Source organism: Rana temporaria, chromosome 11 (assembly GCF_905171775.1).
Source record: "Rana temporaria chromosome 11, aRanTem1.1, whole genome shotgun sequence".
NCBI lineage: Eukaryota > Metazoa > Chordata > Amphibia > Anura > Ranidae > Rana > Rana temporaria.
The window spans coordinates 8,207,302-8,329,197 of record NC_053499.1 but is presented as its reverse complement, the minus strand read 5'-3'; the positions used below and the strand labels follow the sequence as shown (position 1 = coordinate 8,329,197).

At 46.9% G+C, this 121,896-nt stretch overlaps 3 protein-coding genes and 1 non-coding gene across 5 annotated transcripts; 2 read left to right on the top strand and 2 right to left on the bottom strand.

Annotated features, from left to right (window-relative positions):
- Positions 1 to 4,403: 4,403 nt before the first annotated feature.
- CTR9 (CTR9 homolog, Paf1/RNA polymerase II complex component) lies at positions 4,404 to 32,215 on the top strand. Its single transcript, XM_040327963.1, has 25 exons — positions 4,404 to 4,544; positions 6,163 to 6,261; positions 8,122 to 8,361; positions 8,902 to 9,019; positions 9,106 to 9,195; positions 9,714 to 9,862; positions 10,043 to 10,150; positions 13,030 to 13,137; positions 13,303 to 13,539; positions 13,630 to 13,719; positions 13,802 to 13,930; positions 15,550 to 15,733; positions 18,529 to 18,617; positions 18,703 to 18,888; positions 20,037 to 20,124; positions 20,305 to 20,453; positions 21,651 to 21,767; positions 22,051 to 22,196; positions 23,586 to 23,657; positions 23,788 to 23,923; positions 25,750 to 25,896; positions 27,394 to 27,557; positions 27,726 to 27,798; positions 27,899 to 28,017; positions 29,264 to 32,215. Exons 1-25 carry the CDS (start codon positions 4,500 to 4,502, stop codon positions 29,682 to 29,684), a joined length of 3,504 nt encoding a protein of 1,167 aa, XP_040183897.1. The 5' UTR covers positions 4,404 to 4,499; the 3' UTR covers positions 29,685 to 32,215.
- LOC120916995 (WAS/WASL-interacting protein family member 1-like) lies at positions 30,835 to 32,774 on the top strand. The gene is made up of 2 exons (XM_040327964.1): positions 30,835 to 30,902; positions 30,935 to 32,774. Exons 1-2 carry the CDS (start codon positions 30,872 to 30,874, stop codon positions 31,807 to 31,809), a joined length of 906 nt encoding a protein of 301 aa, XP_040183898.1. The 5' UTR covers positions 30,835 to 30,871; the 3' UTR covers positions 31,810 to 32,774.
- Positions 32,775 to 51,192: 18,418 nt separating this feature from the next.
- EIF4G2 (eukaryotic translation initiation factor 4 gamma 2) lies at positions 51,193 to 93,206 on the bottom strand. Of its 2 annotated transcripts, XM_040327961.1 has the most exons (23): positions 92,966 to 93,205; positions 79,705 to 79,830; positions 75,814 to 75,876; positions 74,554 to 74,793; positions 67,030 to 67,191; positions 64,843 to 64,945; positions 63,793 to 63,921; positions 63,636 to 63,702; positions 63,399 to 63,550; positions 63,200 to 63,310; positions 62,963 to 63,046; positions 61,933 to 62,031; positions 61,693 to 61,834; positions 61,438 to 61,601; positions 58,549 to 58,653; positions 58,126 to 58,236; positions 57,939 to 58,043; positions 56,655 to 56,870; positions 55,277 to 55,535; positions 54,984 to 55,188; positions 53,689 to 53,897; positions 53,480 to 53,601; positions 51,193 to 52,162 (listed from the first exon to the last, which is right to left on the bottom strand). In XM_040327961.1, exons 4-23 carry the CDS (start codon positions 74,631 to 74,633, stop codon positions 52,097 to 52,099), a joined length of 2,691 nt encoding a protein of 896 aa, XP_040183895.1. In that variant the 5' UTR covers positions 74,634 to 74,793; positions 75,814 to 75,876; positions 79,705 to 79,830; positions 92,966 to 93,205; the 3' UTR covers positions 51,193 to 52,096. The 2 variants fall into 2 exon arrangements, with proteins under 2 accessions (XP_040183895.1, XP_040183896.1); XM_040327962.1 differs by lacking the exon at positions 58,549 to 58,653 and having other exon boundaries at positions 92,966 to 93,206.
- On the bottom strand, positions 58,321 to 58,514 carry LOC120918142. The gene has a single exon (XR_005744350.1). It is a non-coding gene; the product is annotated as a small nucleolar RNA SNORD97 (small nucleolar RNA).
- Positions 93,207 to 121,896: the final 28,690 nt, after the last annotated feature.

Here is a 121,896-nt window from a genome sequence, read left to right as displayed (position 1 = left end):
CTTCGAACGGACTGAACGTTCGCGCGAACATTTAGAACCCCATTGACCATAGAGGGCGCTGGAGCGCCGCCCCCTCTGGCTCTCACCGCCACTGAGTCTAATAACATAGATTCTTGCATTGCACAAATCTATGTTATTATCGCCGCTGTTCTATTCAGATGGTCGGCGCTCATGTCCGGCCACCTGAATAACGGCAGCTGGTTGGCTGTACGGAAGTGCCTATCAGAGCCAACGGCTTTCCGAGTACAGCCCTCGGGTCCGGGAAGCTTATACAAGGAACGCACTAAGGATGCACTCCTTGGATAAGACTGACAGGTGGCTCAGCCAATCAGGTTGGCCGATTCTGGCTACCGGTAACCTGATTGGCTGAGACGCCTGTCAGTCATTGAGGGCGGTAGAAGACATAGAGGGACGTGGATGGCTGACTCCAGTAAAGGTAAGTGCTGGGGCGGGGGGGGGGGGGGGGAGGAAAGGGGCACTTTACAGGGCGACATCAATGGGCACAGTGGCGACAATAGGCACAGTGGGGACAATGGGCACAGTGGGGACAATAGGCACAGTGGGGACAATGGGCACAGTGGGGACAATTAAAGGGCACAGCAGCGACAATTAAAGGGCACAGTGGTGACAATTAAAGGGCACAGTGGTGACAATTGATGGCACAGTGGCTGTGTTTGATGGCATGGCACAGTGGCTGCGTTTGGTGGCATGGCACAGTGGTAACAATTGATGGCACAGTGGCTGCATTTGATGGGCACAGTGAGGCTGCAGTTTTTTTTTCCGTTTGCGCCCCCCCCAAAAATTTGGAGCACCAGCTGCCACTGCCATTGACGTCTATGTGACTCGAACGTTCGAATTCAAAAGTGCTCATTTTAAAGCCCAATATGCAAGTTATTGTCGTAAAACGTCTTTGAGAACCCGGGTCTGAAAAATTCCTTTAAATATTGTACCTGCTGGGTGTCTATGGTATGCCTGTGAAAACGTCTTTGAGAACCCGGGTCTTGCCCGAGGGAACATGTATCAATGGAAAAAAAGTTTTAAAAACGGTCGTTTTTTTTTTCAGGACTCCTGTTACTGCAATACCTTTCTGTGAGAAATACTTGATTTTTTGGAAATTTTCTGGGGTGCCAACAATTTCGGCCATGACTGTATAACCTCCATACACGTATACAGAGATACAGGGCCGGATTCAGAAAGATGAGCGCATCTTTCTTCCAGCGTAACGTATCTCCAATACGTTACGCCGCTGTAAGGCTGCATTTACACTGTAACGCCGCGTACGCGGCGTATTTTGCTGCGATTTGTTTAACTTTTTTATTTTCACAAATTATTTCCTTTGCTGTCTATGCCGAACGCCGAAAGCCGCCTGAAAAAAAGGGTCCAGGACTTGTTTTCAGGCGGCAGGCGTACGGCGTTCGGCGTGAGATGTGAACCATCTCATAGACAGCAATGGAAATTCGCCCCTCCAGCGGCACGAGCGTCGCGCTTCAGGCGTATATATGCCGAGGTGTGAATGCAGCCTAACTTTGGGCACAAGTTCTGTATTCAGAAAGAACTTGCGCCCTTAGTTACGGCGGCGTAACGTATGTGTTGCGGCGTAAGGCCGCCTAATTTAAATGGGGATGTTGGGGGGCGTGTTTTATTTAAATTTCACTTGACCCCGCGTATTTTACATTTTTTGTGAACGGCGCATGCGCCGTTCGTGAAAAAATCCCAGTGCGCATGCTCGAAACTCCGCCGCAAAACGTCATTGCTTTCGACGTGAACGTAAATTTCGTCCAGCCCTATTCGCGAACGACTTACGCAAACGACGTAAAATTTCAAAACTCGGCGCGGGGAACGACGGCCATACTTAACATTGGCTACGCCTCAGAGAAGCAGGAGCAACGTTACGCCGGAAAAGCCTTACGCGAACGGCGTAAAAAAAATTAGCCGGGCGCACGTACGTTTGTGAATCGGCGTATCTAGGTCATTTGCATATTCTACGCCGAAAACGACGGAAGCGCCACCTAGCGGCCAGCGTAAATATGCAACTAAGATACGACGGCGTAAGAGACTTACGCCAGTCGGATCTTAGGCAAATTTCGGTGTATCTTGCTTTCTGAATACAGAAAGAAGATACGCCGGCGCAGATTTGAATTTACGCGGCGTATCAATAGATACGCCGGCGTATCAATAGATACGCCGGCGTAAATTCTCTCTGAATCTAGCCCTATATATTTTTACAGAGACAACTACTACACAAAATAAGGAAATGGCAATTATGGGTCACATACGGTTACGTTAGACTGCCCTCTAGAGTTAAAATAAGGAATTGCTTTTATTTGCCTTATTTCATTTTCATTTATTACAGGTATTTATATAGTGGAGTGAGTGGAATTTTCCGTAGCCCTATACCATTCATTCACATTTCCCTTCCCTCAAGGTGTTTATAATCTATGGTCCTTTGCCTACATATCCTATTTAAACAGGAGCCAATGACTTACCAGCATGTCTTTGGAATGTGAGAGGAAAGCCACACAGGCACAGGGAGGACAAACTCCATGCAGATAGTGTTGTCCTGGTTGGGATTTCATCTGAAGACCCTGGTGCTGCAAGACAGAAGTGCAAGTTACTAAAGCCACTATGCTGCCCGTGAATTCGAAAGCAGAGGCCCTCTATATCCTGTGACAGATTATTCAAAAATACAACTTTCTAAGCCTGTTCTTTCTCTGCTAAAAAAAAATATGAAAGTATGTCCTGGCTGTGGGGACTACATGTCCCAAGATGCTCTGCTTGTTGAAAGAAGTGATTCCACTCTGCTGGCAGCAAACTATGCAACTGTCCCAAGCACTAGGGGGAAAACGACTACATCTCAGTCTCATCTGTGAGTGTCCCTGAGTTGCAGCATGACGTAGCTGGCATACGGCTACAGGTAACATATTGAGTGCAGGAGTCAGGGGTATGTAACACACAGAGTGCAAGAGTCAGGGGTATGTAACACACAGAGTGCAAGAGTCAGGGGTATGTAACACATATAGCCAGATTCAGGTACCCGTGCCTATCTTTAGCGTAGCGCATCTCATATACACAGTGGTGACAATGGGCACAGTGGCAACAATTAAAGGGCACAGTGGCATGCACAGTGGCAACAATGGGCACAGTGGCGACAATTAAAGGGCACAGTGGTGACAATTGGCACAGTGGCGACAATTGGTACAGTGGCGACAATTGGTACAGTGGCGACAATTATGGGGCACAGTGGCTGCATTTGATGGCATGGCACAGTGGTGACAATTGATGGCACAGTGGCTGTGTTTGATGGCATGGCACAGTGGCTGCGTTTGATGACATGGCACAGTAATTGCGTTTGATGGCATGGCACAGTGGCTGCATTTGATGGGCACAGTGAGGCTGTAATTTTTTTCTTTTTTTTTCGTTTTGGCGCCCACTCAAAAATTTTGAGCACCAGCCGCCACTGCATTGAAGCCATTTATTACACCGTTTGGCAAGGCGAGCGATCCCCAAGTGTGGGCAGTGCCAGGCACCAAGGCCTCATAGATTGCGCCTTTCTTTTCCCTGACTGGATTTTAGCTTTCCTGTGAGGACAGGCTGTGTTATTTGTCCATTTCACATACAAGTACCTACCTAGTGTAAATGTATTTTAGTTAAATATTAATAAAGTTATTAACATATCTCCCAACTTTTTGAGATGGGAATGAGGGACACCTATTATCAAACATATGTAGTCATAAGACACGCCTCCCCCTGCCACGCCCCCTTAAGGGAGAATTATACCCAAAAAACTAACCCACAAGTGCCTTTTTTTTTTTTTTTACCACTACTAATACTTTTATACTAGATTTTGACATTTAGTGCAGAAATTGAGAAATTGCATGTAAGGTTTAGCACCAGAAAAAGCACTTTTTTCATACCTTTTCCAACATTTTGAGATGGGAATGAGGGACACCTACCAGCAAATGTATGTAGGCATAGGACACGCCTCCTGCCACACCCCCTTAAAGGAGAATTAAGCAAAAAAAAAAAGGTTAATGAGTGCATTTTTTACCACTACTATTCCTTTTAAAAATTTCAAATGCAGCAATTTACAAATTGGATGAAAGGCTCAGCACTGGGAAACACTTTTTGGTGCATTTTATATACAACTCTATAGATCAGACCACAATGAGGGACAAATGAGGGGGACAGCGGGGCTTTGTATTAAATCAGGGACAGTCCCTCGAAATCCGGGACAGTTTGGAGCTATGTATTAACAAAAAACCCAGTGGTCTCCTCAACCAACAAGATGGCCGCTCTCCCCTCCCCACGAGCGGCGACACTTTCCGCCCGCGCCGCTCTGGCCGGACGTGACGTCACGCGCTTATCCAGGAAGAGGATTGTCTTTTCCAGTGTGCTTTCCCCATCGCTTTCCTGACATCACTTCCGGTTTTCACAGCAGTCGACTTCCAGGTCCTGCGGAGAGTGTCTTCGGGGTGCTCGGAGCTCCGTCTGGCTGCAGGATGTCGCGCGGTTCCATAGAGATCCCTCTGCGGGATACGGACGAGGTGAGCGCCATCCACTGCCTGACCCCCTCCCACCCCCATCTACTGCCGGTTCCCCCCCCTCCCCCATATGTATCCACTGTGTGACCTCTGACCCCTTCCCCTATGTACATCCTCTGACCCCCCCGCCCCCATATCTCCCACTGTCACCTCTGCCTCCCCCAGTATCTCCTTGTTGTGTAACCTCTGACCCCCCCATCCTGTGGACCCTCCACATTCATCTACTACCAGATCTCACCCCCCCCCTCACATATCTATCCACTGTGTGACCTCTGACCCCTTTCCCATATGTGCATCTACTGTCAGACATCTGACCCCCACTGTGACTACTGCCCCCCAGTATCCCCCCGGTGTGTGACCGCTGACCCCCCCCCCCCACTGTGACTACTGCCCCCCAGTATCTCCCCGGTGTGTGACCGCTGACCCCCCCCCCCCCCCCACTGTGACTACTGCCCCCCAGTATCTCCCCGGTGTGTGACCACTGACCCCCCCCCCCACTGTGACTACTGCCCCCCAGTATCTCCCCGGTGTGACCGCTGACCCCCCACCCCCGTGACTACTGCCCCCCAGTATCTCCCCGGTGTGTGACCGCTGACCCCCCCCCCACTGTGACTACTGCCCCCCAGTATCTCCCCGGTGTGTGACCGCTGACCCCCCCCCCCCCCCACTGTGACTACTGCCCCCCAGTATCTCCCCGGTGTGACCGCTGACCCCCCCCCCCCCGTGACTACTGCCCCCCAGTATCTCCCCGGTCTGTGACCGCTGACCCCCCCCACTGTGACTACTGCCCCCCAGTATCTCCCCAGGGTGTGACCGCTGACCCCCCCCTCACTGTGACTACTGCCCCCCCAGTATCTCCCTGGTGTGTGACCGCTGACCCCCCCCCCCTCACTGTGACTTCTGATTCCCTCTCCCAAGTGTCTACCAGTCGTGTGACCTCCGACCCCCCTCCCCTTCTCCTGGATCTCCCCGTCGTGTGACCTCCGACCCCCCTTCTTCTGGATCTCCCAGTCGTGTGACCTCCGACACCCCCCTCCCCTCTTGGATCTCCCCGTCGTGTGACCTCCGACCCCCTGTCTGAACTTTGATCTCCAGTATCCACCCTCTGTGTGACATATGACCCACCAATTCCCTTTCACTCCCTTAACTGATGCCTTCTACACACTATCTTAGTGACCCCCCTCCCCAGTATTAATCCACTCTGATATCCACTTGACTTCTGACCTCCCATTTTCCATTCAGTGCGATATCTCTGACCCCATATAGCCACCGCCTGACCTGTGACCCCTAATACCCGTCCACTAGGTGATCTGTACATACATTATCTACCCGGCGTCAAATTACTGATGTCTGACCCCCCAATACCCATGTACTGGCCAACCTCCCTGATCAATACCTAAACCCTTGCCTAATCCCTCCGGACTTCTTAACCTCTGACCCCAGAACCTCCTCACTGCCTGCCTTTGAGTCTCACTGTGTGACCTCAGATCCTTATAAACCCAACACCCCAAGACTAAAATGTGTTCACTAACGTCGCACAACGACGCCGACCTGACCTTTCCTGACCATCAGTGGTGGCAGCAGAAACCTGGACCTTCATTTGTCTCTCTCTCTCTCCCAGGTCATCGAGCTCGACTTTGATCAGCTTCCCGAAGGAGATGAAGTTATCAGTATCCTGAAACAGGAGCACACCCAGCTGCACATATGGATTGCCTTGGCGGTCAGTATTGTCATCCAATCTTCTGTTCTGCACCAGAGGAGCTTACACTTTAATGTCTCCACCACCACATCTCTATTATTAGACATTTATATAGCTCTGATATATAACATAGTGCTGTACAGAGACCACTGAGCCATTCACATCAGTCTCTGTACCAGAGGAGCTTACACTTTAATGTCTCCACCACCACCACCGCATCTCTATTATTAGACATTTATATAGCTCTGATTTATACTGTAGTGCTGTACAGAGACCACTGAGCCATTCACATCAGTCTCTGTACCAGAGAAGCTTACACTTTAATGTCTCCACTAAGGATGAGCTCCGGCGTGTTCGCATAGAACACGTGCAGAACCCGCCAGGAAGTCGGCACCCGCGCTGCGCTAATCACAGCCAGGCAGACATTTCCCGATCTCTGCAGCCGAGCATCGGACAATGTCTGCCTGGCTGTGATTAGCGCAGCGCGGGTGCCGACCTCCTGGCAGGCTCTGCACGTGTTCTATGCGAACACGCCGGAGCTCATCCTTAGTCTCCACCACCGCACTCTATATTATTAGACATTTATATAGCTCTGATTTATAACATAGTGCTGTACAGAGACCACTGAGCCATTCACATTAGTCTACACTAGAGGTCGACCGATATATCGGCCAATATTTTGCCTTTTTAACAATATCGGCACCGGCCGATTATTATGTAAAATAGGCCGATTGTCTGGGATCGTAGGGGTGTGCTGGGTGGAATTCTTCCGCTTGCCCGCCCGCTCATTCGCCCGCTCGCTGCTATCTGCTGACTTTTTATTTTTTTTGTTTAGGAAGTCGCTGCCGACATCCTCCACTCTAAAAAAAAAAAAAACGTCCCCTGACGAGCTGCGCGCCCTGCCTCTGCCAGGCAGAGGCAGGGCGCGCAGCACGTCAGGGGACGTTTTTTTTTTTTTTTTTTTTTTTAGAGTGGAGGATGTCGGCAGCGGCGGCCGCCGATTGACTGTTACATGCCCGTTCTGGGGATTGTAGGCAGAGGCGGGGCAGCACGTCAGGGCCAGGGACGAATGGAGCTTTCTTGTGCTAGGCTAGGAGATGGAACGGAGCCTGGAGCGCTCCGCTGGTGGGCATTGATGAGGTGGCAGTGAATGACATTGGGCTGTACTGGTGGGCACTGATGTGAGGCGGCAGTGAATGACATTGGGCTGTACTGGTGGGCACTGATGTGAGGCACTGATGAGGTGATGCACTGGTTGGCACTGATGAGGTGATGCACTGGTGCATTGGTGGACACCGAAGAGGTGGCACTGATGGACACGGATAGGCTGCACTGAGGTGGCACTGACAGGTTGAACTGGTGGCAACTCAGGTGGAACTGATAGACACTGATAGGCTCCACTGGTGGATACTGATGGGCTGCACCAGTGGGCACTGATGTGGCACTGACAGGCTGCACCCCACCTCTCCACCTAAACAATTATCTCCTCCCCACCTCTCCACCCTATGTTTTTTGAGATGAACGGAAAAAAAATTGGCCTAAAATATCGGGCGCAAAAATCGGCAACACATATCGGGCGCAAAAATCGGCAACACATATCGGCCATCGGCCGCCCCGATTTCCAAATATCGGCATCGGTCAGAGAAAAACCCATATCGGTCGACCTCTAGTCTACACCAGAGGAGCTTGCACTTTAATGTCCCCACCACCACACACTAATGTTAAACATTTATATAGCTCTGACATATACTGCAGTGCTGTACAGAGAGCACTGAGCCAGTCCTATCAGTGTCTGTACCGGAGGAGCTTACACTCTAATGTCCCCACCACTGATGGACCAGTTGAGGTGTATTCTGTAATAATGGTTCTCTTTCCCTCCAGTTGGAATATTACAAGCAAGGAAAGACGGAGGACTTTGTGAAGCTGCTGGAAGCGGCTCGCATAGATGGCAACTTGGACTACAGGGACCACGAGAAGGACCAGATGACTTGTCTGGACACTTTGGCGGCCTACTATGTCCAACAGGCCCGCAAGGAGAAGAACAAAGACGGCAAGAAGGAGCTGATCACACAGGCCACCTTGCTGTATACCATGGCCGACAAGATCATCATGTACGACCAGGTGAGTGGCTCTGATGTCTTCGCAGATTTGTATGATGATTTATCCTTATGGGGGTGGGGGGGGGGATCGGAGAGGGTAGTTGGGGGAGGGGGTTAGCAGGTTCTATGGTCACAGTGGAAGAAAGAGAGGTTATTATCCCTGTGTAAGCTCTGACATGCGTTTTCACAGGGTTGGGGCTTGGCGTTTCCGCAGCCAATTAGACTGGCAAGGGATCATAGGGAAGGCAAGTATATATGAGTGATGGTTGCCATGTCAAGAGGACCTGTCTCTCTCTCTCTATATCCTAAGTTGTCAAAGTGACATATTTGATTTAACTCCCACAATTCTGATCTAAGAGAAGGTAGAATAAAACCCTATTGGGGTATCTATAATCGGGGTTTAGCTGTATCTAATCCATGTATTGGGTGGGCAGTATAAAAGCATGCTCTTTTCTCTACATGGAGAAGTGGCTTGTGTTCCATTGGGCACTTAGGAAGGTAACACTGGGAATGTTCTCTTCTTCACATTGTTATGAATCTATTTCCCCCCCCCCCCCCCCAGAACCACTTGCTGGGAAGAGCGTGCTTCTGTCTCCTGGAGGGGGATAAGATGGACCAGGCCGATGCCCAGTTTCACTTTGTGCTTAACCAGTCTCCGAACAACATCCCGGCCTTGCTCGGTAAGTGATCAGGGGGACGGTTGTATTTGTACATGCCGGTGTGTTCCGTGATTCTGTTTTTTCATTAAAATAAATATTTCTTGCAGGAAAAGCTTGTATCTCGTTCAACAAGAAAGACTACAGAGGGGCCCTTGCCTACTATAAGAAAGCCTTGCGCACCAACCCTGGGTGTCCAGGTGAGCTGAGTATTATGTGTTACCAGCTGCTGACAGCTTGTAGCATCTTTTTCCCCCTCTATTCTCCACCAATTTTGTTCCAATTGTGCCATTTTTGGCCTCTGACCCCCCCCAATATCTACATACTGTCACCTCTGACCTTCCAGTATCTACTTACTGCCTGACCCCTCAGTTCTCTCCCTGCCCTGTGACCACTGACCTCCCCCCTCAGTTCTCTCCCCGCCCTGTGACCCCCTCAGTTCTCTCCCCGCCCTGTGACTACTGACCCCCCCCCCCAGTTCTCTCCCCGCCCTGTGACCTCTGACCCCCTCAGTTCTCTCCGTGACCTCTGACCCCCTCAGTTCTCTCCGTGACCCCCTCAGTTCTCTCCGTGACCTCTGACCCCCTCAGTTCTCTCCCCGCCACGTGCGTGTTATTGGTTTGTGGTTTCTCAGGTTTTAGACTGAAAATTTAAGATTTTTCCCCATCTTGTGTAAAGTGTATTGTCTGATATGAATATCACGTTTTGTGTCCTGCAGCCGGAGTCCGCTTAGGAATGGGCCACTGTTTTGTAAAACTGAACAAGCTTGACAAGGCTCGTCTCGCCTTTGGTAGAGCTCTGGATCTCAACCCGAAATGCGTGGGCGCCCTCGTGGGCTTAGCTGTCCTTGAGCTGAACAACAAGGAGGTAAGTGGGAATGTTAGGTGTTTGTTTTTGTTTTTTAAGTATAAGAATCCTTATGTGGCATATTTAACCCTTTCGCCGCCAGGTGCGTACAGCCACGGGGTATCTCTCGCCATCCTATGTTTTTGTTGTTGCTCTGTGCGCTAAAATTTGTAGTTGATTTACATTTTTATATTCCCGCAGGCCGATTCTATCAAAAATGGTGTACAACTACTGTCCAAAGCGTACACCATCGACCCAAGTAACCCCATGGTGCTCAACCACCTTGCCAACCATTTCTTCTTCAAAAAGGTGAGACGCTTAGAGCTTATTAATCTTTACAGGTAAATCATGTTGGTCAAATATCTTATTAACAGCCTTAGAGCCGGTTCACACTGGGGCGACCTGTCAGGCGACTCGGCCGCCTGACAAGTCACGGTCCACAGTAGTCAATGGAACCGTTCTAATAGGAGCGACGCTAGTAACTTTGGGGGCGACTCGGGGTGACTTGCATTGACTTCAATACTGAAGTCATTTTGCAAGTTGCCTCTCAAGTGGCCTTGAGATCGCCTTGCCGAGTCGCCCCTAAAGTCGTGCCGCCTGTGTGTGAACCGGCTCTTAAAGTGATTGTAAAGGCCGAAGTTTTTTTTTTTTTTTTTTTTCTTGATGCATTCTATGCACTATGCATGATGTAGTGTGTAGCAGCCCCCCTCCCCAATACTTACCTGAGCCCATTTCTATCTAGCGATGTTGCAGGAGAGACTCGGCTGCCTCATTGGCTGAGACAGCCATTGGCTCCCGCTGCAGTCGATCAAAGTCAGTGAGCAAATGAGGAGAGAGAGGGGTGGGGCCTAGCCACTGCTTTGTGTCTGAATGGACACACAGAGCTGCGGTTCAGCTTAGCAAACTGCTTGCTGTGGGGGTCACTCGTCGGGAGGGAGGGGCCAGGAGAGCAGAAGAGGGACCCGAGAAAAGGAGGATCGAGGCTGCTCTGTGTAAAACCAACTGCACAGAGCAGGTAATTTATAACATGTTTGTTATTTTTAGGCAAAAAAAAGAGACTTTACAATTGCTTTAAAAAGTTGTATTTATACATTTTATCTGTGAGCCGCCACCAATCGGTAGGCTTTGGAGAACGTTATTAGTCGTTTGAATCCCAACAGGTGACAGTCAGCTCCTTCCTGAATGGATGGGCTGATTATTTGTTGATGTGGTTGGCTACGTTGTGCAAAGGTGTGATGGATTAAAAGAGAGGTAATGGATTTATTTTTTTTCCCCAATCATACTTGCCTAGGTAGATGCAGCATCTGTCTCCCGTCACCTCTACATTGATAACCAAGCGATCGAACACCGCCGATCACTCGGTTCTGACTTCTCACTGAGCTCTAGACTGTCGGTCACTGTCCCTCTGCTCTTCTGACTCCTCGCTCATTGGAGTGCTAAGCTGTGAAGGGGACGGAGCGGCCATCTCAGGCTCTCGGCGGCTCGCTGAGAGGCTGAGACGGGTGTCAGTCCAGGCACCTGGTGGATTCCAGACTCCGTGGTCGGTAAAGACGCAGTGCCTGGACTGACATTGGTGACGTCAGCAGAGAGCGGACTTAAGTCAAATGGGTCACAGAAGTGAATGGATTGCACTCCTGTGGTCCATAGAAGTATAGCCAAACAAGCTTTGACTGGACTTCCTCCTTTAAACTTTACAGTACACTCCAGATATGAGCTGTCTGCAATTTCTCTGCCAGACAGGGGCACATCCCTTCACTGTGACCTAGGAAATATGTGCGTCACTCAGGCTCGGTGGTAGCCACGGCAGCTGCTAGAGTGCTGACGGGATGGAACCCATCCTGGCTCCTGTAAGGCTTCAGAGAACAATGGGGGTGGCCCCTAAAAGTCGCACATCTAGGTGTCCTGGAGCGGTGAGTAGTGGTAAACTCAGCCTGGATTCCAACCAGGCCCACACCCCAACGCGTTTTACACCCCCGGAGCTTAGTCATGGGGAACTGCCCAGACTCTCTCCTACTACTACTGCTGTGACGTGTTTCTCCCCAGTAGGGGCTTAGTCGTGGACCTTTATGACTAAGCCCTTATTGGTGGGAAACCCATCAAAGGTGTAGGAGAGGGTCTGGCAATGAGTGAGTGTGTCACATTCAAGCTTGGGGGGTTTGCTCCACTTGCAATAAAGGATATTAATTCTAAATCGGTGGAAGCATTTTTATTTGTTTGTATCTGAATACTGCGGAGTCTCAGTAGGTATGCACCTGCGTCTGGTGGATTTCTTTTACCTTTTTCTTTTTCTTCTTTCTTTCTTCCTTTCCCCTTTTTCCTTTTTCCTTTTCTTTTCCCTTTTCTCTTTTCTTTTCCTTTTCCTTTCCTTTTTCTTTTCCTTTCCTTTTTCTTTTCCTTTCCTTTTTCTTTTCCTTTCCTTTTTCTTTTCCTTTCCTTTTTCTTTTCCTTTTTCTTTTCCTTTTTCTTTTTCTTTTCCTTTTTCTTTCTTTCTTTCTTTCTTTCTTTCTTTCTTTCTTTCTTTCTTTCTTTCTTTCTTTCTTTCTTTCTTTCTTTCTTTCTTCTGTAATTTCAGTGGAACTTTAAATTTTAAAATAAATAAGTACACATACACAGGCAGGCTTTTTAGTACAGAAGAGACGAATGTCTTACCTGTCTGTTGGCATCTGCTAAGATGATTGGAACCACTGCGCATGCAGCACTGGAGTGGAGGTTGGTACTTAGAAGTCTTTTTTTTATCTTCATGTGTGCAGCAGCCCCCGTCATACTTACCTGAACCCCATCTCTATCCAGCGATGTCCACAAGTGCCTCGGCCATCCGGGACTCTCCCTCCTGATTGACTGAGACACAGCAGCAGTGCCATTGGCTCCCGCTGCTCTCAAAGTCAGTTGGCCAATCGAGGGAGAGAGAGGGGGCATGAATAGGCACACAGAGCTGTGGCTCAGGGGCCCCCATAGCAAGCTGTTTGCTGTGGGGCACTTGACAGCAGGGAGGGGCCAAGAGAGCCTGGCTTGGGACCTGAGAAGATGATCAGGACTGCTCTCTGCAGAACCATTACACAGAGAAGGAAAGTACGACGTTTTTGGTATTTGTAAAGAGAAAAAATAAAAATAAGACTTTAATTTCACTTTAAGCTTGAATTATGAGAACTGGTTGAGTTGGCACATTACTGATTGGTTTCTACCTGCAGGATTACAGCAAAGTGCAGCATTTGGCCCTCCATGCGTTTCACAACACAGAAGTTGAAGCTATGCAAGCTGAGAGCTGCTACCAGCTGGCCAGGTCATTCCATGTACAGGTAAGATGGGTTTATGGAATGGTTTAAATGGTGTGCACTAGGATATTATTGGAAATTCATTGGACCCCAGAGTTCTGCTGCCCGTTGGAAGCGCCCGTTTTTCCCCCTGTGCTCCAGGCCTTATCTCTATAATATCTCATAGCACTTGTGTTGTCTCTCATCTAGGAGGACTACGACCAGGCGTTTCAGTACTACTATCAGGCCACGCAGTTTGCAGCGGCCTCTTTTGTGCTGCCGTTCTTCGGCTTGGGCCAGATGTACATTTACAGAGGGGATAAGGAGAACGCGGCGCAATGCTTTGAGAAAGTCCTGAAGGCCTATCCCAATAACTACGAGACCATGAAGATTCTGGGCTCCCTGTACGCCGGCTCCGATGACCAGGAGAAGCGGGACACTGCAAAGGTTTGTCTGAGCGACGCATGCTCCTGTAATCTCTACATTGAGGGCAAATGCAGATCTGTGTGAATAATGACTTCTCTCGTGTGGTCACAGAGCCACCTGAAGAAGGTCACCGAGCAGTACCCAGACGACGTGGAGGCGTGGATCGAGCTTGCGCAGATTTTGGAGCAGACGGATATACAGGTGAAGATGGTTTTCTTTGTTCCTATTGATCCTCCGGTGTGGAGATTTTGGATGTGAAACAAACCATTTTTTGTTTTTATAGAATGCCTTGTCTGCGTACGGGACGGCTACCAGGATTCTGCAGGAGAAGGTGCAAGCCGACGTCCCTCCGGAAATTCTGAATAATGTGGGCGCTCTTCATTTCCGCCTGGGAAACCTGGGTGAAGCTAAGGTAATGTCATGTGTGTTTTTTTCTTTCTTATAACGATAAATGCAGTTAAGACCCCTTTCATACTGGGGCCCGCCGAGCATTAGTGGTAAAGCACTGCTCACTTTAGCGGTGCTTTTCTGCTGTTCAAGCGGCACTTTTTGGCCGCTAGAGGGGCACTTTTAACCCCCCCAGCCAGCGGCTGAAGAAGGGGTTAAAAGCACGCGTGTTGCCGTGCTTCGGAAGCGCTGCCCATTCATTTCAACGGGCAGGGGCGTTTTGGGAGCGCTGTATACAGATGGATGCTGCTTGCAGGACTTTTCCTAACGTTCCGCAAGCGCACCGTCCCGAGTGTGAAAAGTCACACTGAAATTAAAGCAGGGGTTCACCCTAAAAAAAAGTTCTAACGTTGCATGGAGCCGACCTATGAGACCAACAGTATGCTGTTGTTTTTTTTTTTTGTGTACATACCATTTTAGGGCTATTTTCACCCCCGGCTTTCTCGCGGGAGTGGGCGTTCCCAATCACAGGCTGTGATTGACGTGCTTCTGACCGGCGTATACTGCGCGTCACGAGTTGCCGAAAGAAGCCGAATGTCGGTGCGGCTCTATACGGTGCCTGCGCACCGACGTTTGGCTTCTTTCGGCAACTCGTGACGCGTAGTATGCGCCGGTCGGAAGCGCGTCAATCACAGCCTGTGATTAGGAACGCCCACTCCCGCGGGAAAGCCGGGGGTGAAAAAAGCCCTAAAATGGTATGTACGCAAGAAAAGAAAGAAAAACGGCATACTGTCGGTCTCATAGGTCGGCTCCATGCAATGTTAGAATTTTTTTTTTAGGGTGAACCCCCCCCCCCTTTAATGGGAGGCGGCTTTACAAGCACTATTTCTAAAACCACTTCAGTGTGAAAGGGGTCTAAAGCAGAACTTCACTCTCTTAATCAACATTGACTATAAGACCCCTTTCACACTGGGGCGCTTTGCAGGCGCTGTAACGCTAAAAATAGCGTCTGCAAAGCGCCCTGAAACAGCCGCTGCTGTCTCTCCAATGTGAAAGCCCCGAGGATGGTAAAACATGTCCTGCTAGCAGACTGGGGGCAAAAGGGCCTCGCTAGCGGGCGAATAGCGCAGCAAAATTGATGGTAAAGCGCCGCTAAAAATAGTGTGGAAAGGGGCTTTAGTAATCCTTATGCTGCCAGCATTAGGAAATGGATAAGAAGGAGCTGACAGGCAGGGAGGGAGGGGGAGAGCAGTGGATGATGGAGGCACGTGAACTGACCACGGTGATCAAAAAGCCAGTGAAAGCTGCCAATTTGCCATAACGCGTCTCATCTCGTAGGTGGGGGTTCAAGGTCTTGCAGGTGTGAATGCCCAGAGAAGGAGAACAATTGTAATCCTTTTTTATTTGGCTTTCATAGTAAGCAAAGTGAATGGGACTGAGAGATGTGTAAATATCTTCATATATATTGTGTGTGTGTGTGTGTGTGTGTATGTGTGTATATGTATATGTGTGTGTATATATATATATATATATATATATATATATATATATATATATATATATATATATATATATATATATATATATATATTAGTTGTCATCGTTAATAATTTGGTTAGTAATTCGTAAAATACTGTTCTTCAGAAATATTTCATGGCATCCTTGGACCGCGCCAAAGCAGAAGCCGAACACGATGAACATTATTACAGCGCCATTTCCGTCACCACCACCTACAACTTGGCCAGGTTGTTTGAGGCTCTGTGCGAATTTCACGAATCGGAGAAACTCTATAAGAACATTCTAAGAGAACATCCAAACTATGTGGACTGTAAGTGGTGGCCTAAAAATGTTGTGTAAAAACTCCAAAATGTTACATTATGCCAAACCTGGATAGATATGGATATGTAACGGCAATTACAACATGTAAGCGAAGGGTCTTCAAGAAAGTCGCAGCGTTGAAGATGAATAGCGTAAGAAGGGAGAGATGGCATTTTTTTGAGCAGGTTAACTGGAATGTGCAATGATTGTAGTGCCCAAAATCAGAATTTTAAGTCCTGAGCTACTAGCCAGGCCTTAACCACTTAACCCCCGGACCATATTGCTGGTCAAAGACCAGAGCACTTTTTGCAATTCGGCACTGCGTCGTTTTAACTGACAATTGCGCGGTCGTGCGACGTGGCTCCCAAACAAAATTGGCGTCCTTTTTTTCCCCCCACAAATAGAGCTTTCTTTTGCTGGTATTTGATCACCTCTGCGTTTTTTCTGCTATAAACAAAAATAGAGCGACAATTTAGATTTTTTTTTATATTTTTTGCTATAATAAATATCCCCCAAAAATATCTAAAAAAAAAATGTTTCCTCAGTTTAGGCCGATACGTATTCTTCCTATTCTTCGTAAAAATCGCAATTAACGTTTGCGCAAAAGTTATAGCGTTTACAAAATAGGGGGTAGTTTTATGGCATTTTTATTAATTTTTTTTTTTTTTTTTTACTAGTAATGGATCAGCGTTTTTTTTTTTTTTTCGGTACTGCGACATTATGGCGGACACTTTTGACACATTTTTGGGACCATTGGCATTTTTATAGCGATCAGTGCTATAAAAATGCATTGGATTACTATAAAAATGCCACTGGCAGGTAAGGGGTTAACACTAGGGGGTGGGGGAAGTGGTTAAGTATGTTCCCTGGGTGTGTTCTAACTGTAGGGGGGGTGGGACTCATTAGGGGAAATGACTGATCGCTGTTTATACATTGTACGGTCAGGCATTTCTCCCCCTGACAGGACCGGGACTTGGGTGCCCGGCGGTGATTGCACCCGCCGGGCACGTGCGTCGGGACCAGGGACGAGCCCCTAGTGGCCGCTTCGCGAGGTGACGTAGAGCTATGGGCTCTCGCGCAGGGGAGCCGACCTGCCGCCGTATAACTGCGGCGGCTGGTCGGCAAGTAGTTAAAGGAGTTGTAAAGTCTCAAGGCTTTTCACCTTGATGCATTAGTAAATCAAATCGCAGTAAGCGTATATTGATTGGTTTGCACAAAAAATTACAGAGTTGACAAAACAGGGAATAGATGTATAACTTTTTATTTTTTACTGGTAATGGCGGTGATCTGCGATTTTTTTTTTTTTATCAGGGCTGTGACATTGCGGCGGACAGATCGGACACTTTTTTGGGGACCACTGACATTTATGCAGCGATCAGAGCTACAAGTAGGCACTGATTACTGTATAAATGTCACTGGCAGGGAAGGGGCTAACACTAGGGGGCGATCAAGAGGGTTAACTGTGTTCCCTGGGAGTGTTTCTAATTGTGGGGTGGGTAGGGCTTACTGGGGCATGACAGAGATCGCTGTTCCCGACCATTGGGAACAGTAGATCCCTGTCATGTCGCCTGTCAAAACGAGGAAATGCCTTGTTTACATTTCCCCGTCCTGCCTATGTACAAGTCAATCGTGGGCCGCCGGAGGACATCGAGTCCTCCCGACCCGCAGGGGGAACGCGCGGCCGCCTGGCCAAAACTGAGCCTGCGCGAGCCGCCGTACAGCTACGGCAATTTCGTGCAGAAGAGCCATTGTGCCGCTGGTCTTAAAGTGGTTGGGAAAAAAAACAAATGTTTACCTTTTTACAAACCCTTTTTAATGTCCCTTTTGTTTTAGGACGTCATTGGCTCCTAGTGCTATCATCCATAAAAGATTATTCAAGAGATTAGAGGTCGACGGGTTTCACTTTAATTGCTTCCTCAGGAGCTTGTATTTTTTTTTATCTATTTGCTTGGGTGTCCCATTTGTACCAGTAAAGTCCAATCACAATTTTCGGTTTTAGCATACATTATTATTATTTATCATAAAAGCCGGATATAAGTGCCCAGAGCCGATATGAGTGCCCCCGGCTGGCACCCGTGATCGCTCGTGACACAGAGAGAACCAGGATCTATGTGTTATTCAGGGGAGGAATGACTGATCGTGTGTAACAGAGCTCTCTAGCATTGTGATCAGTGGTTAGATGGGCAGGCGCCATTGCCCCTGGGTGTTATCGGTTTCTGGAAGTCGCACCGCTGGCTTAGAATGTTGCTAGGAACAATCAAGGGAAATGGGCAGTATTAGATGGCCTACGTTGGCATGCAGACTGCATAGAGATAATACGACCTGTAGTACATATCATGGGGTGTGGCACTGACAGTGCAGGGATGGGGTTAGGAGGTGATGCTGGCCATCATTCAGACTAGATCAGGGGTCTCAAACTGGTGGTCCTCCAGCTGTTGTGAAACTACAAGTCCCATGAGGCATTGCGCAAGGCTCACAGTTTCAAGCAGGACTCCCACAAGCAGAGGCATAATGGGATATGTAGTTTCACAATAGCTGGAGGTCCACCAGTTTGAGACCCCTGGGGCTAGATGTTCAACCCCGGGCATCACAGCAGCAAGTGTAAGGGACAGGAGAAAAGATACGTGCAACAATGGGACTACCAGGGGCAAGCAAAAAATATCCCCACAACTTCAGTTGAGGCCGGAGTTTAGCTTTAGAATGCACTGGTGGGAGAAGAATGGGGTAAAAGTCCAAGTCCAAAAACATTTTTGTTTGCTTCTTTTATGCGTTCTTTAGCTAAACGATATTTTTCATCTCTATCAGGTTACTTGCGTCTTGGCGCAATGGCCCGAGACAAAGGAAACTTCTATGAGGCTTCGGATTGGTTTAAAGAAGCCTTGCAGATTAATCAGGTAATCTGAAATTTCCTGGACGGGGGAATCCGGCCAGACGCGTGATCTGTAAAGTGACTGAATTCCATGTTTTCTGTGTTTTTAGGATCATCCTGACGCCTGGTCTCTGATCGGGAACTTGCACTTGGCGAAGCAGGAATGGGGACCGGGACAGAAGAAGTTTGAGAGGATCCTGAAGCAGCCGTCCACACAGAATGACACCTACTCTATGTTGGCTCTGGGCAACGTTTGGCTGCAGACTTTACATCAACCAACCCGTGACCGAGAGAAGGTAGGTCATCCTGACGCATAGATCAAGGACAATCCCGCATCTTGGTTCTCGGTCCCACCAATGCTGGGGTCACAGGGTCATGGCATCAACCTTATTTGAGGTCCCATATGTCCAGTAACACAACATTAAAGGGGAGTTCCAGGCTGTTTGTTTCTTTAAAAGTCAGTCGCTACAAAAAGTTTAGCTGCTGACTTTTAATAAACGGACATTTACCTGCTCCACGGTCCAGAGATACGGTCGCCCGGAGCGTCGCTCCTCTCCGCCGGCACCTCCATTGCCACTCTGGGCACCTGGCCATGACGGCACTCGGCTTCACGGGCAGGCACACACTGCGAATGCGCGAGTCGCACTGCGCTCTCGGAGTGGACAGGCGATCTTCTAGGACCTGTCGCGTGTCCCAGGAGATCGCCTAGAGGGAGGGGGCTGCCTAGGTGGAGGGGAGGAGTCGCCTGGGCAGAAGGAGGCCATGGGACAAGAAGTCCCACTCCTAACGAAGCCCCCCCCGCCCAAAAAAATTACATGTGCCCACTGTGCCCATTTTCAGCCTCACTGTGCCCATTTTCAGCCTCACTGTGCCCATTTTCAGCCTCACTGTGCCCATTTTCAGCCTCAGTGTGCCCATAAGCAACCACACTGCCTATAAGCAACCAAACTGGGAAAACGTATTGACTCCAATATAAGCCTAGGGTGAGAATCAGGCAGCTACTGTAAGTGGAAAAGAGGGTCAACAATGCCCATCTGTAGCCTCACTGTGCCCATCTGTAGCCTCACTGTGCCCATTTTCCGCCTCACTGTGCCCATTTACAAATGTGGCATGTAAGGGGGCGAGGAGTGCTTAAAGCGGAAGTTCCACTTTTGGGTGGAACTCTGCTTTAATTGTGGGGACCAAGCTTGGAGCGGGTGGTCCTCGCACATTTAGAAGCGGGATCTCACCAGAACCAGGGGGGGAAGGCAAGTGGTAAAGTGGCTGTGATTGGGGCGCACTTACCCGGGAACTGGGCAAGTGGAGGGCAGACTTTGGGTCTGGATCCATGGCTAAAATATTGATATGAAGCCAGCATAAATTATTTACTGTAGAAGGGCTTTTTTTTAATATTATTTTTTTGGTACATATGATGTGGATTTTCAATTTATGTTTTTCAATTTAGGAAAAGCGTCACCAGGATCGTGCGTTGGCGATCTACAAGCAGGTGCTCAGGAACGACTCCAAGAATCTCTATGCAGCAAATGGAATTGGTAAGTCCCGGTGCACCGTACGGATCTGAGGGCAGGCCGAGTCTCGCACAACATCTGATTGGCTGCGTGTGTCTGACCCGATTTGCTGCAAATGTTACTGGTCTGTGTTTGTGGCTGAAATAATCCTTATGAATTACAATGAACCCAAATCTAAGCAATAACGGGCTGTTCTTGGTTTAGGAGCGGTCTTGGCGCACAAAGGTTATGTCCGTGAGGCCCGTGATGTTTTTGCTCAGGTCAGAGAGGCAACGGCAGATATTAGTGACGTCTGGTTAAACCTGGCGCACATCTACGTGGAGCAGAAACAGTTCATTAGTGCTGTGCAAATGGTATGTCCGACAAAGTCTTATGTACACAAGCGTTTTCTCCCCCCACCCCCTCCCTCTTTCGCTCTCTCTTGCCCTCTCTCTTTCGCCCTCTCTCTTTCGCCCTCTCTCTCTCTCTGGCCCTCTCTCTCTCTGGCCCTCTCTCTCTCTCTGGCCCTCTCTCTCTCTCTGGCCCTCTCTCTCTTGCCCTCGCCCTCTCCCTTGCTCTCTGGCCCTCTCTATCTCGCCCTCTCCCTTGCTCTTGCGCTCTGTCTCTTGCGCTCTGTCTCTTGCTCTTGCCCTCTCCCTTGCCCTCTCCCTTGCCCTCTCCCTTGCCCTCTCCCTTGCCCTCTCCCTTGCCCTCTCTCTTGCCCTCTCCCTTGCCCTCTCTCTTGCCCTCTCTCTTGCCCTCTCTTTGGCTCTCTTGCCCTCTCTTTGGCTCTCTTGCCCTCTCTTTGGCTCTCTTGCCCTCTCTTTGGCTCTCTTGCCCTCTCTTTGGCTCTCGCGCTCTCTCTCGCCCTCCCTTGCTCTTGCCCTCTCCCTTGCCCTCTCCCTTGCCCTCTCCCTTGCCCTCTCCCTCTCTCTGGCCCTCTCTCTTGCCCTCTCTTTGGCTCTCGCGCGCTCTCTCGCCCTCCCTTGCTCTTGCGCTCTCTCTTTCGCTCTCTTGCTCTCGCCCTCTCTCTTGCCCTCTCTTTCTTTTGCGCTCTCGCCCTCTCTCTCGCCCTCTCTCTGGCCCTCCCTTGCTCTCGCCCTCTCCCTTGCTCTCGCCCTCTCCCTTGCTCTCGCCCTCTCCCTTGCTCTCGCCCTCTCCCTTGCTCTCGCCCTCTCCCTTGCTCTCGCGCTCTCTCTTGCTCTCGCGCTCTCTCTTGCTCTCGCGCTCTCTCTTGCTCTCGCGCTCTCTCTTGCTCTCGCGCTCTCTCTTGCTCTCGCGCTCTCTCTTGCTCTCGCGCTCTCTCTTGCTCTCGAGCCCTCTCTTGCTCTCGCCCTCTCTTGCTCTCGCCCTCTCTTTCGCTCTCTTGCCCTCTCTCTTTTGCCCCCTCTCTTTCGCCCTCTTGCCCTCTCTCTTTTGCCCCCTCTCTTTCGCCCTCTCTCTTTTTCTCCCTCTCCCCCTCCCCCCATATCTTTAGCTCTTCCACATTATTTTAGTGTAATTACTTGCTCACTTGTTGGATGGTTACACCACTCCATGCATTAACAACCGCAGTCTTCCTTTCTCGTTAGTATGAAAACTGTTTGCGCAAGTTCTACAAACACCAGAACACGGAGGTGCTGCTGTACTTGGCCAGAGCGCTCTTCAAATGCGGCAAGTTGCAGGAGTGCAAGCAGATCCTCCTGAAGGTAATGATTTGTTTAAATCTCTAAATCTGTTTACTTTGACATGAAGATTTACTGAACATGACCCCTAATTTTGTACTTTAATGCTGACAATCTCATGCTTTTATAAAATGGGCAGTCTGCATTGGTTATGGGTCACTTATATACACTGGAGGGACTAGAAGTAGCAGCATGACCTCCTAGGCAGATATGTTGACACTTGGTAAATCATACGAGTTCCCAGCATCTCCCGTGTACAGCATGTTACAGCTTGTTGTGCTTACATCACATCTGTTTAAACCCGCAGGCTCGGCATGTGGCCCCCAACGACACCGTCCTCATGTTCAATGTGGCCCTGGTGCTCCAGAGACTTGCAACGTCCATACTGAAGGATGAAAAGAGTAACTTGAAGGAAGTATTGAATGCTGTAAAGGAGCTTGAACTGGCGCACAGGTGAGACGGGGGTCTTGATTAACAGCTAGAACGATGAACTATTTTCATATTACTGGGTTTAGTAACACTTTAACCACTTGACGACCGCCGCATGTATATGTACGTCCACAGAATGGCACGTACAGGCAAATGGGCGTACATGTACGTCCCCGCCTTTCCGCGGGTCGGATCAGGACCCCCCCCCCCCCCGCTACATGCGGCGGTCAGATTCCCGCGGGGAGCGCTCTGGGACGACGGCGCGGCTATCCGTTAATAGCCACCCCGTCGCGATCGCTCCCCGGAGCTGAAGAACGGGGAGAGCCGTATGTAAACGCGGTTTCCCCGTGCTTCACTGTTGGCGCTGCATCGTTCGAGTGATTCCTTTTATAGGGAGACACGATCGATGACGTCAGACCTACAGCCACACCCCCCTACAGTTGTAAACACACACTAGGTGAACTCTAACTCCTACAGCGCCCCCTGTGGTTAACTCCCAAACTGCAACTGTCATTTTCACAATAAACAATGCAATTTAAATGCATTTTTTGCTGTGAAAATGACAATGGTCCCAAAAATGTGTCAAAATTGTCCGAAGTGTCCGCCATAATGTCGCAGTCACGGAAAAAATCGCTGATCGCTGCCATTAGTAGTAAAAAAAAAAACTATCCCCTATTTTGTAAACGCTATAAATTTTGTGCAAACCAATCGATAAACGCTTATTGCGATTTTTTTTTTTACCAAAAAATATGTAGAATACATATCGGCCTAAACTGAGGGAAAAAAATAATTTATATATGTTTTTGGGGGATATTTATTACAGCAAAAAGTAAAAAATATTGATTTTTTTTCAAAATTGTCGCTCTATTTTTGTTTATAGCGCAAAAAATAAAAACGGCAGAGGTGATCAAATACCACCAAAAGAAAGCTCTATTTGTGGGGGGAAAAAGGACGCCAATTTTGTTTGGGAGCCACGTCGCACGACCGCGCAATTGTCAGTTAAAGTGACGCAGTGCTGAATTGTAAAAACGCCTTTGGGCATTTAGCAGCATATTGGTCCGGGGCTTAAGTGGTTAAGATAAAATCATAGTGCAATTAAACACTGTTAACCTCTCAGCCATAGTTCTCCCTGTGGACTGCAGGGCACCTCCTGCTTATGTTATGGAGTGCAGGAGGTGTTCTTTAGTCCTAACACTTCCCTTTTCTAAGGTGACAACACTGCTTCTCCATAGATACAGTATAATGAGTGTTGTCCTGCTAGGACTGGTAGGATCACCAGATCAAAATAAAGGGGGGAAGCATTATAAAAGAACACAAATGCAGCCACCACATTCAAGGACTGAACTGATAAGCTGCAATTTTTGTTCTTGGGTGCATGTGTGCGATTTTAAGTTTATATTTTTTATTTTCTAGATATTTCAATTATCTGAGCAAAGTCGGCGATAAGATGCGGTTTGATTTGGCCCTCGCTGCCTCAGAGGCCAGGTATGTAAACCCCTCCCCCTCCGTGTTTCGTCCAACGTCTTAGAACACTGGCCGGATCCTGATGTGGGAAGAAGCGGTATTAGACCATATTGTGTATCACGAAGTATGACCTTTTTGTCCCGCATTGCAGGCAGTGTTCCGATCTCCTGAGCCAGGCGCAGTATCACGTGGCTCGCGCCCGTAAACAGGACGAGGAGGAGAAGGAGCTGCGAGCCAAACAAGAACAGGAGAGGGAGCAGCTGAAACAGAAACTGATGAAAGCGCAGGTGGGTGCCGCCTTTTACTGATGGGATGCATTATGGGTGTCTGGATATTTGACTTACCGGTGGGGGATTTTTCAGACACATTTTCTATGTCGGCTGGAATCTAACCGGCTGCTATTATTGGAACCGCTTCAAGAATCCCCTTATCATTAGAAGGTCATGAAGGCGCTAAGAGTACCAATCTGCCCTTTACAGGGCAAGTGCACCTTTCCCTTGACCTGACCCACCTTCTCCCTCTGAAGATGCAGGCATACTTGCCTGCATCCCATGGCTGTGGTTTTGCTTTCTGTTTGCATCCAGAGGTGCAAGTCTTCACTGTCCTGGCCGTGCTTGTGCATTGCAACACCATAGACTTCTACGGGTCTGTGTCCCAAGTCTGGAGACAGTCCTATAAGAGTCTATGGTACAGTCGAAGACATGTTGGATGTAGACAAGCAGTCAAAACACAGCCGTCAGATTGAGTTAACGGTCCAGGGGTTTACAAATTTGCTTGGAATCTAGGAGCCAGCTAAAAAAGTTAGGAGCCAGAAAACGCACCCCGTCCCAACGAGCTTGCGCGCAGAAGCGAACACATACGTGAGCAGTGCCCGCATATGTAAACGGTGTTCAAACCACACATGTGAGGTGTCACCGCGATCGGTAGAGCGAGAGCAATAATTCTAGCCCTAGACCTCCTCTGTAACTCAAAACATGCAACCTGTAGATTTTTTTAAACGTCTCCTATGAAGATTTTAAAGGGTAAAAGTTTGTCGGCATTCCACGAGCGGACGCAATTTTGAAGCATGACATGTTGGGTATGAATTTACTCGGCGTAACATTATCTTTCATAATATTAAAAAAAATGGGGATAACTTTACTGTTGCCTTTTTTTTAAATAAAAAAAAGTGTAATTTTTTCCCAAAAAAGTGCGCTTGTAAGATCACTGCGCTAATACAGCGTGACAAAGTATTGCAACGATCGCCATTTTATTCTCTAGGGTGTTAGGATAAAAAATATATATTATGTTTGGGGGTTCTAATTAGAGGGAAGAAGATGGCAGTGAAAACAGTGAAAAATTACATTAGAATTGCTGTTTAACTTGTAATACCAACGGCCACCACCAGATGGAGCCAGCTCACAAATCTGGTGGTAATAACTTGTAATACCAACGGCTCACCACCAGATGGTGCCAGCTCACCTTCCAAGCCAAGTCGCCAGGACACCATTTCTAGTCGCCATGGCGACCTGGCGCCCGAGATTTGTCGAGCCCTGCTATAGGAGTCTATGGCACAGTCGAAGACATGTTGGATGTAGACAAGCAGTCGAAACACAGCCGTCAGATTGAGTTAACCAGTCCCAGGCGGGGTCGTTCTAGATACGGGTGGACGTCATATGACGTCCTCACCAGAAAGCTCCTGCGGCGCGATGTCACCCTCTGTTTCAGGTGAACAGATCGGTGTACCGGCCCGCTGCTGGTACCATGTGATCGCTGTGACCAATCACAGCAGATTACATGACAATTGTGTACAATGGATGACTTCCATTCATGGAATACTGTTGTGTTTGATCTCTGTGATTGGTCACTGTGATCACATGGTACAGACATGGTTAATCGCAATGGTGATCAATCGCCCGGACCGCAGTCCGCCATTTAGTGATGTTTGCTGCAGGGGAATAAATCTGCAACTACACATTTCTTTCTGAACCGGAAGAATTTTATTCAACTGTACTAAAAATGTTCATGATAATCTTTGTGTAAAAGCAGGTGACTGACTTTGGACACTTGCAAGCTTCCTATTGAATAATAATGTCTCTGTATCTCCATCACACGTGACTTTTTACTTTTCCAGGAAGAGAAACGTCATAAGGAGGAGGTCGAGCATAAAAAGCTCTTGGAGCAGAGAGCTCAGTACGTGGAGAAGACCAAAAACCTCCTTCAGTTCACCGGAGAAATGGAGACCCAAAAAGAAAGGAAACGAGGTGGTGGAGGAGGACGGGTACGTTCAAGTAGTCCTGTTATTTAATCCATTGGTGGCTGGAGGCCATTGAAGACTTACTATAGCGGCATTGAGTTTTCTTAACTATGACTAGTTTTACCTGCCTAATTTTGCTTTATTTGGTACGCGGTTTTATTTTATTTCTTACCTATGTTTTTATTTTTTTTAAAATGGATGAAAATATGGACACAATTTTAAAAATTGCTAAAATATTAATATAATTTTTTTTTTTTAACCACTTCCCGCCCGGTCAATGGTCAATTGACGTCCGGGAAGTGGTTGTGAAATCCTGACTGGACGTCTATTGACGTCCTGCAGGATTTCATGCCGGCGCGCGTCCGTCGGCGATCGGTGATGCGGGGTGTCAGTCTGACACCCTGCATCTCCGATCTCGGTAAAGAGCCTCCGGCGGAGGCTCTTTACCCCGTGATCAGCTGTGTCCAACCACGGCTGATCACGATGTAAACGGGAAGAGCCGTTGATCAGCTCTTCCTCACTCGTGTCTGACAGACGCGAGTAGAGGAGAGCCGATCGGTGGCTCTCCTGACAGGGGGGGTTGGCGCTGATTGTTTATCAGCGCAGCCCCCCCCCCCCCCCCTCGGATCGCCACACTAGACCACCAGGGAGTGCTCAATAGAGCACAGATTTGATTAAAAAAAAACAATAAATAAAATAAAACATTGAATACAATCCATGCCAATTAGTGCCCACAAATAGGCACTGACTGGCAACATGGGCACTGACTAATGATGCCCAGCAATGACATCAGTGCCACCCCTCTGTCACCCAGTGCCACCTTAGGTGGGCACTGGGCATAGATGGGCACTATAAGTGCCCATCTGTGCCACCCATAAGTGACCATCAGTGCCGCCTATGAGTGCCTATCAGTGCCGCATACCTGCGCTGCCTATCGGTGCCCATAATTGAAGAAGAAAACTTATTTATTTACCACAAAAATTTACAGAAAAAAAATAACTTCATTTTTTTCAAAGTGTTCGGTCTTTTTTTAGTTGTTGCGCAAAAAATAAAAATCGCAGAGGTGATCAAATACCACCAAAAGAAAGCTCTATTTGTGGGAACAAAATGATAAAAATGTCATTTGGGTACAGTGTAGCATGACCGCGCAATTGTCATTCAAATTGCGACAGCGCTGAAAGCTGAAAATGGGCTTGGGCGGGAAGGTGCGTAAGTGCCCGGTATGGAAGTGGTTAAATAATGAAATTGTATCTGACAGTAACAGTATTACAGAGAGGCAGGCTACAGTGCCACCTACAGGCTTAAAGGTATATATTTTATTTGAATCAACACATCTTAGCCAACGTAGCGATCACATGATCAGAAACTAATCTGATAGGCCCATTAGAAAGGACCAGAGCTGAGTAGTTTTTTATGATGTATATCTTGGGAGATCAAAGCAATGGCAAGTTCTACATGTGATTGTTCCTCCTTTTTTGTCCTGGAGGTAATCTGGTGTCTTTTTTTTTATTCGATTCGCAGAGATCCAGAAAAAATGGGGACTTTGATGAGTTTGTTAATGACGACTCGGACGACGATCTACCCAGAAAGAAGAAGAGGAAGAAGGGCGGCAGTGACAGCGGAGGGGATCAGGAGGGCGGCGAAGGCCAAGAGGGAGACAAGAAGAAGAAAAAGAGAAGGAAGAGGTACGTGTCTCGCATCCCAGGCTCATGGTCTATGTGTGCCATGTCTGCAGCGCTGCGATCGCTTCCAGAACTTTCGCCGTGTCAGCAGCCTGGCGGTCACGTGTGCCATGTGTACACTTCCAGTAGGTTCTTTGGAAACTTTATTTGGTGACTTTTATTCTCTTTCAGGCCTTCAAAGACAGGTGAAGGAGGATCAGATGATGATGATCGTCCACGACCTAAAAAGAAACCTCCAAAGAAGGTATTTTCTTTTTTGTGGGGCAGTTTTTTATTTTCTTTTTTGCTAACTTAGAAAATGAATATTAACTGTATAATATTTTTTTTTTTTTTTTTTTTTTCAGCCGGTTAAAGTTGAGCGAACTCCGGCTTCCATGAAAGGCAAAATCAAATCGAAGGCCATGATCTCCTCCAGCGATGATGACTCTTCGGACGAGGACAAACTGAAAATCGCAGATGAAGGGTGAGAAGAGAATTTATGGTTGGAGTTGCCCTGTATACTTCATCACGTATAGTCTGTCTCACTTCTCCTGTTTTACATTTCCTTGCTGTGCGACATAATGTGTCCCCCCACCCCACCGTCTTCCCTCCCGACACCCCCCTGTTTAATGTAGGCAGCCAATAATAAGTTCTCATCGGTTAGTGGCATGAAGAGTAGGGCAGCAGCCAATAATGAGTTCTCGAATTGGAGAGTGGGATGGCACATAGGGCAGCAGCCAATGAGGGAGCTCTCGTTGCATAGTGGGGTAATGAGTAGGACAGCAGCCAATGTGGGAGCTCTCATTGCATAGTGGAGTAATGAGGACTCCCTTTTGGCTGATGCCCTACTCATTGTATATGTATAGTAGGGTAATGAGTAGGGCAGCAGCCAAAGGGAGTCCTCATTGTATAGTGGGGTAATGAGTAGGGCAGCAGAAATCGAGGAAGCTCTCATTGTATAGTAGGGTAATAAATAGGGCAGAAGCCAATGAGGAGCTCTCATTGTATAGTGGGGTAATGAGTAGGGCAGCAGCCAATGAGGAAGCTCTCATTGCATAGTGGGGTAATAGGGCAGAAGCCAATGAGAAGCTCTCATTGTATAGTGGGGTAATGAGTAGGGCAGCAGCCAATGAGGAGGGAGCTCTCATTGCATAGTGGGGTAATGAGTAGGACAGCAGCCAATGAGGGAGATCTCATTGGAGAGTGGGATGACACATAGGGCAGCAGCCAATGAGGAAGCTCTCATTGCATAGTGGGGTAATGAGTAGGGCAGCAGCCAATCATGCAGCCTTCATTGGATAGCGGGGGGATGAGTAGGAACAAACGCTACCCTAATTTCAATAAAATATTCTGGAATATAAAAAAATGAGGCGGCAGCATTTCCTCCGTCTCCCCTCCCCCAATGAGAAAAAAAGTTAAGGCTACAGAAAATGCGGGAGCTCCTAATGGATAGCAGGGTGATGAGTAGGGAAGCAACCAATAATGGGTTGATGAGCATGGCTTATGTCTGTCTCAATGTCAGGCCCCCACTCACGGAAAGGCTGTCCAGACACAAACGGTAACAGAGTATTTTCAGGGTAATGTATCCCTGGGGATGCAGTGCTGGGGGGGTGCCCTGGGGATGCAGTGCCGGGGGGGGGGGGGGGGGGGGGCCTGGGGATGCAGTGCCTTTTTCCAAATCAAGACCTTTTCCATCTATCTAATTTGTCAAATTTTTCCCTTTTATGCAGAAATGCCAGAAACAGCAACAGTGACTCGGATGATGCCCCCAAACCAGCAAAAAAGCGCATAATGTCTGACAGTGACTCTGATAACGGGAATAAATCTGGAAGCGACGCCGGCAGCCCGCAGAGGTCTCAGCAGTCGGGCGAAGACTCCGAAGACAACTGGCGGAAGAAGAGGCGAAGGTCGGACTCCGGATCAGACAACGGCTCCGTCCGGTCCAGAAGAAGTGCTTCCGGGGGCTCAGCCAACGGGTCGCGGGCAGCATCGCGAAGCCCCCAGTCGGACAGGGGATCTGGCAATGAGGGTTCGGCCAGGGGTTCACCAGGAGGTTCGCCCGGGGGTTCACCTAGGGGCTCGGCAAATGAGTCGGAGCAGGAGGGGTCCACCAATGAGAAATCGGACCGTGGATCTGATGACAGCGATTAGGCGGGAAGCGTCACACCGGTGTATTTAATGTAAATAAACCCAAAACGAAAAAAAAAAGGGAAAAAGAGTAAAAGAAAAAAAAAATTAATTTGTACATATTTGTTGCTGGAAAAAAAAAGTGTTAGTGCAGCAGAAAGAGAGACGGCTTTCTTGGTTGTTTCTCCTGCAGTTGACCGAGTCTAAGGGGCACGTTAAAAGAAACCTGTCCGGAATACAGAGGGGGACGTTGCTGATCTCCTAATAAAAATTCCGGTTGCTCGTCTCTGGCCTTGTATTTTCATTCATTTTAGTTGAGCGCTATATACCATCCCTGGCCAATCCCCCCCCCCCCCCCCCCCCCAAAGGAAGATGGGAATCCCTAGACACCTCTACTCCAGTGATCTTCACCAGCTTCTGGGCCCTGTGTCGGGCAGCTGACATGCGTTCTCAACACGGGAGGCGCCATTCCGCAAATGCAATGTGTTGCAAGAAGGGCTTTGTGTCTCTCAATTGGGGTCCCCACCATACTCGCCTTGTGTGCCCCCCCCCTAACAGCTCCTGTGCATGGATCAGCGTTGTTGGGGAGAGTGGTGACGTCGCTCACCCAGTCATGTGACGGTGCTCGGATCTGGTGATTGGATGCTAGGCCCCCAGCACCTCTTAGGGGAGAAAATCATACGCTCCTTCATATGTGGAAGTGCTGAATGTTCCCCAGCTGCAGAAGGAGGCGAGGAGTTGTGGGGGTGCACAGATGAGGGGTTCAGGGAATGCCCTTTCCAGATGCATGGTCGCATTTCAAGTTTCAGCCCCTGTCCCCCCCCCCAAAAATAAGGTAATGGGCAACGCTTTGCCTCTTTTCTCCTGAAGGCGATGTGTTTTTTTGTTTTTTTTTGTTAATTGTTTGTTTTCTACTTTAAAAAAAAAAAAGAGCGTAAATGCTGGTCTAGGGTTTAGGATTCAGGAATGGGTTCATAGATTGATGGTGGTAACTCTAATGCCTGGATCACTATGAAATTCCTTGGTGTTTGTACATGTTGTACTGCCTACCCGATATCTTGTTTGTATAATTTTCGAATATGCTAAAATTACATTTTTGGGGAAAAAATTAAATTAGGCAACACTTAAAGGGCCAGTTCATCTTTTACAGAAAACTCTGACCTTACAGAGGTCCCCCTCCTCACACCCTCCCTAGAAATCCCCTGAGCTGAATGTCCAAAACCTCCCTCGTCGGGGGGGCATGTTTTCCAAAACCTCCCTCGTCGGGGGGGCATGTTTTCCAAAACCTCCCTCGTCGGGGGGGCATGTTTTCCAAAACCTCCCTCGTCGGGGGGGCATGTTTTCCCAAAACCTCCCTCGTCGGGGGGGCATGTTTTCCCAAAACCTCCCTCGTCGGGGGGGCATGTTTTCCCAAAACCTCCCTCGTCGGGGGGGGGGTTGCCTGTTTTCCGAAACCTCCCTCGTCGGTGGGGCCCGTTTTCTGAAACCTCCCTCGTCGGTGGGGCCCGTTTTCCGAAACCTCCCTCGTCGGTGGGGCCCGTTTTCCGAAACCTCCCTCGTCGGTGGGGCCCGTTTTCCGAAACCTCCCTCGTCGGTGGGGCCCGTTTTCCGAAACCTCCCTCGTCGGTGGGGGCCCGTTTTCCGAAACCTCCCTCGTCGGTGGGGCCCGTTTTCCGAAACCTCCCTCGTCGGTGGGGCCCGTTTTCCGAAACCTCCCTCGTCGGTGGGGCCCGTTTTCCGAAACCTCCCTCGTCGGTGGGGCCCGTTTTCCGAAACCTCCCTCGTCGGTGGGGCCCGTTTTCCGAAACCTCCCTCGTCGGTGGGGCCCGTTTTTCCGAAACCTCCCTCGTCGGTGGGGCCCGTTTTTCCGAAACCTCCCTCGTCGGTGGGGCCCGTTTTTCCGAAACCTCCCTCGTCGGTGGGGCCCGTTTTTCCGAAACCTCCCTCGTCGGTGGGGCCCGTTTTTCCGAAACCTCCCTCGTCGGTGGGGCCCGTTTTTCCGAAACCTCCCTCGTCCTGCGGGGGCATGTTTTCCGAAACCTCACTCGTCTCGCGGGGGCATGTTTTCCAAAACCTCCCTCGCCGCGGGGGCATGTTTTTGAGCATTCTAATTGGTCAGCGCTGTCACATGGGCGGCGCTGACCAGTAGCCCCATGGCCCGTCTTATCGGCTATGAAGAAGACTAGTGGATGGTGAGAATATTTCTAAGCCCTGGGCTCCTGGCATGCATATACCGGAGATTGCGACGGTCCAGGTCAGGGGGACTGGGGGGGGTTGGGTCAAGGAAGGGGACCTGTATAAGTTCACCTTACAAATTTTTCATTTCCCCCACATTCACCAACTGGGAGGGGGGCGGCTAGTCAGGCCTACCTGCACATCAGTGGTTGGCTGTGCCAGAACCCGGAATATTCGGGGCAGCCTCCCGATGATGTCACAGATAAACATGGTAGATCGGCGGCTGCAGAGAAGATCTCGGCAGGACAACGCTGGATGTTGGTGAATATCTGAAGTGTGGCCAGCTCAGCATCGGGGTGAGTGGGGGAGCCAAGAAAAAAGAAATATGGGAGCGGGTGAAATTCATCTTGAATCCCCGATCAGCAGCAGCACCCTATGTATTTCTGTAATGACAGGTTCCCTTTAAAACCAGGTCAACTTTTGTACAACTCCTATAGCCCTTTTAGGTCAGTTTCGGGGCCCACACAATGCTGTAGTATGTTTTGCTTCTGACCTATCCGGACGTGTAGCTTTGACAGAACGGGCTGTCCAATATCGGCCCAATGGGCCGGTCTCAGTCTTTTGTTTTTTTAGGGAATTCTCGATTTTTTTATTAAACCTAAAAAACCTGTAGGGTGCGTCCGTAAGCTGTCCTGTCCAAGGAAATAAAAAATGGATAGTGACATGTAAAATATGATGACTGCACCCTAATGTATTGTATTTGTTTTCTGACCGATGATTCCATTCACATGGATGAAAGCGGCGACTTCGGCCGCTTGTCAGAGCGGCGGCCATGACTGTGATTTTTTTTTTTTTTTTTTACCAAGCTCCTGTTCATCCAAAAGATTCCGGGTGGTGACTTTCCTTATTTGTTTGATAATCGAGACTTTTTTTTTTTTTTTAACAAGAGAATAATCGAGACATTTACTTTTTACTATCAATTTGTGCGAATTGTTGTTTTTTTTTTTTTTGCATCTTTTGTTTCGCAAGGAAGACTGTTTGTCTTTTTCATGAGATTGTATAAAAGTCTGCTTTAACTTTAATAAAAATAAAAATTGAAAAAAATGTTACGTTTTCATTGTTTTGTCTATAATCATCAACTTTTTTTTTTTTTTTTATGAATGTTAAAGTGGAGGTTCACCCAAAAACTCAATTTTTAACATTAGATTGATGCTCATTTTGTCTAGGGGAATCGGGTGTTTTTTTTTTTAAATCGAAGCAGTACTTACCGTTTTAGAGAGCGATCTTCTCCGCCGCTTCCGGGTATGGGCTGCGGGACTGGGTGTTCCTATTTGATTGACAGTCTTCCGACGGTCGCATACAGCGCGTCACTATTTTCCGAAAGTAGCCGAACGTTGGTGCGCAGGCGCCGTATAGAGCTGCGCCGACGTTCGGCTTCTTTCGGCTACTCGTGACGCGATGTATGCGACCGTCGAAAGCCTGTCGGAGGCCTGTCAATCAAATAGGAACGCCCAGTCCCGCAGCCCATACCCGGAAGCGGCGGAGAAGATCCATCTCTAAAACGGTAAGTACTGCTTCGATTTTAAAAAGAACACCCGATTCCGCTTCCCAAAATGAGCCTCAATCTAATGTTACATTTTTTTCAGGTGAACTCCCACTTTAAGCCTAATGAACTTCCCTATTTTCTATAACACTGTTAACCGGTTAAGCCCCGGACCTTTATGCAGCTAAATGCCTAAGCCAGGTTTTGCGATTCGGCACTGCGTCGCTTTAACAGACAATTGCGCGGTCGTGCAAAGTGGCTCCCAAACAAAATTGGCGTCCTTTTTTCCCCACAAATAGAGCTTTCTTTTGGTGGTATTTGATCACCTCTGCGGTCTTTATTTTTTGCGCTATAAACAAAAATAGAGCGACAATTTTGAAAAAAATGCAATATTTTTTATTTTTTGCTATAATAAATATCCCCAAAAACATATATAACATTTTTTTTTTTTCTCAGTTTAGGCCGATACGTATTCTTCTACCTATTTTTGGTAAAAAAAAATCGCAATAAGCGTTTATCGATTGGTTTGCGCAACATTTATAGCGTTTACAAAATAGGGGATATTTTTATTGCATTTTTATTTTTTTTACTACTAATAGCGGCAATCGGCGATTTTTTTCGTTACTGCGACATTATGGCGGACACTTCGGACGATTTTGACACATTTTTGGGACCATTTTTTCATTTTCACCGCAAAAAACGCATTTTAAATTGCATTCTTTGTGAAAATGACAGTTGCAGTTTGGGAGTTAACCACAGGGGGCGCTGAAGGAGTTAGGCTTCACCTAGTGTGTGTTTACAACTGTAGGGGGGTGTGGCTGTAGGAGTGACGTCATCGATTGTGTCTCCCTATAAAAGGGATGACACGATTGATGCAGCCGCCACGGTGAAGCCGTGTTTACACGCGGCTCTCCCCGTTCTTCAGCTCCGGGGACCGATCGCGGGACCCCAGTGGCGATCGGGTCCCGGGCGCGCGCCCGCGGCCAACGGTTGGGTAGATGTACAGGACGTGCCGGTACGTCCATCTGCCCAGCCGTGCCATTCTGTGGACGTATATCTACAGGCGGCGGTCCTTAAGTGGTTAAAGTGTTACTAAACCCAGGAGCCTGTAAACCACAGTACACACAACATGGAAATGCAATTGCAATAAAACCTTGGTTTGAGAGCATTTCGCAAGACCAGCAACATTTTTTAATAAATGTTGACTTAATACACAAGTAGCGTCGTGTCACAACTGAGTATAAAAGAGAAGAGAGGCGCCTCTAAGTGTAGCAATATGGTTACATTTAATGAAGGTACAACATTTAGCAACTTATTGGCGCCTCTCTTCTCTTTTATACCCTGTAGCTCCCGATAGATTTTATTTTCCAGTAATCTATGTCCTTAGTCTGCTTGTCTTCAGCAAACTGTTTGTGGGCTTTTTTGTGCATCTTTAGAAGAGGCTTCCTTCTGGGACGACAGCCATGCAGACCAATTTGATGCAGTGTGCGGCGTATGGTCTGAGCACTGACAGACTGACCCCACCACCCCTTCAACCTCTGCAGCAATGCTGGCAGAACTCATACGTCTATTTCCCAAAGACAACCTCTGGATATGACGCTGATCATGTGACCTCTTCTTTGGTGGACCATGACGAGGTCTGTTCTGAGGGGAACCCGTCCTGTTATACCGCTGTATGGTCTTGGCCACCGTGCTGCAGCTCAGTTTCAGGGTCTTGGCAAACTTCTGATAGCCTAAGAAGAATGGGAAGGTTCCCCAGTGGGGCTTTGGACAGCAGTGTAATATAGTTGAAAAATTAGCAAATGGATAGCAAAAAGGGGTACATTTATTGAAATTGTACAGGTATCACAATGAATGACATTACAAAATTTAAAAGGCTGGCCAATAGGTAAAATACACAATGTAGCTTATATTCAAGTTTACACAATACTGTGCACATTGTTACACATCAGATTGCTGAATGTGGTGGAATCTCCGACGCGTTTCGACCTCTGTAGCGGTCATCATCAGGGGGAAATTGGCTCTATAAAACACATTACATAATTTCAGATATAGGAAACCTCATCATAAGTTCCATTTGGGGTCCAACATGATGAGATATTAACCGCTGAAGTGGAGTGGATGGTCCCATGGCCAGATGGGTTGTGAATCGCCGGGTGATGAGGAGGATCCCATAGGGGCACCCACTCCCCCACGGCGGAAGAGCCCGGTCCGAGGGGCTTACAAGGAGCCACACAAGATTGACACCCTCCAGGGGACGGGAGAATCAGAACCTGCAATAAATTTACAGAAATGTGAGGGGTGTACTGGTACACCTAGCACATTGCAGGTATCTCTTTGATGTACCTCTCGTAGACAGCAAGTCATGTACCCATTAAGTATATCAGTGGCTACCTAGAAACCAGAGATTGAAATCCTGATTATAAAGTCATTGTGACTTTTTTTTTTCTCTTCCGTTCATGGACGGACACAGCAGCAATTGACCTTAGGGGTATTCTCCTCCCTTTTAGGAGATTGACTAGGCAAAAAAACAGCATGTTAAGTGTTAAACACTCCACACAGTGCAGTACCTCCCAGGGGGCGGTTCCCCCGGGTACATCCCCAAAACTCTGTTTTTGCAGCCCCAGTTTTTTTCTGCCTAGCAAGAAGAATGACATGGCTCCTCTGGGCCCATGTGCTCTGAGGCTTTTTTTGCAATTTTCTTGCTTGTCGTTTTTTTTGTTTTTCCTGCATTTTTGGATCCTGAGATCTACAATCAACTGCCGACTGGGTGACAGGCTGGATCCTCGATCCTTGTAGTCCCCCTAAGTTCGGCCATCGAGCGTGTGCCAGCCTTTAGCTATGCGCTGGGCCGTCCACGACATGCCCCGTTGCTCCTGGGGTGGCCCGTGAGCTATACACTCCAGGGCACACATATGACCGGGCTCTATGTCCTTGTCACAGTGTGCCGGGCCGACAGCCATGCCATAACTGCACGGACATTGGTTCTGTCCGGGATGCCTCCAGCCGGTGGTCACAGGATGGGTGAGTAGCAGTCCCCTTGCTTTGGTGGTGCGGCTGGTGCATTCCTGGGGAGGTCGATCGGGGGTCCACCCTGCTTTCCTCTCTCCCTCCTTTCCCGACGTTCTGGGTGGCGGGGTCGGCCGTGAGGTAGGGGGTCCGCCTGGGGGGCTCCATTCAGTGGCTGGGGGCTGTGTCTGCTTAGGGGGTGTTGTTTTGCTGCCGTGTGTGCGGGGGGGCCTGCCCAGGGGGTCCCGGGTGTTTGCACTGTATGTGTGTTGTTTTTGTTTTTTCTGTGTAATCGCGGCCGCCATTTTGGCAGTGCCGGGCACCTTTATTAGAGTTCGGCGGCCATTTTCTTGTAGCCTGCATGCTCTTTTTGCATGTCGGTGGCCATTTTGGATTCGGTTTTTGCCTCTAGTGGCTAAAATAACGGCACCTACGGGTGTACCTGTCTGCTACGGCTCCGGCTCCGTTTCAGAGGTCAGATTCACTGTTTGTGTCAGTGACTGGTCCTAAGAAGGGTCTGGCGATCTCGTCGGCCACCATTTCTAGGTGGATCAGGCAGGTCATGCTTCAGGCCTATGCCTTAAAGGAGCGGGGGCCTCCCTTCTCGGTTACGGTGCATTCGACCAGGGCGATTGGTGCCTCTTGGGCTTTCCACCATCAAGCGTCTGTTTTACAGGTGTGTAAGGCAGCGACCTGGTCGTCAGTCCACACCTTCTCAAAGTTTTACAATATGGCTGTGAGTGTATCTTCGGATGCCTCCTTCGGCCGCAAGGTTTTGAAAGGCAGCTGTTTAAGGTTGAAGTTCCTCCGTTGAGGACCTCTGGTTTGTTTGGGGTGAAGTTGGTTTGCTGTGTTTTCCCACCCCTCGATTTTTTGACACTGCTTGGGGACGTCCCTAAGGTCAATTGCTGCTGTGTCCGTCCATGAACGGAAGAGACAATAGGATTTTTGTACTCACCGTAAAATCTATTTCTCTGAGTTCATGGACGGACACAGCACCCACCCCTCCTTTGTTTGTACTGCTTGTTACAAACTGGGGCTGCAGAGTGTGGGGGGGATGTACCCGGGGGAACCACCCCCTGGGAGGTACTGTGTGGAGTGTTTAACACTTAACATGCTGTTTTTTCTGCCTAGTCAATCTCTTAAAAGGGGGGATAATACCCTAAGGTCAATTGCTCATGTGTCCGTCCATGGACTCAGAGAAATGGATTTTACGGTGAGTACAAAAATCCTATTTTTTCTCTGTTTTTCACCTAGGAGGGTCTTGATTTTTATATGGGACTCCTCCGTTGTCGTATGCGCCCCTTGGGTGTTGCAGATCCCGCTTGGCAGCAATGGCGTGTGAAGTCCTGGCAGGGCTTGACTGGGACAAATATGTGGCCCTGGACTTCATCCAGACCGGCCCAGGGCACAACACATCAGGGTACAGGGCGCACATTGTTTACCAGCCAGCATGCAGAGTAGCGCAGGCAGGAAGCGTGTGTAATAAGTTCTCTCTCATCATATGTCTCGCTGCAGCTGCTCCACGCCCCCCCAGTGGCCCCTCTCTACTCATCCATCCCAGATGATGTCACAAGAATGGGGATGGATGAGGAGGGGCCACTGGGGGGCGTGGAGCAGACGCAGCGAGACATATGATGAGAGAGAACTTATTACACACGCTTCCTGCCTGCGCTACTCCGCATGCTGGCTAAGTGGCTAAATCTCGATCTACCCGTCAAGCGCCAGCTGTCGGCAATCGACTGGTAGATCGCCGCGGACCTCCAACCGGCCCACTGAGCCATCGGCCCACCGGGAATCTCCCGGTAGTCCCGATGGCCAGTCCATCCCTGAGTCCTGGCCACGTCTATTCAGCCACTAATCATTGTTTCTGATCTAATCAAAGGTTTTCCTGAATAGAAAAGCAGATGACTGCTTAAAACTCAACTGAAAGACCCTTGCACTCTGTGTGGAAGCAGTGGTCTCTCTGCAGAAGTCTGACATACTCCATGCTGAGTCAGAGCAGAGCTAGAGGTCTGACTCAGTAGAGGAGGCGAGTTGGATCTCTGAAATGAGACTGCTGCATTCCCACCAAGAGTAATACATTTGAGTACCTTTTTTTTTTTTCATGTATTTGCAATATATTTGATTTAAAATTATGGGGCCTTTACCTGAGCATTAAAGTGTATCCAAATCCCAAACTTTTTTCTATCGTTCATTAAAGGACACAACTTTTCACGCTAGCCGCCTCCTTTCCTTATGGATGAAGTTCCAAGATATTGATGGGAAGGCTGGATTCCCCAGCGGCCTGGGACAGAGGAGAGGACTCCATAACACCCCCTCATCCCCCCTCTAGAGCAGGGGTCTCCAAACTTTCTAAACAAAGGGGCAGATTACTGTCCTCCAGACTTTAAGGGGGCCAGACTGTGGCCATCAGGAGTACAAAATTCCCCATCATTGGGAAAAATTCTGCCCCATCACTGGGAGAAATTCTGCTCCATCATTGGTGTCATTGGGAGTAAATCTGCCCCATCATTGGGAGGAAGTGGAGAGCAAATCCACCAAGTCAACAATGCCTTGGTCGGGCGAGAGAATCTGATAAAAGTACTAAGGACCCCGGAGCTGTGGTCCCGCTTGGTCAGGATCTCTTGTTTCAGAGGCCTGGTGTGGTGTTGGGCATAAGGTACTTATGTCAGGACACTCTCTACTTTGCAGATAGAGTGGAGCTGTGTGTTAGTGGGCGTCCTGACTCTCCTGCTCGCCCCCTCAAGAGGCTTTCTCCACACCAGGGAGAAAGCCTTGCATTACTGTGTGGAGTTACAGACAGAAGAACAGGAAGTGAGGATTTCTCAGAAGAAAGATTGTGGTCGCTTCAGAGTAGGCAAGACCTCAGGTTCTCATGAAACCCAAACAGCTGGTAGCAGATGGGGGGTCAGATGGCCAGAGGCAACGTCACTGTAAGCTGGCAGCAGGAACAGGCTGAAGATCACAGCTAAATGTGGTTTTTTTTCAAGCAGGAGTGTGGAGATGGTTCCTTGAGGTTGTATGGCGACCATGGATGGACTGGCCATTGAGACTACAGGGAGTTTCCCGGTGGGCCGATGGCTCGGTGGGCCGGCTTCAGTGACAGCAGACTGCCGCCCCCTCCGCTCCTCTGTCTCTCCCTTCCCGCAGCGATCACCTGGGGGGAACAAAGAAGCAGGGGGAGGACCAGAGGAGACGACAGGGGAGCACGGGGGGAGGGGACAGACAGCGGACTCAACAGCTATGGCCTGGGTGTTACTCACTTCTGCATAATCCTGTCCCATAGGGGGGGGCACCGAACTGATTCTTTGCCCCGGGTGAAATAATGTCTAGCTTCCCCACTGGTACTGCCTAAAGGAGTACCAGCCGTTCTACTCTAATAAAGTAGAACGGCTAGTGGCTACTGAAGGGGGAGAGGGGGCTTGGGTGGCCGGGGGGGGGGGGGGGGGGTGCGGAAGTTGTCCGGCCGCCATGGGAGAGACCTGTCAAAATGGGCCAGTCTGGATGAAGTCCAGGGCCAAATTTCTGTCCCAGTCCGGCCCTGATGGCGACACTCTACCCAGCAGATGACATTAGTGCTCTCAAACTGCAAACTGCTCAGTATCTAAATTGTTATTAGAACAGTCTCGAAAAAGCACCTTATGGAGAACTGGGTGTCTAAAGGTCATTTTCAGTCTATCCCTGCAATGTCCAGACCAGTTGGGACCGCACACATTAATCCATAAACCAAGCCAAGGATGACTGCGCTGTATAGATCCAATTTATGAGACCAACTCCTATAGCAAGGGTGTCAAACTCAATTTCATTGTGGGCCGCATCAGCATTATGAGTGCCCTCAAAATGGCCGGTTGTATCGGTAAGATTAGATGTCCAGCACATCCCCTCCCCTTACATTAGATGTCAAGAGCCACCTCACCATCAGAAGTTGAGTCCCCCACTCTCCCTTACATCACAGTGGCAACGTTTAATGGGCAAAGTGCCAACATTTGAGGCACAGTGGCAATGTTTGATGGGCAAAGTGACTGAGTTTAATGGGCACAGTGGCTGCGTTTGATGGGGCACAGTGGCTGCGTTTGATGGGGCACAGTGAGGCTGCAATTGATGGGTGTTTCTTTTTCAGAATTTGAGTGTTGGTCTATTGTCAGTGGAATGTTTATACTTGGGATTGAAGTCGCAGCTTTCGAAGTTTTCAAGCCCGTATAGTCCCTGAAGATGATCTACACTGTATGTGTTTTTGAAACGCGTTGGGTGCTCTGTCAGTTGACAGCTCACGGGCTTCTTTTTCAGCTAGTTTTATATCGGTTTCCCATCCATGTGTTTGTTTTTATTATCGGCAATTTTTGTCTTTCATGTTGTATGTCATTTACAGTGCCTTGCGAAAGTATTCGGCCCCCTTGAACTTTGCGACCTTTCGCAAGGCACTGTATACTTCTGACTAAAATTTTATATCAATCACTGCTTGTGGTCCATTTAAAATCCCAACTTGAGGAAACTTTCTTTACAAGAATTGTTCTCGGTCACTCCTCTTAAGGTGGAAAGCATTTAAAATTGTACATCGCAGAACACAGTGGACTGTGTTTAATGACTACTTAGGTTATGCTGTCATCTTCAGGAAAATGGACACTAGCTAGGACATCCCAACCAAAGCATAACTCCTACTAGCTCAGGTAAGCCTTGGTTTTTTACTAGTGTCCTTAGGCAATGGATGTGCCACTTAATGGCTCTAAAGGTCTCTTCCAGGAGCTTAGTCCCCAAAATACCTGGCCTGTGTACCAGGAATTTACAGGTCTATGACAGTAATCCCAATGAGGGGAGTCGAGTCCCTGACGTCACATATGACAAAACGCATCTGGAGGATACGTGCTGACGTCACCCCGCTGTCTCGTTACGATGACGGGTTTGTAGCCAGCCGGCTCTGCGCGATTTTTAAATTCTATAAATGTAAGTGCAATACTGTTTATACCTAATAAGTACCTGGTTAGACAATATTACACTATGGTTGGTTTTCTCTTTCTGGGTTTTCTGCTGAGTTTGTTGCTGAACTAATGGTCTTGGATTGAAGGGTGGTATTGGTGTTTGGATATACTTATGCAGCCATCCATCCAGAGCTTATTTCCACAATCGTCAGTGCAAGCAAAGGCTTTGGTTGGGCTATAGCCACATGCCTGGTTTTGCTTGCAATTTTTTTTCTAAAGGTGGTTTCACACTTCGTTGAATAGCTCACTGTGTTGTCAATACTAGAAGAATCCGTTCCATCATTTCAACATTGTATTTTGATTGTGGAAATAAACAATGTAATATTAGGACTTTATTAGCATGGCTTCTCCTACCCAAGAGCCCTGCGGGGCATGTCCACCGTGAGGGGCGAGGATTTGGCCTTCTGGCCCTGCAGCATGGACAAGTGAGTGCCTCTGAAAGAGTGGAGCATGCAACAGTCTTTCCCCTGATTGTGGATCGATACAAGCCAGAGCAGTCTACCATTTTGCAAGTCCTGGGTAAATAAAACACATGCAATAACTGGCTTCTAGTCGCATAAATATTCTGTCAGTATTGCACAAACGTAAAGAAGTCCTTGGACCTGCCAATGCATTAGACTCCCAAGACCAGGTCAGCTGTGAAATGGTGGATATCCACGTGGATGCTGGAAATCCTACCTCCTGATAATTTGAAAGATCCTGATGGATACAAGCCAGGCAGGCTGGGGAAGAGTTCTTGGGGAGGAACATTAAAAAAAAAAAACACTCCTTTCCTTTCAAGTTCAGGAAACGTGGTGATGAGGAGGTGTAAAAGTTTCCATTCTGAAACTTTGGAAAGTTCAGCTGGCTCTATGATGATCTGTACACCTTTGGGATCTTGGCATCAGTGTACAGTGAGATGATGGGGGCCACAGTGGTGGCATTCATGAAAGGACAAGCTGTGCTGCTCAGGAAGAAGCAGACCTGATCTTCACCTGAAATTTATCTTGAGTTCCAGCCTGCTCCACTGTGCACATTACCAAGCATGGCTATTAAAAAAATAAAATAAAAAATAAATAAAAAAAATTGGGCAGATTTGTGTCCTGAATCAGGGATCCCTAGTCACTTGCAGCAGAGGTCCTGGTGACTACTTGGGGGTCGAGTTTTAACAGATTTATGTGTTCCCTCCACTGCAGGTTCCTCCTCACCAGATGCACAGGATAAAAAGTTGGAGGGGGCATTTCAGAGATTGATTGCACCTGCTTGGGAAAGACTTGGTATACAGGCATCGTGAATATCTTTAGATTTCTGTTGCCAGGTCAATCTTCCATCCAGCTTTAGTCGACAGTTGCCAAAGCCCCAGTTTTGAGGGATGGGATGTGTTTGGCTGTAATCCCTAGAAGTAGGGATTACAGCCAACCACCCAGAGCGCGGTGAAGGAGGGAGAGAGGAAAGCAGGGCGGACCCCCGATCGACCTCCCCAGGAATGCAGAAGCCGCACCACCCCGCCAAAGCAAGGCGACTGCTACTTACCCATCCTGCAACCACCGGCTGGAGGCATCCCGGACAGAACCAATGTCCGCGCAGTTACGGCATGGCTGTCGGCCCGGCACACTGCGACACGGACATAGAGCCTGGTCATATGTGTGCCCTGGAGTGTATAGCTCACCGGCCACCCCAGGTGGAGCAACAGAGCATGTCATGGACGGCCCAGTGCGTAGCTAAAGGCCAGCACACGCTCGATGGCCGAACTTGGGGGGGGGACTACAAGGATCAAGGACCCAGCCCATCACCCAGTCGGCAGTTGATTGTAGATCCCAGGATCCAAAAAACGCAGGAAAAAGAAAAGCAAGAAAATTGCAAAAGAAAAATCCTCAGAGCCATGTCATCTCCTGCTAGGCAGAAAAAACAGAGGCTGCAGAACAGAGAACGCGGGGGGGGGGGGGGGGGGATGTACCCGGGGGAACCGCCCCCCCTGGGAGGTACTGTGTGGAGTGTTTAACACTTAACATGCCGTTTTTTTCTGCCTAGTCAATCTCCTAAAAGGGAGGATAATACCCCAAGGTCAATTGCTGCTGTGTCCATCCATTTTGCATGCCCACATTTTGCTCTTTTCAAAGTTCAGCATCTTTAGGGTGTGGCACTAGTTTAGTTTTCCCAATAGATGACACAAGGATTAATATCTTTATAAAGCTGGCCATTGATAAACTAAGCCTCAGGTCGGTTTCACAGGGACCAGCAGAGATTCAATCCATCTATGGGCAGGCTGCTTGTACCAGTCGATCAACCAACTTCAGTACAAGTAGCCTGGGTTGGATTTTTTTGCATGTGATCAATAGCTATGGAAGCCATTGTGTTCCAGCAGTGGAAGGAAAAATGAAATTGCATAATCTATGGGCTACTTTAAAAAGTCTCACCCCACATTTTTTTCTTCCTGGGCCCCCCCCAGGGGACAAAGTGTACTTTGTTATATTTAGGATTAGCTGTTGATGCAAAGCCAGCATTGTCAACAGCATGAACCCTTCCCTCACGATCTTCAATCAAAACACATAATAGCTGGCAAATACCCAAGCAGTCTTAAACATGGTAGTACAGGGTTTACAACCACTTTGCCTACAATAGCCGTCCGTGCCTAGCGGCCCCCGCACGCATGGGAGCAACGTCATTGCAGCGGCAGTCAATCACAGTGCCGGAGCCCCCCCCCCCCCAGAACTCCCGGAGACATGTTGCAGCGGTGTACGGTGACCGCAGCAACAGCTTTAATCTAAGGCAAGCATTTCATAATGGGCTAGTATGCGATACATATTATGGTACTTACACTAGCTCATTATGCTCTTGTCTTGCTGTTTTTCTGAGAGTTTACAACCACTTTAAAGTGGTGAATATCATAAGCTTACCTGCAGGTAAAAATGACAAAGAGTGAAGATAGAAGCTCTGCAGCAATGACTGTACTGCTCAAGGGCTTTGTATGAAGGCAAGTCTTTCATATGCGATTCATACTAGCACATTATGGCTTTACCTTGCAGGGAGACTTTTATGGCAAGTTTACTATCACTGTCAGCGCTGGCCTCTGTCACCAGGCACTTGCCTAAGATCCGTGCAGTCGATTGATCATGCAGTGGAGGCATGTTGGCACAAGTCCTGTTCCCAATGGAAAACATACACCTTATAGACCAGGGGTCCCCAAACGGCGGCCCGAGGGCTGGATGTGGCCCTTTCCTGGCCTTTATCCGGCCCTTGGGCTGGGGCACTAATCCTCCCACTGATACGAGACACTATTCTGACATCTAACACCAACAATGGGGCACCATTTCTTCTACTGAAAATAATGGAGCACAAATACTCCCTATGATAGCAAAGATAGGCCACTATTCCTCCTAACCTGATGCCAGAAAAAAATAGGATTTTTGTACTCACCGTAAAATCCATTTCTCTGAGTTCATAGACGGACACAGCATTCTTTGACATTAGGGTTATATCCGCTTTCACTAGGAGAGTTTAGGCAGAAAAAAAGCGCTTAAAGTGTTAACAAACACAAGCCTTAGTGCAGCTCCTCCCAGGGGGCGTGGCCCCCCCGGTATAACCCACACCCTGCTCTAACAGCCTCAGTACGTAACAAGCAGTACAAACCAAGGAGGGGTGGGTGCTGTGTCCGTCTATGAACTCAGAGAAATGGATTTTACGGTGAGTACAAAAATCCTATTTTCTCTTTCGTTCATAGACGGACACAGCATTCTTTGACATTAGGGACGTCCCAAAGCAGTGTCAAAAAATTCGAGGGGCGGGAAATAACACAGCAAAACAGGTTACACCCCAAACAAAACCGGGAGTTGCTCAACGGAGAAACTCCCACCATAAAACGCCGCCTGTAACATCTGCGGCCGAAGGAGGCATCAGAAGATGCGCACACATCCACCTCGTAAGACCTTGAAAGTGTGGATCGACGACCAGGTCGCTGCCATATACCCCTGTAACAGAGGCCAGAAAAACCAAAAAGGCTCCGATCGCCCTGGTCGTATGCGCCGTAACCCAAAAGGGAGGCGCCAGCCCCTTCAGGGCCTAGGCCTGAAGCACAATTCGTCGGATCCACCCCGAAAAGGGGTGGCTGACGAGACTACCAGGCCCCCTGGTAGAACCAGCCAGCGACACGAACAGTGAGACCGACTTCCGGAACGGAATCGTAGCAGATAAGTACATACGTAGGGCCCGAATCACATACAGAGGATGTAAAGAGGCCGCCTCCCTGCATTTCGGCCAAGGACATAAGGATGGAAGAACAATGTCCTCATCAACGTGAAAAGCCGAAACGACCCTGGAGAGAAAAGACGGCTGCGGTCGCAGCACCCCCTCATCCTTATGGATGACCAAGTAGGGAGCCTTGCAAGACAAGGCCGCCAGAACAGACAAAAACTCATCTGATCGAGGTAATTGCTACCAGAAAAAATCAGTGTAAATGCCCACGCTGAGCCATGGCCACGTGACGACGCAGACCTTCCTGGGCTAGCACCCAGAGTCAAATGCATGAAGGGCAGGTACTCTAGCGCTGAGCTAAACCTGCTCCCGTCTCGTGACAGTCAACAAAAAACCTCCCGAATGTCCACAAAGGGAGCATCCAGAAGAACCAAAAGGACTAAATTCAAGTCCCATGGGGGTAGTGGAGGGGCCACATGCCAGACCCCCAGACCAGACGTACGCACCAAGGAGTGCGACGCCAAGGCTCATTGAAAGTAACAGCCAGAGCAGAAAAACTGACTCCTAATCGTACTTAAGGCGAGAGCCTGATCCACTCCCTGCTGTAAAAAACAGCAGAATCCTGGACACCACATATGTCCGAGGGTGCCACTTCATCTCCTCACACACAGAGATGCAGGCCTTCCACGTATGATGTAAAACCTACGTGAGGTAGACTTCCATGCAGGCAGCACGGTAGAGACCACTGAGCCCAATAGGCCTCGGGCCCACAGCCCCAGGCTCTCAACAGCCACGCCGCTAAGCCAGTGGCTGTAAAAAAAAACAGGGTGGATGATCGGACCCTGTAACAGAAGATCAACCCCCAGGGGAACGTGCTAGGGGGTGTCTGCCACCAGACGCACCAGGTCCGCGTACCATGAGCGACGCGGCCAATCTGGGACAATCAGGATTGATAGAATTCCCTCGGCTTCCACTCTGCGCAGCAGTCGAGGAAGAAGCTACCGAGGAGGGAAGGTTTAAAGTAGGCGACAGTGACCCCAAGGAGCCCCTGACGCGTCTGCCCATGGGTCCCTTGACCTGGCCAAAAAAAAAAAAACATGGCACCTTCCGGTTGAGGCGGAACGCTAGAAGGTCCACGCATGGAGTGCCCCACTTTCGGCACAGACACTGAAAACCCCTACGGGTGGAGAGACCACTCTCCTTGGTCTAGCGCAGTCCGACTCAGGAGTCGGCCCGCCAATTCCATACTCCCAGAATGTACACGGCCGATAGAGCCGGAACGGACCTTTCGGCCCACCGAAGGATGTGCGCGACCCTCGTCGCTGCAACAGAACTCCGTGTGCTTCCCAGATGGTCGACGTACGCCACAGCGTTGTCGGACAGGGTCCTGAATGGTCAGCCCTGTAGATCCAGGGACCACCAGGCAAGGCAAGCCTGATCCAGAACACCGATTGGTAGGTGGGACTCCACCTGAGTCCAGCGCCACAGGGCTGACTGGGTGCCCCAAAAAACCCTCCAACCGGAGAGGCTGGCATCCGTCGCGACCACCGTCCAGTGACATGGCAGAAATGCCTTTCCAGCCCGAAGCACCGGAAAAGTCAGCCACCACACCAGGGACCAGGTGACTCAACTGAACCTGGTAATCCAGGGATGACGGAAGCTTGTCCCCACGAGACAGCAGTTCCCTCTGTAGCACCCTGGCGTGGAATTTGGCATAAGGAACCGCCTCGACAGAGGCCACCGTCAGACCCAGCACCCTCATGCAGAATCGCAGAGATGACCACTACTAGGTCGACAACTGCTGCCCAGCAGATTGCAGAGTCTGAATTCTTTCCGATAGGAGAAATTTTTTTTTTTTTTTTCGCCCCGGCGGAATCCAGGACTAGTCCCAGGAATTCCAGTCCCTGAGACGGAACCAACACTGACTTCTGGACAAAACAGAAGTCAGCCAAACTCTTGGAGAGTCTGACACGTGACAGACATGGCTCCACTAATTCAGAGCTCGAGGAAGCTCGTAGGAGAATGTTGTACAGACATCCCACAATAACAAACCCCCTCTGCCACAGCCGGGCCAGTATCGGAACGAGCACCTCGGTGAAAACCTGTGGTGTCGACACCAAGCCGAGCGGGAGGGCCACAATGAAAGATGGTCCTCCCTGACCGCAAAGTCCAGAAACTCTGGTGCTTTGAGCATATGGGAACATGCAGGTACGTGTTCACGGCATCCAAGGACGCCAGAAAAACCTCATCCTTTGCACTTTTATAAAAAAAAAAAAACAAGGGCCTGAGGCCCAGGATTTGACGGGCCCCGTCCTCCTTTGGGGACCACAAAACAGATTGGAGAAAAACCCCGGAGCCTGTTCCACGAGGGAACTGGCACAATCACTGCCCTGACCAGAAGATCCTGGACAGCCCCTGACAGAGCCACCCGGCGAGCCAGAGGATGGAGGGAAAAAACCTGTTTGGTAGACAAGAGAGAAATCCTGTCTCGCACCCAGAGGAAACTACCTCGCAACCCAACGGTCAGAGAGGAGAGACCTCCACCGAGCCGCGAATTCGCGGAGCCAGCCCCCCCACCCGAGATGCGAGCGGAGGCAAACCTCCAAGCGGGAGCAGGCTTGCGGCACCCGGGGCGCCTGTGTCCTCAGTGGACGTCCTAGCCCCTTGAAAATGTTTTCCTGCCGCACTTGGCGGGCGAAAACCAAAAAACGCATGGGGAACAGTAAATGAGGGCCCTCGCCTACAGTGAGGCACCTACCCTTTTTTAGATTGCGGGAGCAGAGTGCTCACACCGCCCGTGGCATCCTTTATGATGGCATCCTTTATGACGACAATCAGAGACACCCCTGCGTACACCCCCACAGGGCAATACCACCAGGGACTACTGAAAAGACCGTCCGCAGACCAACCCCCAGCCATACAAGGCAGAAAACATGGCGCAGGCGGATGCCCTGGAGAGCAAGGGGAGCATATCCGGGGTGGACACAGACAAATATCTGACCTAGTACAAACTGGTCGGTCAGGACCACGCAGGCCATAGAAGCATTCTGCGCCTCCAGCTCCCCGTCCGGGAAATGTCTGCGACACCAGAGTCCCGGCCAAAACCGGACTCACCACCGCCCCCCCCCCCCGCTGTGAATATGGACCGACCACATTCACAGCACCCCTATCAGCGGGGTCCCCAAAAGCGGGAGCCCCTTCCCCAGGTAATGTGGCAGCCTTGTTTTAAAAACAAGCTACCCAGCTGAACACAGGGGGCGGGGGGGGAGAGAGAGACACCCCGATACAGGAATCCTCCCCAAAAAAGAGGGGACAGACCGCAAAGCATTTTGTACCCTGCGACTGATCCCAATCCTTGCACAACATATTCCAGACATGGAACACAAGGAAAAAAACACATATTGCGGTGCGGGGCGGCACGGAACCCAAAAGGGACTGACACCACTGATGCCACCTCCGAAACCACCATAGCTAACCATGGTAACCCGCACCGCAGTGTTAAGAGCCCCAACAACAGCACCATCAAGTGCTGACCCTGAAACAGGGCCATCCTCACAGTCCGTGTGGACTTCAGCCAGCAGCTACTGACAAAAAAACAAAACCAGACGCCTCAGTGAGGCCTGATTCCCTGTCAGAAAAAATACCCAGAGAGAGGCAGAGGGGGGAACAAGTGCAATTCCCACATCCCTCCAACACTCCCATCCTGACCCAAAACGCCTCAGGGACTGCCAGCACAGCATCCCTGGAGGCCGCAGGGACACTAAGGGTTAACATCCCCTAGTACTGGCAGGCTCCACAGGACATCCCCCCAGCCGCCACAGAGAACAGGGAAACCCCCCCCCCCGGAGGACTCACCGTCCGACCAGACCGCCGCTGCCGAGAGCCAAAAACGCTGCCTGTGCCGCGCCATCCAAAAGGAAAATGTGCAGAGCCGTACGCGCCGTCATCCTAGGCACAAGAGCTGTATCAAGATGGCCGCCGATATGTCTGCGGGCTCCGAGAAAATGGCCGCCGCAATTACAACTGCGCCATAAAACACCGCCGTCAGCGGCAAAATGGCGCCCGAAAACGGCGTTTTTTTCAAAAAACACACAGCAAAGCCCCAGTGACACACGCAGTACACAGGCCCACAGGACCCCCTCCGCACATATGGCAGCCCAGAAAAACACAGCACCCACAGCAGTAGCAGCCCCCAGGTCAGACTGAGCCCCCCAAGCGGGGCCCCCACCTCACGGCCGTCACCCAGAAACTGGGAAGGAGGGAGAGGAAAAAAAGGGAGAGAGGAAAGCAGGGCAAACCCTCAGTCGACCTCCCCAGGGGAAAATTCCAGCCAGACCACTTACCTGAGCAAGAGGCCACTACTTACCCGTCCTGCGACCACCGGCTGGAGGTATCCCAGACAGATCCAACGTCCGCTAAACGGCATGGCTGTCGGCCAGACACACTGTGACAAGGCCATAGAGACCGGTCATATGTGTGCCCTAGAACAAAAAGTTCCCCGGCCGCCCCTGGAGCAATGGGGCCTGTCGTGGACGTCCCAAAGCTGAGCTGAGGGCCGGCACACGCTCGAAGGCCGAACCTGGGGGGACTACAAGGGCCGAGGACCCAGCCTGTCACCCAGTCGGCTGTTGATAGAAGAATCACAGGATTCAAAAAAAAAAAAAAAAATGCAGGAACAAAATAATAAAAAGCGAGAAAATCGCAAGAAAAAAATCTCCAGAGTACAGGAACTCCAGAGTGCCTGACTCTCCTGACGTTAGGCAGGAAAAAACTGAGGCTGTTAGAGCAGGGTGTGGGTTATACCGGGGGGGCCACGCCCCCTGGGAGGAGCTGCACTAAGGCTTGTGTTAACACTTTAAGCGCTTTTTTTCTGCCTAAACTCTCCTAGTGAAAGCGGATATAACCCTAATGTCAAAGAATGCTGTGTCCGTCTATGAACGAAAGAGAAATAGGATTTTTGTACTCGCTGTAAAATCCATTTCTCTGAGTTCATAGACGGACACAGCCTTCATTGACATTAGGGTTATATCCGCTTCCACTAGGAGAGTAGCATAACCCTAAGGTCAATGAAGGCTGTGTCTCAGTCTATGAACGAAAGAGAAAAAAGGATTTTTGTACTCACCGTAAAATCCATTTCTCTGAGTTCATAGACGGACACAGCCTTCATTGACCTTAGGGTTATGCTACTCTCCTAGTGGAAGCTGATATAACCCTAATGTCAATGAAGGCTGTGTCCGTCTATGAACGAAAGAAATTTCCACTCCCACTGGCCACGATCCAGCCGTGACAATCGCAGCAGCAATTTACTGGAGAACTGGTCAGTGTTTGATAGAAATTTACCCCTTCCCGCTGACCATCCCTTTAGGAGTTCTAAAAGTCAGGAGGCCGAGGTGGCCATTCAGGTCATGTGCCTGCTGTGATTGGCTGTCACATCATCTGAAAAGCTCCCGATTGCTAGTATGCATCGGGAGCTTTCTGGTACCTGCCGTCTACCATGCTGGGAGTACACAAGGCTGCGCGGGTGATAGATGTATAGATAGATCTCGGTGTGAAAGCCCACCTGCCGAGAGGCAGCATATGTGTGCGGCCGGCGTGAAGCGGTTAAACATAATAGACCCAAAGCCCATGCAAATACTGACAACACACAAAAGGTTTGTTTTTTTCTGACACTGGACCCGATGAAAATTTGTATGTAGCCATAAAATCACAGGTCAAGTATCACAATGTTTATTGATAGATACAAGTATATAAAATCAGGGCATGAACATGACTTGATAAATTAAGTAGACTTAATTTCAATACTATAATAAAGGAGGACCAATTCATTTGCTCACCATTTTAAGCATCACACCCACAAATAACCACGTATCTCAGGGTAGCCATCAATCTCTCAAAAATGGAGCAGGTTTTTTTGTGCAAGTAACATTTTTTTTTTCTTTTTTAGGTTTTTAAAGACTTGTGCACTTGCCCAGGTTCAAAGATATTAGATTCTAGCACAAAAAAAAAAAAAAAAAAAAGCCCATTACTAGAGGTAGAAGTACAGGCAATACACATACTATTACGGTAACATCCATGAATTACAGTTAAAGGATTTTCTTTAACAACCAAATTGATAATCAGATATTGCAACAAGTCAAGTATTACACTGAGCAAAGTGCATCTCTACAGTATTCTTCAGTGTTGCTAAATCAGTTGTTTTGTTTCCCCCCCTTTTATGGCCCAGAAAGGTTAATTTTTTTTCCGGCAGCTATAGAAGTCCTCGCCAGAGACCATGTGTGTGTTTTGGGAACCCAGGATGTAATTATTGCATGCTGCTAATGCACAGATCTAAACATTACAGAAACTCTAAAAAATATTGCATGGCTGACTATGATTAAGACATTACACTTAAAAACCTCTCTTCTTTTAGAGCAGAAGGAATCCTAAATAGACATGCCTCTGCATTTACAGATTTGCGAAAATGTTACAGCGGAATGGATTTTCGCAGTGGTTAGGTCAAAACGCGATTTAATTCATAGCAACAGTGTGTTTCGCACAACATTAAGGCTTTGGCTGGTTCTTTAGTCGGCTTCCTCTTCAGATTCCTCTTCTTCGGCGGTCTCCAGCCAGGTTAGCCATTGGTTCACCTGCAAAAAAAGAGTTCAACAATGTTACAACACATCTCACAGGCTGAGCTCTGCAATAAAATCCAGACAGACATTCATAAAAAACTGTCAAACAAGTTACCTACCATTTCACCCCAGAATCAACCTGACCTTGATAGCAAAATATAAAAGCTTGAAGTGTCCCCAACATGAACGTACAGACGGGGTGCCAGGGAGATTAACCACTTAAGGACCCCTTCACGCCGATATACGTCGGCAGAATGGCACATCAACGTATATGTACGTTGTCCTTAAAGCCCAGCCATGGGGTCGCAGGCCACGCGGTCCGAAGCTCCGTGACCGTGGGACTCTATCGCCGCTGACGTCCCGCGATCGGTCCCCGGAGCTGAAGAACGGGGAGAGCCGTGTGTAAACACGGCTTCCCCGTTCTTCACTGTGGCGGCGTCATCGATCGTGGGATCCTTTTATAGGGGGACACAATCGATGACGTCACACCTACAGCCACACCCCCCCTACAGTTGTAAACACACATAACCACAGAGGACGCTGATAAGGTTAACTCCCAAACTGCAACTGTCATTTTCACAATGCATTTTTTACTGTGAAAATGACAATGGTCCCAAAAATGTGTCAAAATTGTCCAAAGTGTCCGCCATAATGTCGCAGTCAAAAAAAAATAAAAAAATAAAAAATGCAATAAAACTATCCCCTATTTTGTAAATGCTATAAATTATACGCAAACCAGCCGATAAAAGCTTATTGCAATTTTTTTTAACAAAAATATGTAGAAGAATACGTATCGTCCTAAACTGAGGAAAAATATGTTTTTATATATTTTTGGGGGATATTATAGCAAAAAGTTAATATTGAATTTCTCAAAATTAACGCTATTTGTTTATAGCGCAAAAAATGAAATCTGCAGAGGTGCTCAAATACCACCAAAAAGAAAGCTCCATTGGGGGGGGGGGGGGGGGGGGGGGGGGGAGAGAACGTACATTTTGTTTGGGAGCCACGCCGCACGACTGCGCAATTGTCAGTTAAAGCGACAGTGCCAAATTGCAAAAAGTGGCCTGGGGCTCAAGTGGTTAAAGCAATGCCGTGCCAAATTGTAAAAACTGCTCTGGTCAGGAAAGGGGTACAATCTTCCGGGGATGAAGCGGTTAAAGAAATTGAGGGTGTAACATGTTATGAAGGGATAATTAAAAAAAACACGTAGTACGCCACTATCCATTGATGACCACTGAGTAGGCGAATGACTGGGGAAATAAACCGTTGCTCTAGACAAAAATAAAGACTTTGCCATACACAAAAAAAAAAAAAAAAAAATCACCACTTTACCTGGAATAAAGCTTTTCCCTTTCCTGGAAACTCTTGTGTAATATCTTCCTTCCATGCCAAGAAAGCTTCTTCTTCTAGTATCTCCATGTCATAGAAATGGACAAAGAAGCGGAGCAACATGCCTGTAAGGGAACGGACATTTAAATAAAGATCAGAAACAGACATGGCTGCAATAGAGAAAGGAGCACATAGCAAAAAGGCAACTGTACCTTTAGGGAAGTTTTTAGTGTAGCAGTGCACCTGGAGTGCATACAAGGCGCTGACTTGCAGTTCAACATGGTCATGGAGGAACTTCTGCATCACTGGCTTGAAAGACAGCAACAGCTGCTTTTCCAGGTCCAGCTGCTCTTTAGATGGTGACGCCACCTGCTCTGCATCGTCCGTTGGGCAAACCTCATTAGAAATATACTGTAAAAAGCTGCAAGACAAAAAAGGGAAAAGGGCTCTTTAAAAACAAAACGTGCAAAGATAGTTTGCAATCCAATTATTAAAACCATAAAATTTCCAATTGTTGATGTAGCCACAATGTCTATTTATTGTGTGCGCTTCTTCTACACGATAGTCTCACCCATTTAACATCAATAAATTTGTTTTGCTTGTATGGTGAGTGAAGTGTCAGATATTTACAACCTTAGGGTTGGTCAAGCCCTAAAACAGCTGCGCCATTCACACCAGTGTGAAAGTTCGAGGGTGTCAGGAAAAGTCCTGCCAGCAGCTTCTTTGGAGCGCATGAGCAGTGAACTCACCGCTCCTAATGCACTCCTGCCCATTGAAATCAATGGGCAGTGCCAGCAAAATGCTGCTGTAGCAGCAGCGCTTTTAACTTTTTTTTGGCCTCTGGCAGGGGTAAAACTACAGCAAATCCGACAGTAAATCACCGCTAAAAATAGCAGCGTTTTACCGTCGACATAGTGTGAAAAGGCTACAATTGTACACAGAGTGATCCGTTTCTCATCCTTGCAAAAGCAGGGATGAGAAACTTAGAAATCTACAAAAAAACAAAAACACACACCACAGTCAGGCACATATTTAACCCTTTGATCACCCTAGATCAGCGTTTCAACTCCATACTCTTAATCTGACAGCTGCTATGGGGGGGGGGGGGGGGGGGGAAGTACTTAACACACATCTCATCCTAAGGCCCCATGCACATGAGAAGCAATTACAAACACATCTAAACTCACGTTTTCAAAGGCAAAAACCGGCGTTTAAAATGCCCCTTTTTGCCACGAATTTTGCGGCGTTTTACCACGTTTGCGACCGAAAAAAAAAAGCTTCTGAACCCCAAATTTTGAGTCTGAAAAAACAGACATAAACCCAACTGCTTTAAAACGCCAAAAAACGTGATTGTGTGCATGGATACATAGGATAACATTAAATGTGTTCAGGGGCAGTTGAAAAAAAAAATGCCTCTGAACTCGAGTTTAGCAGCGTCTCGTGTGCATGGGGCCTAAGAGACTCCTAACAGGGGGGGGGGGGGGGGTACCCATCATGATATCCTCACCTGGTCATCAAAATATTCACAAATCCTTTATCTAAATGAAGTTTAGGAGAGATGTTATCCTTAATCCACTTGTAGATGGTCTGTGGAGAAGGATCCATCTGTATTTGTTTCAGTAACTCTTTCTCCAGTTTCATGAGCGGAAACAAGAAGCTCAGTCCTTTCCCGTCCAGGATCTCCAGCATGCGGTCTTTGTTCTGGTCGATTTCTATTAGAGAGCAATATTGGCGATTAGGCAACTTCCCCCAAACACAAGAAATGGTTTCTCCAAGCGTGCCAAAAGGCCAAACACTTACCTGGTAACATCTTCTGCATGTTGACTTTGCTTAGCTGGAAGAGTTCGGTCAGCCACTCTTTGTCCTTTAGTTTGGCCAGCTGCTGCAGACAGAGCAGGAAGAGAGGGAAGTGGGTGCCGTTCTCCAGAGGCTGGCCGAGTTCAGAAATGCTCACCAGCTCCGCTATTATGGCACGGGCTGCAAATTGGGCCAGGTAGGATTTCACCAGGGGTATGTCTACCTCTAGCTTGGGGCACTGGTCCAGCACAGTCAAGAAAGCCTAAAATATACAAAATAAAAATAAAGTTAATACAAAAACAAACACACACACACACAATTAATAGGACATCATGAGTACCTGATTGTCAACCCACTACAGTACATATACCGTGGACAGGTGGCTCAAATAGGAGCCGTAATGTCATTGTGCATTGTATTGCGTCTTCTAGGTTCAGGACATGCACACCCCTCCTGCTGGGATTTAGACAGCGGGGGGCACATCCCAGCCAATGATTCATGGCCAGGACCTGCTCATCAGCAGTGTCCTATCAGAGCCCTGTGTTGATAAAACGCATAGCTTTGTACAGAGGGAACAATCTGTTTTAGCCCTGCAGGGCCAACAAAGATCTTTTGTAAAAAGCAGCACACTACACAGGCATTTTACCCTTTGATCACCCTAGATATTAAACCCCCCCCCCCCTCCCAGCCAGTGTCATTAGTACAGTGACAGTATATAGTACTAGCACTGATCACTGCATTACTGTAAATCGTGACGTCAGTGGCAGTTTCTCTTTCCCTCCCTCTCCGTGTCAAAATTGTCCATCACAGTTCAAGTCACTGATCACCATCATTACTAGTGTAATAAAAAAAATAAAAAATCCCAACACACCTCATTCAAACCAAATATACTTATTGGAATTTTTATTTTTATTTTTAAACAAGGACACAACCAGAATACAATTTTGTCTAAATTTATGAAGGTTGATGTAATTTTTATTGGATAAGTAAAAAAATAAAAAAAAATAAAAAAAAACACACACACACACACACACACACACACACACACACACACACACACACACACACACACGTTTGCAGTCTCTTTAAAAAAGTAGTAAGGGAAAAACCACCAAAAGCCAGCTCCATTTGCCTGGAAAAAAAACACATTATAATATATATATATATATATATATATATATATTGTGGATATAGGAGAATTACTACATTTTTTTTTTCCAGGCAAATGCAGCTGTCTTTTGGTGGTACACAATAAAGTCATACATTATTTTTATTAGTTGAAGTGGCGCATTGCCAAATAGGAAAAAAAAAATCAAAACATGGCCTGTTTATGAAGAGGGGGGTAAAAACCTTCCAGAGCTGAAGGAATTCAGCAATATACCTGCATGAAGTTGTCACTTGTTGCCACTCCCTCTTGACGCAATATACCGATCAGTTCGCTGGCACGCTCCTTGTCTTCATCAGATCGGTCCAGGGATTGCAGGACGATCAGGCTAATCATTTCGGAGATGAAGTGTTTAGGAGCTCTCATTTCTTTCACGCCGTTTATGGCATCTGCCGCGTTACCGTTATTCAAGTAGTCCGTCACAAATGCTTCCTGAAATTAAGAGCATCAAGTCATGCAAACCATTTAGAAATCACAGCACATGGGCTCAGTTCCCTGCACTGGCATGTCGAAGATTTTCACTTAAAACCAAAAATAGCTACCCCCGCCAATTAGGTTTATCAAAGGAAATCTAATTTAGATTATTATCGAAAGCCAGTGCATAATTTGCCATATTTATGTACATAGGCGTTACTAGGGGAGCACCAAGATGCACACCCTTCAGTTCTAGTGGTCTCAGTTGCTGACTAGTCAACTTTCTGGTTTAGTAAAGCTTAAAAACAGAAATAGGGGCAGCCACAGTTTGGCAATTAAAACTTGATATTTTCAAATGATAAAATTGATCAATTCACTCAGTGTGGAAAATTGCTCGTCGGTTATGACATGTGGATCAAAACTTGTCAACCTAGAACCTCCTACCTTTTGACAATAAAGGTTTCATCAAGCATATTTTGGTTCCAGTGTGTGACCACTTCGTTTCTTTCCTATTCACTGTGGGCGGTGGTGAGCCAGGGTCTACACCTGTAGCGGTAGCTCCTCAGTTTTGCCTTCTTAAGACAGCTGCCACCCAAAAGGGGGGGGGGGTTTACTAAAACTGGAGTGTGTCCTTAAGCGGAGGTTACAAGCAGATTGCCTACGATGCACAGCGGCACCAGATTTTGCACTCTCCAGTTTTAGTAAACCTCCCCTAAAAGGGGTGGAAAGTGAACATATAATTGGCAGTGCCAATAGACGGACTTTATATACCACTCTGCTGGCCTCAATGAATGAGACGAGGTGAGCTCAGGCACATGAACTGCATAGGCTTAAGAGCAAAGTTCTGCCAATTTTTATGCCCGGAAGTGGCAGCAAATACCTGTATTAGACAGGCATCTGCTCCGCCCATTTTTGGGTGGAACTTCACTTTAAGCATACTCAAATGTATTGAATCTTGGCCAGTCCCTGCTGAACCAGCCAAGATCCAATCCATGCATGAAACTGATATGAGCAACTTCAAGTCTCAAGGTTTTTTTTGTTTGTTAAAAAAATAAAAAATAAATGTAATTTCAGTTAATTGCTTACAGTAAGTTTAAGTAGCTCTTCTCTTGATGGTGGAGGCTTCTTCACAATCTTGGCAGGTTTCTCTTGGATGGGAGGTGGGTTGGTTTTGAGGCCAAGCTGTGGTGTCTGGAGAAGGAAGAAGTTAGTAACTCAGAAGAAAGAAAGAAAGAAAGAAAGGAAAGAAAGAAAGAAAGAAAGAACCTCTCACCTGTCCCATGGGTGGTGTCTGGGTGCGAGGCGGCATCATGCTCATCTGAGGCTGGAGCTTTGGCACTTGTGTCTTGTTCATTAGAAAAGACTGAGCTGGTCTCAGGCTTATCTGGGAGGGGGAAGATCAGACAAATGAAAGGTTAATCCCACAGAGAACTCAAATGCTCAGAGAATCCTGTCTATGGAATAGTCACCGCCCTCATATCTCATAATCTTGCTCAGTGGACGCTGGTCACTATGAAAAAGGGAGGCAGGGAGGTAAAGATTGGGATGAAGGGAGAAGGTGAAAGGAGGAATAAAGGAGGGGGGAGGGGGAGGTGGAGGAGAAGAAGAAGTTTCCAGCCACAAGTCCTCATAATAACGCGTCTTTTCTTAATCATCAGGCGACCATGAGAAGCAGCTTCCATCTGGAAGTACGTACCTCGTCTGCATTAAGCTGGCCTTTTTTAATAAACCGAGGAGGCATATCCTTTGACTGCCCTTGTTGCGATAAGAGCCCCTGACTCTGGTACATCTGGCCTTGCCCCTTTTAGAAAGATTGAGATTACGATAAAATTAGACATCAGCTACCAGAACATTCCATCAACACTTTTTTCTAGAAAACTGCCCATTTTCTGCAGGCTTGCTGCTGCCGGTTTTCCTATAAGAACCAATATTTTGAACACATCTTAAATCAACAAGACATAAGCCAAGCCAGGGTTCAATGGAAAGCCAAGGGTTCCTCCACAAGTTGCTAGTCATTTTCTAAATAGGTTCCTTTAAGCTTGTGCATTGTTGGTTCACTTACCTTTTCCCTTCTAAATGTCCCCCCCCCCCCCTTTATTTAAATCACTTTCCGTTCCTCATCGGTAAGCTGTTCTGGCTGACTAACCCCCAGCCAGAACAGCTTGGATGATGGGGGCAAGCTTACCGAGGAGAAACAGGACAAAATAGGGAAATCGAAGGAATAGGATAAGTGAACCAAAAATGCAAAAAATAAAAAACAAACCTTTACAACCCCTTTAAAGCAGAGTTCCAGCTTTTTTTTGTTTGTTTTTTGCTTGCTACCCAGCAAGCACCTACCGATCTCACACATGTGCAAGGGGAACTTATCGCGGCCGTAGCAATGGAGCCTAGCATCCCACCATTACCAGTTTAGAAAGAACGTGATGCTAGCAGCAGAGGATGCCCATGCACTCCTAGGATTGATTTCACTGGTATCCCAGGAGCCAAGTATATGGCACACCTTTGCCGCGGATGGACAGAAGTGGAGCTTTTACAGCAACATAAAAAAAAGGTACGATATATGAACTACTTAAAGTGGAGGATCACCCTTTAATTTCTGACATCACACGGAGTCGAGCCATCCTACCGACAGAATGCCAGCGTTTTTTTCTCTCTCAGCACATACCTAGTTATCACGATTTTCACCTCACGGCAATCCCGCGGGACTGGGCGTTCCCAAGCACTGCCTGTGATTGACAGGCTTCCGAACGGCGCATACTGCGCGTCACAGGTTGCCGACAGAACCCGAACGTCAGTGCGCAGGCGCCGTATAGAGCCGCACCGACGTTCAGGTTTTTCGGAAGCCTGTCAATCACAGGCAGTGCTTGGGAACGCCCACTCCCGCAAGATTGCCGTGAGGTGAAAATCGTGATAACGAGGTATGTGCTGAGAAAAAAAAAAAAAAAAAACACCGGCATTCTGTCGGTAGGATGGCTCGACTCCATGTGATGTCAGAATTTTTTTGGAGGGTGAACCTCCACTTTAAGGACCAGGCCCTTTGACACGTGTTTACAATCTTAAAAATTTGTTTTTTGCAAGATTACCTAAAAACAGAGACTAGGTGAAATATATATATCAAATAAAAAAATATGAGAAGGTTACAATATTTTGTAGCACCGTATTTGCATTGGTCTTACAAACACAATTTCTTTTGGAAAAAAATTAAACAACTTTTTTTAAAGAAAAAGTAGGTTTGCCCAATTGTTCCGTTTAATGTCCAAGGTTATGCCAAGTAGATAAGATACCCAACACATGCCATGTTTGAAAATTGTGCACGCTCGTGGAATGGCAAATATGGTACATAAAAAGCTACATAGGCGACGCTTTAAACGCCTTTACAGGTAACCTTTTTAGAGTGAGACGCCTTTACGATTGGCACCTATAAAAGTGATGCCGTAGCGAATCCGCTGGGAGCACTTTTATTGGACGCTGAATCGCCTGCTATATATGGAAAAATACTGGGGGTTATGGCAGATAGTGGGCGGTCTGGAAATGGTTAAACAACAAAAAAAAAAAATAATAATCAGCAAAACACATGCAAATTAGGGTGGAACTCTGCTTCAAGCAATTTCTACCCCTCAGACAACTGACACCATTGATGTTTTCATCTGCAAGGGGCAATTCTTCCCAATGACCACAAGTGTAAGGAGCATTCATCCCACTGATGTACCACGAGTTGTAGATCTAGTTTAAGCAGGGATAGATAGAGAAAATTATATATATATATATATATTTATTAAGGGTTCCTCTGTTGAAAAAGGCTGCGCTAACCAAGTCACTGACCTCCACATAATGTCCAGATTGTCATTTTGACTTCTGAACAAAAAGTAATTTATTGCCAGATTCTTTGTTAAAAGTAGTAAACCCCTCAAGGCAATATTTCATACGACTCTTCTTGGGTCCACCAAGGTGTAACTATAATTTAACCCAATATGCTAGTTTGATTAGCTGCAGCCTGCTGTTAAAGCAGAGCTCCACCCCAAAAAGGGGAAGTTCCACTTTAAGGACTCATCCCCCCCACTCTGAATTGGCACTTTGAGAATCGAGGGAGAAAAATGGGATGAAGGAAGAACAGGTAACTTGGTTTTATCCCCAATTCCGTTCGAGAGCTGCGGGGCTCAGATACGGAAGTCTCCTCCCTCCCCTGTAGTTTTCTGTGACTCCGCAGGCTGTCACAACCGTATGCCCATAATGAAGATGCCGGCGCCCAAAGACAGCGTTTGAGCACACTGCGGGACTGGCGAGCCTTCACTTTTTTTAAGTTAGCAGCTATTTTTTTGTAGCTGCTGACTTTCACAGGTGGCTGGAACTCAGCATTAAGCACACACTGGGGTTTAAGCCTGTCAGTAGATCGGCCTCTACATTAGTGTGCCAAAGAAAAGCAACTTAGCATTTGCAGAACAGAAGGAGACAGTATTACTGGAATTTGAACAGAATAGGCATCAAAATGTTTTATAGCGGCAATAAAGGGGACAGCCTGACGTGATCTAGCCTTGAATTTTCTGACTCAAGTTCAACTTTAACCAGAAATGAAATAAACCCTCACCTGGCTTTTCATAAAAGGTTTGCCTCCAATATCACCAAACTGGGACTGTACAGGAGGTATGATGTGCCCACTATGCCCGTTGAATAACTGGTTTGAACGATGACGTCCCATGGTTGGGGAGAACCTGTCCTGTATAACCCCTGGACCAGTACCAATACCACTGCCTGAAAATCAGAAGAGACAAGGAGGTGAGAGGCAGCATATAAAAGAATGGCGACCCCCAAACCTCCCCCACACGGCTGCGTTACTACAGACCTGGCATCTGTCTAAACATATCAGCAAGCCCTCCAAGTGGGTCCCTGTCGAGCTTCATTCGTGGTGGCATGAACGGCCCTTCCAAAAAGAAGTCAGTTCGCATTCCTTGTGCCATTGAAGGAGGAATAAAGACTCCTAAATCCTGGTGAGAAAACGTATATATAAAAATACTGTACCATAAACCTCCCCCTCATCCCAAAAGACAGAATGTACAATTTTTTTTAAAATCAAATCACTTACTTTCACTGCCTCTTGGCGGATTTGATTGATAGTCTTTGGTCCATTATCAATAAAAGCTTTGCGAGCAGTCCAGCCATTTCCTCGCAAATCCGCAGTATCCTGCAGAAAGAGGAGGGAGAAGATCTCAGGACGTTGCTTGGGACTAAAAATATATCACTTAGAAACTATTAAAACAATAAATGCATAAGCAACAGAATTTACAAAACCCCCCGGAAGATTTAGGCCTTTAGATCCAGAAAAAAGGTAGCAAGTTACTTGCTCTATAAAAACAGAAGTTTGTGAATTTTCCTGGCTTTTAAACCACTTGCCGTTAGTATAAAAATGCACATATACTGCGGCAAGGTGTCATGGCTGAGCCAGACTATGTATGTGCTCCAACACTTCCAGGTCTGGGGCATAGGCACCGACGACGATCCACTCTTGCTGCGATTATACACAGTGGGAGCCGATCTGCGGCACCCACCAATCATTAGGCAGAGAGCCAGAAGGGTGATTTGCCTATATGTAGACAAGGAAGATCGCCATTCGGCCAGTAGGGAATGCATGGATCCTGTGTTCCCGCAAAGCAGGGACATGGATCTATGCCTTCCATTAGTAAAAGCACCTCGCCCACAGTACACAATATTTTTAGCACTGATTACAGGTCCCCAAAAATGGTTAGTGTCCGATTGCTGCAATATCGCAGTCCCGCTATAAAGGCGCCAATTACTAGGGAAAAAATAAAAAATAGGGGGCCTAATCTTCCAGGGGTCAAGAAATAAAAAAGCATAACTACCTTAGTCAAAGTGCCAAAACAGGTCAACTGTTGGGCCTGCAAAGACTTTAAGCCATGAACTGTACTGCTATGGAGCATGTAGCCCAATACAACCAACCACCTCTAGAAAAGACCCTCATCTGCCAGTCACACTAAACATTTTAGGGTTAATCAACTGCTTTCTTATACACATGTGTATAGACCCTCACAAAAGTCAAATTTTAGTAAGACTCTAAACAAAAAAAACTAGAAATTCCAGAAGGTGTAAACACTTACTTGCAGCAGGAAACGAATCCTTGCTGGCAATTCGTTACAAGTCTTCAAGGCGGACATCCGGGCAAAGTACTGATCCATTAAGGACTAGAAAGACAGACATTAATATTAGGATGCACATCCAGATAAAACTATTTTTTTTAGAACATCTTTACCCCCAAAAATTCTTGTAATTGGAATATATGAATTCCGAGAGAAAAATCTCCCCCAATAATCTATTGATGCAAACAATTCAGATACCTTGGCTTTTTCGTGGTCTAATCTAGGCCCCACAGTCCTCATTATCTGGCAGAGACACTCCAAATCCTCTCCCATATCTTGAAGCTGGACCCTCTTCTTCTTTTCCAAAAGCTAAGATAAAAAACACATCCAGAAATTAGAAGAGACTTAAAAGGATTGGAAAAGTGGATTGAAAAGTGTTGTAAATAAAACCACTTACTGTTTTGATGCACTTATGAAGGATAGATTCATGAATAAGGTCAAGCTTGCCAAGCTCGCCGATAAATTTGATGTTCCCCAGCATCTTAATCTTAGCAATGGCTCTCTGCTCCTCCTCTTCAGGGAGGAGAGGGCTGTCTCGCTTGTCATATACTAGGGAAAAAAATTAAATTTAGTGTCACAACTTGTACAAAGTGCACATATTTACCCACAGGATGACCCATTCATCAACACTTACTCTCAACATTTCTGGATCTGTTCTCAAACTCATCTTGAAGTTTCGAAATTAGGAGGCGTCTAAACGTCTGAGGGAAGAAATATGATAGAACAATGAAGCACGGGAACACTCTACACAAGAGACAAGTCAGAAGAGAGAAAAAGAAAAGTGAACTTACTGTGCTTTGCTTCTGCCCTGGTTGAGTCGTCTCTGGACCATCAAAGTTTGGCGCCTCTTCTGCTAATCGCAGACATAGCTGAGCATAGAGTGAGCTGTACTTTGGCTCTTCGAGGGCTTTGTCTACAATCTGAAAAAAGGTAAACAAACGACACTGTGAATAGGACAGTTTTAGGGTTGTACCTCATTAAAAAAGCAGAGTTCCACCCTAAAAATGAACTGTCTGAACAGCTTGCCTTTAATGTAAAAAAAAAAAAAAAAATATATGAGTGTGTATATAAATATATATATATATATATATATATATATATATATATATATATATATTATACACACACTCTCTATCCCAAGGTGGTAGAACTTCTGTCTTTTAAGACAAATGCCTCCTGGGACGACTCATTTCCCAGGAGTCTATGGGCATTACTGTGCCTAAAAGCCCCAGCATGCACCTCTCTGAACATCCAGACTTAGGCTGGGTTCACACTACTACACTACTTTCATCCTACTTTGCTCTGTGTTCAATGTTTCCCTATGAGAGCGTCTTGTAGCGTCCTACACAAGTCGGTCCGACTTTGAAAATGCTCCCTGTACTACTTTTGGTCCTACATTGATCCTACTTCAGGCCCATTGAATATCATTGAAGTCGGACCAAAGTAGTATCCTGTTCATGAAAGTAGGATGGATGTAGGATAAATGTAGGACCAATGTAGCAGAGCAAAGTAGGATGAAAGTAGTGTAGTAGTGTGAACCCAGCCTTAAACATGAACTGGGCTTAATACCCATAGCAATCATGGAAACGGCCACAAGATCCAAGAGGATATCAGGTACGTTTTTGCAACCGTTTATGTACCGATTGTGCTTTAATATGTTTTAATGAATATACATAATGTAATTGCAAAAAAAAAAAAAAGTTTTTTATGCACAGAACCACACACACGATTTGTTGTTCATGGTTACAGCAAATCATTGCCTTAACACACAAGTTAAATCTTCCATCCACAATACATACAGATGCACTTAAGAGGAAAGAAAAAAAATAAAAGTTACTTACAAGCAGTATGACTCCTTTGAGGATGAATTTGGTATCTACACCCGCATTAAGGAGCTCAAGGCATAGTTTGTCAAACTTCTCGGGAGCAAGCTTGTTTAAGATGCTGGAAAGAGAAGATAAAAATGGTTAGAAAACAAACCCCACACACAAAAAAAAAAGAAAGTTTTCCATAGTAACAGGAGTTTGTAGAAGAAAGGTCACCAGCCAATAACAAAAACCTGTCCACAAGCCACTGAGCAGTTGCTCCAAATATGAATGGCACTTGGCATAAACACTAAAGTTACATGAGGACAGATGCGTTTCTTTCCCTCACCGTACAACAGAACGATACACGTCCTCCAAATTATGACATTTAGAATATTAGACATTTTATAAACTAAATCAAAAGCAGCTCTCCCACAAAACATTTCTAGGATTTGCCCAGAATTGTACGAGACTAAACAATGTTAGGGATAAACCTTAAGCCCCTTTCACACGAGCTGTCTGATGAGTTGCACCTGTCAGGGTCAGGCGAACCTGATCAGACCCTCAATTGGCCCCTATGCGCAGATGTTAGCGGTGACATCCGATCCTGTCCGAAAAGTGCAGACAGATGTGGTCCTATTTTCCATCCGACTGGCAGATCGGCTTTTATATCCCAACGTAGCACAGGAACTACTTTCGGGAAATGGGCAAGGCACCGCAAAGTCAGCACCACACCACCGATGCAGACTGTGCCATTGCCGCCGATTTGAAATGTCAAATAAGCCCGATGTAAACCTGGCCTTAAAGTATTTGTAAATGCTATGCCTTGGATTATCTTTTGATATGAAATGGAAAGGAAGAGTGGAGACACCTATTGTACAATTGGTTTAACTGAAAAACTATATCTATATATAAATACATTTTTGTAAATGCTGGGGGGGGGGGGGGTTGCGATACGGCACCACGTTACTTTAATTTAATTGTGTGGTCATGCAACGCTGTAGCAAAAAATAAAAGTGTGGTATTTGATCACCACCAAGATAAATAATGTACATTACCTCTAAATCCCTCTTAGGAGGTTAAAGGGGTTGTAATGGTAAATGTTTTTTCACCTTAATGCATCCTATGCATCAAGGTGAAAAACATCCGACGGTACCGCCATGCAAGCTCGCATGACGGTGGAAAGCTCTTGCGAGGAGGAGCCGACACAGCCGCCGAGGGACGCCAGAAGACAGGGTTAGGGGAAACGCTGTGCAAAACGAGCCACACAGTGAAGGTAAGTATTACATGTTTGTTATTTTAAAAATGTTTTACTTTAGTGTTCCTTTAATGTCCCATTTTTTTTATTAGTCATCACGTGTGGGGACACATGAGTTGGTGGCTCTCATTTTTACATCATTTAATCGTTTAGCACAATATCACCATATTTAAAAATCCAACCTATGGTCCCTATAGGGACCATTATACTGTACACCTATAGTTGTATAGTGATGGCGAGATGCAATACATCAGATTGCAATAACCAGCCGTCTGTGTTGATGATTTTTGGGTACAAGATGAGCATTTTACCTTATAAATACAAATACCAGTGGAACCCTGGATTACGAGCATAATCCGTTCCAGGAGAATGTTTGTAATCCAAAGCACTCGCATATCAAAGTGAGTTTCCCCCATAGAAGTCAATGGAAACAAAGATAATTCGCTCCGCATTGACTTCTATGGGATGCAATACCGCATGTGGCCAGGGGTGGGAGGAGGGCGCCAGAGAGCGACCCCGCACCTCTGGCCAAATGTGGTACTGCACACCAGATATTACTGAGTGGAACCATGGATCCTATTATATCCCTGATAACTTCAGTTTCTATTTTTTGCCAAAATATTATATTATATTAATATATATATATATATATATATATATATATATATATATATATATATATATATATATATATATATATATATAATCTTTAAAATTCTGCTACATGTTTTTGGTAAAAAGAAATCCCAATAAGCATAGACATCGATTGGTTTATGCAAACATAGCGGCTACAAACCATCGGATGCATACAAGATTTTTTTATTTTTTAACACGCTAGTAATGGCGATCAACTTGGCGGTACTGCGATATTGCAGACAAAAAGCGGACACTTGTTAAATCTTCTGGACGGCAAATGGTTAATAGTAGTAGACCAATCGTCCTCGTCTTTCATCCTGATAACTTACCCTCTTACTTTCCTAAAGATTGCATCGTGCCGTTCTTTTTCACTTGCCGAGGTAAGCGCAGGGTTGTTGGCGGAGTTGTTTGAGGAGTTAACATCTCGTCTAGTGCTTCGTGAAGGAATCCATCTTGGAACGCCAGGCCCTGGGGTTTTCCCCAGGTACTCGCTAAAAGAACAAAAAGGATTCAAGACCATGATAAAAAAAAACCTTTACATTCTATTCTCATCTTTCTGTACAGAGCCCTGAAGTGGTTTTGTATTTAAGATTTCTGCTCAATATTTTCAGGGGCAACTGAAATACAACTATAGCAAAACCATGATTTTGGAGGGTGGGGCGGCATAGGTCACATGTTTAGCTTCTGCAAAAGTAACACAAAAAAGGTTCAAGTAGGTACCACCTCTTCTACACAAGTCTTCCCTCTTTGGGGGGGGGGGGTCCTGAACACATGGTAGAATGGCAGTGGGCCCAACATGGTGCCGCCATATGTTTACAGCATCGTTTTATGCTGGAGGCATGCTCACCTACACCCCCAGCACTGTGAATGTGGGGGTCACCAAGAGCTCCTAGTTACAAACCAGAGTCAGACAGGCTCCCAAGTCACATGACCGCAGACAAATCAGTGATAAAAAAAATTATACCTCAAGTGTAATAAGTCATTCACCTCTACACATTGAGGGGTGGAATATGTGGGGCCGTGGCCTGGAAGGAGTTTAGGCTGAGGCCACTTCTCATTCACAAGGATTTTTAGTGATTACGCCCCCCCCCTTTTCTAGTGGATCACCAGATAGGTAATCTAAAGACACTTAGAGCAGCACTGCAAGTTATCCAGCTATAGTGAGCAAATCACAGTGACCACAAGGATCAGGACCTTACTTTGAGATGTTAGGTGACAGCCCACCACTTCATAAAGATATATATTCTGGTGGATTTGGCAATGCCTGTAGTGATTCCTTTGTATTTACTGTCAGGGATGAGCATTTACTCCAATATTAAACAAACTAGCTTTAGCCAGTTCATATGTCACTTCCATAGGGTAACAGCAATAAAAAAATAAAAAAAAATTGGGACAAGTACAACGCTGCCACCTAAAAACAAATCCTATCAAAACACAAATATGCTTAAAAAGTGAAACCGTGTATAAACATATACAAATAGTTTGTGATACAACACACACAATATATAGCGAAGAGGGTTACATATTGTGAAGCCTTTAGAGTGATACAGGATATTCAGTGCCTTTGTGACCACTCTCCCCCCCCCCCCCATGCTCCCACCTTGCTATGATGTTACAGCGCCTGTGTAATCCTATTATGCCAACTGTGTTACTCACTCACGTGACCCCTGATGAAGTCATGTGATGCAACACGTAGGGTGGAGCCCGAGGAATCACAGAGCAGAAGTGATGTCATACCAGGAAGAGGAATGCTTTAGTGAATGCCGTTTTACTTTATTTTACATGCAACCATAACTGTATATAAAATTGGTTGCATATATGTTACACTACTGGGGACATCCTCTTCATTTCTACATGGTACAGGAGTAACCAACATCACAGGAAAAACTCTACAAAAGGGACCAGCACACCTGCCCTCCAAGAGATAAACCCAAACAGGATACAAGCCCCCTAGTGAGAGGGAGGCCACATTACAGGACACTATAATGGATAAAAGGAGGAGATCAGGATACGATTACACAGGCGCTGTAACATATCACCAAGGCGGGAGCAAAGGTGACTAGATGGGGGGGCACAAAAGCACCACATCTACTGCATTCCTTAAGAACTTCACATTAAAGAATTGTCACAATTTATAAAAACTGGCACAATATACAGTGTTATATCACAACTACTTGCATACACTCACTGGCCACTTTATTATTAGGTACACCTTGCTAGTCCCGGGTTGGACCCCTTTTGCCTTCATTCCTCGTGGAATAGATACGAGGTGTTGGAAACATTCCTCAGATTTTGCTCCATAGTGACAGGATTGCAGCAACTGTGTGATGCAGATTTGTTGCCATGATGCCAATCTCCAGTCCCACCAAATCCCAAAGGGTCTCTATTGGATGAGATGTGGGGAGTGTGGAGGCCATTGGAGGACAGGGACCTCATTGTCCAGTGGTGAGATGATTGGATCTTTGTGGCATGATCCTGCTGGAAGGAGCCATCAGAAGATGGGGACACTATGGTCATGAAGGGATGGACATGGTCACCAACAATACTCGGCTAGGTCGTGGTGTGTAAATGATGCTCAGTTGGTACTAAGGGGCCCAAAGTGTGCCAAGAAAAAATCCTCCCACCATTACACCCCCACCACCAGCCTGATCCGGTGAGACAAGGCAGGATGGGTCCATGCGCCAAATTCTGACCCCATCTGAATGTCGCAGCTGAAATCCAGACTCAGACCCGGCAACGTTTTTCCAATCTTCTATTGCCCAATTTTGGTGATCCTGTGCCAATTGTAGCCTCAGTTTCCTGTTCTTGGCCGACAGGTGTGGCACCTGGTGGGGTCTTCTGCTGCAGCTCATCTGCTTCAAGATTGAATGTGTTGTGTTGTGTTCAGAGATGGTATTCTGCATACCTTGGATGTAGCGAGTGGTTATTTGAGTTACTGTTGCCCTTCTATCATTTGGAACCAGTCTCCTGACATAAAGCATCCCCCCCGCCACACAGCCGCCGCTCACTGGATATTTTCTCTTTTTTGAACCACTCTGTAAACCAGAGTGGTTGTGTGTGGAAAGGTCTGTAGATCAGCCGTTTTTGAAATACTCAGACCAGCCCGTCTGCCACGTTCAAAGTCACCTAAATCCCCTTTCTTCTCCATTCTAATGCGCAGTATGAACTTCAAGCAAGTAGTCTTCACCACATCGAGATGCTGCCGTGTTGATTGGCCCGAATAGCAATTTGTATTACCAAGCAATTGATCAGGTGTACCTAATAAAGTGGCTGGGCCACATGCCTGGTTTTTCTTTTAGCATATTGGTGTTTGATAGGAATTATTGCACTTATCCCAATTTGTATGAATTGTATGGATACAATTGTGTGCGCATGTAGCAACCCATTATCTAAAGTTTCCATTTAAAAAAAAAAAAAAAAAAATTCACTTTTCAGCCCTCATTAATAGACACACAGGGCATTGCCCAAGTACAGGTGTAGATTGTTGTGTATTGGGAGTTTCACTCACTGCAGAACAGCGTCACCCTGCTGAAAGGGGGGGGGGGGGGGGGTAACGATTCCTGGCACTAGTGACAGGTACAGCCATGTTATATGGGGGGGGCCCTCAAATCTGACATGATCAAGTCTGTACACAAGTTTCAACACTTTTCCATAACAAATTATTATAACTTATACATTGGCAAAACAAGTCATATTGTAATTGAATGTTATTGAAAATGACCTTTCCTTCTCAATCAGCAGCGGCTGTCACATTTTCTGTAAAATGCAATCCCCAGAAAATCATCATTTCCTGCTTGTGCGATTGGCTCACTGGTTTTCCCAGAAGTCTGCACCAAGATACAAGTCAGATTTGTTTTTTGATGCAGGCGATGCCAAAATAAGTCTTTTGGTGAGATACTCCCAGAGGGCAATCTCGTCTAAAGGGATGCATGCCATGCCAATTTCCTCATTAGAGCCCTGCAGATGCAGCAGCTGATTGAGAATTACAAAAATCACTCCCATACAGAAATCACTTTGGACACAAACTACAGTGCCTTGAAAAAGTATTAATACCCCTTGAAATATTCCACATTTTGTTAAATTACAACCAACATTTCAATTTTATGAAATAGACTAGAGGTCTTCAAACTACGGCCCTCCAGGTGTTCAGGAGCTACAATACCCATCATGCCTAGTCATGTCTGAATGTCAGTTTTGAAATGCCTCATGGGATTTGTAGTTCAACAGCTGGAGGTCGGTAGTTTGAGGATACCTGCGATAGACAAAGTGGCTTATCTGTAAAAAATAGGATTTTTGTACTCACCGTAAAATCCTTTTCTCCGAGTCCATGGACGGACACAGCTCCTTAAATCTTGACAAGTGGGTTATGTTCCCTGTTTACAGGAGAGGATCCTCTCCTGTAAACTGGGAACATAACCCACTTGTCAAGATTTAAGGAGCTGTGTCCATCCATGGACAATAAGAGAAATATTTTAAACTAAAAACTGCTATGCAACAATGATATACAATTATGTGATACTGTATCATAATTTACAAGTATAAGATGTCTCAATGGTTTCTTTTGTAGTATATAAAACTTAAATGCAACAGTGTCACAATCTCCTGAGAAAGCCGAGTGAAACATGTAGAGTAAGAAGTGGTCGCACGTGTCAGACAATATGCTTTTTGTGAACATGTATTGTTCTAAAGAAACTAGATCTACTAATAAAATGTAGACTTTAATAATTGCGCAAATCATTTTTTCAAAGAGATGGGACTTTAAAGGGGAGGTTCACCCTAAAAATCATCTATATACTATTACATCCAGCATACTGCTGACATCTACAGTATGCTGGTATTTATTATTTTTGCTGTACTTACCGTCTTATAGTTCTTTTCATCCGGGGTTCTCACTCACCGCAGGGAATAGGCGTTCCTATGAAGAGGCGTAGTTGATTGACGTGTGGGTAAGGTGCGTCGCGCGTTCTGAAAATAGACGAACTAGGACTCGGTTCTATACGGCGCCTGCTGTGTAGAGCCGACTGCTTAGGCGCCAAATAAAGCAGAGTCCTAGTTAGTCTATTTTAGGAACACGTAACGCGCCTTACCCGCACGTCAATCAACTACGCATCTTCATAGGAACGACTACTCCCCGGGGCAGTGAGAACCCGAAAGCCGGGTGAAAAGAACTATAAGAAGGCATGTACAGCGGGAATAAATAAAATGTATGTATGTATGTATGTATGTATGTATGTATGTATGTATGTATGTATGTATGTATGTATGTATGTATGTATGTATGTATGTATGTATGTATATATATATATATATATATATATATATATATATATATATAGTTTTAGGGTGAACCTCCGCTTTAAGGCGCCAAAAAACAAAGTGGCCTATACTGCGCTAAAAGTGAAAACATTTCTTATGAGGAGAAGCTGCAACACGCACACATAGAAATTTTCCACATAATTGGAAGGAAATGATAAAAATGGTTTTCAAGGATTTTTTTTCAAATAAATATGTGAAAAGTGTGGAGGGGGGCTCTTTGTATTCAGCCCCCATTACCTCCAACTAGGATCTAGTAGAACCAATTGCCTTCAAAAGTCACCCAATTAGTTAATAGTCCACCTGTGTGCAATTTAATTAGTATAAAAATACAGCTGTTCTGTGAAGCCCTCAGAGGTTTGTTAGAGAACCTTAGTGAACAAACAGCTTCATGAAGGCCCAAGGAACACACCAGACAGGTCAGGGATAAAGTTGTGGAGAAGTATAAAGCAGGGTTAGGTTATAATAAAATCTCCCAAGCTTTGAACATCTCGCGGAGCTTCTGTTCAATCCATCATCGGAAATGGAAAGAGTATGGAACAACTGCAAACCTACCAGGACACGGCTGTCCACCTAAACTGACTGGGCCGGGCAAGGAGAGCATTCATCAGAGAAGCAGCCAAGAGGCCCATGGTAACTCTGGAGGAGCTGCAGAGATCCACAGCTCAGGTGGGAGAATCTGTCCACAGGACAACTATTAGTGGTCTCTCCACAAATCTGCCCTTTATGGAAGAGTGACAAGAAGAAAGACATTGGAGAAAGAAAGACATAAGAAGTCCTGTTTGCAGTTTGTGAGAAGCCATGCGGGGGAGGGGACACAGCAAACATGTGGAAGAAGGTGCTCTGGTCAGATGAGACCAAAATTGAACTTTTTGGCTTAAAAGCAAAACGCTATGTTTGGGGGAAACCCAACACTGCACATCACCCTGAACACACCATCCCTACTGTGAAACATGGTGGTGGCAGAATCATGTTGTGAGGATGCCTTTCTTCAGCAGGGACAGGAAAGCTAAATGGAGACAAATACAGGACAATCTTAGAAGAAAATCTGTTAGTCTGCAAAAGACTTGAGACGGGGGGAGGTTCACCTTCCAGCAGGGCAACGACCCTAAACATACAGCCAGAGCTACAATGGAATGGTTTAGATCAAAGCCTATTCATGTGTTAGAATGGCCCAGTCACAGTCCAGACCTAAATCACATTGAGAATCTGTGGCAAGACTTGAAAATTGCTGATCACAGACGCTCTCCATCCAATCTGACAGAGCTGGAGATATTTTGGAAAGAAGAAGAATGGAGGAGAAATGTCCCTCTCTAGATGTGCAAAGCTGGTAGAGACACCCCCAAAAAGACTTGCAGCTGTAAATGAAAACGTATTGACGCGGGGGGCGCTATACAAATGGCCCCACACTTTTCCCATATTTGTAAAAAAAAATATTGAAAACCAGAATTTTTCTTCCACTTCACAATTATGTGACACTGTTGGTCGATCACAAAAAATCCCCAATAAAAATACATTTATGTTTTTGGTTGTAACATGGCAAAATGTGGAAAATTAAGGAGTATGAATAATTTTGAGGCACTGTATCTTCAGAGAAAAAAAAAAAATCTGAAATAAAAGTTGGTTAAAAATCCTTGCAATGTACATAGATCACCCAGAGGAAAGTTCTTTTTTTTGTTTTTTGTTTAACAAAAATGGGGTTACAGTTTACAAGGTTTAAGCAACGTAGCTCCTCTTGTCAGAGGAAAGCCAAGCATTGCAGGAGAAGCTCTGACTCCAAGGAGAGTTGAAGCTTTTCACACTCATTACTGCCGGTCGTGGAACAAGCCACTTTCAATTTGCAATAAAAAAATTATAGTAACTGCAATAATGTTGCCATCAGGTTTCAGCCATTTACACACAGTTTGTATCCTCATGAAAGGCCACCAATATTAAAGGGGTTATAAAGGTAAAAATCCCTAAAATATCTTCCTTTCCCTTAGTGCAGTCCTCCTTCACTTACCTCATCCTTCCATTTTGCTTTTAAATGTCCTCATTTCTTCTGAGAAATCCTCACTTCCTGTTCTTCTGTCTGTAACTCCACACCGTAATGCGAGGCTTTCTCCCTGGTGTGGAGTGTCGTGCTCGCCCCCTCCCTTGGACTACAGGAGAGTCAGGACACCCACTAACACAGCTCCTTTCTCTGCAACGTAGAGAGCGTCCTGACTCTCCTGCAGTCCAAGGGAGGGGGCGAGCACGACACACCAGGGAGAAAGCCTCGCATTACGGTGTGGAGTTACAGACAGAAGAACAGGAAGTGAGGATTTCTCAGAAGAAATAAGGACATTTAAAAGCAAAATGGAAGGATGAGGTAAGTGAAGGAGGACTGCACTAAGGTAAAGGAAGATATTTAGGGAAACTTTTTTTTTTACCTTTACAAGCCCTTTAAGCCGACAGAAGTGGCCATTTTCACAAAGTTAAAAACTCCACAGTAACATAGGAGGAGGAGTTCAGTCCACCATATTTTATAAAATTTTCTTATCCTTTTTGAGCATACACACCAGCGTTTCCGCTCGGCAGGGTTACTGTGCGTTACAGGCGCACAACCCGTTGAGTCCGCTTTGTCTAACGCGCGCTGCATGCAAATGCACGGCGCGCAGATGTCCTACAGAAAATACTGCGTTCGCAACTGGGGGGAGGGGAGGAGCGGTTTGGGCTTCTCGCGACGATCTTCTTCGGGCGGAGAGTAATGCCACCCGGTCAAAATCCTGTCAAAACACTTGCCGATCAGAGCTTTCAACCTGCCAAACGAGCAAAATGTGGGAAAAAAGCCAAAAATGAGGCACACATGCTGGAAATAAATTTTATATGGATTTAAAAAATAAAAGATATCTTATAAAAACAGACTGACAATGTGATCTTATCCACTACCAACTGCGAATAAGATCTCAATTCAGACTACAAATAGTCCGTTTGTGAAATTCAGACTTAAAGATACAAGAAACAAATCAGAATAAAATTTTAACCCCCTCTCTTTTGCAAATAAAAACACACTACAGTGACCCTACATATAATCCAGATAGGTTTTAATAAAGATTGTGGAGCATAGAAGCCGTCACATCTCTCTGGTATACAAGGATAAAGCAGAACTAAAAGATTATAACCCCTGGTCTTTGCCATCTGTGTCCCCTGGGGAGATTTACCTTCACTTCCTGTCCCATTGCCAAAACAGGAAATGCCTACAAAATTAAGGAATCCCCCCAGAACTAGTGACCCCCATTGGAAGATTCCTCCCTCTTTTATGGGGACAAGCAAAAATGGGCAATTGTTTTACTTTCAATGATAATGATAAACAGGACAACTAGAGGGTGAATCTACCCAACAGGTGTTCTAATCCATCCAAAAACTCTGCCTTTAGTTATACTTCCAGTAGGCCTCCACCGCCAAATATAGCAAGTATGTGGCACTTTGTGTTTGATTCACTGTAGAGTACATATCCCAATACCCTGAACCCCGGGGCAACGCCAAAAAGCAAGCAATGACCAACACTGCAGGTATGCTTCAATGGCTCCCTGCATGCAAAGTGTAGAGATTTAAAGGCCAAACTTGGGACTCTGTTGAGAACTTAGGGGATTGCACAATTGGCACTACTGTTTGAAGAGTATTGATGTTTGTATAGTACCAGGGGCCCCGCGGTCCAATAAAAGTGCACATAGTCGTGGCAGAAAGTATAGCCATGGATGAGAGGTTAAGTGTCTTTTTCCAATAGTAGTCTAGTAGACAAGAAAAGTGATAGTGAGACAGAAATCAAAGGAACTTACCCGTTGCCAACAGTCTTGGTATAGTGCTGAGAGGCACCCCTACCTCCTCCACCTGACGAAGCACTGCAAGGAGAAAAACCAAAATGTTTAGGTCAGCCAGGACTACATCAGAAACAAGCCCCACCCAAAGACTGCCCCCAAGCCCCACCCAAAGACTGCCCCCAAGCCCCAACCCAAAGACTGCCCCCAAGCCCCAACCCAAAGGCTGGATCCTTATTCATACCATTTGGATCCAACATTACACAGGCATCCCCTGAAGTCACATCACAGATGATCAGTGTGAACCTGGCCTAAACCTCAACTCCAGCCTCTCCACCCATTTCACAGGCTGCACAGTAATTTCTTATTCTCACTTTGCTTCTCACAGTGTGCATTAGAAACTGACAAGCCTGATCAGACCCATCATTTCCCAGCTGAAGAAATCCAGCTCCTTCCTTCCCAGCCCTACTGTCCATTGCCCATTCATTGGATTTCAGTTTTCAATTAGAGGCCTCAGATCACATGTGGGTATTACCTAGGGTGGTTTTAGTGCCAATCAAGAATGCTCACTTCTCCAGACTGACACCTGGGAAGCATCAAGACCTTTAGAGCCGGTTCACACTTGGCCGACACGTTCAATGCAATGGAACTATTCCCAATAGGAGCGACGCAAGTCGCTCCGACTTAGAAAAAGGTTCTTGCACGACTTCAGGGGCGGCTTGCATTGACTTCTATACAGAATACAAGTAAAAAATGCGCAAGTGAACAATGCTTCAGGTATCGAGCCAGCACCATATGAGAGGAAGGGTTAAAGTCAGTATATAATGTTTAACATTGGCTGACACAGGGATAAGTAATGAAAGTCTGAATTATTGATGAGGTAATACACTTTCAGGGCTGCCATCAGGGGGGGGGGGAACAGAAACCATGTTCAAAAATTTAGGAGGAAAAACAAGGGAAGAGGCGCCTCTGGGTGTAATAGTTTTAAAACAATTTAGTACGGTTAAAAACTTAGGTAATGGTCACTCACATTTTAGTAGTGACAAATAGGCGTGCAAGTCATTATTCCTGAGGTGAGGAGAGGCGTCATCCGGCCGTCACCGTCATCCAGGGACTGCTGGAGCGCTGTGTGGATTCACTGTCACCGCTGATGAAGATGGTTGGCTGCGTTGGGGAATCTCTCCAAAGCGAGGCTTGGAGCGCAGGTGGATAGCAGGCGCGGGTCAATGACGTCACCAGGTATGCAACGCGTTTCCGAGTGACAGGCAGCGAATGGTGAGGCTGCCGCACTCCTTTTTCAAGCATATGCTTGACCATTAAGTTTTTAACTGTATTAAATTGTTTTAAAACTATTACACGCAGAGGCGCCTCTTCCCTTGTTTTTGACTTCTATACAGAAGTCGTTTTGCAGGTCGCCTCTGAAGTCGTGCCGCAGAAGTGTGAACCGGCTCTTCATGCATGCCCAACCCCCCCCCCCCCCCCTATAAGAGGAAAATATACAAAGCAATATTTGGAGTTACTGCAGTGCCTTCCATAAAGAAACTTATCACGAGTCAAATACTTTATAGAATTTCCATATTTTTGAAAGCGAGTGGCCGCCGCCGCCCCCCCCCCCCCCCGGGTATACTTTATCCAAAATGTTAAACCTGTGCCAGAGCTCCTCGATTCTGGCTAAAATGAGAATCATGATTTTTTTTTACATATCCCGATTCTCGCTGCACAATATCTTTATTTTCATATATTTCTTTATTTATTGAGTGCAATAGTGTATCACAAAAAACAAAAAAAAAAATCTTAAGTGCAAAAAAAATAAAGTGCCTATGTGCAAAGTTAGACTCCAATCCTAAATCTTCCACCAATCACGTGATCCTTAAATCCCTGTGTATTGGATGTCAGCCAACACCACTTTTCAGAATGAACACACACTAGAAAAGGATGCAATAAATGACTGTAGCAAACAGCATGTATCCCAACTAGAGGTCATCTAAGGTGGCATCTGCATTAATCCCCGTCTGTCTCCTCTTCCACAGAACTACCATCATATCCTGGCTGTGAAAAATAAAGCTCAACCCGAAGAAAGAAAATGGCAACAATGTAGCTTTAAAATAAGTTGTTTGTTTACCAATCATTTTACCACGTGACCTTTGGAAGGTTTTACCCCCCTTCATAACCAGGCCTTTTTGCTATTTAGCACTAAATAAAACAGACGATTGCATGGTCATGCATCACTGAACACAAATTAAAATCATCTTTTTCCATCTATTAAATCTTCTGCCCTTGTTGTTTGAACTTTGGATAGTAAAAGTGTTTCTGCCAGTAAATACAGCCCACTTCCTGTTTTTGTCTGCTCATTAGCCTAGGCTTACGACATCGTGCACAGCTCTTGTGAGAGTTTGCCAGGAGTCACAAGAGGGTCAATAAGAGCTGCGGGTGTGCCTCTAAAGCTGGTAAGTCAGGCAGCAGCTCAGCGGAGGGAGATTTCTGCAGCATATTTGGCAAGTACAGAATCACAGTCTGTAAAATATGCAAAATGGTTGGAGGGAAGCTTCAGAATGGCAAAGAGGTTTTTATTACAAATTACGTAAGCAGACTGCAGTTCCTCTTTAACCACTTCCATACCGGGCACTTACGCACCTTCCTGCCCAGGCCAATTTTCAGCTTTTAGCGCTGTTGCACTTTGAATGACAATTGCGCAGTCATACAACACTGTACCCAAACAATTTTTTTTATTATTTTGTTCCCACAAATAGAGCTTTCTTTTGGTGCCATTTGATCACCTCTGCAATTTTTATTTTTTGCGTAACTAAAAAAAAAGCAAAAATTTGAAAAAAAAAATTAGTTTAGTTTATTTTTTCTGTTATTTTTTGTAAATAAGTAAGTTTTCTTCTTCATTTACAGGCACCGATGAGGTGGCACTGATGGCATTGCTCCCACACAAATTTGTGATAAAGTGATGGGCACAGATTGGCATCTATTTTTTTTTTGCCCCCTTACCTGGTGGTCCAGTGTGGGCATCCGAGGGGGGGCTGCGCTGATAAACAATCAGCACGAACCCCCCTTCAGGAGAGCCGCCGATTGACTACACGCATCTGTCAGACGCAAGTGAGGAAGAGCCGAACAGCTCTCCCTGTTTACATTGTGATCAGCCGTGATTGGACGCGGCTGATCACATGGTAAAGAGCCTCCGCCGAGATCGGAGATGCAGGGTGTCAAGACTAACACCCCGCATCACCGATCGCCGCGGGCGTGCGCCAACGTGTTATCCTGCTGGACATCAATAGACATCCAGTCAGGATAACAACCACTTTCTGGACGTCAATATACTATTGACTGGGTGGCAAGTGGTTAAAGCGGAGTTCCACCCAAAATTGGAACTTCCACTTATCCCACTCCTCACCCCCTTACATGCCACATTTGGCATGTCATTTTTTTTTGGGGGGGGGGGGGGGGGGGGGGGGAGTGGGACTTCATGTCCCACTTCTTCCGCCGAGAGGCTGGTTAGGCGATTAAGCTTAATCGCCTACAGCAGCCCCTCCCTGTAGGCGATCGCCTAGGACACGTCAAAGGTCCTAGGCGATCTCCTGTCCAATCAGACAGCGCACGGCCGCGCGCGTATGCGCAGTGGGTGCCCGGGCCGTGAAGCCGAAAGCCGTCACGGCCGGGTGCCCACAGTTGAAATGAAGACGCCGGCCGGGGAGGGGGGGGAGAGGAGCGGAGCCCCGGCCGGCGTGTCGCTGGAGCCGTGGAGCAGGTAAGTGTCAGTTTATTAAAAGCCAGCAGCTACACTTTTTGTAGCTGCTGACTTTTAATAAACATAAAAATTGTCTGGAACATCCCTTTAAAAAACACGTACCCAAGTTCCGATTGGTTTTAATTGGCTGCCTGCGATTCTCCTACTCCAAAACATCTTACCTGAAACGAGAAGCACCCCCTTCTGCAATCGCACTCTCCACTTTGGCGGCTTGATAACAAAGAATGATCAAAAAAAAAAAAACTTGAATAAATTCTCAGTGGGCAGGGCGGGGAGGGGAACACGTGCTGAAAAAAAGAAGAAAAAACAGAAAGCTACAATTAGTTTTTCCTTCAAGACGACATCAGAAGACATGCAGAACCAAAGCACACAGCAATCCCCAAACAAACCCCTTTGTGTACGCCCGGCGCGATTTTTCTTGGCATCCGAGCCACCATTAGGATCCTGGCAGGACCGCAATGTTCCACAGACTATAAATACGGAGAATACAGAGATGGATTTCTCTAAACTGTTGACACATACCGAACGCCTGAAGTGATCGCACATTTTACTGAACCCCCCCCCCCCCATGAGCACTTCCTGTCTAAAATGCAGATTTCTTGCATGAATTGCTAAACTGGCAGAAAGTACCCCCAAAAACAAATGGGGGGGGTCAATTCTGACTGCTGCTCATTAAAGCTTCTTCCCAGCAGAAGGTAAGGGGTTGCATTGTGATGCAGAGGAGAGTGGGGGACTAACTTCTAATGGTGGTGGAGCTCTTGACACCCACAGGGGGAAAATAAATAAAAATGATTCAGACTGCTGCTGTAGTGTATCCCAGGCACCAGAAGGCAATTTTCAGTTGCCATGGTGACCAAGGATTTGTTAAGCACCGCTATAAAAAAGGTCGATTCATTCTATGAACCAAATGTGAGAGACGCCACCAAAACTTGCCCTAAAATGAACCCGTTATCAAAACACCCGCTCTTCTATTGAAGATATGAACCCTCAAACTATACATTTGCTTCAGCAATAAAAGGCTACCGGTGTTGGGGGGGGGGGGGGGCAAAATCCTGGAACACACAGGACTTGTTCCAGGTCTTCATACCTGAATGCACAGGGCCCTGAACGCCGCCGGTACCACTCAGTAGCAAAGAGCTGCATTCGGCCCATAGGATGCAGGGGGGGGGGGGGGGGGAGATGGACACTACAGTGGGGGGGGGGGAGTGAGATGGACACTACAGTGGGGGGGGGGGGAGAGGGAGATGTGGACACTACAGTGGGGGGGGGGGAGAGGGAGATGTGGACACTACAGTGGGGGGGGGGGGGGGGGGAGATGTGGACACTACAGTGGGGGGGGGGGGGAGGGGAGAGGGAGATGTGGACACTACAGTGGGGGGGGGGGGGGGGGGAGAGGGAGATGTGGACACTACAGTGGGGGGGGGGGAGGGGAGAGGGAGATGTGGACACTACAGTGGGGGGGGGAGGGAGATGTGGACACTACAGTGGGGGGGGGGGGAGGGAGATGTGGACACTACAGTGGGGGGAGGGAGATGTGGACACTACAGTGGGGGGGGAGGGAGATGTGGACATTACAGTGGGGGGGGAGGGAGATGTGGACATTACAGTGGGGGGGAGGGAGATGTGGACATTACAGTGGGGGGGTGTGGATATTACGGGGGGGGGAGATGTGGATATTACCGGGGGGGGGGGGAGGAGGAACATGTGGATATTACCGGGGGGGGGGGGGGGAGGAACATGTGGATATTACCGGGGGGGGGGGGGGAGGAACATGTGGATATTACCGGGGGGGGGGGGATGTGGATATTACGGGGGGGGGGATGTGGATATTACGGGGGGGGGATGTGGATATTACGGGGGGGGGGTATTTTTTTGCTAATCCGAAAAACGATTGATCCATGACTCTGATCCGAGAAACGATCCGTGAGTTTTTGATCCGTTGCACCCCTACTGACCCGGCCCCTAAAGAATCGGATTCACCAACATTAGACACATTGCATTTCCAAGAGCGTGTAAAAACGGGATGATGTTTTGTTCGAAAATGCAGTAAAAAGCAGCGATTTGTGACAATTATGTCAGTTTCTACCAAGGGTAAAATGACCCCCCCCAGAGGGTGTTGGGTTTTTCCCTAGACATGGTATGCAATGCTTCCTTGTCTCAGCTTAGAGGAGACGCAGATAAGGAGGACTTTGTAAATTCTGGGAGGATAAACAAGAGGCACAGATGTTTTGGAGGGGGGGGGGGGGGTGTGCAGGAAGCCGGTCTCACAATAGCTGGGAGGAGGAGGAGAGGCCTAGTCTCAGGCCCGGCTCCCTCTTTGTTCTCGGGGAAAAGGCCTCGGCTCAGGCTGCTCGGGGAGGGCGACAGATACCGAGCCCCCCCCCCCCCCACCTGGAAGTTCCTCATCACTTCAATGCCGATACTTGGCAGAGGAGACGGGGATGGGCAGATCTAAGGCCGGCCTGCATTGCTATCATCTGCCAGCTCATGCCACCTGTAACAACGGCAATATTCCTTACAGGGGGGGGGGGGGCAGGACACTGCAGATTCTCACTAAACAAAACCAGGAAAAAATAAAGTCATCCTAGATGCTGTCACATCCATTAATCCTTCCACAAGAAGCAGAGCTTTCCATCACCAAAGAAAGAAAAAGCAGGACAAAGGAACTACGGCAAAAAACAAAGAACGTGTTTAGTAATCTGATGATCAGCCCCCCCCCCCCCCGGACCCAATGGGGTCTGTTAAAAAAAATGTGCAATGAAAATCTAAGTGCCAATAGTGTGTTGGAGAAATTGATACAAGGCAAAAAAATAAATAAAAAACACACAATAAAAGCCAAGTAAACAGATTTGTGGAATAGAGTGAAGCCCGGGAGACAGATTATCGATCGGACTGATGAAGGGCAAACCAAGGGCTGTAATAGAATCAGAGGGGGGGGGGGGATAAAAAGATGCGTTCAGTCCATATATACGGGATAAAATGAATCCCCAGTGTAAGAGGAGGGGGGGGGGGGGGAATAAAAAGATGCGTTCAGTCCATATATACGGGATAAAATGAATCCCCAGTGTAAGAGGGGGGGGGGGGGGGGGGAATAAAAAGATGCGTTCAGTCCATATATACGGGATAAAATGAATCCCCAGTGTAAGAGGGGGGGGGGGGGGGGAATAAAAAGATGCGTTCAGTCCATATATACGGGATAAAATGAATCCCCAGTGTAAGAGGGGGGTGTTAAATAAGTGGTCTCCACCAATCGCACCATAAATAGGATATTAAATCAGACCCCTCCTCATCCATGCAATGAGTTCTCCCCTCCCCCTCCCTCACACACAGGCAGCCATTTTTATTTAAAATGGTAAATCTTATTCTCTGTGCAGCCACTTCCTGGTACCGTCCAGGTGATGAGGGTGATTCCGATTGGCCAGCCGCCGTCTCCTGGGATATCCACAGCATATTCCAGGAGGCAGCGGTCCAGTGGGAAAGTGTGATTTCCATCTGCAGAGCTTTGAGGGCGTTTCTGCACATGTGCAATACACTGAAAAGCTCTGCCAGGCCCCGAAGACCTACGGCATGTCTGCCTATGTACAGGAGGAGGACCTGGAGGGGGATGCATGAGAAATCAGGGACTTCAAAGACTAGCAAGCTTATTCTACAGTAGGGGTAGGCAACCTGTGGCAGAACTACAAGCCCCATCATGCCCCTAACTGCCAGTCTTGCAATGCCTCGTGGGAAATGTAGTTCAACAGCTGGAGGCCCGAGGCTGCCTACCCCTGTTCTACAGGGACGGGCTTTAGAAAGATGAAACTTGGTGGAGTAATTCTTCAAACCCCATCCTATCCCCCCCTGGTGTCCTTTTATTGGGGTCTGATCATGATCAAATGGCCACTTATTGGCCGTCAGTGATCACATGATTGGGAGCTACCAATCATTAGCAGGGACCAAGAGGCGTCTCATAGGGAGCACACTCAGCACATCGGTCACCCGGCGACATACCGTATTTATCGGTGTATACCGCGCACTATTTTGCCCTGAAAATCAGGGCAAAATCGTGGGTGTGCGATATACGCCGATACCCGCCACGAGTTTTGAATACTGCGCCGGCATATACCGAGCGCAGTACACTCGTGTAACTTCGGGCAGTCTCGGCGCCTCTCGCACTGACGTCCTGAGCGTACAGGACGTCAGCGCGACAGTTGCCAAGCCTGCCCGACGTTACACGAGTGTACTGCGCTCGGTATATGCCGGCGCAGTATTCAAAACTTGTGTCGGGAAACGAGCGGGGAGGACGCCCGACCCGCCGAAGAGGACACCCGAAGCCGCAGATGGACGCCGGACCCGACGAGGCCGCTGATGAACGCTGCAAGACACCAAAACTAAGTACAAAAAAAAATTTCCACAGGAATTCGGGCCACTTTGGGGGTGCGCGGTATACGCGGGAGCGCATTATACCGCGATAAATACGGTATGTGCGGCAAGCCATAAAATCATGCAATTTTCTTTCCTGCAACCAATTGCAGAAGAAAAAAAAAAAAAAGTAAATTCTCTCATCAACAATCCGTGTTCATGGGAAAAGGGTCAGGGGTACCGGAGACTCAGGGCAATGAAAACTCCCCCTACAAGCTTTAACCAGACACTGATAGAAGTCACAAGACTGCTATATACTGCTGATTAGAAATGTATTTAGCAGTTTATATTTACTAAAACGACTACATGTTCTGTGGGAGAGCAGCTATAGTGACTGCAGGATCCTGGGTTTAGTAACCCTACAAGTCCCTAAAATACATAAGCCAATGGGAATGACCAGATAAAGGCCTGAGACATTGGGGGGGGGGGTGCACCAATACCGCAGACCCACACAGAATTCCCTACACCAGTGATGGTGAACCTCGGCACCCCAGATGTTTTGGAGCTCCATTTCCCATGATGCTCAACTACACAACAGAGCACACAAGCATCATGGGAAATGTAGTTCCAAAACACTGGGGGTGCCGAGGTTCAGTCACTGGCCTAGACAAAGAATAGACCTTCTAAAGCAGTGATATGCAATTAGCGGACCTCCAGCTGTAACGAAACTACAAATCCCATCATGCCTCTGGGTGTCATGCTTGTAGCTGTCAGAGTCTTGCTATGCCTCATGGGACTTGTAGTTGTGCAACAGCTGGAGGTCCGCTAATTGCATATCCCTGTTCTAAAGGCACATGTGTTACATTGTGAGGAGCAGAATATAAAATCCTACACACAGGGGGTCACTTGGAAGTGCAGTCGCTGTACTGAGGGGGACATGCAAAAGAAAAAATAAAGCATTTTTGCCTTGTACATGATTAGATAAAATCAGCAGAGCTTCCCCTCTGATCTAAAGTGACTGCACTTTACGCCTGCCGACTTTGGGCATGCGGTGACCGACAGTATTTTTTCAGAAGTGTTAAAAAAAAATCACTTGGATATTTTTCTTATATATGTTGTAATAAATTTATACTTTTTATGATTTTGTTGCCTTAAAAACCCCCATTCCCATTGAGGTTTTCAGTTTATAATAAATTAATTCTATTAACAGTAATTGGGAATAGTTCTGAGGCCCAAGAGGTGCAGCAAGTCCACATTTCCTGCCACAAACTACATTAGATCCGGGTCTCCTGTGACAATTCGTGATAAAAAAAAAAAATTCTGCAATCTCCCCCAATCCCTTAAAAAAAAATAAAAAAAATGAACAAATTTCAGCCCCCGAGGGGTCTGATGCAGACCAGGCCTCAGCAATGAATATCTGCAGACGGACCCACAATCCTCTGCAGTGTCATGGAATCCATCGGAGCTCCTCCGTGTCTGCAGTACGGGGGGGGGAATACAGGGGCCCGTCCCACATTACAGAGATCACCACAAGAGGGTCTCATTGTGTCTACAGCCGGCGAGGAGTCACAGGTCCAGCATTGTATTATCTGAGGGAGGACTACATGTCCCATCAATCCTCCTCCTCCCCATAGCCAGACATCTAGTCTTTGTGTCTGCTGTCGAGTCCAAGCAATATAAAAATACGGAGACCGGATCCAACTGGATGGATTGCTGTGCGTCTGGACTACATTACCCAGCATGCCTTTTATACAACTTCACATAAATCCAGCTGCTCCCCCATCTGTGGCTGATAATGCTGCCAACTCCTGGAATAGATTATACAACCCACTGGTGGACTACAACACCCACAATGCTTATACACCCCACTAGCCAGCCCCCCCCCAAAAAAACTATATATGAAATAGTGATTTATAGATAAGCCTCTTAATGTAAATAGTAAACACAAAATTATAGTACCATCATCCTGGAGATCAATTTCGAAATAGAACAAGGGCTAGAGGGACCCCCAAAGGCCACAAACAAGTGGGGGGGGGGGGGGGAGGGGACTATATCGGTACTAGATAAGAAAAAATAGAATTGTAGTAAGAGTAAAAAGTATAAATCAGTTTATTTTAACATAGTATCAAAAAAAAAAAAAAAAAACAGAGACACACAATTGTAAAATACATCAGAAACATCAGTATAAAATGGTGGACATATTGTACGACCAGCTGTCCCAATCACAGAGATGGAATGGACCCTAGGCGAAGGGTGGCGGTGAAACGAAGGGGGTCGTGACTTGTATGACCCCCCCCCCTTCGTTTCACCGCCACCCTTCGCCTAGGGTCCATTCCATCTCTGTGATTGGGACGGCGGGTTGTACAATATGTCCACCATTTTATACTGATGTTTCTGATGTATTTTATAATTGTGTGTCTTCTGTTTTTTTGATACTATGTTAAAATAAACTGATTTATACTTTTTACTCTTACTACAATTCTATTTTTTCTTATCTAGTACCGATATAGTCCCCCCGCCCCCACTTGTTCTTGGCCTTTTGGGTCCCTCTAGCCCTTGTTCTATTCCAGAGATCCTCAAACTACGGCCCTCCAGCTGTTGCGGAACTACACATCCCATGAGGCATTGTAAACCTCTGACGTTCACAGACATGACCGGGCATGATGGGAATTGTTTGTTCCTGAACAACTGGAGGGCCGTAGTTTGAAGACCCATGTTCTATTCTATATATGAAATAGATGGGTATCTTGAGAATTTTTAGTTATAAATATTCGTTTTTGTATTCTAGAATATATATATTAAATATATATATATATTTTTTTTTTACTTATTTTATAACTCTAATTTATATATAGATTTTTTTTTTTCCAATCAAGTGTTATAAAAATATATAGATAGAATACAAAAAAAAAATTAGAATTTAACAAAAATTCTCAAGACTTCCATCACCATTGATACACAGGTCTGGGTGGCCTATATAGCTACTAAGGAACAATGTCCAGCATTCCTATAGGGCAGCGATGGTGAACCTTGGCACCCCAGATGTCATGGAACTACATTTCCCATGATGCTCAACTACACTGTACATGATCATCATGGGAAATGTAGTTCCAAAACATATGAGGTACCGGTGTTCTCTATCACTGCTATAGGACAGCAATGGCAAGCCTCGGCACCCCAGATGTTTTGGAACTATATTTCCCATGCTCAACTACAATGCAGAGTGCATGATCATCATGGGAAATGTAGTTCCAAAACATATGAGGTACTGAGGTTCTCCATTACTGCTATAGGACGGCGATGGCAAACCTTGGCACCCCAGATGTTATGGAACCGACGCTCAACTACACAGCAGAGTCAATGAGCATCATGGGAAATGTCTGCGGTGCCAAGGTTCACCATCACCACTATAGGATCACATACACCTCTGGCTGGACTACAATTCCCAGCATTCCTATAGGATGTCATACACCTCTGGACTACAGCAATGCTTTGGTCCACCAACAGCTATAGAGACCTGGGCTGTGGGAAGGAATAGGACTACATTTCCCAGCATGCCTCCCATTTACAGAACAGCCACTGGGGAGTTAGGAATCCTGGGAAATGTAGTCCACCTACAGTGTTAAGTGCAATTCTATACAAAAGAAATGCCAAGTATAGCTCTCCAGCAGCCATAGTTCATTCTATAACAAGGAATGCTGGGAATTGTAGTCCAACACACCAAGCAGAGGGTATGGTATTCAGTTCTGTCTATTAGGAATGCTGAGCATTGTCCTCCCAACAGCCATAGAGACCCAGAGCAGCCAGGACTGTATGCTGGGAATTGTAGTCATCCCTACAGACAGAGCAGCCAGTAAGGTTTACAGTTCCAATAGGAATTCTGGGTGTTGTAGTCCACCAACTGCCATAAGCTCAGAGCAGCCCAGTACTGTGTGGGGTTCTAATAGCAATTCTAGTTCGCCACCTGCCATTTATATACAGTCCTGTGTACAGGCCAACCAACCACTGCTGTGTGTAGGATCAGGACTACATTTCCCAGCATCCCCCCCTGTAATATAAAATAGACACTGATGTGTGGTAGCTGCTTGGCTTCCTGGGAATTGTAGTCCACCCATAGGTATATAGACAGAGCAATTAGGAGGTGTACAATAAGATCCTGTAGGAATGCTGGGAATTGTAGTCCACCCATAATTATATAAACACAGAACAGCCAGAGGTGTACAATGAGATCCTGTAGGAATGCTGGGAATTGTAGTCCACCAACAGCTATAGAGACCTGGGCTGTGGGTAAGAATATGAATACAACACCCAGAATTCCCATAACTGGAAGCTCTGACCCTGTCTAGCAGTTGGTAGACTACATTACCCAGCATTCCTCTATGATCTATAGAGCAACCACTGATGAGCTGGGAATGCTGGGCAATGTAGTACTAGAGAGATCAATGTGTAGGAGTGGGATTACCATTACCCAGAATCCACCAACTACTAGGGGGACCAGTACAACGTGTAGGGGAGGGGCTCAGTGAAAACACTAGAGGGAGGAATTGTGGGGAATGTAGTCCCTCTCCTACACACAGCAACGGTCTCTATAGCACCGGTAGACTACATTTCCCAGCATTCCTCTGATCTACAGACCAGCCACTTATGAACTGGGAAATTTAGCCCCACTCCCATACATACACACAATTGGGATAAGCAGTTGGTGGACTACATTACCCAGGTGATCAGTACGTGCGCACACATTCAGGAAAAGCCACTGGCAAGCTGGGAGTTGTGGTCCAACTGCCATAAAGAGACAGGGCATCCAGTGATGTATAGAGTTATCACATGGGAATTCTTGGCATTCTAGTTCACCAGCCAAGGAGACTTGGGCTGTGTGCAGAAGGACTACATTTCCCAGCATTCCTCTGCTGTATAGAACCACCAATGATGAGCAGGGAATGCTGGGAAATGTAGTCCTACACAGGCCATGTCTCATAGCAGTTGGTGGACTACAATACCCAGAATCCCTACACTATATCTCTACATAATACTGGATCCTTTGTCTCCATCAGTTGGTGGACTACATTTCCAATCAGTGGCCTTCTATAGAGCAGAGGCATGCTTGGTAATGTAGTCCCCCCTACACACAGACGACAATACCCAGGATAGATCTCTGTATACATCACTGGATCCTCCGTCTCTAGCAGTTGGTGGCCTACATTCCCCAGCCCATCAGTGGCATTCTATAGGAGCACAGAGGCATGCTGGGTCATGTAGTCCCTCCTACACAGTACTGGTTTCTATAGCTGTAGATGGACTACAAAACCCAGCAGTTCTATGGATGGGCGAGGCATGCTGGGAAATGTAGCCCTATACACAATGCAGTCAGCAGTTGGTGGACTACAACACCCAGAATACCTCCATACACATTACTGGCTGCCCTCTGTCTATCAGTTGATGGCCTACATTTCCCATTCTATAGAGCACAGAGGCATGCTGGGCGATGTAGTCCCTTCCCCACACAGTGCTGGTCTCTGTAGATGGACTACAATACCCAGAATTCCCAGCCATTCTAAGGAAGGGCAAGGCACGCTGGGAGATGTAGTCCTACACACAGTACTGATTTCTATAGCTGTAGATGGACAATACCCAGCTGTTCTATGGATGAGAGGCATGCTGGGAAATGTAGTCCTACACAGTACCGATTTCTATAGCTGTAGATGGACAATACCCAGCTGTTCTATGGATGAGAGGCACACTGGGAAATGTAGTCCTACACACAGTAACGATTTCTATAGCTGTAGATGGACAATACCCAGCTGTTCTATGGATGAGAGGCATGCTGGGAAATGTAGTCCTACACACAGTACCGATTTCTATAGCTGTAGATGGACAATACCCAGCTGTTCTATGGATGAGAGGCATGCTGGGAAATGTAGCACCAGACACAATGCAGTCTCAGCAGTGGGCGGACTACAACACCCAGAATTACCATAATATAAATGATATATACATACACACATACTGGCCGCTCTTTATCAGTCGGTGGACTACATTTCCCAGCCATTCTATAGAGCAGAGGCATGCTGGGTAATGTAGTCCCTCGCCTTCACAATACTGGTCTCTATAGCTGTAGATGACTACAATACCCAGAATACCCAGCTGTTCTATGGATGGGCGAGGCATGCTGGGAGATGTAGTCCCTTCTACACAGTACTGGTCTAACCAGAAATCCCATAATATACATCACTGGACGCTCCATCAGTTGGTGGACTACATTTTCCAGCCCATCGGTGGCCATACCATTAATGCGAGGCATGCTGGGTAATGTAGTCCCTTCTATACACAGTACTGGTCTCTATAGCTGTAGATGGACTACAATACCCAGATCCCCCCCCCACCGTTCTATGGATGGGCGAGGCATGCTGGGTAATTTAGTCCCTTCTACACAGTACTGGTCTCTATAGCTGTAGATGGACAATACCCAGAATTCCCAGCCGTGGATGGGCGAGGCATGCTGGGAGATGTAGTCCTACACATAATGCAGTCTCTATAGCAGTTGAAATACAATACCCAGAATTCCCCCACACACTACAGGCTGCCCTTTGTCTCCATATCAGTTCATGGGACTACATTTCCCAGTAGCCAGTCTATAGAGCACAGAGGCATGCTGGGTAATGTAGTCCCCCTCCTACACACAGTACTGGTCTCTATAGCGGTCTACAATACCCAGAATCCCCCCACCGTTCTATGGATGGGTGAGGCTGGGAGATGTAGTCCTACACACAGTACTGGGCTCTATAGCTGTAGATGTCTACAATACCCAGAATTCCCAGCCGTTCTCCCAGCATGCCTCACCCATCCATAGAACGGCTGGGAATTCTGGGTATTGTAGTCATCTACAGCTATAGAGACCAGTATTGTGTGTAGGACTACATCTCCCAGCCTCACCCATCCATAGAATGGTGGGGGGGATACTGGGTATTGTAGACAGCTATAGAGACCAGTACTGTGTGTAGGAGGGGGGGGACTACATTACCCAGCATGCCTTACCCATCCATAGATGTAGCTCCTCCTACAGAACTGTTCTAATAGATGGTGGCCTATGATGACCAAAATCCCCCATAACATACATCACACTACATGATGCTCCGTTTCCGTTAGTGAACTACAATACCCAGCACTCCCAACTGCTCTATGGATTAATGAGGCATGCTGGGAGATGTAGTCCTCACACAAATGCAGTTTCTATAGACTATAGATGGACTACAACACCCAGAATTCCCATAATAGATCTCCATACACAATACTGGACACCCTTTGTCTCTATATCAGTTGGGGGGACTACATCTCCCAGCACATCAGTGTCCAGGCTATAGAGCACGGAGGTATGCTGGGAGATGTAGTCCCTCTATAGATGGACTACAACACCCATAATCCCCAGACATTCTGTGGATGGGTGAGGCATGCTGGGTAATGTAGTCCCTTCTCCACACAGTACTGGTCTAATGGGGGGGGGGGGGACTACAATGTGCAGAATCCCCAGCTGTTCTATGGATGAATGAGGCATGATGGGAGTTGTAGTCCTCCTACACACACAGTGCAGTCTCTATAGCAGTTGGTGGACTACAATACCCAGAATTCCCACACTATAGATCTCCATACACAATACTGGATGCCCATTGTCTCTATATCAGTTGGTGGACTACATCTCCCAGCATACCAGCAGCCATTATATAGAGCATAGAGGCATGCTGGGAGATGTAGTCCCTCTCCTACACACAGCAATGGTCTCTATTGCTGTAGATGGACTACAATACCCAGCATCCCCACACTATAGATCTCCATACACAATACTGGACGCCCTTTGTCAGTTGGTGGACTACATCTCCCAGCACATCAGTGTCCAGTCTATAAAGCACCGAGGCATGCTGGGAGATGTAGTCCCTCTCCTAAACACATAGCAATGGTCTCTATCGCTGTAGATGGACTACAACACCCAGCATCCCCACACTACAGATCTCCATACACAATACTGGACGCCCTTTGTCTCCGTATCAGTTGATGGACTACATCTCCCAGTGGCCATTATATAGAGCACAGAGGCATGCTGGGAGATGTAGTCCCTCTCCTACACACAGCAATGGTCTCTAAAGCTGTAGATGGACTACAATCCCCAGCCAGTCTGTGGATGGATGAGGCATGCTGGGTAATGTAGTCCCTCTCCTACACACAATGCAGTTGGTGGACAACACCTCCCAGCATCCCCCACACTATAGATCTCCATACACAATACTGGACGTCTTGTCAGTTTGTGGACTACATCTCCCAGCACATCAGTGTCCAGTCCATAAAGCACCGAGGCATGCTGGGAGATGTAGTCCCTCTCCTAAACACACAGTAATGGTCTCTATAGCTGTAGATGGACTACAACACCCAGCATCCCCACACTATAGATCTCCATACACAATACTGGACATCCTTTGTCTCTATCAGTTGGACTACATCTCCCAGCATATCAGTGGCCTTTATATAGAGCACAGAGGCATGCTGGGAGATGTAGTCCTCTCCTACACACAGCAATGGTCTCTAAAGCTGTAGATGGACTACAATCCCCAGAATCCCCAGCCGGTCTGTGGATGGATGAGGCATGCTGGGTAATGTAGTCCCTCTCCTACACGGTGGACAACACCCAGCATCCCCCACACACACACACACACAATACTGGACGCCCTTTGTTTCTGTATCAGTTGGTGGACTACATCTCCCAGCTCATCAGTGGCTATTCTCCAGAGCACAGAGGCATGATGGGAGATGTAGTCCCCCTCTCCCGCACACAATACTGGTCTCTATAGCTGTAGAGAATCCCCGGCGGTTGTGTGGATGGGTGAGGCATGCTTGGTAATGTAGTCCATCCGCAGCGATATATCCCGGTACCATGCGTAGGAGAAGAACTACAACCCCCAGCAGAGCCGTGTCCCCTTCCATCCCCCACCCCTCCCCCGATAATCCCGGGATCCACAGTGGGCCCCTTCACCTCCTCACAGACCGGCGGCGGCCGCCATTTTGTGGAAGCGGTCGGCCATCTTGTCAGCTCACCTCTCCCGGAGGGACGGCAGTGTTGTAGAGAGCGGCGTCTGTTTTGTCCCGGAGAAAAAGAAAAAAAAAGGGGGGGAAGGGAGGGGAGAGAGAAGGGGGGAAGGGGAGGACTATACACTGAGAGGACGTCGGGCCGGGGCTGTACGGTGCGGAGCGGTCGGTGCTCGGTATCGGGTCCCCTTCTCCGTCCTTTCTGCGGCGACTCCCGGGGAAAACACACAGGGCCGCCTTTATCACGCAGCTCAACCCAACTTGCTGAGAGACGAATGCAGCCGCCCCAGCCAATCGCCGCTCTCTAAATGGCTGATGGACGTGGCCGGCGGAGGAGGGCGGCCAATGGGAGGCGGCGAAGGGGGCGGGGCCCCCGGCGAGCGGGGTTGGGTTGAGGCGTAGCACAGCCGCAGTGCAGCAGCGCTATTCACGAAGGAGGGTAGTGTACGCAGATGGCGTAGGAGGCTGCCTGGGCTCTGTCTATGGGGGGGGGGGTCCCCTCATAGTGGGGGGTGATGGAGACCCTCCTATGGGGGCCAGGAATGGGCCCTGTGAAGGGGAAAGGCTGGGGCCACTCCTAGATCCGAGCTCCTTTGTGTGATGGGAGGTGGAGGATTGTGTAACAGACACACAATACTGACTAATGGCTGATTGAGTCACATCCAGCCTGAGGACACCCATCACATATCACTGAGTCACCTATCTGTACCATGGGGGGGCTGGGAGCACCTCCATTATAAGAACCAGCATCAGGACAGACCATAATAATCCCCATTACATCAGGACAGACCAATATAATCCCCATTATATCAGGACAGACCATAATAATCCCCATTATATCAGGACAGACCATAATAATCCCCATTATATCAGAACAGACCATTATAATCCCCATTATATCAGGAGTCAGGACAGACCATAATCCCCATTATATCAGATCAGACCATAATAATCCCCATTATATCGGGACAGACCATAATAATCCCCATTATATCAGATCAGACCATAATAATCCCCATTATATCAGGACAGACCATAATAATCTCCATTATATCAGGACAGACCATAATAATCTCCATTCATTATATTGGGACAGACCATAATAATCCCCATTATATCAGGACAGACCATAATAATCCCCATTCATTATATTGGGACAGACTATAATAATCCCCATTATATCAGGACAGACCATAATAATCCCCATTATATCAGGACAGACCATAATAATCCCCATTATATCAGAAAACACCATAATAATCCCCATTATATCAGGACAGACCATAATAATCCCCATTATATCAGGACAGACCATAATAATCCCCATTATATCAGGACAGACCATAATAATCCCCATTATATCAGGACAGACCATAATAATCCCCATTATATCAGGACAGACCAATATAATCTCCATTATATCAGGACAGACCATAATAATCTCCATTATATCAGGTCATAGGCTGGGGCCTATGACCTTAACCACTTAAGGACCGGCTCACGTACATATACGTCATCCCTTTGACCACTTGAGACCCGGACCATTATGCAGGTTAAGGACCAGGCCCCTTTTTTGCGATTCGGCACTGCGTCGCTTTAACTGACAATTGCGCGGTCGTGCGACGTGGCTCCCAAACAAAATTGGCGTCCTTTTTCCCCACAAATAGAGGTTTCTTTTGGTGGTATTTGATCACCTCTGCGATTTCTATTTTTTGCGCTATAAACAAAAATAGAGCGACAATTTTGAAAAAAAATGCAATATTTTTTACTTTTTGCTATAATAAATATCCCCCAAAAATATATAAAAACATTTTTTTTTCCTCAGTTTAGGCCGATACGTATTCTTCTACCTATTTTTGGTAAAAAAAATCGCAATAAGCTTTTATCGATTGGTTTGCGCAAAATGTATAGCGTTTAAAAAACAGGGGATAGTTTTATGGCATTTTTATTATTATTTTTTTTTTTTACTACTAATGGCGGCGATCAGCGATTTTTTTCGTGACTGCGACATTATGGCGGACACTTCGGACAATTTTGACACATTTTTGGGACCATTGTCATTTTCACAGCAAAAAATGCATTTAAATTGCATTGTTTATTGTGAAAATGACAGTTGCAGTTTGGGAGTTAACCACTGGGGGCGCTGTAGGCGTTAGGGTTCACCTAGTGTGTGTTTACAACTGTAGGGGGGGCGTGGCTGTAGGTCTGACGTCATCGATCGTGTCTCCCTATAAAAGGGATCACTCGATCGATGCAGCCGCCACAGTGAAGCACGGGGAAGCCGTGTTTACATACGGCTCTCCCCGTTCTTCAGCTCGAAACGAATAGCCGCCCCCTCATCCCGGATCGCTCCGCGACGATTTCCGACCGCCTCATTTACCGGGGGGGGGGGGCCTCGATCGGACCCCCCGACCCGCGGAAAGGCGGGGACGTACATGTACGCCCATCTGCATGTATGTGCCATTCTGTGGACGTACATATACATGCGGCGGTCGTTAAGCGGTTAAATTGGTGATATATATTATAGCAAAAAGTACAAAATATTGTGGTTTTTTTTCAAAATTTGTCGCTCATTTTTGTTTATTGCGCAAAAAAAAAAAAACGCTGCCCGGCTTGTGCGTGCGACCCATTCTGCCGAGGTAAATGTGCAGGAGGCGGTCCTTAAAGCGGAAGTAAACCCATCCATAAAACAGTTTCATTGCCGGCACTTGAAGGAAATGTAACACTCCCATTGGCTGTGCTCTCAACCAAACTGTCAAACCATCCAATGGCTGGTGTCATAACTGATCACATGTGCAGCATCATGGCAGTTGTAGATCAAACAGAGGCAAAGATGGCCGCTTCCTTGTCTGGAAACGATAGGGGGGTTTACTTCCACTTTAAGTGGTGAAAGATGAATATCTCGGTAACGGCAGCAGCTGCTGCCACAACCGAGGTGTTCATCTTTTCCGTGGCCGGTCCTGTAAACGATAACGGTGGTCTCCGCGGCGGATTTGCCGTAAGATCACCGGGAGAGTGCCCCCCCCCCCCTCCTCCAGTCACTCTCCCGCTCCCTACGCCGCTTACCGGAGCCGTAGGCAGCGGCGGAGGCGATCAGGTCCTTCTCGCAGCTTGCCGTGGATACGAGTGAGGAGTAAGATGGCAAGATGGCTCCCACCCGTCTCCATAGCATAGCAGGGCGCAAGCGACGTCAAAACGTCACTTCCTCCCATACGTCTTAAAGACACATTTTTTTGTTGTCATTTTTTCAAATGACAATTTTTTTTTTTCTATTGCATTTTAGGCCCCTTTCACACGGGGCGGATCGGTGATGATCCGCCCCGTGAACCTCCGCTTGCTCAGTGGGAATCGCTCCGTTGATCCGCCGCTGAACCGGCGGATGACAGGGCGGTCCCCGCACACTGTGCAGGGACCGCCCTGTCTTTTCTCCGCTCTCCCCTATGGGGGGATCGGATGAACGCGGACCGTCTATCTGTGTTCACCTGATCCGATCCGCCAGACGGATGGAAAAATAGGGTTTTCCTCCGTCGGGCAGAATCGGAGGAATGCGGAAGCGGGCGAGATCGGGTGTCAGCGGATGTTCATTCACTGACACCCGCGATCCCATAGGGGACCAATGGATGTCCCTTTTTCATTCGCACACGGATGGATAAAAAAGCGGACATACGGGGCCAGATTCTGGTAGATCGCCGCATCTTTGCGGCGGCGTAACGTATCTCATTTACGTTACGCCGCCGCAAGTTTTACGGGCAAGTGCTTGATTCACAAAGCACTTGCCTGTAAAGTTGCGGCGGCGTAACGTAAATCCTCCGGCGCAAGCCCGCCTAATTCAAATGATCCAGCTGAGGGGGCGTGGATCATTTAAATTAGGCGCGTTCCCACGCCGAACGTACTGCGCATGTGCCGTCCCTAAAATTTCCCGACGTGCATTGCGCTAAATGACGTCGCAAGGACGTCATTGGTTTCGACGTGAACGTAAATGGCGTCCAGCGCCATTCACGGACGACTTACGCAAACGACGTAAATTTTTTAAATTTCGACGCGGGAACGACGGCCATACTTAACATTGACTGCGCCTCACATACCCAGGGGCAACTTTACGTGTCGCAAATCTTGCGTAAACGTCGTAACTTCACTGCGTCGGTCGGGCGTACGTTCGGGAATTCGCGTATTTTGCTAATTTGCATACTCGATCGGGAAGACGACGTCGGCGACACCTAGCGGCGGAAAAAGAAAATTGCATTTAAGATCCGACAGCGTAAGAGCCTTACGCCTGTCGGATCTAATGCTTATCTATGCGTAACTGATTCTATGAATCAGGCGCATAGATACGACGGGCAGACTCAGAGATACAACGGCGTATCTCTTTTGAGAACCTGGCCCATGGTCCGCAGGTGTGAAATATGAGATGTGACCAGGGGCGGACTGACAACTCATGGGCCCCCCGGGCAATAGAAGATTATGGGGTCCCTGGGCAATAGAAGATTATGGGGCCCCCGGGCTTACAGATGGCCAGCACGCCAGGAGGCAGTGCAGAGGCGGGGCAGCTAAAATCTCAGGATTTTCACATCAAAAGCATGTCGGTTTCAGACATATCCGGGACAGATGTAAAAAAAACACAGATTTTTACATACTGTCCCTGGTTTTACTGAGCCTGACAACCCTGATGGGGCCCCCTAGTGGCATGGGGCCCTCGGGCAGTGCCTCAATGGTCAGTCCGCCCCTGGATGTGATGTCTTTTTGACCCCAGATCTCATATATAAGAGGACCTGTCATGCTTTTTTCTATTACAAGGGATGTTTACATTCCTTGTAATAGGAATAAAAGTGACCCAATTTTTATTTATTTTTTAAAACTGGGTAAAAATAAATAAAATTATTTAAAATAAATAGGAAAACCCCCCAAAAAGTTTTTTTTTAAAGCCCTAGGCCTCCTCTGTAACTCAAAAGATGCAACCTATAGAATTTTTTAAACGTCGCCTATGGAGATTTTTAAGGGTAAAAGTTTGATGCCATTCTACGAGCGGGCGCAATTTTGAAGCGTGACATGTTGGGTATCAATTTACTCAGCGTAACAGTATATTTCACAATATAAAAAAAAAAAAAATTGGGCTAACTTTACTGTTGTCTTATTTTTTAATTAAAAAAAGTGATTTTTTTTTCCAAAAAAGTGCGCTTGTAAGACCGCTGCGCAAATCATGTGTGACAAAAAGTATTGCAATGACCGCCATTTTATTCTCTAGGGTGTTAGAAGAAAAAATATATAGGGCCAGATTCACGTAGAATCGGGCAAATCTGCGGCGGCGTAACGTATGACATTTACGTTACGCCGCCGCAAGTTTTACGGGCAAGTGCTTGATTCACAAAGCACTTGCCTGTAAAGTTGCGGTGGCGTATCGTAAATCCCCCGGCGCAAGCCCGCCTAATTCAAATTTCCGGGTAGGGGGCGTGGATCATTTAAATTAGGCGCGTTCCCACGCCGAACGTACTGCGCATGTGCCGTCCCTAAAATTTCCCGACGTGCATTGCGCTAAATGACGTCGCAAGGACGTCATTGGTTTCGACGTGAACGACGGCCATACTTAACATTGGATACGCCACCTAGGGGGCATGTTTATCTTTACGCCGCATATCTCTTACGGAAACAGCGTAAATTTACTGCGACGGGCAAGCGTACGTTCGTGAATCGGCGTAACGACTCATTTGCGTATTCTACGCCGACAATGGAAGCGCCACCTAGCGGTCAGCGTAAATATTGCATCCTAAGATACGACGGCGCAGGCCGTCGTATCTTAGGCATGTTTAAGTGTATCTCAGTTTGAGAATACACTTAAACATACAATGGGCTTAGATTCTGAGTTACGTCAGCGTATCTGTTGATACGCCGGCGTAACTCTTTGAGAATCTGGCCCTCAATGTTTGGGGGTTCTACGTAATTTTCCAGCAAAAAAAAAAACTGTTTAAACTTATAAACACCGGGCCAGATCCACAGTGAGAGTACGCCGGCGTATCTACTGATACACCGGCGTACTTTCAAATTTCCCGCGTCGTATCTTTAGTTTGAATCCTCAAACCAAGATACAACGGCTTTTGGCTTCGATCCGACAGGAGTACGGCTTCGTACGCCTTCAGATCGTAGATGCAATACTTCGGCGTCCGCTGGGTGGAGTTTGCGTCGTTTTCCGCGTCGGGTATGCAAATTAGCTATTTCCGTCGATCCACGAACGTACGTGCGGCCGTCGCATTCTCTTACGTCGTCTCTAGACGACTTTTTCCGGCGTATAGTTAAAGCTGCTATTTTGCGGCGTATAGATAGACTTGCCATGTTAAGTATGGCCGTCGTTCCCACGTCGAAATTTGAATTTTTTTTTTGCGTAAGTCGTCCGTGAATCGGGATGGACGTAAGTTACGTCTAAGTTTAAAAAATTACGTCCTTGCGACGTCATTTCGCGCAATGCAAAGCGGGAAATTTCGAAATGGAGCATGCGCAGTTCATTCGGCGCGGGGACGTGCTTCATTTAAATGAATCACGCCTCCTAATCGCCGATTTGAATTCCGCCGCCAGAGACACACTACGCCGCCGTAACTTACGGCGCGAATTCTTCGAGGATTCAAAGCAGCCAAAAGTTAAGTTACAGCGGCGTAGCGTATCTCACATACGCTGCGCCGGTGCCGATCTATGTGGATCTGGCCCACCGAGTCTGAAAAACAGGCTCGGTCCTTAAATGGTTAAAGGGGATCCCAAGCTGTCCATCAATGGGGGAAGCTGTTTCACGAAGGAAACCGGCGGAGGACCTGCCCTGGAGGAGACCAAGCAAAGCAAGCTGGTGTCTCGGGTTAGGCCTAGTGGCTTTGTTGAAAAGGGATCCACAGTTCTACTTGCCTTACAGCTCGCCAGGTCGGCTTAAAGGTTGTTTGGCTGGAAGTTAGGGATTAAAATCCTGTGGCAGAGGATTCCTGGACTATCCGTTTTCATTCTTCAACAGTCTGTGGCAGAGACTGCTTTGATTCTGGTCCGTGCATCATCCCGGCTGCTAGGCCATGTGAGAGAGGACTATCCGGGTGAGCAAAACCCACTCGATCGTTGAGAGTGGTGAATAATTGACTGGATCTTTTGATTTTTGTGTATTCTGTACTGCATACCTGAACCGTTCCCCTTTCTTCTCCTACCTTCTACTTTCTCAACAAGTTTTATGCAGCGAAAATAAAACCTAACAGTTGAAGGTTTTACATCTTTTGTGGACATTGTAATTACTACGAACTTTAATCCCCTGACCTCAAACCTAGAGGTAACGTGCAAAACCCAAATTTAAACCAGCAGCTCCTACGGGGGTAGTGCTATATATATATATATATATATATATATATATATATATATATATATATAGCAGGCATTTTTGTAATGCAACTTCTCCTTTTGGCCACAAGATGGAGACAAAGAGATGCTGACTTGTCCTTACAGAAAACTCAAACAAAAAGCTCACTGGTAAAAAGGGGAGTGTCAGAAAGTGCTGAGGAGAATGAAGAGAATGAGGAGAATAAGGAGAGGGAACTACTTAGGTAAAAGGGAAAGGGCATGCTGACAGGAGATTGTCAGACAGAGAGAGAGAGACTCTGGAAGAATCAGAGAGGGAGATACCAAGGCTCAAACAGTCCTTTGCTGGGACACAGTGACACTTAACAGTGAGGAGAGCGGTCTGAGGTAAAAAGCATCTGAGGAGAGCGGTCTGAGGTAAAAAGCATCTGATGAGAGCGGTCTGAGGTAAAAAGCATCCCAGGAGAGCGGTCTGAGGTAAAAAGCATCTGAGGAAAGCTGCCTGAGGCAAAAAGCATCCGAGGAGAGCGGTCTGAGGTAAAAAGCCTCCGAGGAGAGTGCTCTGAGGTAAAAAGCATCCAATGAGAGCGGTCTGAGGTAAAAATCATCTGAGGAGAGCTGTCTGAGGTAAAAAGCATCCGAGGAGAGCGGTCTGAGGTAAAAAGCATCCGAGGAGAGCTGTCTGAGGTAAAAAATCATCAGAGGAGAGCGGTCTGAGGTAAAAAGCATCCGAGGAGAGTGGTCTGAGGTAAAAAGCATCATAGGAGAGCTGTCTGAGGTAAAAAATCATCAGAGGAGAGCGGTCTGAGGTAAAAAGCATCTGAGGAGAGCTGCCTGAGGCAAAAAGCATCCGAGGAGAGCGGTCTGAGGTAAAAAGCATCTGAGGAGAGCTGTCTGAGGTAAAAAGCATCCGGGGAGAGCGGTCTGAGGTAAAAAAAAGCATCAGAGGAGAGCTGTCTGAGGTAAAAAATCAACAGGGGAGAGCGGTCTGAGGTAAAAAGCATCTGAGGAGAGCTGTCTGAGGTAAAAATCATCAGAGGAGAGCGGTCTGAGGTAAAAAAGCATCCGAAGAGAGCGGTCTGAGGTAAAAAGCATCCGAGGAGAGCTGTCTGAGGTAAAAAGCATCCAAGGAGAGCGATCTGAGGTAAAAAGCATCCGAGGAGAGCTGTCTGAGGTAAAAAATCATCAGAGGAGAGCGGTCTGAGGTAAAAAGCATCCGAGGAGTACGGTCTGAGGTACCAGCATCAGAGAGAGAGAGAGACATATAAAAGAGCGAAGAGGCTGAGGTGTTTTTCAGAAGAAGAGAGAGAACGAGATCTAGGAGCCCATAGTGGAAGAGAAAAGGCTATGACATGACAATGAGGAGAGGACAACTGTACCCAAGATTGTCAGCCAGAGAAAGAGAGATCCTGAGTTGGCAGAAATCCGCAGCCATTTGGGGAATCTCCTCAGTCTGCAGCAAGTTATCTGGGGCCAGTGTGGATGAGGTGCTATTGGAAGCTACTACGATGTGGGGAATTCTGGGACCAGATTGTGGAGAGATGGAGCCACTCCCGGGATGCTGTCTTTGCCGTGCCGCCTGCCAGAAACACCCTAAGCAACCTAAGCGAGTTGACGCCTGATCGAAGAGGCAACAAAATAAGTGTTACCAGGACTGGTAAGTGGGCCTTGCGGCCACTACTTGCTACCACTGCTATGGAATAATGTCACTAGGAGCTACTTAAAGCGGTTGTATGGTCAAAAAAATAAAATAATTTTTGTTCCACCTCTAAAGGAAAAAGCATAATGAGCTAGTATGCACCGCGCGCTCTCCACACTGCAGGAATCCCAGGACGTCAAATGACGGCCGCCCCCAGAGGGAGGAAGGGCCGTCATTTGACAATGCGCCGGGCGGGAAGTGGTTAAAGTTGTACTATTCATTTGGGTGCACTCAAAACCTAGTGTGGATTTATAAATACCCTTGTTGCATTTAAAGTTTATATGCATTGTTTTAGAGCTGGGCGATTTTGGCCCCCAAAAAAATCTGCGATTTAAAAGCCAAAAACTAAATTCAGGATTCAAATCAAGTTTTTTTTTCTGATGGACAACGCAGGAGTTTTTAGGCGAGGCCGTGGCTTCGGCCTAGTCCACCGCGATCCTGGGAAAAGGCCGCGGACTAGGCCGAAGCCACGGCCTCGCCTTAAAAAAAATCCTGCCCTCCTCGCGGCCTTTTCCCAGGACCGCGGAGAACTTCGGGCAGGATTTTTTAGGCGAGGCCTAGTTCGCGGAACGCCGGTCCCATTGAAAAAAAAATAAAAATTTGTTCAAAATCTAAATCGTTTTGACCGCGTAACTCGATTCAAGATTCAAATCGATTTTTTTCCCAACCCTAGATTGTTTATTGCTAACCTGCCTGCCGAGTGTGTTCAATATGGTTTAACCACTTAAGGACCACCTAACGCCGATATACATCGGCAGAATGGCACGGCTAGGCACAATCACGTATCTGTACGTGATTGTATATTACCCAGCCGTGGGTCGCGCGCCCGCGACCCGGTCCGAAGCTCCGTGACCGCGGGACTCGCGGACCCGATCGCCGCTGGAGTCCCGCGATCGGTCCCCGGAGCTGAAGAACGGGGAGAGCTGTGTGTAAACACAGCTTCCCCGTTCTTCACTGTGGCTCCGTAATCAATCGTGTGTTCCCTTATATAGGGACACACAATCAATGACATCAGACCTACAGCCACACCCCCCTACAGTTAGAAACACATATGAGGTCACACATAACCCCATCAGCTCCCCCTTGTGGTTAACTCCCAAACTGCAATTGTAATTTTCACAGTAAACAATGCATTTGTATAGCACTTTTCGCTGTGAAAATGACAATGGTCCCAAAAATGTGTCAAAATTGTCCGAAGTGTCCGCCATAATGTCGCAGTCACGGAAAAAATCGCTGATCGCCGCCATTAGTAGTAAAAAATAAATAATTAATAAAAATGCAATAAAACTATCCCCTATTTTGTAAACGCTATAAATTTTGCGCAAACCAATCGATAAACACTTATTGCGTTTTTTTTTTTTTTTACCAAAAATATGTAGAATACGTATCGGCCTAAACTGAGGAAAAAATAGTTTTTTTATATATTTTTGGGGAATATTTATTATAGCAAAAAGTAAAAAATATTGCATTTTTTTTCAAAATTGTCGCTCTATTTTTGTTTATAGCGCAAAAAATAAAAACCGCAGAGGTGATCAAATACCACCAAAAGAAAGCTCTATCTGTGGGAAAAAAGGACGCCAATTTTGTTTGGGAGCCACGTCGCACGACCGCGCAATTGTCAGTTAAAGCGACACAGTGCTGAATCGCCGTAACTTAGGGCGCAAGTTCTTTAGGAATACGGAACTTGCGCCCAAAGTTAGAGCGGCGTAACGTATCTAAGATACGTTACGCCGGCTGGACAGATACGCCATTGTATCTGAATCCGGACCAATATCTTTTACTTTTTGATTTAATAAATATCATAAAAAAAAAAAAAAATGTTTTCCTCAGTTTAGACCGATACGTATTCTCCTACATATTTTTTGTAAAAAAAAACGCAATAAGCGTATTTGATCGGTTTGCGCAAAAGTTCTAGCGTCTACAAAATAGGGAATAGAATTATCGCATTTTTTTTTTTTTTTACTAGTAATGGCGGCAATCTGCGATTTTTATTGTGACCATGACATTGCGGCGGACATATCGGACACTTTTGACACATTTTTGGGACCATTCACATTTATACAGCGATTAGTGCTATAAAACTGCACTGATGTAAATGTGACTGGCAGCCTGTATACTGCTGTTCAAAGTATATAGGGCCAAAAGGGCTTGTAATGACCTGGGGGGGAGGGGGGCGGGGAAACTCATGCTATTTTTCTCAGTGATTTTCATCCATATTGCAGGGACCAAACATTACATTAAAGCCGCAAGCAGTCTGAACACGTACCACTACTATAGACACCCAGCAGGTACGATATATAAAGCAATTTTTCATTTTTATTTTTCACTTTAAGCATCATTAAAATCGCTGCTCCAGAAAAAACGACAGTTTTTAAAACTTTTTTTCCATTGATACATGTTCCCTGGGGCAAGACCCGGGTTCTCAAAGACGTTTTCCGACAATAACTTGCATATTAGGCTTTAACCACTTCCCGACCGCCACATGTATATGTACGTCCACAGAATGGCACGTACAGGCAAATGGGCGTACATGTACGTCCTTGCCTTCTAGCGGGTGGGGGGTCTGATCGGGACCCCCCCCCCCCCCCCCCGCTACATGCGGCGGTCGGATTCCCGCGGGGAGCGATCCGGGACGACGGCGCGGCTATTCGTTTATAGCCGCTCCGTCGCGATCGATCCCCGGAGCTGAAGAACGGGGAGAGCCGTATGTAAACACGGCTTCCCCGTGCTTCACTGTGGCGGGCTGCATCGATCGAGTGATCCCTTTTATAGGGAGACTCGATCGATGACGTCAGTCCTACAGCCACACCCCCCTACAGTTGTAAACACACACTAGGTGAACCCTAACTCCTACAGCGCCCCCTGTGGTTAACTCCCAAACTGCAACTGTCATTTTCACAATAAACAATGCAATTTAAATGCATTTTTTGCTGTGAAAATGACAATAGTCCCAAAAATGTGTCAAAATTGTCCGAATCGCCATAATGTCGCAGTCACGAAAATTACGCAGGCGCAATTGCTCTCTGAATCCGGGCCACTGTATTTTTTTAAATCCTGAATCTGTTTGCGAGTGTTGTCTCTCAAAACTAGCAGGAGTCAAGCCACAGTGGTGTGCAGTACCACATTTGGCCTGAGGTGGGGGGGGGGGCGCCTGAGTGGAGTTGAGCAGAGCCGATCTGACCTGTTCGGAAATACTCAGAAATACTCTGTTCCCGCACCTTTCCAAGGTTTTCCGAGTTCAGCTGAGCTGTTCCCGAGTATTTCCAAGGCTCTCCGGCGCCCCTCCCGACCTCTGGCCACATGTGGTATTGCATACCATAGAAGTCAATGCGGAACAAATTATTTTAGTTTCCATTGACTTCTATGGGGAAACTCGCTTTGATATGCGAGTGTTTTGGATTACGAGCATTCTCCTGGAACGGATTACACTTGTAATCCAAGGTTTCACTGTACTTGGATATAATTATTATTTTTTTATACCAGAGTTTATTGTCACGTTCAGCGCAGTCAAACATTACTGTGCTTATACCAAACATTGTAAGAGATGCAAATGTATCCATCTTTTTGATACATAATTGCAATGATTATAGTTATCATAACATATTTGTGGCCTGAGGCTTGTTTATGCAATAATTACAAAGAGTGCATTGTATGAAGTTCTGGGCACGCTCTTATAGCGTGTTATTTTTACATTACTGATAAAATGCAATAAATTTATGTGACAGTTAGGGCCCTTTCACACGGGGCGGATCAGTAATGATCCGCTCCGTGGGCTAGATTCAGATAGATTAGCGGATCTTTAGATCCGCGTAACCTATCTGATTTACGATCCGCCGGCGCAAGTTTTTGAGGCAAGTGCTTTATTCAGAAAGCACTTACCTCTAAAGTTGTCAGATCGTAAATCCCCCGGCGGAATTCAAATTCCGCGGCTAGGGGGTGTGTAACATTTAAATCGCGAATACGGATGGACGTAATTTACGTTCACGTCGAAACCAAAGACGTCCTAGCAACGTCATTTGGAGCAATGCACGCTGGGAAATTTAGCGGATGGCGCATGCGCACTTCGTTCGGCGCGGGGACGCGCCTGATTTAAATGTTACACACCCCCTAGCCGCGGAATTTGAATTCCGCCGGGGGATTTACGATCTGCCGGCGCAACTTTAGAGGTAAGTGCTTTCTGAATAAAGCACTTGCCTCAAAAACTTGCGCCGGCGGATCGTACATCAGATAAATCAGGATAGACTTGCGCAAACGACGTAAAAAATTCAAAATTCAACCCGGGAACGACGGCCATACTTAACATAGGATACGCCGCATATAGCAGGGGTAACTATACGGCGGAAAAAGCCAAACGCAAACGACGTAAAAAAAAATGCGCCGGGCGGTCGTTCGTTTCTGAATCGGCATATTGCATATTCGTCGCGTAAAAAAAAAAACGAAACGCCACCTAGCGGCCGGCCTGGAATTGCAGCCTAAGATCCGACGGTGTAAGTCACTTACACCTGTCGAATCTTAGGGAGATCTATGCGTAACCTGATTCTATGAATCAGGCGCATAGATACGACGGCCGGACTCAGAGATACGACGGCGTATCAGGAGATACGCCGTCGTATCTTCTTTCTGAATCCGGGCCCGTGTGTCCGCAAAAGCTCAGCAGGGATCCTCCGTAAAATCCCCGCTGAGCTGACAGCTGACAGGGCGGTCCCCGCACACTGTGCAGGGACCGCCCTGTGTTTCCTCCGCTCTCCACTATGGGGGGATCGGATGAACACGGACCGTATGTCTGTGTTCATCCGATCCGGCAGACGGATGAAAATGCGGACATACGGTCCGCACGTGTGAAGGGGCCCTAATAGTGTCCTGTTTTTTATTGCGATATCATGTATTTCAAATGAGGTGGGTCAAATTATAGGTATTGGAATTTTATTTTCAAATTTGGCTGTTAGTGAAGGTAACGAATACGAATTTATCCGAAGTTACGAATTATCCGAAATAATGAATGCCGCATCTAAACAAATGGAACATGACAAATGAATAATAAATAATAATAAAACGTTTTTATTATTATTGGTATTTATTATTATTATGAATTCATTACTTTCCATTCATTTAGACCCGGTACCGACCATCCCCTGGACCTCAAACATGGCACACATGTAGCCCCACTCTTTCACTACAAGTGTGCAAAGATTCTTGTCTGGGGGACCTACGGCCGGGGAGCAGCGATTTTTCAAAGCCGGGCACCCCTTCCATAGACTCCCATGTTAAACAGTAATATCTCCAGTGAATTTGGGGACCCGGTACTGACCGGTCGTAAGTCCTCAAGACCCAGAACTTGGCACACATGTAGCTCCATTTCTCCTCTACAAGTGTACAAAGTTTTTAGTCTGGGAGACCTACGACCGGGGAGCAACGATTTTTCAAACCTGGGCACTCCTTCCATAGGCTCCCATGTTAAACGTCAGTCTAGTCATGAGCACAGTGAGGCATGGGCACAGTGAGGCATGCACATGGACACAGTGAGGCACAGTGAGGCATGCAGATGGACACCCTAGGCTTATACTCGAGTCAATACGTTTTCCCATTTTTTTGGTGGTAAAATTAGGTGCCTCGGCTTATATTAGGGTCGGCTTATACTCGAGTACATACGTATTTTTAAGAATTTTCGGATTTTCTTTCTTATTTTCTAATTTACAAATCTTCTAATTTATGAATTTTCAAATTTACTAATTTCAGAATTTCCGAAATCGTATTAGTTATGTTCACTAACAGCCAAATTAAAAAAGCTAATTCCAATACCTATAATTTAACTACTTAACCCCCGGACCATGGGCCAAATTCTCAAAAAGTCTGAGTAACTTAAATTTCAGCAGTTAAGTTACACTGAGTTAAAATTTCTACCTAAGTGCCTGATTGTCAAAGCATTTAGGTAGAAATTACACGCTGTGTAACTTAAGTGCCGCCGTCGTAAGGCGGTCCTCCTCTCCTGGGGGCGTTTAAAATTTAAATGAGGCGCGCTCCCGCGCCGGCCGTACTGCGCATGCGTGTGACGTAATTTTCCCGACGTGCAGCGCGCGAACGTAATTAACGCCGGTCGGCTTTGAGAATTTCGACGGGACACTAAAGTTGCGACGGGTGAAAAAAAAAGACGCGCCGGGAAAACAAATAATTATAAAAAAAAATGTCAGCGTCGCTCAGCATGCATTCCTGAGAGGGAGAACTCCATGCCAATTTTCAAAGAAAAAAACGGCATGGGTTCCCCCCCCAGGAGCATACCAGGCCCTTAGGTCTGGTATGGGTTGTAAGGAGACCCCCCCACGCCGAAAAATTGACGTAGGGGGTCCCCCTACAATCCATACCAGACCCGTATCCAAAGCACGCTACCCGGCCGGTCAGGAATGGGAGTGGGGACGAGCGAGCGTCCCCCCCCCCTCCTGAGCCGTGCCAGGCCGCATTCCCTCAACATGGGGGGGTTGGGTGCTCTGGGGCAGGGGGGCGCACTGCGGGCCCCCCCACCTCAGAGCACCCTGTCCCCATGTTGATGAGGACAGGACCTCTTCCCGACAACCCTTGCCATTGGTTGTCGGGGTCTGCGGGCGGGGGCTTATCGGAATCTGGGAGTCCCCTTTAATAAGGGGGCCCCCAGATACCGGCCCCCCACCCTAAGTGAATGGATATGGGGTACATCGTACCCCTATCCATTCACCTGGAGGCAAAAAGTAAAATTTAGTAAACACACAACACAAGGCTTTTTAAAATAATTTATTATTCTGCTCCGGATGCCCCCCCTGTCTTCGTTATTAGCTCAATTAGCAGGGGGGGCTTCTTCTTCCACTCTCCGGGGGTCTTCTCCGCTCTCCGGGGGTCTTCCGCTCTCCGGGGGTCTTCCGCTCTCCGGGGGTCTTCTCCGCTCTCCGGGGGGGGGCTTCTCCGGACTCCGGGGGGCTTCTTCCATCTTCTCCCCTCTTCCGCTGTTGACTCGGCGAACCCCGGTTCTTCTGCAGCTCTCCGGTGCCTTCTTCTTCAGCGCTGGCTGCCTGCTATGTTTGTGTGTTAGCTCGATTTCAAACAGGCAGCCGGCGCGGTCTTCTGTGGCGTCAGGGTCTTCTCTTCCTTTCTTCCGATGTTGCCTCGTCGCGATGTTGCCTCGTCGCCCGCAGACCCCGACAACCAATGGCAAGGGTTGTCGGGAAGAGGTCCTGTCCTCATCAACATGGGGACAGGGTGCTCTGAGGTGGGGGGGCCCGCAGTGCGCCCCCCTGCCCCAGAGCACCCAACCCCCCCATGTTGAGGGCATGCGGCCTGGCACGGCTCAGGAGGGGGGGGGACGCTCGCTCGTCCCCACTCCCATTCCTGACCGGCCGGGTAGCGTGCTTTGGATACGGGTCTGGTATGGATTGTAGGGGGACCCCCTACGTCAATTTTTCGGCGTGGGGGGGTCTCCTTACAACCCATACCAGACCTAAGGGCCTGGTATGCTCCTGGGGGGGAACCCATGCCGGTTTTGAATTTAAAAATTGCCGTGGAGTTCTCCCTCAGGAATGCATACCAAATGCCGTCGCTGGAATGGGCCTTTACAAGGTTTGGCTAACTTTCCACATTATAAAACCAGCCCTAGTTTTGCGCCGGCAAATTCGGAACTTAGGCAGAAATCAAAGTGCTGAAATGCTTTGAAAATCTGCTTAAGTCCTCATTTGCATACGCAAAGCTGGATTTCAATGAGAAATGCCCCCAGTGGCGGATGCGGTACTGCATCCTAAAATCTGACTGTGTAAGTGTCTTACACATGTCAGATTTTCTGCCTAACTTTGGAAAAAGCCTTTTGAGAATCGTTTCCAAAGTTAGGCACAGGGATACGCAGGCTGAACAGCAGTTAAGTCTGCGTATCTCTTTTGAGAATTTGGCCCCATATTGCTGGTCAAAGACCAGAGCACTTTTTGCGATTCGGGACTGCGACGCTTTAACTGACAATTACGCGGTCGTGCGACGTGGCTCCCAAACAAAATTGGCGTCCTTTTTTTCCCACAAATAGAGCTTTCTTTTGGTGGTATTTGATCACCTCTGCGGTTTTTATTTTTTGCGCCATAAACAAAAATAGAGCGACAATTTTGAAAAAAAATAATATTTTTTACATTTTGCTGTAATAAATATCCCCCAAAAATATATAAAAAAAATTTTTTTTCCTTAGTTTAGGCCGATACGTATTCTTCTACATATTTTTCGTAAAAAAAAATCGCAATAAGCGTTTATTGATTGGTTTGCGCAAAAGTTATAGCGTTTACAAAATAGGGGATATTTTTATGGCATTTTTATTAATATATTTTTTTTACTAGTAATGGCGGTGATCAGCGATTTTTTTTCGTTACTGCGACATTATGGCGGACACTTCGGACACTTTTGACAAATTTTTGGGACCATTGGCATTTTTTTAGCGATCAGTGCTATAAAAATGCATTGGATTACTATAAAAATGCCACTGGCAGTGAAGGGGTTAACACTAGGGGGCGGGGAAGGGGTTACGTATGTTCCCTGGGCGTGTTCTTACTGTGGGGGGGGAGTGGCCTCACTAGGGGAAACACTGATCTTCTGTTCATACATTGTATGAACAGAAGACCAGCGTTTCCCCCGCTGACAGGACCGAGAGCTGTGTGTTTACACACACAGCTCCCGGTCCCCGCTCTGTAACGAGCGATCGCGTGTGCCCGGCGGCGATCGCACCCGCCGGGCACACGCACGGGAGTCGGGGGCGAGCGGGGGGCGCGCGCACGCGACCCCTAGTGGCCGCTCGAAGAGCGGACGTATAGCTACGGGCTCTCGCCCAGGAGAGCCGACCTGCCGCCGTATAATGACGGTGGCTGGTCGGCTAGTGGTTAATAGTTAGTTATTATTTTGGATTATAGATCTTTTGGGGTTTTCGATTTGCGAATTTTTGGATTTCCGAATTTTCTAATTTTCGAAATTGCGACCTTTTGAATTTTCGAATATTCTGAAAATGTATTAGATGGGTTTTTGATCATTTGGATGTTTCCGACTCGGTTTGAGAGTGTTGTCTCGCAAAACAAGCAGGATTCAAGCCACAGCGGTGTGCAGTACCTCATTTGGCCTGAGGTGGGGGGGGGGCGCCAGAGCCAAGCGGAGCAGATTGGAGTCGATCTGAGCCGTTTGGAAATACTCAGAAAAACTTGAAAATACTCTGTTCCCGAACCTTTCCAAGGGTTTCCCGGGTTCAAGCTGTCCCCGAGCCTTTCCGAGGCTCTCCGGCGCCCCCCCACCTCTGGCCACATGCGGTATTGCATGCTATAGAAGTAAATGCGGAACAAATTATTTTCGTTTCCATTGACTTCTATGGGGAAACTCGCTTTGATATGCGAGTGCTTTGGATTACGAGCATTCGCCTGGAATGAATTAGGCTCCTAATCCGAGGTTCCACTGTACTTTACAACCACTTTAAATCATTCATAGGCTGTCAAAGACCTTGACAATAGGATGTGTAGGAGAGGTTCTGCTGGTAGCTGGTAATGTTTTCTATGGATCACGATTTTGATATTTGCACAATAAAGTCCTGTTTGGATTCCTTGCATATCTATTGGTCTTTGTTTATTAGAACACACTGTAAGCTGTGAAGGCCACACTGTACTACGTCTACTGAGGAGCAACCCATGACTCCAACAACCGTGTTCAGATTTATAAAGAAGAATGTTCCATTGTGAGGCCATTCAGAGTGGAGAAAAACAATTGTTTTATCGGGTCTTTGCTGTTTCCTGTTCATTGAAAGATTCTGCAAATGAGCTAAAAGATCCACATACCCGAGTGATTGTTCCTCTGTTCAGTATGGAATGGACCAGCCACATCTGCAGGGCCGCTTGTAGGCCAGTACAACTGGCCCTGTTGTACCAGGCCCAGCCAGCAGGGGGGCCCAGGCAACCAGAACAGATAAGTAATTAACCACTTAATCACCGCCTCATAGCCGAATTACGGTTACAAGGCGGTTCCTTAACTCTGGGAGGACGTCCATGGACGTCCTCCCAGAATTGCGCTCTTGGGGCGCGCACACGGGGGTGTCCGACACAGATCGTGGTAAATTGCCCAATGACGGAGCGATCACATGTAAACAAACCGGCGTCATTTGATGACACTGGTTCCTCCCTCCTCTCTCTGTACCGATCGGTACAGTGTGAGAGGAGAGAGTGGCTGTCAGCAGCGCTGTGGGCTGGATCTGTGACTATTGCAGTCACAGATCCAGCCATCCCTGCACAGCCATCCCTGCAATACCCTGTGCAATACTCTGCAATACCCCTTGCGCAGTACTCTGCAATACCCCCTGCGCAATACTCTGCAATACCCCCGCGCAATACTCTGCAATACCCCCTGCGCAGTACTCTGCAATACCCCCTGCGCAATATTCTGCAATAACCCCTGCACAATACTCTGCAATACCCCCGCACAATACTCTGCAATACCCCCCGCACAATACTCTGCAATACCCATACTCTGCAATACCCCCTTCGCAATACTCTGCAATACCCCCTGCGCAATACTCTGCAATACCCCCTGCGCAATACTCTGCAATACCCCCTGCACAATACTCTGCAATACCCCCTGCACAATACTCTGCAATACCCCCTGCACAATACTCTGCAATACCCCCGCAAAATACTCTGCAATACCCCCTGCGCAATACTCTGCAATACCCATACTCTGCAATACCCCCTGCGCAATACTCTGCAATACCCCCTGCGCAGTACTCTGCAATACCCCCTGCGCAGTACTCTGCAATACCCCCTGCAACATACTCTGCAATACCCCCTGCGCAATACTCTGCAATACCCCCGCACAATACTCTGCAATACCCCCGAACAATTTTCAGATATTGGCACCATAGCTTGTGGACGCTATAACTTTCACAAAGACCAAATAATATTCACCAATTTGTACTTATTTTTACCAAAGATATGTAGCAGTATATATTTTGGCCAAAATGTATGAAGAACAATTACAAATTTGCAAAATTTTATAACAGAAACAAAGAAAAATTCATTTTTTTACCGAATTTTCAGTCTTTTTTCTTTTATAGCGCAAAAAATAAAAAACCCAACGGTGATTAAATACCACCAAAAGAAAGCTTCATTTGTGGGGAAAAAAAGGCCAAAAATTTCATTTGGGTACAATGTTGTATGACTGAGTTATTGTCATTCAAAATGTGAGAGCACCGAAAGCTGAAAATTGGTCTGGTTATTAAGGGGGTTTAAGTGCCCAGTGGTCAAGTGGTTAATGTAGAAAAAAAAAATCCTTCAGCCATGACCAGTCAGAGTCCTAAATGATGCCATTGGCGGCATGGGTGGCACTGTCTGCAGCACAATGCAGGCATACCCCACTTTTAAGTACACAATGGGACCAGAGCATGTATGTAAAACGAAAATGTACTTAAAGTGAAACAATACCCTTTTTCACTTCTAGGGTGTAGTGGGGGGTCAGGGACTGTAGTGGGGTGTCAAGAGCTGTAGTTGAGGTCTCAGGGGCTGTAGTGGGGGTGTCAGGGGCACACTGGAACAGGGTGGGATATGCTCTCGGAGCTTCAGCTCCTTCTACTGCGGCTGCAAAATGTCCGTACAGTACTTGTAAGGCACTTTACATACACTCGCAGGTAAGTCCTTACTTGCGAGTGTATGTAAAGTGAGTGTACTTAAAGCGGGGTATGCCTGTATGGCATTGGCGTTATGGGTGCCACTGTCTGCAGGTAGCACATGCGTTATGGCCCATAACGCATGTGCAGCCTGCAGAGACAGTGCCACCCGTGCCACTAATGCCATAATGTGCTGCAGACAGTGCCACCCGTGCCACCAATGCCATAATGTGCTGCAGACAGTGCCACCCATGCTGCCAATGGCATTATGGAGATGGCAGGGTCAGGGGTGGGGCTGAAGGAGGGACCAGGGGTGGAGCTGAAAGGGGCCCCCGTCAGGTAGGCTGTACGGGGCCCCATGATTTCTATCAGCGGCCCCACACATCTGTGTTAACTTTTCCAACCAATTTTTTTAGAAGATAGGGGGGAGAGATCAGAACAGACACCACATCCCAATATAATCACAGAAAAGGGGAAAGAGGGAATATAAAAAAAAATGATGAAACACCTGCCCTGAAATTTTCCAGTGGGGACACCAGTTCTGAGGACCTTGGAGGGGAGGAGGGATTCCCTTAACCACTTCAATACCGGGCATTTTCACCCCCTTCCTGCCCAAGCCAATTTTAAGCTTTCGGCAGTGTCGCACCATAGAGCCCCACCTCCAGTCTTGCAAACATGGCCTGTGCATCCAAGTGGTAATAACCCCCCCCCCCCCCCCCCCCCCCCCCCCCCCCCGCCCGCTCAGGAAAGGATTAAATAAAAGAGGAAGCAATTCAAATGTAAATATACCAAATTTTTATTGTGTGTTTATGAAAGTATAATTATGGACCTATACATATTTTTTTCTTTCCCACTATATATACTCGGATTAAACCAAGTCCTTTGGTAAAATCAATTGGCCAGAAGTGAAGATCTAGTGATCCCCTCTCCCATTCGCTGACACACTTTTGACCAAGAGATTCCAAGCCTGCCCACCACGGCAAGGTAGACTCTTCTAGGGCAGGACCTACACTGACTACACTAAGCTACCCTACTGGATGCTAGTCATCCTTTTTCTAATGTTGGGTGTATGTTTGTAGTACGGCCACATCCTATAATCTGTGTGTGCGATCTACTCTCTCCTAATTGGGTTGTGTGTGTGTGTGCATCTCTCTAAAGCATGGAGCGGTCAGTTTTATGTACATCTGGACGTCCTCTGTTAGTGTAGGTCAGTGCATGCCAGTCATTGTATGTTGACCAGTGTGTGTCAGTAAATAAATGTTAGTTAGGCTGAGCCATGACTAAGCACTAACAGTGTGCGAAACGCGTCGGCTTTTTAGGAGGTCCCCAGGGGCCCGGAGGCCCCCAGGGCCCCGGATGGCAACCCCCCTTTTTTTTTTATAAAAAAAAATATATTTTTTAATATATTTTTATTTTATTTTTTATTAAAGGGACAATTTTTTTTTGTAGGGGTCCGGAGATCCCCAGGGCCCCGGATGACAACCCCCCCTTTTTTTTATAAAAACAAATCTTTTTTTTTATATATTTTTTTATTTCTTTTATAATAATAATAATAATTATTATTATTATTATTTTTATTAAAGGACCTAGAGGTCTCCAGGGCCCCGGATGGCAACCCCCCTTTTTTTATAAAAAAAATATATAATTTTTTATATTATTTTATTTCTTTTTTTCTTTTTATTTCTTTTTTATATATATATATATTTATTAAAGGGCTCAGATGTCCCCAGGGCCCCATGTGGCAAACCCCCTTTTTTTGAATTTTTTTATAAATGTTTATTTTTTTATTTTTGTTTATCTATTTTTTTTTCATTAAAGGGCCCAGAGGTCCCCAGTGCCCTGGATGGCAATCCCCTTTTTTTTTTTAAATGTTTTTTTTTTATATATTTATTTTTATTTATTTTTTATTATAGGGCCCGGAGGTTTATTTTTTTTATTTTTATTAAAGGGCCCAAAGGTCCCGGATGGCAACCCCCCTTTTCTTTTGTAATTTCTTTTTATAAAAAATAAATACATTTTTATATATATATATATATATATATATATATATATATATATATATATATATATATATATATATATATATATATATTTATATTTATACCTAGAGGTCCCCAGATGGCAAACCCCCTTTTTTAAAAAAATATATATATTTATATATATTTTTACCCCCCTTTTTTTATATATATTTTTCTTTCTTTCTTCTTTTCTTTGTAAAGGCCCCCCCCCCCCCCACCTGCTTCTCAATTTCAGGCGGCAATTCCTTATGGCGGCCCTGGGTCCGGACAACTATCCGAAGCGCTGCCGCCCAGTACTGCGCTATCGCTGGGCAATCCCAGAAGATGTGAAAAACATCACCCCGCTTGTGCGAGCAGCGCCAGCACGCCGGAGAATGGTCCGGTGACATCTGGTGTAGCCCATGAGGGGTATAATGAGCTCTGTGTATAATTTTATATTGGACTAGTTTGTCCCGTGCTGAGACCAGGGGGGAGAAGGGAAAGTCCCAAATCTCCATGTTAGTCCTGTTTTTAATATTTAGTGTTCAGTAGGACTCCACACGGTTTGGGGGTTTGTCAAGTGCAGGTTGATGGGGTCGTTTTTGATGGGGCAGTTTTTATGGTGCAGTTTTTGATGGGGCAATAGGATGGGGGCAAATTTGATGGGGCAAATTGATGGGGCAGTTTTGATGGGGGCAGACTTCGACTTACTAATCATTTATAATAGAGGACTATGATGGGTCAATATTGATGGGACAATAAGATGGTGCAGTTTTTGATGGGGCAGTTTTTGATGGTGCAGTTTTTGACGGGGCAATTTAATGGGGTAAGGATGGGGGGCGAATTTCATCGGGCAATTTCATCGGGCAGTTTTGATGGGGCAGTTTTGGGGACAGACTTTCGAGGAGTGATTTTTCACAACTACTTCCAAAAGTTCTTCTTCCGTCCTCTTTAGCACGTGCATCAATATTTGTCTGTTATTGTGGTACCAACTTCTGTGGAGATAAAGAAAGAAATGTTATTAGAATGTGTTCATAAAAATGGGTGATGACATAAAAACTTGTAATGTACAAAAAAGAAAAAATCTATGAAGAATGTACAATGACTTACCCTAATAAGCTTCCTGTTTTCCTGACGATGATCAATAGTAGAAGAAAGAGTCCAACTATAATGGCAATTAATAGAAGGTAGAAATATATGTTCGATTGAGAGAACATACTGACGATAAATTTCACAACGAGACCGATGACTGGGACTCTTGAAATAAAGCTAGTGGTCTCAGTCGTCGTTGGTGAAGACAACTTAAAGCCCTTGGTGGTAGTGATGGAAGGGGTTGAGCTACGCATATTTAGGCTTCCCAAACTATGGTCCGTTGTCTCAGTCATTGGTGGAAGCATCGTAGAGCCTTCATTGTCAGTAACTGAATGGGCTGCACTATCTTTATGTAGGCTTCCGGAATCGTAGTCACTGGTCTCAGTCATTGGTGGAAGCATCCTGGAGCCCTCAGTGCCAATGACTGAATGGGTCACGCTATCTATATCTAGGCTTCCCGAATGGTAGTCGCTGGTCTCAGTCATTGGTGGAAGCATCCTGGAGCCCTCAGTGCCAATGACTGAATGGGTCACGCTATCTATATCTAGGCTTCCCGAATGGTAGTCGCTGGTCTCAGTCATTGGTGGAAGCATCCTGGAGCCCTCAGTGCCAGTGACTGAATGGGTCACGCTATCTATATCTAGGCTTGTCTCAGTCATTGCTGGTGGAGACACTTTGGGGGCCTCCGTGCCAGTGACTGAAGGGGTTGTCCTATCAATGTCTAGATTTCCCGAATTGTAGTCACTGGTCTTAGTCATTTTTGGTGGAGACATCGTGTAGCCCTCAGTGCCAGTGACTGAATGGATTGTGCTATCCATATCTAAGCTTCCCGAATTGTAGTACGCATAGTCACTGGTCTTAGTCATTGTTGGTTGAGACATCGTGGGGTTCTCAGTGCCAGTGACTGAATGGGTCACGCTATCTATATCTATGCTTAACGAATCATAGTCACTGGTCTCGATCATTGTTGGTGGAGACACCCCGGGACCCTCAGTGCCAGTGACTGAAGGGGTTGTGCTATCTATATTTAGGCTTTCCGAATCGTAGTAAGCATTGTCACTGGTCTTAGTCATTGTTGGTGGAGACATCGTGGAGCCCTCAGTGCCAGTGACTGAAGGGGTTGTGCTATCTATATCTATGCTTAATGAATCGTAGTCACTGGTCTCGATCATTGTTGGTGGAGACACTCCGGGGCCCTCCATGCCAGTGACTAAAGGGGTTGCACTATTTCTATCTATGCTTCCCAATTCGTAGTAAGCATAGTCCTTGGTCTTAGTCATTGTTGGTGGAGACATCCTAGCGGTCTCAGTGCCAGTGACTGAATGGATTCCACTATCTATATCCAAGCTTCCTGAATCATAGTAAGCATAGTCACTGGTCTTAGCCATTGTTGGTGGAGACATCCTAGTGGTCTCAGTGCCAGTGACTGAAGGGGTCGCACTATCTATATCTAGGCTTCCCGAATCATAGAAAGCATAGTCTCTGGTCTTAGTTATTGTTGGTGGAGACATCCTAGCGGTCTCAGTGCCAATGACTGAATGGGTCACGCTATCTATATCTAGGCTTCCCGAATGGTAGTCGCTGGTCTCAGTCATTGGTGGAAGCATCCTGGAGCCCTCAGTGCCAGTGACTGAATGGGTCACGCTATCTATATCTAGGCTTGTCTCAGTCATTGCTGGTGGAGACACTTTGGGGGCCTCCGTGCCAGTGACTGAAGGGGTTGTCCTATCAATGTCTAGATTTCCCGAATTGTAGTCACTGGTCTTAGTCATTTTTGGTGGAGACATCGTGTAGCCCTCAGTGCCAGTGACTGAATGGATTGTGCTATCCATATCTAAGCTTCCCGAATTGTAGTACGCATAGTCACTGGTCTTAGTCATTGTTGGTTGAGACATCGTGGGGTTCTCAGTGCCAGTGACTGAATGGGTCACGCTATCTATATCTATGCTTAACGAATCATAGTCACTGGTCTCGATCATTGTTGGTGGAGACACCCCGGGACCCTCAGTGCCAGTGACTGAAGGGGTTGTGCTATCTATATTTAGGCTTTCCGAATCGTAGTAAGCATTGTCACTGGTCTTAGTCATTGTTGGTGGAGACATCGTGGAGCCCTCAGTGCCAGTGACTGAAGGGGTTGTGCTATCTATATCTATGCTTAATGAATCGTAGTCACTGGTCTCGATCATTGTTGGTGGAGACACTCCGGGGCCCTCCATGCCAGTGACTAAAGGGGTTGCACTATTTCTATCTATGCTTCCCAATTCGTAGTAAGCATAGTCCTTGGTCTTAGTCATTGTTGGTGGAGACATCCTAGCGGTCTCAGTGCCAGTGACTGAATGGATTCCACTATCTATATCCAAGCTTCCTGAATCATAGTAAGCATAGTCACTGGTCTTAGCCATTGTTGGTGGAGACATCCTAGTGGTCTCAGTGCCAGTGACTGAAGGGGTCGCACTATCTATATCTAGGCTTCCCGAATCATAGAAAGCATAGTCACTGGTCTTAGTTATTGTTGGTGGAGACATCCTAGCGGTCTCAGTGCCAGTGACTGAATGGGTCGCACTATCTATATCTAGGCTTCCTGAATCATAGTGAGCATAGTCACTGGTCTTAGTCATTGTTGGTGGAGACATCCTGGAACCCTCAGTGTCAGTGACTGAAGGGGTCGCACTATCTCTATCTAGGCTTTCCGAATCATAGTAAGCATAGTCACTGGTCTTAGTTATTGTTGGTGGAGAAATCCTGGAACCCTCAGTGTCAGTGACTGAAGGGGTCGCACTATCTCTATCTAGGCTTTCCGAATCATAGTAAGCATAGTCACTGGTCTTAGTTATTGTTGGTGGAGACATCCTGGAACCCTCAGTGTCAGTAACTGAAGGGGTCGCACTATCTATATCTAGGCTTCCTGAATCATAGTAAGCATAGACACTGGTCTTAGTCATTGTTGGTGGAGACATCCTACGGGTCTCAGTGCCAGTGACTGAAGGGGTCGCACTATCTCTATCTAGACTTCCCGAATCATAGTAAGCATAGTCACTGGTCTTAGTTATTGTTGGTGGAGACATCCTAGCGGTCTCAGTGCCAGTGACTGAATGGGTCGCACTATCTATATCTAGGCTTCCTGAATCATAGTGAGCATAGTCACTGGTCTTAGTCATTGTTGGTGGAGACATCCTACTGGTCTCAGTGCCAGTGACTGAAGGGGTCGCACTATATCTATCTAGACTTCCCGAATCATAGTAAGCATAGTCACTGGTCTTAGTTATTGTTGGTGGAGACATCCTAGCGGTCTCAGTGCCAGTGACTGAATGGGTTGCACTATCTATATCTAGGCTTCCTGAATCATAGTAAGCATAGTCACTGGTCTTAGTCATTGTTGGTGGAGACATCCTACTGGTCCCAGTGCCAGTGACTGAAGGGGTCGCACTATCTCTATCTAGGCTTCCCAAATCGTAGTAAGCATAGTCACTGGTCTTAGTTATTGTTGGTGGAGACATCCTGGAACCCTCAGTGTCAGTAACTGAAGGGGTCGCACTATCTCTATCTAGGCTTCCCGAATCGTAGTAAGCATAGTCACTGGTCTTAGTTATTGTTGGTGGAGACATCCTGGAACCCTCAGTGTCAGTAACTGAAGGGGTCGCACTATCTCTATCTAGGCTTCCCGAATCATAGTAAGCATAGTCACTGGTCTTAGTTATTGTTGGTGGAGACATCCTGGAACCCTCAGTGTCAGTAACTGAAGGGGTCGCACTATCTCTATCTAGGCTTCGCGAATCGTAGTAAGCATAGTCACTGGTCTTAGTTATTGTTGGTCGAGACATCCTGGAACCCTCAGTGTCAGTAACTGAAGGGGGCTTGCTATCTGTATAGACAATCCCTGAACCATAGTTTCTGGTCTCAGTCATTGGTGGAGACATCCCAGAACCCTCAGTGTCAGTGACTGATGGGTTCTCGCTTGGTTTTTGTAGGTCTCCATGGTGCTTCTTGGTCGTCTCGGTATCAGCAGCCTCCGAAGTAGAATCTGATGAAACAAAAACAAAGGAAATTAGCTTAAATTACTAAATAATGAACACTAGAGTTGAGCAAATCAGTTTGCACTCATGACTATAAATCTACTCCAAATGACCCTGGTTCAATGTGTCGTGAATCAAGAACAAATCAGGTCTGTTACATTTTTGGGGAGAGACTGGGGCGGGGTTAGGGCCATACATTTTCTCTTATGAGACCAGGACCACAAAAACAGGAAGTGGTGAGAAATCTCCCCTTTGGGGGCACACTAATAAAAACCTAACAAATAATCAAACTCTTCCCCACTGTATTGGGAAAAATTATCTCTCTGTGTCTCCTTTGAATAGATTTGCCCTCACTTCCTCCGCCGAGGAACCGTCCACCATAGGAACATAGGGGAGCGGAGGATCGAGTAAGTAAAACTGCTTTTCTCGTCCCTCTAGACACAAATATCCAATTAAAAAATAAAATAAAAAATACTTGATCTGGAGCTCCAGAGTATAAAAGAGAAGCTTTTTTAACTGACAATTGCGTGGCCGTGCGACGCTGTACCCAAATAAAAATTATCCACAAATAGAGCTTTCTTTTCGTGGTATTTGATCACCTCTGCGGTTTTTGTTTTTTTTGCTCTATAAACAAAAAAAGAGCGACAATTAACCACATTTATACGGCGGCAGGTCGGCTCGGCTGCGCGAGATCACGTAGCTATACGTCATCTCGCATTTCAGCCAATAGGGGCTGCTCCCGGACCTGTCAGGGGGAGAAATGACGGGTCGTCTGTTCATACAATGTATGAACAGTTAGAACACACCTAGGGAACATAATTAACCCCTTCCCCGCCCCCTAGTGTTAACCCCTTCCCTGCCAGTGGCATTTTTATAGTAATCAATGCATTTTTATAGCACTGATCGCTATAAAAATGCCAATGGTCCCAAAAATGTGTCAAAAGTGTCCGATGTGTCCGCCATAATGTCGCAGTACCGATAAAAATTGATGATCGCCGCCATTACTAGTAAAAAAAAAAATATTAATAAAAATACCATAAAACTATCCCTTATTTTGTAGACGCTATAACTTCTGCACAAACCAATCGATAAACGCTTATTGCGATTTTTTTTTACGAAAAATATGTAGAAGAATACGTATCGGCCTAAACTGAGGAACAAAATTGTTTTTTTTATATGTTTTTGGGGGATATTTATTATAG

Coding starts and splice junctions, on each gene's coding strand:
- EIF4G2 (XM_040327961.1), bottom strand. CDS start 74,633: ATGCAGCGCGCGTTAGACAAAGCGGACTCAACGGGTTGTGCGCCTGTA. Junction 64,946..67,029: donor ATCTTTAGGAAAGTAAGAGG/GTAAGTTATCAG, acceptor TTCTCTTTCCAG/CATCTTAAACAAGCTTGCTC. Junction 58,654..61,437: donor AACCTTTTATGAAAAGCCAG/GTGAGGGTTTAT, acceptor TCTTTCTAAAAG/GGGCAAGGCCAGATGTACCA.
- LOC120916995 (XM_040327964.1), top strand. CDS start 30,872: ATGTCCAAAACCTCCCTCGTCGGGGGGGCAT. Junction 30,903..30,934: donor CTCCCTCGTCGGGGGGGCAT/GTTTTCCAAAAC, acceptor TCGGGGGGGCAT/GTTTTCCAAAACCTCCCTCG.
- CTR9 (XM_040327963.1), top strand. CDS start 4,500: ATGTCGCGCGGTTCCATAGAGATCCCTCTGCGGGATACGGACGAG. Junction 9,196..9,713: donor CACCAACCCTGGGTGTCCAG/GTGAGCTGAGTA, acceptor TGTGTCCTGCAG/CCGGAGTCCGCTTAGGAATG. Junction 23,924..25,749: donor AGAAACTGATGAAAGCGCAG/GTGGGTGCCGCC, acceptor TTACTTTTCCAG/GAAGAGAAACGTCATAAGGA.